The sequence below is a fragment of the Bidens hawaiensis genome, unplaced genomic scaffold, assembly GCF_021521415.1.
Source record: "Bidens hawaiensis isolate Kalapana, Puna unplaced genomic scaffold, B.hawaiensis_p1.1 tig00009445_1, whole genome shotgun sequence".
Taxonomy (NCBI): Eukaryota; Viridiplantae; Streptophyta; class Magnoliopsida; order Asterales; family Asteraceae; genus Bidens; species Bidens hawaiensis.
Window position 1 is genome coordinate 815,415 of NW_027491700.1, and position 144,179 is coordinate 959,593.

Sequence of the window (144,179 nt, forward strand, 5' to 3'; positions counted from 1 at the left end):
AATGACTTTTATAACCCTAAACGGGTCGGAGAGCAATTGATCAACAAAACCCAATCAATCTATAATATTGATTGAAGGATTTTGTTAGTTAGATGAAAACAAACGTTTTACCATAAGACAACTTACTTGGACAGCTAAATGAACGATGAGAAAATACGAGTTAAAGAGTCTTGAAGCACCAAAGTCAAACCAAAGAATGAAGATTCTTCAATAAAAACACCATGAATTTCATATGCACGAAAATTAAAGATGGAGGCTGAGCTTACACTTTACAGAAGTATTTAGGATTTTTGGAGACTAGGGTTTTAAGGGAAATAATTTAAATTCATATATTAATAGTAAACTAAGTACATGGGCTTGTTTAGAAAGTAAATCAAACAATAAACCTGAAAGATTTAACCTTATTGAACAATAAAATGAGTTAGAGAGTTAAAATAGGTCTAGGCACATTTACTTGAGGTGTACACGTCGTTTCAATCAATTCAGAAGAGATTTGGAGGATCGAAAACAAATAAATAAAAAAAAATCAATGTTTACTTATTTGATCGTTGTTCGCGAAAATAGGTCTAGGCACATTTACTTGAGGCGTACACGTCGTTTCAATCAATTCAGAAGAGATTTGGAGGATCGAAAACAAATAAATTAAAAAAAATCAATGTTTACTTATTTGATCGTTGTTCGCGCTACGCGACCAACCGAGTGGGCAACACGGCGGGTAGAGTGTTATCAGATTTCCAAAAATGTCATATTTAGTCCATGAACTTCTATAAATGCGTTTTTTATTTGCCATTTTGAATAATTTTTAGGGTTTTCAAGAGTTGTTGATAGGTTTGAAAGTTGCGAGGATATAAAATAAGTTGAACCAAGTTAAATACTAATAAATTCAAGTTTTTATTAATACGAAAATTTTGAATTACATTCCCGAGTCGGGTAAACGCAGACGAATACAATTACGAAAAATTCGAAATGTTACATTAAGGAAAATGGTTTGCAGATGCTTTAACTTATAGGCACACCATCACAAAACTCGGCTAGGATCAGAACATCCAAAGTCGATCTCACGGTCTCTTCATCGGCCATGGATGCCTAGGTTGCCCAGTCTAACCTAAAGTGTTTATGAACATTATATTTTGTCATGTACATTTTGGCAACATCTTTTTTCATAATTTGAACTTGTTGTTGAGTATAAAAAGTTATTAACTCAACCAAGTCATTTTCAAAAGATATTTTAACCATTAAAGTGGATATAGGCTTTTGTATGTTAAATGTAAGACTATGTTCTTACCATGTTTGCAAAAACCATCGCACTTTGCAAGATATGCATTTTTATTTGCACTTTGCAAGATATGAGTTTTTATTCTTAAAGACTATATTGTCTTTTGTTTTTTCTTGCAAACTAAATTCTTTGGCAATGCATTTCAAAAACATATTGTAATTTGTTTTGTTATTTTACATAAAGTTCTTATAAGTATTTTGTTTTAGTTTTGTTATTAATATCTTTAATATCACATCATTATTTAACGCTTTATTTTCATGTTCTGAAGCTCTTGTCATCTTTAATATATGAACATCATTTTGTAACATTTAGTGAAATTATAAATGATCTTTAACCATTTAATCTTTAATATATGAACATCATTTTGTAACATTCGGTGAAATTATAATTTGATTTTTAACCATTTGATGTATGTTTATTTGTTGTTATAACTTAATATAACCACTAAGTGTTTAGAGACATAAATCATTAATAATGAACATGTAACATTATAAATCATTTTAATCTAGATTTTATTACTAAAATGTTTAATTTAAAGTTTAATCATTACTCTCTGAACATATATAATTATCATTTAAAAGCACATACCCAAATATTTGAACTAAAAAACTGTATAGTTTTATAGCATACCAATTCTCGAATCAAGTGGTTACGGGAAAGTGATTGAAAATTCAAAAGCTTTTTAAAAGTGAAAAGGACAAAAGTTGTCGGTGTCTGCGATCGGAATGTTGTTCAACTACCCACGAAGCCTTTTCGGGTATTACCTTTTCACACTATTTTGACGCGAATTCATCTAACATTTGATCCATCATCTTGCACACTGAAACCTTTGACAATTATACCATATTGCAAGTGACCTCTAACTCCTCGACAACACTTTCTATATTAATAAGGAGGTAACAGAAGAGCAAAAGAAGCCATATTTGTGAGCTATGTTAAAAAATAGTCATATTATACACGTGTATATTTAAGATATGTTATTTTGATTAAGGTTAAAAAATATTGTAAGGGTGATCGCTATCATTATTAGTATGAATAGTCATGAGAAAAACAAAGTTGATTGTTGGCTTATGGATTCAGGTCCATCGTTTCATGCCTCTCACTATAGTGAAACGATGGAGAATTTGTTCGGTGACTTTGGAAAAGTAAGACTTGTGAACGATGAAGTTCTTGAAGTTACAAGCAAGGGTGACATTGATTTGAAGACTTAAGCCGGTTCATGGACTTTGAGGGATGTCAGAGGTTCTTGGTCTAAAGAGGCTGTTGACTTATGTTGGGCAGTTGGATGATCAGGAGAATGAAGTTAAGTTCATAAACGAGCAATGGATGGTGGTTAAAGGTAATCTTGTAATGGCTCGAGAAAGAAAGAAAGATTGTATATGGCAAGTTTACTTTCTGAGGGAGTAACCATCCCAGTTCAATAGAAAGTCAAGTTCACAAAGTCTAGTGGGCAGAAGAAGGTTTGTTTTGAAGAAGATAAACCCAGAGCTACAGGCATGATTCCGGTTGAACGTGCATGGAAGGGTTCAAGAAAACTAATTAGAGGTGTTCATGACGATGTGAGCACTAACAATCAGTCAAAGCTTCAGTTACATCTACTAGACAACAGTGGGTTAAAAGAACTGTTGTTCCATCAAATAAAGTCTTTCTAGAAGGTTACCTACTACATATGGAGTATATTTGTTTTCGGGTTATCTTAGGATCCGACGGTTCGTTTCAGTGGGAGCTAGTAGGGACAGAGAACGAGTCAGAGGCAGTTTTAACCGTGACTGATATGTTGGAGCTCCTATGAGCTTCAACGGACCTTCATGTTAATTGATGAGAAGGTGGTGACAAAAGAGACTCGAGTGATTTGTGTTCTCGTGTTATCCTGATCGAGAGCTGTAGCTCTAATACCACTTGTTAGGATTAACACACTCCGACGGTTCGTTTCAGTGGGAGCTAGTAGGGACAGAGAACGAGTCAGAGGTAGTTTTAGCCGTGACTGACATGTTGGAGCTCCTATGAGCTTCAACGGACCTCCATGTTAATTGATGAGAAGGTGGTGTCAAAAGAGACTCGAGTGATTTTGTGTTCTCGTGTTATCCTGATCGAGAGCTGTAGCTCTAATACCACTTGTTAGGATTAACACACATGATACGAACCCAAAACACGAAAGCATATAAATTAACACGAGGATTTAACATGGTTCAGTCTAGACTGACCTACATCCACGAGTGACAACTAGGTATTCTTATTATGTGAAAATGATTACAAATACATAGCGTGGTATAAATAATATGAACTAGGGTTTGCAAATTATTAAACAAGAATTATAAATTGGGCTAAGCTTATCCGGCCACCCTTCACATATCTCTTCTTTTAACTTTAGTTAATAAATCGGGTCCAAACACAACCTACAAACTCAACAAAATTTACAAGCTATCGATGCATTATAAGTGAGAAATTGTATATGTGATATCCATTTTATTAGAGAGAAGTTATTAATGAATATAATTGGATGTGTCATGTGACATTGATTGGTTAATATCCACCATAACCACTATACATCATGTGTTGAGTGTGTTGATCTTCCTTTCACGTTAAACTCGTCTTACTCGTTCAACATTTAAGTTTTCAAAAATATTATTATAAACAATATAATATTTGTAAAAGTGGCAGTTAATATAAAAAAAAACATACTCATTTCTTCTAGTTTTGTAAGTTTTAAAATGTTGCCTCATCAAGTGATATTAACAAACAAGTTTGCTACACAATTAAGAAGATTAGCATTTATAAGACTAACTAAAAAATCCATGTTTGATATTTTTAGATTGTTTACATGTCTTTATAACAACAGACTCAAACTTTGTATCCTAGAATCGGTATATCAAAGAGCACAAAATTGATCATTTATAAGAATGATAAGAACTGATTGTGGGTCAGTTGTGCAAAGTTTGGAAAGTTCAAACAAGATAGAGTTGAAGATCCTTAAAACATAGTAAAGATGGTCGGTGCAATTAGCCTTCTCGTTCAGTGATATTGGAATGATGGTTGAGGCATGGGCCTTTATGATATCAGGTTCGAAAGCTGACTTAACCGCGGTATGTTTTTTTAGGTTTATTAGATTTTAATAATCCCTATTAACTGTTATTGGCCGATAATAATCTATATTCATTTTATCACCACTGGTGGTCCTAAATTTCAAAAAATTGGCTCCCAGTGGTCCCCCGTTAAAAAAAACTTAACGGCGTTATACCTTTTTCATAATTTCAAACTAATTTATTAGGGCTTTTGATTGGAAAGAGAATACGAATCGATTGATGTAAAACTTAACTCGAAACAGTGATCCAAACGACTTGATTTTTGCTTCAATTTGTGTGTTTGAACTTCCGATTAACAAAAATCAAGTCGTTTGAATCATCGTTTCGAGTTAAGTTTTATATCAATAGATTCGTAATCTCATTCCGATCAAAAGCCCTAAAAATTCAGTTTAAAATTCGGAAAATAGTATAACGTCGTTAAGTCATTTTTAACAGAGGACCACTAGGGGGGCAACCTTTTGAATTTTGGGACTGCTAGTGGCGATAAAACGAATAGAGATTATTATAGGCAAATATCAGTCAATAGGAATTATTAAAATCCAATAAACCGTTTTTATGGTGTTCTTTAGTGTGTCAACTCTAAAGCTTTAAAATCAGTATTGATGATTGACATTGTGTCTTAGAAAGACTCACTTGAGTATTGACCTATTAGGGGTGGTTCCAAACGCTCTTGAAAGTAACAACAACAAAGATAATCACAAGAATTGCTAATCTGATACAATAAATGAAGATCATATCATAATTAACCAATTGAATGTCATCCATTTAAAAATGTTATCGTTTAAGATAAAACACCAAAGATGATACGAGAAGAGAAATAACCACCACTAAATAGTTTTTGTTTAATCAAAAGATTGTTTACAAAAACAATATAAATGATTTGGTGATTTCTATAGAACTAAAGTTTATAAAAACAATTTTAAGATTTTTGTAAATGGTGTTTTATATTAAAGTAAAATCTTTTTTGAAAGGATCTTACCTAAGATAAGTTCTCAAACATGTTTTAGAGTCTTGAATTTAAATATACAAATTTATTAGATGCTGAAGCACTTGAAAATTGGCACAATTTTTTTTAAAAAACCATAACCAAAATTCTTGAAAATACTTCCTATAGTAGTATCAAGTTTGATGGTTTTTCCTATTATCAATTTTCAAACAAATGATTTGAGTAAATGCTTGAACACCACCCAAATTTCAAAAAAGACAAGTGGTATAAGAAGGAGCATGAAACTACCATGGAGCAACCTTGTTTGGAATGTTCATGTCTTTGGTATCATTTATCTATTTATTAGCTATAAATGTATAAATTATTTATTAATGTATATAACCGGATAATCATAATTATAGCAGTGCCTACATATGCCCGAAATTTTTATTTCCAAATAACCATATATTCACGAATTATTTTAGTAGGATTGGCATGTGAAGTGGTAACTTATCTTTTGGGATTTCTCTTCAAAAATATTTTATATATTTCTTTCAAACTTTTTACATTTAAGATGATATACATGTAATTTTTCTATTTTTTAATTTATTGTATGGTTAAAAACATAAAATTTTATGAAAAAATAGAATGGCAAAACGTATCTTAAAATCTCAAAGGATATTTGTTTCTAACAAACTGTATACTTAATAATTGTGGGTATGCACAATACCCTACATGTATTGGGTTGGGTAAGTGATAATGTTTTACAATCGATTATGAGACTGTAAACTTGTCTCATTGTTATCTCTACTTTCAGACCGGTTCTTCCATTTATAAAACGTAACTTTATATTATACTTAATTTGTTTTTTACTAAAAAATAGTTATACATCAAAATCAAGAATTTTATTAGTTTTAATTTTAGACCTATAATTAACAAAAACGACTTTTTCTAAAACTTTAATGTATTGTGTCTATAATGTGCGTGGTTATGTTTATCTTATGTTCAATATTTATTTTATATGATGTTGCGTACTATTTTATATAGGTTGGTAAAACTCGGGCGATGATTAACCCAAACGTTGTTGGTCCCGGGCGTTGAGACAGAAAGTCGACGCAAATTCGGTCAGTTTCGGTTAAGTGCGTTATGATACCGAAACTAAAAATCAAAAATAAAACAAAAACATATAAAATTTGAGGAGGGGTCAATTGAGTGGCGTCAGTCGGTAACACTCGGGCGTTGGGAATATCCAAGCATTGGCTATCCCGGAAATTGAGAAGGTGAGTCTATGCAAATTCAGCCGATTTCCGTCACATTTGTAGGGTACCGAAATTAAAACAAAATGCAACGAGTCTACGCGAATTCGTCCGATTTCCGTTATTTTTATCACAGTACAAGAACTAATACAAAAAAAAAATTAAGGACCAATACGGTGCCGCCAAATGGCTTAATCGGCATTTAACGGCTCCAAAGTTTGTAATTATAATATATAATAATTAGTTTTATATGGTTTCATAAGTATTTAAGTTTGTGCATAATATTGCAAATGTATATTACCCTTACCTAAGCGTCGCGTGTCGCATTCTGGTGCTTCATACATTCGTACGTTAGTTCACTTTGTTGGGACAAAAACTTGTGTTCCACACTTCTACCTAGATCTCTCTTGTATAGTTACACGTGTGTGTGTATAATAAAATGTAATCCTATTCTATTTATTCACCTTGCAAAGTATTGGGTTTGCATTTTATATGGTCTGATGTCATGAGTCATCATATTCGTGCATTTTATTTGTGTTATCTTATCAACTACAAGTAAAATTAAAAAAAAAAAAGGTTCGGACGAGTAAGAAAATAGCCCCCCTAAGGGTATATATACTGGGCGAAGTCGAGGGGCGACAAACATGGTTTTGGGGCGATAACACCGCCCCCAGGCTGCAAATGGGGCGAAATGTGTGTGTGTGTGGGGTTTGGGGGGGGGGGGGGGGGGGCGAGAACTGGATGTCGCATAGTGTGCTTGTTTTATATTATTATTATAATCTTGTGTGTGAGTGATATTTATATATTTATATATATATTTGCCTACAACACCACTATACCCCTAAAAACCAACTATTTGTTGACTGAGTGTCACATAGTACAAAACGCTCCATTTTGTAGCCCCTCCACTACACATAGCCTAATACATTGCGTTAAGCCTTTAATATTAAAAGGTGGACCGGACCTATAATAAAATCTAATATATGGATTAAATCTTTAATGAGTTTAATTGATAGTTTTTTTTTCATCTAATTATTTATGAAATTTATATATACTTTTTACATTTCGACCCTTAGGTCGCCCACCTTACACCTCCCGAGGGCTGGCCTTGCTACAAATGTCTTGGTTTGATACATAACGAAAGCATAATGGCTTCTTAAACAATCAAATTTATAAATACCGCCTAAAGGGTGAAACATTTAAAGAGATGGGCAATATATTTTTCTAGCATGGGCGTGAAGAAACACAAATCCACACCTTAGGTCTAACAAGTTAGTGCAAGGGTAATAAATAATTAAGTATTCCCCACGATGGGTTATAATCCTCCTTGGCGCAGATGAGTATATTCTGTAAAACGGAACATCGTGAGCTCGTTACGAAGAAGGGGGGGGGGGGATTCTCTCGTAACCACCATCCGGCGTGAGAATCAGTATTTGGTAATGAGATGGGAATGTATTGAGAGTAATCGTGGATCCTTTACCGTTTGGAGACACGTTGGTATTTATAGCTAGATGAGAGAGAGTATGGCCAACTGCCATGTCAGTCTTTCCACCAATTATATTCTCCACTCGTGCGGTTGTGGAGGTTGGTGGACATCATGGCCTTTTGACATTGACGTGGTTTACTATTTTGTACCATCCTTTCTGTGTTGTTTAATCCCCATTGGTTGGGTGATATTCCCGATGTAAATTCTTTCTTTTTGTTCCATGCTGGTGGAGATCTTAGCGCTACCATTCCCGAGGTGTCAGGAAATGTTTATTATTAGGCTATGGTTATGGCGCCATGTAGTCCACCTATCACGCAGTTTACCCGCTTTTATTAGGCTATGGTTATGGCGCAATGTTCTCCACCTAGCGCACAGTTTATCCATCTATCGGGTGTTATATTATTGATCTCTACTGGTTTAGAGAGAAGATTTCATACTTAAGAAACCTTTATATCGCATATTGACAAATGGGCGTATGTTCTAAACCCAAGATTCTTATTGTGAACGAAGCTCGTAATGAACTTTTAGTTTACATGTTTTGAACAGTTCATAAGCTACACCTATTAAATTCACCTAATATTTCACTGCGAGAATCAAACCAACTTTATATTCAAAAAATAGCGATACGCCCTTTGGTAACTATTTATATAAATGATGATAAGTATATTAAGTAGCATACATTTTATAAAAAGTGTAGATTGGAATTGGAGTGGACTTGTTATGAGTAATGATTACATGTGGACTCATTAACGAATCTTGAAGGAACTTCATGACTTTCATGTTGTCTTTCAAGTTTTCGTGGATTATAACTTTTTTTTTCTCTTATTTCTTTCTTAAATTAAAAAAATTACATAAATGCTTACAAATAAGGAAAAAAAAATACAGCACTAGTTTTAACTTATGCATGAAAGTAACACAAATGGTCCATGACATATATAGATGCTAACTTTTCGAACGCGTAAACTTTTTTTTTACCAGCCAAAAAGAAGATTATATAGAAATGACTAGCAGGAAACAATTGCATCACCAATAAAGGTGTTCTTGAGTCACTCGATATTATTCAATTTAATTTTCTATTCCTACTGCCATACCAACTAAACGAAAATTGGACAGTAGAATAGAAAATACATTCTATTTTATGATTATTATCACCGAAGATCTTTCTGATTCGAATCCTCCAAATCATCCACCACGAAGTCATCAAAATAACCTCGATCACACTCTTATTCGTATGCATACCAATCTAATCTACCCAATTAGCTAGATCCCTCTTGATTTTTTAGATATAGGAAAATCCACCTCTAATCACATCGAAATCGCCAACCAAACTTTCTTTGGGGGCTCATATTTTTCAATAGAAGAAAAACATCTTCACTCACTTTATGACGTGGACAAAATGAAGAATTCACGATGTTCATGCCTTAATCCACCAAGTTTTGTCTTGTAGGAAGCCGATTTAAAAGCACCATTCACGCAAAAATGTTAACTTTTCTAGGAATACAATGCTTCCATCTTGTAGGGTGGTTACCATTAAAGAGGGCGACCTGATTAATATATGGGGTGTTTGGGATTCCTTATTTACCTCCTTATAACTTAACTAAGACATAAGTTATAAGTTACAAAGTTGTAACTTATACCTTATACACTAACAAAACCTAACTTTTTTAAACACCTTATAACTTTTAACCCATAAGTTATAAGCTATAAGGAGCTAAAATAAGAAATCCCAAACACCCCCATAGTTTCAAACATCTTTAACCGATAAAAAGTCTTTTAAACTCTAGACCTTAAAATCCAACAATCTTCAGTATTAAACCACTGAACCCTGACAAGCTCAGCCACTAGCTTCACCAAATGCATCTCGTCTACCCCCTCTAATGTTCCTTCGCCAATTCCACACCCCAACCATTCGAACTTCTTCGAACGACAATCTAACAATTGTTATCCTCTTCCAACATAAACATTCTAGGATATCTGCTAGTAAGATTCGAGTTACCTTTCCAACAATCTAAGTAAAAAAGTATTAGTTAACATGTCATTTTAATGATTATATTCATAATTTTTTTATTTTTTAACTATATATTTTGGATTGGAAAAAGATAAAAAGCATAAAACGCATGTGGGGTTGAATATTGAATATTCAGAAACAATGTGATGTGTGAAGATGAGCTCAATATGGTAAGGCTACACATTTCCATGTCTCACCCGGTCACCTTTTATTCCTTTCCTCATCATTGGCCCCGCCAGTGGCGGACCCAGGATTTTTTGTCAATGGGGTCCCAATTTTTTCGGTTTACAAAATTTTTCGGGTCGGTCGTTATTCGGGTCGGGTCGAGGCGAGGAACATAATAAAACACGGAACTATGGTGTCATTGGAAACGAGTAAGTAGAAAGAATCTAAATTACAAACTAGATGAAACATACACTTTTAATTCATACCCGAAAAACATGAACGTAATCTATATATATGGTCTTACATAATTGACCAAAACATGAAAAAATAACTCTAACACAAATAAATGATTAATTATAATATATATACACAAGGTAAATAATAAAAGAATATGCAAAATCCATGTTAACATTATATATGTTGCATGGTGATAATGACTATATGAGAGAAACTAACAAAAAACACAAATACCCTAACTGAATAACTAAGACTAGGATATTAAAAAAACAACAAAAGAGGAGTATGATGGGGCTTGAACCTACAACCTCTCACAAGTAAAACAAGGGACTTTCCACTGTACCAGTTCAATGTTAATAGTATGAGTTCCAAGTATTAATTTTTATGGGGTCCTTACAAAATTTAATATACCGTCTCTAAGTAATTTTTAAAAAACATCGGTGTCCCGGGACCCCGATCGGACCTATGTGGGTCCGCCCCTGGGCCCCGCATATGTCTAATTATATTATTAAATATTGTTACTAGTAATATTTTGTTTTAAAACACCAATAGTATGTACGAAAAAAAAAACAATAAACTTGATAAAGGTTTTCTTAATAAACAAATACTAATAATAATTGAAATATATTTTTTTTGTTCATAATGTTTTATATTCTGCATATCATAAATGCAAATACTCATTGAAGGAAGACCGAGATCATATTCAGTTCGATTCTAAGGGTGTCCGGATTTTACCATCAGAGGGTTTACAGGCGGATGAGTTTTCTCCGGAACTGGTGATAACTTTGAGGCGCTTAAGGGCTCCGTATTGCTGGATTGTAGCAGCTGGCGGTGGCCTTTTGCTATTGGGCCACCTCGTACGGAGTACCTAGGCATTCTATGTTTGTTGCCCGTTAAAAAAATTCACATGATTTTCAAGTGGAACTAGATTATAACTTTTTTAACGGTCATTTGGATCACTGAAGGATTACTGGCTCACCTAATCTTCCTCATTTCATCCATAGGAGGAAACCCGTCATAGATGAGAATACATTATAGCTCAACCTGAAACCTCCTATTTTATGTCACATATGAGACTTGAACCTCATGATTCCTTTTTTAAAATTTAAAATAGTCTTTGAAAGTGAGTAGAAACATTTATTCTATCAATATATGTCCAATAGAAAAGAAGGCAACAACTAGTAGTATCATATATTATTCAAAGGAAACATCCACGTCTCGATCATGTTATCAAAGTCACTATTGCCACACATGGTTGTTTGGACGTCTTAGATCATGGTTGTGTAACACTACAATATTAGACAGTCACCGAAAACCAAAAATACATAGACATGTATTGCTTTTATCATGTCATATCAATCATTTAGTATTGGGTTAGAGTGTTAACATGAGATAGCCGAATGTATTTATGTTTATAACATGTTATTAACTTATTATTCCATGGTGGATATGATCATCTACTTATGTTGGACAATGCACATTGCTATGTCAAAAAGCATATATACTTATATTATTATGTTGTAGACATCATTCTAGTAATCAGACTTATTACCTTTTTTTCCTTTCAAATTAACACTCACCTCTATGGAATATAAACGAGTTAAGCCGGTTTATGAGCACCGAACAGGATCAATATCATTCGGGTTTTGGATTCCTTGTGTGGCTAGCAAAAATCATCATCATCATCATCATCATCGTACTCAGTATATCCCACCAATAGCAATGCTATGGTAGGGTCTGAGGAGGGTAAGATGTAGACAGCCTTACCTCTATCCCATAGGGATAGAGAGGCTGCTTCCGGTGAGACCCCCGGCTCGATAGTAGTTTTGAATCAAGCCTTGGACATAAGACACATAACACTCAATCATCGGGACACCGGCTGATTGGTGCATGTGCCCTTGTCTATCGGCTATCAACGCCACCACATGATGCCTGATTAACCTTCCGCCACTTTTAATGTTATTTTCACGTAATTAGTAAAATAACGTCAAAATTAGTGCAATTTTACTTTTGCCCACCCAAGGGTTAAAAATGGAGGCCTATATGAAGAAGAGAAGTGAGAAAAAAAAGAGTGAAGCTGCCAAATCTAGAATACATGAACTTACTTATGTTGTATGGAGGGTGTTACCATCACTTCTATACCTAGTTTTGTGTTTAAATCCTGAATATAGTAATTAAATAATTTTTATATATGTAAAACAAGTGAATTTTATCTGGGCCTTTTGCGGTCGCACTTCTTGCACATGCCCAAAGTCTGTCATGCTAGTGAGTTACTCAAGATCGACTCATTAAAAGCTCGAATTGAGCCAAATTTAAACAAGCATAAACCTTATTTATTGAGCTCGAGTTAACACGTGAGTTGATTATTTATATCAATAATACTTATTATTCACAAATATATTATAAAAATAAGTACATAACATTATTATTCTACAAAAATTATAACTGAAAAGGGACTCATGAGCCGAGCTTGAACTAAGCTTATTTGCACGCCAACTTAACCACCCCGCATCCCAACCCCCTGGCGCCCCCGCAATCATTTCGTTTATACAGGTTCAGACTTACCTTTAAATGATTTTATATTGTTATTATAATAAGTCTCACAAACATATACAAAAGATATCTTATGAAAAACCAGTTAACACAAAATAATATCTACTTATATTTATGACAATTTAAACATATTATTTCACTACATATGTCATTCAACATGTAACATGTCAGATACATGACATTCATATATTGATCGAGGCGTAACTGTAATTAGTTGGACTATCAATATAACCTCATGGCCTCTGTCTAGAACCAGATACATTACAATTTGATTGAGCTATCATATAATCCGTCCCATGGCATAATATATCTTCTCATACTATGCTTGAGTTACATATGATTTGCTCAATGACGTTTGCAACTAGTTTAGCGACCATGTAAATAACATCATAACGTTGACAACATATCTTTTCATACTTTGATTGAAATATCATATAATCCGTTCCATCATGTCCGTAAACATGTCTTGTCATACTTTAGCTTGACGATCAAGAGCATGCCCTGTCATACTTTAATCGAGCTACCTATAATTCATTCATTGTTAATAGGTAATACATTAACGGAAATATTCAACTCCAACACGTTTAAGAAGAAGACAACGGATTCGAATGGAGACATATTATTTTGAAGTAATATTCTCAACTCATTATTATTTACTAACTTGCCACATAAAGCGTATTTTAGTGCTTATGATATATACATAATGCAGACCAAGCTACACCGTACTAGATTAATGATATGTAGATGAAACCTATACCAAACCTAACACTTGAATCGTGGCCCAAGCACGCTTAAACTATTAGGCATAACCCGACACTAAACCCAAAGCCTCGTCCTGAAAGCGGGGGGGGGGGGGGATCTTTTTCATCAAAGTCCGTATATTCTTTCTTTATAGTGTTTATTTCCACTCTATCTGATGCTCTATAATTTTCATGCATGCAATTTAGTTACACATTAAAGTATTATTAAATCATCAAAAACTTATAAATTATAAGGCCAGACTTACCTTTAAATGACTTTTCTATTGTTATTATAACAAGTCACACAAACATATTCAAAAGATATCTTATGGAAAGCCTACTTGTGCAGAATAATATCTACATATTTGTGAGAGTTTAAACGCGTTATTTCACTGCATATGTCATATAACTTGTAAGGCACATGGCGTTCATATATAGATTGACGAATTATTATAATTAGTTGAACTATCACTATAAATTCATGACCCTTACCCATAAGCCGATATATTACTATATTTTGATTGAGCTATCATCTAATTTGTCCCATGGCATAAAACATGTCTTCTCATACTAAGATTGAGTTACATATAATTTTCTCCATGACGTTTGGCAACATGCCTTGTCATACTTTACTTGAGGTATCTATAACTTTATTCATGACAACTAGTCGAGCTACAATGTAATTAACATCATAGCATTTGATAACATGTGTTGTCATACTTTGATTGAGATACCATATAATTCGCTCCATCACCATAAACATGACTTCTCATACTTTTGCTTCACAATTAAAAACATGCCTTGTCATACTTTAATCGAGCTAGCTAACTATAATTCATTCATTGTTAATAGGTAATCCATTAATGGAAATATTCAACTCCAACATGTTTAAAAAGAAGACAACGGGTTCCAACAGAACAAATTATTTTGGAGTGATATTCTCAACTCATTATTATGTCCTAGCTTGTCACATAATACATATCTTAGTTTTTATGATATATACATAGTGCAGAAAAAGCTACACTGTACTAGATAAATGATTTGTAGATGAAACGTATGCAATTGTGGCCCAAGAACGTTAACCTATTAGGAATAACTCGACCCTAAACCCAAAGCCTCATCCCAGGGAGGCATCTTTTTCATCAAATTCGCATGTTCTTGCTTTCTATTGTCTCTTTCCACTTGATCTGATTCTCTATAATATTCATACATGCAACACACTTACACACAATATCTATCATTTATAAGTTATAACTATTTTTTTGATCGTAAAAAGGTTTTATCTTACCTTTGCCAAAACCACTAGATTTCTCCTCATGATAGTGGTGTTTATGGTTTTATCTTATTGAACCAACCATATTCCCCAGCTCCCTCGTGTTATTTCAAATACATACAAGTGTGTATGGGTTTGAGCCTTTGAGGCATGACTAGTCTGCCTAAAATGCACCTGCAGACGATAGATGATGAGAATTTTGCCTTTATACTTATTTAAAAACTCTTAACACCGTTATTTTAATTAAAAAAATACGACTAAATTAATTGTGGATTACCATATTGTCCTTCATTATATAAACAACATTAAGTTCAGTGTATTGTAACATTAACGCCTAGAGCATCCACGATGTTGCATCCTTTCTAACCTTCACAAACCGTCATATTAACTGCCACCTCAGACTCAAACTTCCTTAAAAACACTTATTTTTCTATTAGTGTGTTACCTTTACTCAAATAATCAATTATAACGTGGTTGATTTAAGGTAACACGTTTTAGATCTAACTTTCAAATGCGGCATGTTTGAGATATGATCGAATTTATCGTCATGTAAACTTTAGGGTCTAATACTAACGTATATTGAAAGTTGGGTAGTCTACACAAATTTAATATATCGTTTAACCGAAGTTAGTGTTATACAAATAAAAATCTTACGTAATGACACTACAAATCTTATTTGCAACTTTTCAAAGTTTAACATCAAAGGAGTTCACTTTTAAGAAACTACATGGTCTATTTGTATTATAACTCATATTGTTAAAAAAAAAAAAGAAGCCTAAATAGGTAAAAGAAAATAGAATGTGGCATAGGTTACCGTGATAACCTAAACAGAATAGAAAATCATATTTTAATAACCGGAAACACAAAATTTAATAGATTATATTATTTGACCCTGGTACATTATTAAAGAAAAACCTTTGGTTTTATACTTGCATGATTGCAATTATTGAAATAAATTATGCTAAAGTAAGGTAAGATAGTTTATAACCATTCAATCCTTAATGTTGATAGCTTCACTATAATGAAAAATGAATAAAAATGATGGGATTTGCTTCCTACAAAGTGAATATACTGTTTTAAAGATAAGTAAGCACTTTCATCTATATATATAATTTTTTAAATAATTGTGTAAATATGCTTTTCAACTTACCTAATTTGGATAAAGCAAGCGAGAAAATGACTTCCAAAGTTTTGATGTAACATTTTCAAAATATTGTTTCTTTATGTACTAATGCATACTTTTTGAATGATTGTGTAGTTCCTTTTGTATCTTTTATCATTACAATATGTATATATCTTCAAGATGTATCCTATAGCATCAATGACTCAACATATCATATTAATTCGCATTTTTGATTTTACCTGTCAAGTTCATTTAACTCGTAATGCTTGTTTTACAACGGCATAAGTTTAGAAAAAATGACTAACAAGCCACTAGCCGAGACGAAACAAAGCAATTGAAAACAATGAATGCCTAAAACAAAACTATAAAGAACCCCAAAACAAAAAAAAAAGCTAGTGATTCATAGAAACAACCTATTAACCCAAATACCTATCCAAACGATCCAATTAAGGAAAACCCGCTACTAATATCCACAACCCACTCCATATTCCACAAGAACAATGCCTCAAACCATTGCCCCAACAAGGAACACACTTCCCGCCTTATTTCACCAATGTCTGAAACCTTATTTCATTATTTCTTATTTCACCAATGGTTAATGGCATTCAACATATAATATTTTCATTGAAACCGTTAGTTTAAACAAATTGGATTTATTTAACCTGTATTGTAATACATGAGTTTCTAACCTAGTTAAGAATACACACATAAGAAATTTTCTAAGAGTTTTATTGTTTCACAACAATTATTCGTGTATGCATTTCTTTTAATGAATCGTAAGAATCAATGTTGATGAATTGATTTAAAAAAATATATAATTGAAAAGGTAGGTCCCAGCAGAGCCCAGTTGGACCCGCAAGACTCACCTTAAACAGGGACGTCTGCGCAGAGACCAACTGGATCCGCAGGACCAACCATGCTCAGAGACGTGACGTCCTTACGCGCAGTACGCAAGCTGGTCCCGCAGGAAATGCCTCCCAATGGTGAAGGACTCCGCCTGTCCCCGCAGCCTCGGATACAAGCCATTAGGGAAGGCCACCCGCGCAGCATGGCTACACGCACAAGGCACTTAGCTCTCGATCATTCAGTGTCACCTGAAGGAATGAGCCAAGCCGGGAGCAATCCCGCACAGAGGCGGGAGGGGGAATACTCCCGCCCAAATAAGCCAGTCCGTATACTGAAGGATCTTTTACTGTACCTGACGAGGTACAGACAAAAGATCTGACCAAGAATGCGACAGCTCACTGACAGCAGCATGGCAGACAGCACGCCACAGCACTGTGACCAATAGCCGCCGCCTACCCACCAACTCCTGCCATACCACGTGCCTAGCCTGTAGTTGGCAGAAGAGGAAGAGTGCACGACACGCCTGCTCTGTGTCAGCCGCTACCTATCCACCACTCACAGGCAGGGCACGTGCATAGGTTACAGTTGGTAGCGTGTTGGGCCGGCTAAACCCCTTGGAAACCTACCTTCGGCTATAAATACCCCAATGGTATGATCATCTTACAACATCTTATCTTATCATATATACCTGATATCTGCTCTAGCAATCTCTTAATATACTTTTATATTTAAAGAGCAATCTAGTCTGATTCTCACGCCGGAGGGTGGTCACAAGGAGGAACCCCCCCCCTTCTCAGTGACGAGCTCACGGTGTCTGTTTTGCAGGTTATCAGAAGAACCATCTTCCAAGGGTCTAACCCCTCGTGGGAAACAGCTCTCCAACCCCCAGGTTACCAGTAATCTGCCCGGGGTCTGGTTAGTGTTTCTTCATTGGCGCCATCCGTGCATAAAGCTAGAACTACATTTTTCTCCAGTTTTTTCAAACTTCAAAGATGGTTAGAGAAATTCCGGTAACCACAACTCCAGCTACTGGGGAGAACACCGGCAACACAGTTTTTACAAACACTACCCCGGCTACCCAAGTCGGGCCAAGTGAAGCAAATTTTACGAACACTACCCCAGTTACTCAAGCTGGGGCAAGTGCAGTAAAAGATCGTCTACTGAGGTCCACTGATACCCAGTTTGAGAAACGAAGGCTCCCCCACCAAACTCTTGATGAAGTTAAGGCATGGGCGGAAACACGGCAAAAGGAATTCCAGGCTGAGTTGGACGAACGCTTGCGTTCCGTGCAACAGGCCGACGAGTTCGAATGCTTTGACTCGGAGGAATCCGACTCCGACGTAAACCCTCGCCACAGGGCGAAAGGGAAGCGTAAGGAAACGGAACCCCAACCGAAAAGGCAGTTTGGACAAGCCTTCAAACCAAAAAATACAGGTGGAAGTTCACGAGACTTCTCCAAAACGTTCAGACCGAACGTTGCAAATGCGGGAACGTCCAAATTTGCAAGGGACATTGCGGAAGCAATTGCCCCAAAAAGTGCCAAACAAATGCCCAACATAGGCACTTATGATGGTATATCTGACCCAGACGACCATTTGAACAGGTTCATAGCAGGGGCAACCGTCAGCAACTGGACGGAACCCACGTGGTGTTACATGTTTCAAATGACGCTGGTGGGGGCTGCTAGGGTTTGGTTTGATCGTTTACCGGTTAACCACATTTACGACTGGGCAGACTTCCAGCAGAAGTTTAGCCAACACTTCAGCCAGCAGCGAAAGTATACCGAGGAGCAATGGACAATCCTCAAATGCATACGGGAAGAAGATGAATCTCTGCCAAACTTCATCACTCGCTTCAACTCAAAGAAGTTAAGTTTGGGCAATATCAGCGAGGATCTTGTTCGCGCAGCCTTCATCCAGGGCGCGCAGGACCCAGAGCTTATCCGCACCCTAACGGGTAAAGATGGAATGCCATCCACATGGGATGGCATCATGACAGCAGCCAAACGCTATGCGGAAACGGAGAAGCAACTGGGTAGAGACCTTCCGCAGAGCACAAACCTTTACACCCAGAGGACGAGAGAGGACAACGTCCTCACCGCCCGATTGAACAAAAAACGGAAGCAAGGCATTTGGCAGTCAAGGGTAAACTTTGACACCTCATCCGGCTTACAGCACCGATTGGGTGAAAGGGATAATGTAAAGCTGCACCGGAACTCCAGATGGACGCCACTTACCAAAAGCGTCACTGACATATTTGCTACTGAAGAGCTCCCATGGCCAAAGCCTCCAGTAATCCGACATCGTCACGATGCTGATCGGAGCAACTACTGTGACTATCACAGAACAAAAGGCCACAACACTGAAGAATGCATAGACGTAAAAGACATGGTCGAAACATTCGTCAGAGATGGGACGCTCGCGCACCTCGTGGCGAAATAAAAGCTAAGCAGGCAGGCAGGTGCGTGTGGAACCATGGCTGGGGTAAACACGAATAAAAAATCAGCTTCAATATGGAGACTACATGCTGCGTAAAGAACGAGATCCCGAAACAGGTGCGTGTCGGCTCGATGGCACTCCTGTCCCAACATGGAAGGGAGTTCAATTACACAGTTTGCATGTAATCAATTCCAATTTGTATAGAAAAGGCCAAGAGCCACTTCTAATGGAAATGATTCTCTTTCAAACGTCGAAGCTGATGATTTACATTTATACTTTTGTACACACTAATATGCCGGTTTTCACCGCATAATTACAAAAAACGTCATTGCATGGGAAGGCGGTCCTACCCGCACGAACCCAAAAAGCATGATAAACCTTCACGCAGGTCAGTTGAAGGGGAAAAAAGTTACCATATGAAAGTGCTGGTCTATCCGCATGAATCATTCGAGGGAACTGCACCAACCTATCAACAACCGCGCGTGGGACGGTTCAAAATTCTTAAGAGGAAAAGGTAAACCTATACGCAGGTCAGATATGGGTAAAGTTATGCCATCCTACTAAGTGCAAGTGACGGGTCTACCCGCACAATCACGAAAGAGGAAGCAAAACTTCACACCTATTATCAGCCACGTTCAAAGGTTAACTTATCCTCAACAGGTAAACCTACACGCAGGTCAGATATGGGTAAAGTTATGCCATCCTACTAAGTGCAAGTGACGGGTCTACCCGCACAATCACGAAAGAGGAAGCAAAACTTTAACCCATCAACCACGTTCACAGGTTAACTTATTCTAAACACTTGGAAAATTGCTATTTTAAACTAAGTATGCAAGTCATAAGTTTATAAAGCAAAGAATCCAATGAAAGGAATAACAATCGTATATTTCAATGATATATTACAACAGTGGCCGGGTAACTACCCGCCTAAAAGAAATCTATACAAAGCTAAGTCTATCCTAGCAATGGGAAGGGATCTTCAGGATCAGGCTTCAGGGCCACCTCCGCTTGGACCAGCACCGTCAGAGCGCGGCTGCCCAAGGAAAGCCTTAAGGATGTTTAGCCCATCATCAGCAGCAGCAGCTTCATTCACCTTCTCCACCACTGGATGCGGGAAGGCAGCGTACTGGTTCACAGCTTGGTCATAAGCAGCTTCAGTATTAACATTGAATAAAGGGAAGTTGGAGGGCGGAAAGCCTCTCTCAGCAAACCCTAGACCAAGCAGGAAGCCAGTCTTCTCCCCATCCTCATGAGAAGCGTTGAGGGCTGCGCTCATCGCATCGTCATAAGAGGTCTCTGAAAGGACCCGACGCACAACCTACAAAAGAATACAAGTTAGAACATTTTCTAATTACGAGCGGAAAGCGTAAAGAAAAAGATAAAGATACCTGAGGCAACGCTTCTCGAAGCAGCCATTGGAGGGTAGCTTGACTTTCTTTGTAAGCACGTTCGGCTCCGCTTTTATCAAGGTTGGCAAGTTGAACTTCCTTGGCGGCAGCCTCTTCGACGCTTTTGAGTTTCCTTTCAGTGCGGTCAAGCACCCCCCTCTGGTCAAGGATCTCCTGCAGCTTCTTGGCATCTTCCATTGCCAAGGCGTCATGAGCATGCTGAAGAGCCTTTAATTTGCATTTAAGCTGCTCATTCTCTTCGCGAAGCGGCTCAGCAACAGCTTCAGCCTTGGCAGCCCTCTCAGTTGAGTTTCGCGCAGTCTCCTTAGCCAGCCGAAGCTGTTCATTCACAGCTTGGGCAGCCTTGGAGCGGGCCTCGAGTCGCGCCTGGACTTCAACCTCGAGGGCCTTGAATGCTCTCTCCTTCTCGGCGGCGGCAGCGGCCAACTGCCGGTTCTCCTCCCGCAGAGCCCGCGTCTCAGATATTTCTTTGGCGCGAGCTGCTTTTAACTTGTCGTTTTCACGACAAAGCAGCTCGACGCGGGGCTGCATCCGGGCTTGGAGAACCCGAAGCTCATTGGTTAGCCTACCCTCCTGGTAGCTAGCCATGGCTTCCCCCAACGCACCATGAGGAGCAGCGTGGCGAGCCCAATCCACGCACTCCACAGGGGTGCGAAGGGTTGTTCCTCGGCGTATGTTCCATCTTGGAACATACACTTCATTGGAATCCGACACTGCAAAAGAAACAAAGGCAGTTAGGAAAAGATGACAAAAATATACAAAGGAAAAAGAACCCTACGTACCTGTAGGGTCAATAACAGGCCGATAGCCGCCAAACCCATCACCTGAACCTAAAGGAAATCCATCCAACAGGTCAGGCAGACGGGAAGGTGGCATAGATCGGCGGGAAGCCCGGCGCGTACCTGATGGTCCGGCCGTCGGTGCCGGTGGCGCAGGTATAGTGGCAGCCGCTGTGGTAGCCATTGTTGGCGTCGCCTCCTCAGCAACAGTAACCGCCGGCTCCGTGAAAGATGCTGTAAAAATTGCACTCACGGCCGGCGGAGACACCTTCTCAGCTGGAACAGCCTCAGGAAGGCTGGAACCAACGGAAGCAGGCGCAGACGCCTGGGTCGACGCCTCGGGAAGGCTGACCGAGCCTTCCCTCATTGGCGGGGGAATACTTGCTCCAACTCCACCCTGGAATGCGTCAACATCCACACCTGCACAAGCAAAAGTGTTAGAAAAATTTATTTGAAACAACAAATCTAGACAAGAATTATGGGGGTACTTACGGGGTTTCTTGAGCTTGAACGTACGGACGAGCGGGGGCGAACCCGATGGAGCCGGCCTCTTGACACCGGTAACCGTCGTCGTCGCTGCCTCCCCGGAGGTAACAGCTACAGCCTCCGGAGCGGTGGTCTCCTCACCACCGGGCTTCCCCGCCACCTCTGCACTATCTGACTCCGAGTCAGATAGGACTACCCCGGGTCGGCCGTAGAGGCCACCTTCTCCTTGCCTTTCCCGACGGCAGCCTTTTTCTTCCGCACCAGTGGAGGACCTTCTGCGGATTCCTCAGAAGAAGAAATGTCAACTCCAGCAGCAGGCACAGCATTGAGAGGTTCAGGGTAGAAGATAGGCTTACCTGGCCGTCGGTGGCTCAGGATCTCTTGGCCTGGCGGGTAAACCTCCACGAACCGACCCGCGGTCTGCTCTAAGATGGGCAACTCGTTCTCGTCCAGAGCACGAGTACCCATCCGCGCGGGACCATCTTCCTCCCGCGGGTTCAGGAGCGACTGAAGATCGTTCCCCTCTGAAATCAACAAGAAAGTTAGAAAAAATCGAAGTCAGCAAAATGAAACAAGACGTACCATAAGGGACAGAGTTCGAACCATATTCAAGGACGATCGGAACCTTATCCGCATTCGCCGCCTTCCACACCCGGCTCATCCCCAGCATCACCATCGCCGACTCCGGAAAACGGAAAACCGGGGACTGGACCCGGGATATCTTCGAGAACCATTCCGCCTCCTCGTAGTTGAGGGCGGGAAGGTTCGGAAGCGCCTGGCCATTCTTGAACTTCATGGCGATGGGGATGGCGCGAGCGGATATGAAGAAGAACTCTCTTCTCCATGAGCGAAGACTCCGCTCGGTGGTACAAATCTTTAAACCCTTGATACGGGTTGTAAGAGTGTACCACCCCTGGATGCACCTCCAAGTGTAGAAGGTCATCAGACGGTCAACGAGGGGCTCAAGGCCCAGTATCCGGCACACCCACTCAAAGTGCCGGACCTTGGCAATGGCCATGGGGTGCACCTCTGTCAGGTGCACACCGTGCCTCTCCAGGACACGGTACACAAACTTTGTCAACGGAAACCTAAGGTTTCCGTAGACAAAGAATGCAGCATAAACCCCGATCTTGCCACTAGGGGCATCGTACACAGTATGGTGGGGTTCAGGAAACTCAGGCTCGAGAGACTCGAGCATGAACTTCCTGACGATATACTGGTACAGATCGACAGGAAGAGAGCACTGGCATTCGCCAGCAGTCTTCTGGTCATCAGCATCATGAGAAGACATTTTTGCAGAAAGAGAAGTGATTTCGGGAAAATGCTTGCCTGAAAAAGGGGAGTATTTGCCGGAAATCACTAAGAAGAAGAAGAAAAAAGGTGAAAGTGTGAATTACAAATAACCCTCTTCCCCTTTATATAGTAATCGCAATTAATGCGGTGAATTTAATGCGGAGGAGAGAGAAATCAAAGGTGCAATGAAACTATGACGTGGCAAAAAGCAGGCTGGCAACAGCTGTTGAAAGGACGTGTGCCAGTAATTTCGCGGCCACGCGCCCGAAAAATCACGCCCACGCGCCTGAAAAAGCGACTGGAATGACCATGTTCTGTCACGTCACCATAACTTCCTGCACGTCCTGACAGTCAGAAGAAACCGTTGCACGACGTTTCAGAGGTTTGGACTGTTCTTATCTTTCCACCAACTCTTCGAATTTCAAAATTCAAAATTTAAAAAATATTAAAAAGTAAGCGGGAAAATACCCCTTACCCCTTGGCAAACAAGTAACCGTTAGACGGATGCGGGTACAGTGTAAAGGCAAAACCCTTCACATACCTAGCACCCGCAGGGAATTGAAGCCAAGTAAACCTTGGCAAACAAGTAACCGTTAGACGGATGCGGGTACAGTGTAAAGGCAAAACCCTTCACATACCTAGCACCCGCAGGGAATTGAAGCCAAGTAAACCTTGGCAAACAAGTAACCGTTAGACGGATGCGGGTACAGTGTAAAGGCAAAACCCTTCACATACCTAGCACCCGCAGGGAATTGAAGCCAAGTAAACCTTGGCAAACAAGTAACCGTTAGACGGATGCGGGTACAGTGTAAAGGCAAAACCCTTCACATACCTAGCACCCGCAGGGAATTGAAGCCAAGTAAACCTTGGCAAACAAGTAACCGTTAGACGGATGCGGGTACAGTGTAAAGGCAAAACCCTTCACATACCTAGCACCCGCAGGGAATTGAAGCCAAGTAAACCTTGGAAGTAAAGTAACCGTAAGACGAGCGCTGGTACAGTGTTAAGGCAAAACCCTTCACATACCTAGCGCTCCGCTGGGAATTGAAACCAGGAAGGATCTTCTGGGCAATGCTTGCGGAAACGGAAATAACATCCCCGCATAGCGGGAACGTTGAGAACTACGTTGTTTGAAGCGCCAGAATGGAATTGATGGTTTTAACATAATTGATCACTATGCTCAAAACTACCAAAACCTCATGGAGAATCCACACAACTGGGACTCAATGCTCCTGACTTGCGAGGAGGTTACAGACCTACCCGCATCATACCCAAAGACCAAGCAGGAAACTCGGGCATTTCTGCAAGTGACAAGGACTTCCCATGGAAAACCTTACAAAACCCTTTTCAAAACCCTTTGCTTAAGTCCAAAAGTTCACCTCACTTTATTAAACACGCATGAGAAGAACATTGGACTGGGGGGACTTGAAGAGGTATGTCCCAGCAGAGCCCAGTTGGACCCGCAAGACTCACCTTAAACAGGGACGTCTGCGCAGAGACCAACTGGATCCGCAGGACCAACCATGCTCAGAGAAGTGACGTCCTTACGCGCAGTATGCAAGCTGGTCCCGCAGGAAATGCCTCCCATGGTGAAGGACTCCGCCTGTTCCCGCAGCCTCGGATACAAGCCATGAGGGAAGGCCACCCGCGCAGCATGGCTACACGCACTAGGCACTTAACTCTCCCCAGTGTCACCTGAAGGAATGAGCAAAGGCGGGAGGGGGAAAACTCCCGCCTAAATGAGCCAGTCCGTATGATGGAGGATCTTTTGTGTGATACCTGACGAGGTACAGACAAAAGATCTGACCAAGACTGCGACAGCTCACTGACAGCAGCATGGCAGACAGCACGCCACAGCACTGTGACCAATAGCCGCCGCCTACCCACCAACTCCTGCCATACCACGTGCCTAGCCTGTAGTTGGCAGAAGAGGAAGAGTGCACGACACGCCTGCTCTGTGTCAGCCGCTACCTATCCACCACTCACAGGCAGGACACGTGCATAGGTTACAGTTGGTAGTGTGTTGGGCCGGCTAAACCCCTTGGAAACCTACCTTCGGCTATAAATACCCCAATGGTATGATCATCTTACAACATCTTATCTTATCATATATACCTGATATCTGCTCTAGCAATCTCTTAATATACTTTTATATTTAAAGAGCAATCTAGTCTGATTCTCACGCCGGAGGGTGGTCACAAGGAGGAACCCCCCCCTTCTCAGTGACGAGCTCACGGTGTCTGTTTTGCAGGTTATCAGAAGAACCATCTTCCAAGGGTCTAACCCCTCGTGGGAAACAGCTCTCCAACCCCCAGGTTACCAGTAATCTGCCCGGGGTTTGGTTAGTGTTTCTTCAGATTAGGAAAAATCAACTTTAACGGGCTCTGCAGAATCCAAGAATCCAACCAGCACCTAATTTTATTACCCCTACCAATTTCTCCATTTATCAGATTGCTTAAACAAAGCGATGAACTCGCCATTTGGTTTTCCAGGTTAGCGATGGAATTCCATGTCCCGGGCTGATTGCTCAAGTGCGGTAAAATCGGCTAAGACCGGGAAGAAGAATGCATGGACAATATAACCTTTCTCCAAATAGTTGTTCTTATCTTTCAATGTTGTTCCTCACACTTTAAATTCAGAAGAATATATTAGGCAACGAGTAGTGGGCTTGGGCTCCGGCGATTTGAGGCGATGTTGGGCGCAAACACCACCCCTCCGGCGATAAATGGGCGAAAAGGGGCGTGGGCGAGCTATTATTGTCGCCGAGTATATGTGAAAATAATAATATAATAATAATGTTACCGTTGGGTAACGGATAAATAAATAAAAATTAAATTAAAAACTTAATATAAATATCAAACCAATTAAACCATTTTCACCATATCATACACAAACTCAAACATAAAAATACCAATCATTTTCATCATTTCATACTTCTTCAAACTCAATTAGTTCCCCGGATTCCACGAATTCTACTGAGATTTGGGATCAATTAATCAACCAGAGTCGAAGAATTCATCAGATTAAAGTTTTAGAAAAGTTCCCTGAACCAACCCAAGACCAACGAACGTATAACATTCACCAGCTCACATCAAGTTATATACATAACCAACTGAATGCGGATTTGATTCAACACGTGTGGGATAATCGTCCCAATGAGGAGGACGAAGACAAGGACGATGACGGGGACGAAGACGAAGATGAAGAAGAATAGATTAATTTTTTTATTTGTATTTTTATATGTATTTTGTTGTGGTGTGTTTGTTTTATTATAATTTATTTTTATTATTGGTGTGTTTTTTTAGTTTTATGTATTTTTTGTATTTATTTTTTAGTTTTAATACATTTTTATTTAATTATTTAAATAAATTGGTTTTTATTTAATTAGTTTAATTATAAAAAGAAAATAATAAAAAAAGATACTGTGGGCCCAACTTGTAGCCCCTACATCATTACACCCCAAAAACAAATTCTCACCCTTTGCTGACTGGGCGCCACGTGTCACAATTCGCCCCATTTATAGCCCCTCAACTACACATAGCCTTATGAGTAAGATAATTGATCTAGTTTATTCTATGCGATATCTAAAGTAAATTCAGTGACTAAACCTTACAATAAGTCATCACGGACAAAATATAGTAATAGTGACATGGAAAGATTTTCTCAATACACGGAAGGTGCTCGCTTCAGGGCCGGCTCCAATAACTGAAAAAAATAAAAAATTGGATCGTAGGTGATTTTTTTTTTGCCTTAATTAAAGAATATTTTGTTGGGTTTAAACAATTTAATTTATGACTTATGACAAACATAATTTATGACATTGTTTGTAAATGATATTATGTCAAACTTTAATGAAAAAGTTGTGACATATGTGATTTACAACAGGTAACCGGTAAACAAAAAGAAAATATGTATTTACATCAGACGAATAATTAATAATATAATACGAGAGGAGAGGAACTTCATTTTACGTCCCAAAATAAACAAAACCTGAAATAAAATCAAACTACGGCATATACTCAACAATACATAAACTGAACATTAGGTCACACTCTTTGTAATGCTAAGACGACAATGCCCCGACATATTCGGAAAACTAACAACTTGTGTTGCATATGCATTCTTATGATTTTCGTGTGAACAATGACAATCGTTAATAAAGAAAAATCAATTTAAGGTATTTAGATCTCTAAAATATATATATATATATGAATTTACAAGGAATAATTTCCATTTGGAAATCCTAGTTTCTTTTGTTAAAAAAAGACAAATGGCATCAAAATAAAACAGGAAAAAAAAACAAACAAAAAACAAGTACCATTATAAACCATGATGTGATTTGTTTATGACAAGTAGGAAATGTTCCCCTGGAGATCCCACGAAGATACTTTGAGGTCTGAACCATGTTCTTGCATTCATAAATAAATCATTTAGTGCCATTATAATTTCTTTAATTTAGTTCATATTTCTAAAACAAATGTTACACCTCTAATATTATTTACACAAATAATACATTTTATTACCTAGGTTTAAACTGAGACAGCTTGTCTAAAAAAACATGTCTCTTATCAAATTTAATTCGATAAATATTTCAATATCTTTTCTTTTTATAATACATAAATTAAAGACTATATATTTTTAATAAATACACGCATCTAATATTTTTCTCCTAAATTTCTAAATATCCTATTTAACACATGATAAGTAGAGAATGCACAAATTACAGTAGATATGGTAATTGGCGGATAAGAAAACAAATCGATTATATAATATAACCGTTTTATGTTAAAATGTAAGAAAAGATGCTTACACATCAGATTATCTTAGTTAAAGTTCATGTATTTAACATGCCTCTATCCAAATAATGCATTTTAATTTCAACTTGTATAAAACATAAGTCATCGTATATTGATAATAGATTAATAGATTACATTTACACATATCTCTAATGCAAAATAAAATATCAAAAATATAATATTCCGAACTAAAAAACTAAAACGTGAAATTAATTAAATTAGGAAACTAAGATCTTTGAATGATTATTAATTATACTCGGCTAATTTCCGTCGATACGGTGTATCTTTTGCCATCAAAGAAATTAAAGATATTTTTTAAGCGCGGAAAAAATAACATCACCCACGCTTTGCATAACAATCACGCGCTCTTTCTGTTTCCAAATTTTAAATTCCAATTTCATATAAGTAATAATCCAAACTTATTATTATTATTATTATTATTATTACAACTCCTATATAAACCCAATTCTTTATTACTTGCTCCCCAATTCATTCACTATTTACAACCGTAAGAGAAAACAATATTATGATGCATACGCCGCCTATGGAGTTTGTCAGAGGTCAAACAATCGGCCATGGAAGCTTCGCAAAGGTCAGTCTAGCAAAACCCACAAGTCATAATTCACAATTCCCGCCATTAATGGCGGTCAAGTCTTGTGCGGTGTCTCATTCGGCTTCGTTAAAGAACGAGTTTATGATCTTGGATGAGTTTAAAGACTGTTCGGAGATTATTAATTGTTACGGAGAATGTTACACAGTCGAAAACGGTGAGAGGTTGTATAATGTCGCGTTGGAGTACGCTTCGGGTGGATCATTAGCCGATAAATTGAAAAATTCGGAGAATTTAAGGTTTTCGGAATCCGATGTTCGGAGGTATACGAGGTCGGTGTTAAAAGGGCTTCAGGTTATTCATCGAAAAGGGTTTGTTCATTGTGATATTAAGCTTCAGAATGTTTTGTTATGTTCGGATGACAATGTTAAAATTGCGGATTTCGGGTTGGCGAAAAAGGCGGCTGCGGCAGCTGAAGGGTTTAATTTGGGGTACGATGTACGAGGTACGCCTCTTTATATGGCGCCTGAGACGGTTGTCGGTGGGGAACAGGAACAAGCGTCGGATGTTTGGGCAGTTGGGTGTTTGGTGTCCGAGATGTTGACGGGTAAGCCAGCGTGGACGTGTACGGACTTGGGTTCGCTTTTGATGAAAATTGGCGTTGGCGCCGAAACCCCAGAAATCCCCTGGAAATTATCGGACGCGGGAAAAGATTTTTTGGGTAAATGTTTTGTAAAAGAGACGGGTGAAAGATGGACGGCTGAGATGCTTTTGAAGCATCCGTTTATTGACGGTGAGGATCGGGTTAGTTTAAGCTCTCCGAGAAATCCATTTGATTTTCCGGACTGTGAGATGGAAACTGAGCAGGTGGTTTCGGTGACGCCGTTTTGGTCGTCGAAATTGGAATTGGAATTGGATTCTTGGAATGAGGTGGAGTCACGGGTGTCGGCGGCGAGTAGGTTGCGGCAGTTGGCGACGGTGGAGGTGGAAGTGCCTGATTGGTCTGTTTCAAGTGGTTGGGTCACAGTTAGATGACGGTGGCAATTTCTATGATGAAGATTTAGAAACTAGATTTTATTTTTGGGTATGAAATTTTGGATATAGATGTAAATACGGTTATACTGATGGTTTAATGAAAGAACTTTTTGATGGTTTATATCTCTATTGATGATATGCTTGAACTTTTTGATGGTTTTTCTCTATTGAGATAAATACCAAATTAATGTTATAATTTATGCATAATATATATATATATATATATATTTTTAAACAACTTTCATTAAAAACGATACAGTTTAGCAAGCCACTAGAGACCCGAACCAACAACAACCAATTAAAAATTAAAATTACATCAATTCGTTAATGACGGACTTGAAAGAGGATCTATTTTTATTCCAAAAACACCCTAAATGTTTAACGTTCTTCACCACCTTGAGGAGGGGGCACCAAATCTTGTTGGAAAAGATGGCTTTGTTTCTTGCCTTTCAAATGCACCAACAAGCCAACATGAGTATTTCCTTAAACACCTTTTTCTTATCTTGCATAACAGAGTCGATAAGTGTAGCGAAAGAAGGCCCGAACGTACAAAGAAAGCTTTGAGAGGAGGTAAGAAAGTGTTTAAAAGAGAGAAAGGGTAAAGAAAGCATTTTAGTTGATAATGTTAGAGCCGGCCATGAGGGAAGTCAGGGTAGTCAACGGCCATAGGCCCGAGTTTTTTTTAAAAAAAAAACTATATATGTTTTTATGAAAAAAAATATGTATAATCAATGTTTCAACACAATTACATAACTACTAGTTTGGTCTAGTAGCAAAGAGCTATGACATCTAACCAAGAGGTTGCGGGTTCTAATCTTATTTGAGATATTTTTTAAGTTTATTTTTATATAAAATTTTTTTAAACAACTAAAATCATAACCAAGTAAGCCCATTTAAAATTAAATTGTTTAAACTCAATAAAATGTTTCTCACTTAAGGCCCAAAAAAATTTCGCATTTGGTCCAAAATAAATTTCGCCTTCTCGGAGTCGGCCCTATAATGGAGATGGATATTAGCTTTAGAAAAGAAGAAAAAAAATTAGATTTTGTAGATTGTGAAAGATAAAATACAAAGTGCTTAAAAGATATAAAGTAGTTGTTCCGTAAGAAAATTGGTGTTAAAAGTGAGATATGTAATTTGGGTTTGAAGCTATGGTATTTTGATACTGGCCGCTTTATAAGGTATATAACCTAATGATTGTTCATAAAAAATATATTTTTTAATGATTACTCATGATAATGTAGTTGTATTATTTTGACATTGAAAGTAGTTACTTTTTAACATACTAGTTAGACGGTGTTAAAAGTGAAAGATATAACTTGGGTTTAAAGCTAAGATTTTCTGATACTGGCCGGTTTATGAGGTATTATAACCTCATGATTTTTTATAAAAAGTTTAAATATGAATATAGTTTTTAATGATTTTTTTAATGTCTACTGACTCTACTCACTATAATGTGGTATTTGATATTTTTGATATTCAGTTAATGTTAAAAAGAGGACTATTAATTGCAAAACTAAAGATCTACTTTCTAAATCAAAGCAAGTTAAAACTCTTAAGTATTGGTGGTGGGTTCAAATCCTTGCAAGTGCAAGGTTAGAGGGATTTTAGGTGAAAAAATTTGTTGGTTCAAAAAAAAAAAAAAAAAAAAAAAAAAAAACTCTTAAGTATTGTGACGGCTCAAACTTGATTCGCGAAGAAACCGCATATTGATGACTAAAAATTAATTGGTGGAGTAAATTAATTAATGTGATTTTATTTTTAACTGAAGGTGGATTAATAAGATGGTATTAATCTGGTGGAGTTCAACTTAAAAATAGCAACAATTGTTTTTTATTAATTGGTCCAAAAGAATTAGTGAATGGGGTCAAAAACTAATTCTACTAGCAATCGTCTGAAAACATAAAAAACACGGGCGTGTTTTAAAAGGTCTAGATGGGCTTCAACGTTAGATTAATTAGGCCGCAACAGTTCCAACCCCTTTTTGATCACCAATTGGAATTCAAAAGAACTACACAGCTGAAATGGGTTTTTTTCTTTTTCTACCATGGACCCCCGTGATCTTTGTTTATTTGTTTAACTTAGACGCATATTACTGGTTTCGTAGCAGGAAGGAAACATGTAGTCATGTAGACTCTATTCATAAACGGGATGGATCATCCGGCTCTAAGGCTAATCTGTAACGCTAAACCCAGTTCCAAACAATAGGCTAATTGGGACTTAGGTCAACGCACTCCATTATGGACTAAGTCCTTTATGGGAAATGACTTCAATTTTTATCCTTTATTTTTATCCCTTGAAGTGCTATTTTTTGTAACATGATTAAATATTAGGTTCATCCAAAAAAATTACAAGATCTATTTCTGTCAAAAATAAAACCCCTCAACTCTCAGTCATCCCCAAATTAAAACTCTAAATTACAATATTCATCTCACCTCACTTGGATTATATGATAGTCGGAGCTAGCATGAGATGAAATTGTTGGCGATTGTCGATAGGTGTTTTCATCGAAGCGGTTAGGCGGTGGTGGCGGTGCGACTGTGTCGTTAGTGGTGTTGCCAGCATGGTGATGGTGGCAGTGAGTGGTCCCAAGCGGTAGGGCATGCTCTCATTTAATAAAGAATGAGAAACCGTTAGTGTAAATCAGGGGTGCAAACGAGCCGAGCTGCTCGCGAGCTACTCGAGATCAGCTCGAGAAAAAGCTCAATCGAGCCGAGCTTAAACGAGCCCTAGCTCGAGCTCGTTTAATAAACGAGCCCCAACCCGAGCTTCAATTATCGAGCTCGAGCCGGCTCGCGAGCCTAAACGAGCCTGTCATTTATATATTTTTTTTATAAATATATATATTAGTATATACATATATATTTAATCATTATTAATTGATACATATATTATTTTATGAAAAAAAAAATACTAAATATCATGTATTATTTTATATAAAAAGTTATAATGAAATAATACACAAATATAATTATAAATATATAAAAAAATTAATTAAAAAATATTATTCGAGCCGAGCTCGAGCTTGAAAAACTACGAAACAAGCCGAGCTTGAGCTTTACAATTTAAGATCAAAACGAGCCGAGCTCGATCTTCGTGTAAATTAAACGAGCCAAGCTCAAACCTTGTCGAACTCGGGCTCGTGTCGTTTCGTTTTCACCCCTAGTGTAAATGACTAAATCTAAACGAATATCTAAAAAGATGATGTAGAGTATTTTCGAAAAGAACCTGGTCTATAATTTGGAATAATCAAATTATTTATTATAAACATAATATAATTTATTTATCACATGCTTCAATAAACAAATTAAATAATGCAATTCCAAACACCGACTGCTTTTTTTGACTCATGGAATCCGGCTGTGGATGCTTCGTTCCAAAACAACCAAATAGCACCGGAACAAAATACAAATAACTTTACAAATACAATAACTTTATATTCCCATTAACATCAAATAATAGTACAACAAATATACTTTCAAATACTTTATAGCTATAACACACTGTCACACCATTCTTAAATAAAATACTTTCTAAGCTCACCGACACACGTTCAACTCGGTGCATTCTGTACCCGAACTCTATGTTTTTATGCCTGAACGACCCGAATATCAGTCCCAAAAGTATAACCTACTCACTCCAATGTTTCACGGGCTACTCGACAATGCACGAGTTCTTGAGTGAAATGGGCGTGTTGATGACCTTAGTGGGTTTATAATCAATGGCGCACGACACCTTTTTGTGGAACCTAGGCTTCACCAGTTTTCCGAGCACATAAGCCTTGGCTTTAACGGTGAAGTTTAGGTTCAATGGCACGGGTGCAGTTAGTTTACCATTCTCACTGCTCCAATTCACACCTCCACCGTACAATGGGACACGAACACCTTGCACGTTCACGCTCACGAGTCGGTGACCCTTTCTTGATTGATAAAATTTCTTGACCTGCAAGGGGGTCAAATGCCTATGTGAGTTTGGATACATTTGGGTAATAATTTTTTCAAAGTAAATAAAATGTCCCGATTTAAGTCCAAGATAAAGATTAGGTCGCTTACTGATCCTGTGGCCAAGGTTAGCTCGGTGTAGGCAAGATCAAGTGGTGTGGATGATACATGAACACCGAAGAACGTACCCCTGTTGCAAAAATTGAATCTGACTGTGGCATTGAGTGTCACCATCTCTGTGGCTACTCCAGATGCATCCGCCCCAGCATTTACTACAAACTGATCAAATGCAATACTCTGCAAAAAGAAACCGAATGCATCTTTAATAGGTGCGTATTTTACAGTTGCTAAGTTTTAACATTAACAAATAAACAAAAGAAACGCAACTAGTAAAATCCCACTCCACATATTCGGTTTGAAATCGATTAACCAAAAAGTGAACCAAATTGAAACCGAAAAAACCGAAGCAGAGTTTTATTCGGTTCGGGTTATAACCGCAAGTGAAGAACCAAATCAGTTTTCGATTCGGTTATCCGTTTTACAAAATGGTGAATTTTGTTATTGGTTATTCAATTAACCAATCTGGGAATTGTAACCATAACCGAATAACCAATTTGGTTGCTGAATTCAGTTATTTCGGTTCAATCAAGTTACAACCGAATTAATAAACAAACTGAACCGAATAAAACCGAATAAGATATCATTTACTTACCCTCATGGTGATGACTGGCTTTTGAGGCCTAGCAGCCCCCCACAACACAAGACCAAAAAACGTAAACAAAACAAAGAACCCAACAACAAAAGCCAGAACATAACATCTCCTAGGAAACCCCTTCCGATCATCTTCATCGTACAGCCCTTCTTCCTCAATCGCATCAAACCCCTTCTCTCCTTTCTGATAGCCTTGATGTTGTTGACTTCCTTTTCTGGACCCGGGTCGGACCGACCCGGAATATCTAGTGGACGAAGAGTTCCTGGACTGACGCCCGGGTGAGCCGTTAGGACTCAGCACCGGCGTTGAATGGAATGAGTTGGTGGTCTTGCCGCCGTCGTGTGAGTCACGTGAGGGACTTTGGACGTAGTAGACTGGGCGGTGAGGTGACCTTGTCGGTGATGAGGCCGTGAGGCTGGTGACCTCGGAATCTGTCTTTGCGTGCATTGATTGATATTAGATATTATTGTTTTGGTTAGGTTGGAATGTGAGAGTGTGGGTATTTGTGTGTTGGTGTCAGACTGGAAAAGAGCAAACAGTTGCCACCGACTGGGAGGCTTGAGATTGACAGGAAGAACAGAACATGTTATGTTATGTTATTGTTATTGGAGAGTGTGGTATTAGTGGATTTGTTTATTGTAGTAGGAAGGAAAAAGAAGCCGTATTATTGGAAACGTATCATTACTTTTTTTTTTCTAGAAAAAAGTCCGTAAATGATAATGATAAGAACTACTACTGGAGCTCATGCTTTACGGCGTGGTTAAATGGTTGTAGTATGGTGCTGCTGAGATTGTATTTGTTATTTGGTATATTGATGGATTAGTATATATTATCATGTAAGGTGAGGGATGAGCTCGGTACCGTACCGGTACTGACCGGTACCGGTATCGAAAATATCGATCCTTAAATTTGTAAATTATTGGTACCGGTAGCGAAATATTCGGTTTGGTACCTGGAAAGTACCGGCAACGAAGGTAAAAATTCGAAAAATATCGGTACCGTACCGTACCGATCCCGAAACTCAAAACTTTTGTACCGAACTATGTTGCACGGGAACGGGAAACGGCAAAACTCAAAAAATCAAGAAACGGGTACGGCACGGGTACGGCAAAAAAATTATAAAAAAAATAAAAATATATATTGTGTAGGTAATTAATTATTAATAACAAATAAATAAATATATTATTTTTATTTATATATAATGTCATTTAAACATTTTATGTATAATATTATAAGTTGAGAACCAAATATAAACTAGTCTAGATAGTGAGGGTTAACTGTTAAAATGTACAATCTAATTTAATACTATTTATGTAGATGTTAACAAAGTTTAGGAACTAGATGCAAATAATTGAAAGATCAAGGGGTTTAATGTTAAAACCTAAACCTATTACTTAACCTAAAATACTTTAAAATAATTTGGCCGCCTCTTCTTCTTCATTCTTCTTCCATCGGTTACCGGCGTCGGAATACCGTATGTGGCGCCGGAATTCATCGGATACGTCCCAGAATCATTTGTTGACCGTCCCCGGCTTTTCAAAACGGTCAACGACCGTCCCAAAATATTAGGAAACGGTCAAGAAACGTTTCCTGCCGTCCCCGTCGGCGTTTCCGTCCCCGGCGAGTTTCCGGGACGGGGTACGACAGGTGGGTCACGTTTCCGTGCAGCCTAGGTACCGAATTTGCTCATCCCGACACAAGGTTTAACCTAAACGGCAATAAGAAGAAAAATACCCACACTATTAACTAAACATGTCTAGAGTTAAACGCTAGTAATAAGTTAACAAAAGGATAATAAAAAAAGATAAAAGAAAATATATGTTAGAAAAAAAGAGCATAACTAAACTAATAACTTTATTAAAGTTAAGGGTAGTAACATAATAAATCGTTTAAAGGAATGGATCTTAATTATCTGAAGTATATCGTCAAAAACTTCTTTTTTTATTCATAACGCTAATCGTCATTTAAAAATATTAGCTTATACGTTTCGTTTGTTAGAGCGATAGACGTATGTGACTTTTTATTTTGACTCGTCCTAAATACTTCGTACCTAAAATTCTCAAAGCCGACCGTGATAATGGTTTACCAAAAGTTGAAAGTGAAAGTGTGAAACAAACCAAAACACTATTGAATTTGAGCCTTTAAAACATGTAACGTTTACTATACATTAGACCAGTGAAACACGTTTAGGAATATGAAGCATTTTATATGGCGTTGAGGTAGAATAATATGACTACTGGTTGGTGTGCAAATTTTGTAGACCACCGACAAAGTGGAAGAAAGAAAAAATAGTATTTGTTAGGAGGTGCTAGCTGTTTTTCTCTCTTTTAATAATTGTTTACAATAACGTTAATCTAACTAATGTGCTCAATACAATTTGTACCAAATGTATTTTCCAAATGATTTTAAATAACATGCCGGTAGTTCCAAGAGTTAACTTGTGCCGCTTTTAGCTCATTTTAGTTTATTCAGCTAAAAAATAATGACTTGGATCACGGAGTATGTTCTCAAGCAATCTTAAAAATGAATTTCGGATTCTTTGGTGACCTTTTAATAATTCCGTTAAAAAATTATATTTGAATCAATCAAAAGTAAAGCTAAAGTATGCTTGATTACACTTTTTAATGATTTATGAAGTCTCTTATAATTAAATTTGATTATTTCTTATTCAGTTAGACATCTAGTGACTTTTTTTTATGTCAATTGGGTCCCGTCATCATGTTGTTTTTAAATTAGCATTGTTGCATGTTATCTAGGCCAAATTAATTGTATTGCTTTTACCTAGTTCCAACAATGATTTGTATTGCTTTTAATTAGTTCAAACAATGATGTACTTGATTATTGGTTAATATAATTGCGCAATTATTAGCATTTGATTATTTAATAAGGTTTCATTTAGTTTCAATAATAAGAGATTTCAATTTCTATGCTTTAATATAATCGTTTTTAGTGTGATACAACTTGGTTAAAAACAATACCAAACCCGATTTTAATAAAATCACTCACATAAACTACATGTTATCCGGTAAAAAAAACATCGTAAGATACATGCCATTATAGGTTTAAAAACTTGGACTTGCTTGTTGGATGTGTGTGAATAACCACTAAACAAGAACACCACGTGTTTAAGGTGTGATACCCAATTTTTTTTAGACGCGTGATTGTTTGGAAATGTACTATGTCACTATACTCTACAATGAATATACATATAAAAACTTTTTTAATTATCAGCGTCACTTGACTACCTATGTCCACCCTTACTCGAAAATGGCACGCGAGGATGGTATAAATTCTTATACAAGTCGATTTATACAAGACTTGTTTAAATTTCCGTTCTAACATGTTAACAGTTATTAACATGTAAGTAACACATATAGAATTTAAATTGTAAAAAATATATTTGAAAAAAAAAACCGTTAGGTAATCGTATTTGAAAAAAAAAACCCCCCGACACAGTTAGTTCTCGTGTGGTGTTGACGTCCAACACAACAGGTAATCGTGTCTTGTTTGACAAGTAGGGGCGAGCAAAAACTACACTACGACTGAAAATCAAACCGTTGATTGAAAAATTAGCCATAACTAAACAAAACCGATGATTATAGTTAAGTGAATATGATTAACCGTCCACCCGGTTATGGTAAATGGTTAACGTGTATCCGTTAACCGACTTTAATCGAATCCAAACCAAGTATCGCATGTTTATGTCTTTATAACTGTATACCTCCATTCCATCTTTTATACCTCGATTTTCATATTCTACAACATAACCGAACCAATTTCAAACATACTAAAGAAAAATAAAAACATAAAATACACATTGTACAATTAACCAAACTTAATGAAAACCAAAACATAACCAACTTATAATTAACCGACCATTTAATTATAGTTAGAGCTAACCATTCTTTCATAACCAAACCTCAGTGATGATTATAGTTATAGTTAATGTCCCGATAACCAAACCTAAACTATTAGCTCAAAAAAAAAGTTTGAATAAGGGCCCACTGACCCAGATCGGCTACCGTTTACCCAATTTCATTTTTGGCGCTAAAATTTTCTTCCCGCTAATTCACACATTTCATTCCCCCCCCCCCCATTTCCTTTATCAAAATCAAACCCTATCAACCAGTCTCCATAGATCCACTTCTCAAATCAAACAACCAAACATCAAAAATGACAGACGACAACCTGCGACAGAAGCGAAAAACACGAGGGTCAAACTCCGAGAAGCGAGCAGAAGCTATCAACAAACTCAAAACCCTAAGATCCGGCGGCGCCGCCGACACCACCGACCGGTACCAGATCAAACTCGCCGAACCCATCTACGACACGGTTGACGAGGACGAGTACGAGAATCTCGTCGCCAAACGGAAACAAGACTTCGGAGACTTCATTGTTGACGATGACGGCGTTGGGTACGCGGATAAAGGTGAGGAAGTTGATTGGACTGAGTCCGGTGTTGTTCCGTCGTCCGAAGACGAATCGGAAGGTGAATTGGAGAAGAAGAAGAAACCGAAGAAGCCGAAATCGGATAAGAAGGAGATTAAGAAGCCCTCCTTTGAAGCTGCGGCTGCTTTGATGGGTAAGCAGAGGATATCGAATTTGTTTACTTCTGCTGTGTTTAATAAGAATAAGCCCGCTGCGGTTTCGTGCGATAGTATTTTGGATGATGTGCTTGCGGAAATTACACCGGACGAGAGTGCGAAAGAGAAACGGAGGCAGATTAATAAAAGGGTTTTCCCCGAATAATATTATTACTCCTGTTGGTGTTAATGTTACGACTGAGCGTCCCGAGAGTCAATCGGTTAATAATTTGAATAAAGTGGTTGAAGAGAAGGAAGAGGTTGAAAGATTTGAAATTGATAATGATTTGGATGTGATTGATAACAAGAATGAGGAGGTGAAGGATGAGAGTGAAGTGAAGGGGGAGTCGGTGACGGTGAAGGGGGCGGAGGTGTGGACATTGAATGCGAAGGTGAAGGAGGAGAAGGATCCGACTTTTAGTGCGAGTGCGGGGTTGGAGGCGGTTGTGAGTTTGGGTTTGAGTGAGGAGGTTGTTACTGGTTTGGGTTCGGGTTCGGATGGGAAGCATCCGTTTGTGGTGGATTCGGATGGGTCGCTGCCGTTTTATATGCTTGATGCTTATGAGGAGTTTTATGGGGCTAATGCTGGCAATATTTATTTGTTTGGGAAGGTATTTTTGGTTAATTTAATTTCTAGGTGTACCGTTTATTTATGCATGATGTTGGTAGTTATATAAGAACATTGCAGACACAATTGGCTTAGGATTTAAGAAACACATTAGTTTAGTAATGGTATTGTATAGTGTTTATGACACCTGTTTCATTTTTATTCAGTTAATGATTGAACACTCATATAGGTGCTTATTTCATTTTATCAACTATAGTTTGAATAACTGTCTGTTAACAAGGCCTTTCTAATTTTCATGTGTCATGCCTTTTTTATGTTAACCGGGGCATGGTGTATTGTAGCATTGCGTGCAAAGTTTCAGTAAGAGGCTATACGTAGACAGTTATCACGGCTGTGAGTGAATAGTAGAAGCCTGTGTGTACTAATGTGATCTTTGCCATTTTTGGTTGAAACATGCTTATAGTATCTCTTTCTTATTTGTTTGTTTACACCATAATGGTCTAAATATAAATTTAAATTGAATATCTTGATGCGTTATGACACCTACCGTTTAACTTGATACTTGTAGCAGATCACCAGTTAATAATAGACAGTAAAAGAGTTGTCTCATGCCTAGTGTATGTTTGACATGAAAGATTGAATTTTTTAACCTTTGTTCTCTTTGCTTGTTGCTTACACAATGATCTTGATCTCTGAAAGTTTTCATTTAAATGAAGGTCAAAACAGGAAAAACGTATCAGAGCTGTTGTGTGGTCTTGAAGAATATGCAGAGATGCATATATGCTATTCCCAGTGGTTCTGTATTTAACGAGATTGACCTTTTGAAGCTTCAAGAATCAAAAGTATCACCTGCGGTTTTTCTCACCAAGCTTCATGTAATATACCTTAATTTCATTCTTCTAAGTTACATAATCACATTACTTGTATTGTTAGTTCTTGTCCCGTGAGTATATTATTGACGCTTTTTTACTTTACTTTATTAGGAAATGGCATCTGAATTGAAGGCTGACTTGAGAAAACGTTTGCTTGACCGAAATGTCTCAAACTTCAGCATGAAACCAGTGAAGGTCTGTTACTCGCCATATGATATTTTAAGCTAAAGAATTGATGTTAATTTCAGCATGTGTCGTTTCTATTATTCAATCGTTTGTGATTTTGTTCAGAGGAATTATGCATTTGAGAGATCTGACATAGAGCGCAAAGAAAGTCATGTACTTAAAATCAGTTATCCATTTAAGGTATTTCACACCATTCATGAAAAATATTAAGTCTCTGATTCTTATTTCTTTTCTTATTTCTTTTCTTATATAGGTTTTTCTTAACGTTTTTATATGTTGAAACTGCAGGACGCACCACTTTCTGCAGATCTTAAGGGAAAGACCTTCTCTGCGTTGCTTGGAACACATACAAGGTATAAAAAGTTAATTTTTTTTGAATAATAAATCACGAGCAATATCAAATTAGTTACAAAATATGTATAATCTGAAAACCAATAACTGTGTTGCGTCAGTGCCCTGGAGCTTTTTCTTATTAAAAGGAAGATAAAAGGACCATCATGGCTATCGATTTCAAAGTTTTCTAGTAGCTCCACTGCTCAGCGTGTAAGGATTTTATATTAATAGCTTTTTATTACATTATCACTTTTTTCATTATGATGACTTGATTACTCCTTGAACAGGTAAGCTGGTGCAAATTTGAGGTTACTGTTGATTGCTCAAAGGAGCCCTGCTTGCGGTGCGCACATATAATGTATATATGTGTGAACCCTCGGGTGGGCAAAAGTAAAATTGCACTAATTTTGACGTTATTTTACTAATCTCGTGAAAATAACGTTAAAAGTGGCGGAAGGTTAATCAGGCATCATGTGGTGGCGTTGATAGCCAAAAGACAAGGGCACATGCACCAATCAGCCGGTGTCCCGATGATTGAGTGCTATGTGCCTTATGTCCAAGGCTTGATGCAAAACTACTATCGAGCCGGGGGTCTCACCGGAAGCAGCCTCTCTATTCCTACGGGGTAGAGGTAAGGCTGTCTACATCTTACCCTCCTCAGACCCTACCATAGCATTGCTATTGGTGGGATATACTGAGTACGATGATGATGATGATGATGATGTTGATTGCTCAAAGGACATTAAGGTTGCCAGTAACCCAACAAACATCGGAGAGATTCCTCCTGTAGTTGTTACTGCAATCAATCTGAAAACTGTAATAAACCAAAAACAAAATACAAACGAAATCGCATCTGCATCTGTCATCTGCTGTCACAGAGCCAAGGTACCTTATGCGATACTTATATTCTGCTACTCAATTTTAACATTTTTTTATTTATATACTAATTTAATTGTATATCATGTGTTACCATGCAGATTGACACCCCAATGTTAGCCTCTGAATGGACAAGACCTGGAATGTTAAGCCATTTCACAGTTGTGAGTAAGCTTGAAGACGGTTTGTTTCCAATGGGATTTAACAAAGAAGCAGCAGATAGAAACTCAAAGGCCGGGTCAAACGTCATTAGCATGGAAAGCAGGCAAGTTTTGTCTTGTAACTGTATTTCAGTAAGTCCAGGTTTCAGTTCATTAATTGATGTTTCTATTGGTTACACATTTGCAGTGAAAGAGCTTTATTAAACCGGTTGATGATTGAATTACACAAACTGGATAGTGATATTCTTGTTGGTCACAACATATCTGGATTTGATTTGGATGTTCTTCTTAACAGAGTGAAGGTTGAAATATTAAATACAGTTTATTTTATGCTTGGTTTAATGAATATTAATGGTAACATGGTATCGCAGGCTTGTAAAGTTCCTAGCAGCATGTGGTCAAAAATAGGACGGCTCAAGCGGTCTGAGATGCCTAGGTTAAATAAAGGAAGCACGGTTTTCGGGTCTGGAGCAAGTCCAGGAATTATGTCTTGCATTGCAGGGCGTCTTTTGTGTGATACCTTTTTGTGTTCTCGTGATCTGTTGAAGGAGGTATGAAGATTATGTTGGGACTTGGGTAGTATAGCAAGATGATGTTTTACTTTTATAGTTAACACCCTTTCATGTCCGAGACCACCTCTGTCACGGCTTCGATATCATCAACAGGACTTATAATGGATGTAAAAGTTGATTTTCGGACTCGCTTGGCTAAGACAAGGAGAAGAACGACAAATAGAATTGCACAAAAATATCAGCTTCCGTAATATCAATCTTCTATGGAAAGATGGGATGATACGAGGGTAACAGCTCCTAGTGAGAGACACTGGCATTGGTAGCAATTCGGGTTAGCGTCGACCACACGCCCTAGCATAGCCTTTCTCGCAGGGACATCCACAATAGAGCCAGTGCGCTTGACAAGATCTCCTTCTTTAATAGCAGTATCACTACCAAAGACAACAATCCCTACATTCTCATTCTCAAGATTCAAGGCTATTCCTTTCACACCGCTGGCAAATTCAACCATTTCCCCAGCTTGAATCTCGTTCAACCCATAAACACGTGCAATCCCATCTCCAACTGAGACCACTCGACCAATCTCATCCACTTGAAAATTCGTGTAAAAGTTGCTAATTCTACTTTCTAATAGAGTCGTTAGTTCAGCAGCTCTCGGAGAGAATTCCATGATTCTATTTATTTTGGATATAAGGGGGAATACCGCTTTCAATTTCAAAGAGCTCTATTTCCGCTACAAAATGAATCCATGTAATAACAGTATAGAACGGAAGGCTTCCTCCCAGTACCAACTGATAATTGGACTGGGAAGTTGTAAATCCGTGAGAACTTCGGCTAGAAGAGAGGGGTCTAGCGCGCCCGCCTCTTCTTTGCCAAGCAAGTTCATATGGATAAAATACGGCAAATCGAGACCATCAGGAAGTTTCATTCCAATGTCACTCATCCGATGCTGTAGTTCACTAGCAATTTTTGACAAAAGATCTTTCTGCTCAGTGAATGATGCATCGGACTCAGAAGCGGAACTACTAGTGTCTTCCTGCGGGCCCCCTATAGAACTGAGTTCTGATGCCGAGGATCCTGAAAAGGAAATATCCAGCCAGTCGTTGGCGGAATACAGAGCCGGCGCGGTTCCATCTACTTCGGAACCATACTGATATATGGTGAGTTTGTGTTTCATCGTTTTCTTTTTTCTATGTATTTCTCTAGCACACCGCTTGCCTATTCCGACTAAGCAGCCCGGTGTGCATAAGCAAAAACAGAACGCCTAAAAGCATTCTGGTTGGAAGAGAGAAGGTGAGGGCTTTCCTCACAAAGGAAAGGGAAAAGGGAATGGGATTTGTTCATTCAACACGGTGCAGCCAACACTTTGATGAGCACAGCGCAGTTCACGTCACAGCTACTTTCTTGTCTGCAACTATCATACGAAATTTGATTTATCCGAAAATCCGCCGTAAGTCCTGTCGGGTACTTCTCCTCGATCTGTGTAGAGCTATTTTTTCTTTCGGGTAGCTGCGCCGCCGTTGTGAACCTGGTGAGTAAGCAGAGTCCTTCTCGCTTTCAAGGAAAGGCCTTTTACCCTGATAAATCTTACTTGTTTCAAACGACACGGTCCGGGGCATTTTCGGAGACTAGCCTGCTTTCTATCTTACTGTAAGAAATTCCTCGTTTACTTGCCGAACCTTGTTATTTAAAATCTAATAACACACTTATCCTATTCTCGCTCAGCCTATATTGTCGCATAATTGGCCGCTGAAACTCCTAAGTCAAAGAGGAAGAGAGTGAATCTAGAAAAGAGAGTCCGACTTGCGTGTGTTAAGCATATAGCTTTCTCTTCTCTCGAGTTCACTCCTTCCCTATTATGGAAGTTACCTCAAAACCAACTCTTCTTTCTAGCTTGGTAATCCCTCGCTTTATTTACTTTTTTGAATGCAGTTCGGGATCGAACGAGGTTCTTAAAAAGAAAGGCTATTCATCTTCCCTTACGGGCTTATGGATCTAGTGGATCGTCCCAGTCAACTACTACTTATACTAATTCTACTAACTACTTAGTTATCGTCACTGGCTGCAGATCTGGCTTGGCTCGATAGGCTATTGAATAGGATGGAGGAAGGCTTGTCCCTAGCTTCTGAAACAAGAGAACGGACCGACTCTAACTAATCCACTCCTACTAACAGGAAGTGTAAGGGCAGACCTCGTCCTACTTTCACTCTACTCTTTCCATTTCAATGCTAGCTCGATTGCAGCTAGATTGCTCAGTAGGGACTACTAATGGACTATCAGAAACGAAGTGAGGGATTGGACGACGGACGGGACAACTAGCTAATTGGGGGACGGAGGGACAGAGAGAACTCTTCAACGAAAATCAATCTTGAAATTAAATAATAATAATCTTGTTCAGTAGGAAATTTTCATTTTTCATTTCATTAAATAAAAGATAGAATCGTTCAGTAGGCTAATCTTCAAAGTTTATCGATTGAGACAGCGGCAGGCCCAAAGAGCTCTACAGTAGTGCCTTGCGAGATCGTAGCTCGTTCACCTAAGATGGAAAAGCACTTGGTTGAAAGCCTAGCAACGAGAAAAAAGAGTCCCATGCATTCTTTAGTCAACAACCATTAGTAAAGAATAGGATCAGACCAAGTGCGAGATTGGATCAAAAATAACGTATAGAAAGGATTTGCAACAGAGAGCCTCAACAGCAGCTCTAACCCACACTTTTTGCTAGTCAATTGCATTTCAAGTTCCCGCACAGTTGATCCAGCAAAAAATAGAATCTAGTCTCCGTGAGTCTATACCAATATTACACTTTCTTTAAATACTTTTTTTAGGTTACAAGGAAGCCTAATTTCCTAGGAAAAGAAGCGTGAGGAAAAAGAACAGGGAATAAAGGAGAAAAGGAGGATGGAAGGGGACGTGTAAGCATGAAGGCGGATACTCAGGTCAATCTTGGTAGTGAATAGGTCATTGGAGAGGAGAATCTTTCTATAGATAGAAACAAGCGGGTACAAGATCGAAAAGAATGCGTTGCATGGAAAAGTGAGATGTCCAAGATATTAAGAACGAGGGGAAGAATCGACGAGGAATCTAGACTAGAGAGGAATCTAGAACATCAAATCGTGAATGAAAAAGAAAAAGCGTGAGGAGAATGATCAACTCGAGATGTTAGAAGGTGCAAAACTAATAGGGGCCGGAGCTGCTACAATTGCTTCAGCGGGAGCTGCTATCGGTATTGGAAACGTCCTTAGTTCCTCGATTCATTCCGTGGCTTGGAATCCATCATTGGCTAAACAATCATTTGGTTATGCCATTTTGGGCTTTGCTCTAACCGAAGCTATTGCATCGTTTGCCCCAATGATGGCCCTTCTGATCTCATCCGTATTCCGATCAAAGAATCAAAGCAAGAAGGTTGAAGTTTCATAAAGCAAGCACCTCTTTCCAGCCTTAGTCAAATAGCCACCGGAGGCAAGGGGCGCAGTTCTTAAACAGAAGAATGGCGAGAAAGAGGAAATGATTCAAATTCAAGAAAAAAAGAGTCGAATTGGAAGTCAAGTAAGAAGGAAGGAGGCTAGCCCCCGAAAATGCTCCGCGCCTAGGTTCTTTTGTCGTTGGGGCTTACACCTTGTGACTCATTCATTCGGCAGAGCGTTCCTCGGGCGTCGATCAATCCTGAATCACAGGCCGCTCTGTCATTGTCTGATTTTTGGTTGTCTGATCACACTCGAAATTATGTATCTACTTATAATATTTTTGCCCCTGCTCGGTAGTTCCGTAGCAGGTTTTTTCGGACGTTTTCTAGGATCAGAAGGAACCGCTATAATGACCACTACGTGCGTTTCATTCTCTTCGATCTTATCTTTGATTGCCTTTTAAAACGTCTTTTTAACTGAACTACAATGGTCTGATTCTTTTGAAGAAGATATGTAGGCAATTCGGCGTATGCGCGGATGCGACCCCATCCAATCCCTCCATCCATGGATAAGGATAAAACAGCATCTTTCACTGTTTCGTTGGAAAAACGCAAATCTCATATTGACTTTCTTTCGGCCTACGCTAAGGGTACTTTAAAGATTTTGAGATCTTTTGTTTTTTTTTTCTTTTTTCTTTTTTTTCTAAAGGCCCCAGAACGCTAAAAGGTGAGGGAACCCAAGTTCTCTTTCTAAAAAACTTGACTTAGATCTACGAAATGATCGACTCAAATAGATGGTCACCATAAGCTATTTCTTTTCCTCCTCTTCTAGTTCTATTAATAAAAAGGCCATCATGGACCAAGATCCAAAGGGATCAATCTTTTACACCGATGTATCTTACTCTCTCGACCAGGTCATCATAAGAAATGCAATGCAAAATCTTTCCGAAGTGTTATAAAGAGGGAAGGCGCGCTACAACTAACATAACAGCCTCTTCCTTGCCCCCCTAAGAATCCAAGGGTGACCTTTGGATGTTGTCGTGACACTTTGGTTACGAAGGTTATCGGGGTCTAGGTTTATGGATGGATTCAGTAATCGAAAGTCCCTCCAACTCAATCAATATCAACATGTCGTGACCGGTTAGGCTTGGTTGATTTTGTCAGAAAAGAAAGTAGGTTTCGGGGGTTCATTGATTAGTACACCCCCGGTGCTGGTAAGGTCGGGACCGTGGTCGTACGTCTCCGGTTTGCCGGCCTATCTTCTTTCTGAGATTGACCAGCCAGCTGGGTTGGTTTGGCTATTCTTTTCTATTGAAAAGGAGTCAGCTGTCTGCGCGAGTCATCTTCTTCTAGGCTCCGCTGGACGACACGGCATTCTCGTTTAAATAAATAGATGTCGGCCGTACTTGTGATGGTTCCCAAGGATCCAATATGACCACTTCACTTAGGTCTACGTTGCCACGATATTGTTCTATGGAAGCGGGCGGGCCGAACTTCTTAAGTTTTAAGAGATGAAATTTGTTTTTCAGGTTAGTTATTCATTGACAGAACTTGCAAAAACTCAGTTGAATAAGAAGCGAAAGGAGATTGCTCCACATGAAATTCCTGGCATGTTTCAAAGTTCTCAAACCCTAATGGAACTTGTATGTCCTACTGTTTAATTTGGCCATGCTTTTTTTTTTAAAGTTTTTTCAAAACATTAATAATAATTATGTGGATTCTCAGATTGAAATTGGGAAGACAGATGCATGGTTGTCAATGGAACTCATGTTTCATTTGAGCGTGCTTCCTCTCACACGTCAACTGACTAATATTAGTGGTAATCCTTGGGAAAAAACTCTTCAGGTACATCCGTTAATATACACAAACAAAAACTCTTGCATTACATAAACATTTGTTTATGTATATTTTTATGTAATTTGATTACAGGGTGCTAGAGCTCAAAGGGTTGAATATCTCTTATTGCATGCATTCCATGCTAAAAAGTTTATGTTACCGGACAAGTTTTATGCACCAAAGGAGAACAAAACAGCAAAACGAAAGTCAGAGAGCTCTGAAGACAAAACAATTAATGATATGGGTGTGAACGATGAAATAGAAAATGAGCCTGCAAAATCCAAAAAAGGACCCGCGTATGCAGGTGGTTTGGTGTTGGAACCTAAAAAAGGTTTATACGATAAATATATTTTACTTCTGGATTTCAACAGTTTATACCCTTCTATCATCCAGGTTAGTCAATAGTCATGCATCCACTATACTTGTTACTTCCCAACTCTTCACACGTCTGCTGATCCAGTCGTTTATTTTTGTCTTTTACCAGGAGTATAATATCTGTTTCACAACAGTAGACCGATCCGAAGACGGTTTAGTTTCTTGCTTACCTTCTTCAAAAGCAACTGGAGTTTTACCTGAAGTAAACGAATATAACTGATAAGTAAAAGATTAAGTGTGACTAAAAGGTAACTTATATGTTGATACATGTTTGTAGCTACTTAAAAATTTGGTTGAGAGAAGGAAAACTGTAAAACAGTGGTTGAAAAAGGAAACAGGTCTAAAGTACCAACAATATGATATACAACAGCAAGCACTCAAACTAACAGCAAACATGTTTGTGTTTTTATTTGTGTTTATTATCATAATTTATCATTTTTTGAATCATTGTTTTTCTCACTAGCTTCTTTTTTTCTACTTTGCATTAGTATGTATGGATGCTTGGGTTTTTCTAGTTCTCGGTTCTATGCAAAGCCGCTTGCAGAGCTTATAACACTACAAGTAAGACTGCTATATATTTTAATCTGAAATAGTGAAATATGAAACGATCATGAAAAGCATGTGATTAATAAATTATTTATTATCTACAGGGAAGAGAGATTTTACAAAAGACCGTTGATCTTGTTCAGAACAATTTAAACTTGGAGGTGATTATCAAAACATAGTTCGTTTTCGTTCTTTTATGATTTGTTTTGTTTTTTGAAGTATGCTTCTTTTGGTTCCAGGTGATTTATGGTGATACTGATTCAATTATGATATACACTGGACTTGATGATATTGCCAAAGCCAAAGCAATTGCAGGAAATGTCATCAAAGAGGTATTGTTTTAATTTGTATTAGATGCCATTGTTTTTTTTGTTAATTGATTCTTATTTCTGTTAAATGTTAGGTCAATAAGAGATACAAACGTTTAGAAATTGATCTTGATGGTTTATACAAGAGAATGCTGCTACTTAAGAAGAAGAAATATGCAGCTGTGAAGGAGCAATTAAGAGATGGGAAAGTCCATAAGGTACTTGATCTTTCACATTATTAATTTTTTATATTGTTTGTCGTAGCTCCTAAATGTTATGAAATCTGTAGGTTATAGAGCGAAAGGGTCTTGATATGGTTCGGCGTGACTGGAGTTTGTTATCAAAGGAAACGGGCGATTACTGTTTGGAACAAATATTATCTGAGCTGTATGCCTAATTTGTTGTGTCTATTTGTAATGCATTTACACTTTTTGAAATTTACAATGCATGAACTCTTATATTAACAGGTCTTGTGAGGAAGTTGTTGAGGCAATACACAACAAACTCAGGAAGGTATATTCATAAGCATTGGATAATATTTAGATAGAATCTTGATTCATAACACTACAAATCTAATAATCTGTATAAACAGGTACAAGAGGAGATGAGTAGTGGAGAAGTAGCACTGGAGAAATATATCATTACAAAAACGTTGACCAAACCACCTGAAGCATATCCAGACGCTAAAAGTCAGCCTCATGTTGAAGTAAGACCACCCAGTCTCTTGTCTATTTGTTGTTTCCACCTGTTTTTATGATTATTCATCCATCTGCCATACTGATACACAGGTGGCGCTCAGGCTGCGAAAACTAGGATACACTAGTGGTTGCTCTGCCGGCGATACCGTTCCTTATATAATTTGCTGTGAACAGGTTTGTAATAAAGGTTTACTCACTCTTGCATAATCTTTCATCTGTCATGCTATTTAATATTTTATATGTTTATATCAACAGGGGAGTGGTTCGAGTTCATCTGCAGGGATTGCTCAGCGTGCAAGACACCCTGATGAATTGACAAAGGATAATGAGAAATTGATGATTGACATTGATTATTATCTGGCACAACAGGTATCAAATAGAAAACTTTCTATTTATATATTCTAGTTTTATTATTATGTAGGTCTTGTTCTATTACCTATCATCAACTTTTTATGGTCAATTCAGATTCATCCAGTGCTATCACGTCTATGTGCATCAATCGAGGGTACAAGTCCGTCTGTGCTGGCTGATTGTTTAGGGCTTGATCCTACAAAGGTACATAACTGTTTTCTCTATAAGCTTTTTATGTTCATTAGTAGCTATTAACTAACACAATTGCCTCTTTTGTTTATGACTTATTTTCAGTTCCAAAGTAAATCAGTTGAAATAGCAAGCAACGATCATTCCAGCTCAATTATCTGTGTTACAGATGATGAAGAGAGGTAATCACTAATTCTCATTTTTCTGAATTCCGCTTTTGTTGGTGCTAAGGGCATATATGTAATTGTGCTTTGACTATGGTTTTAGGTACCGCGGTTGTGAGGCGTTAAGTTTGTCATGCCCTGGTTGCTCTGATACTTTTGACTGTCCATCTGTTTTTAGTTACATAAGAACATTAGTCCTTGAAAAACCATCAGATTTGCAAGATCAGTCATCCGACAGCAGTTTTTGGTAAAAGTTATGTTGCCCGAAATGTCAAGTGGAAGTCCCTCCAGTTTCAATAGCCAATCAGGTTAATTAATATCTTTAATAAATTAAATCTGATAATATTTGCATTACAATGTGAAGATGTGAAACTTAACTTTTATATTGTTTATCAGGTAAAAAGACGAGCCGATTCTTTTATATCAACATACTACAAGTGTTCAATGACGGTATGCGAATTTTTTATATTTTAAAGATATGATTTTTATACAAGAATACAGTTTATAATCTGACTATTATGTTAATAAAAATTCAGTGTGATGATGAAACCTGCAACTATACCACACGAAGCTTGAACCTGCGAGTCGTTGGGGACTCTGAGAGAGGAACTGTATGCCCAAATTACCCTCGATGCAATGGTCGTCTTGTGAGACAGGTTTCTCTCTCCCCTTTCATGTTATAATCCAAAAAATACCTTTTGTTTATTTATTTTGTCATTGTTTTTTTACCATACTGATGTACAACCTTTGCATTGACTAGTACTCTGAGGCAGCTATGTACAAACAACTCTCATACTTTTGCTATCTTTTGGATGCTAATCGGTGCGTTGACAAGGTAATTATGTTAAACGCGACTAAAGTTTGTTTTTTATAGTATTATATATCCGTATAGAGATTAATAACTTGTAAAATCATAAATTTCAGGTCGAGGCCAAGTTTCGAGCTCCAGTTGAGAAAGAGGTTGCTAGAATCACACCTTTGGTTGAGTTAGCTTTGAAGACAGCACAAAAGGTCAGAGACCGATGCGGTTACGGTTGGGTGAAACTCAATGATTTTCTTGTCACAATCTAGTTACTTTGGATTGAATGTAATACAAAAAACAAAGTCAAATATGTGTTTTCATCAATGGAAAATTTTATTCAATGTATTCAGATAAAAAATAAAAAATGTTGAAATGAATATGATGTCTGGTTTCTCTGCATACAATATCCATCCTCACTGCAGCTCTCCGACTGGTGCTTCGTTGAGCCATAGGAAATGAATGAACTCATATAACTTTGCGCTTACACTAACCTGTTTCAGTAAATTTAATAAGTCAAATTTCTGTTTAAAATAAAAACTTAAAAAATGTTTATATAAATCTATTATATTTAATAACAATATAGCATACCTTGTAAGGTGTTGGATTCAATCTTCTCATGTGATCAGTACGCATTTGCTCCAGCTAGAGGTGGACAACAAAACCGGTTCCTGGAACCGGTTCGGTGTTCGGTGGAACCGAACCGGAACCGAACCGGTTCCTACCCGTTTTTCGTAGGAACCGGTTCGGTTCCGTTTCAACCCGACGATCCGGGACCGGTTTGACATTTTTGGAGGTGGACCGGGTAGGAACCGGAACCGAACCGGAACCGGTTCTGGAACCGGTTCGACCGGAACCGGTTCGGAACCGGTTCTAGCCGTTGGAGTAGTTCTAGCCGTTGGGAAACGGTTTTATGGCCGTTTTTTGACCGTTGGGGTCAAAAATGGCCGTTTTTTGGCTCCCCAAACACCCCACTACTAGTATAAATAGGTATTTGGTGTAATGGGTTCATCACAACACTCAAAACGCAAACCCGAACGCAAAAAAATACAAAAAAACGCTATTACAACGTTCTGAGTTCTCTAATCTCTTGTTTTCTCTTCTTCTATATTCATATTTGTTGTTATGGCTGCCTCACAATCATCGGTTGGTCAAGGTTCCACCGCCGGACCAAGTTTCGTTCGTATTGTACCTCATAATCGTAATCAAGAGATTTGGTGCAATTGGGATTTGGTTGAATTGAGTGACCATTCATTGAAGGCTCGGTGCAAGTTTTGTGGGATTTATTTAAACCCACTTTCGAATACATAGCAAACTCAACAAATGTAACACGATACAGATTTAAGTTCACCATTACACGATACACGATACAGACTAATCAATTCAAACACGCTGACACTCATAGCATTAAATTCAATATGTTGTTTACCATTGCTCTGTGGGTGAACAACAAAAGTAGCATGAGCCTCTTCAGAAATCAGAAGAACACAAATCATCACCTACACAAGCAGCGGAAACGAAAAACGAAAAAAAAATAATATTTTACACTGTAACCGGTTGGAACCGGTTACAGTGTAAGAACCGGTTTAGGAACCGGTCAGAACCGGTTCCACCGGTTCCGGGTCCGAGGGTTGGGGAACCGGTTCGGTTCCCTAACCGGTTCGACCATGGAACCGGTTTAAACAGTGATGTTGACTAATGGAACCGGTTCCGGTTCCTTTGACCAACCCGATTTGATCACCTATAGCTCCAGCTGTTTCATACAATGTTCTCTGATCTGCTCAAGTGTTGGCAGTTCTTCTCTTGCTTTGTCTTCAAATATTTATATACATTTTAATCATCAAGTAATGTATCTATTTTTTATTAAAAAAAAGTTGAAATATTCAAGTCTTACCTGCACTTCCAGGCCAATAACACTTCATAAGATCCTCAACATGTTGTGGCACCACATAAGCTCTCTTTGATTCACTAAACGGGTGTCGACATAAAATCCTTTGCCCTACCTGTACTTAAACCAAGGGTGAGCAGAAAAACCGAGTAACTGAACTATAATCAACTAACACAAAAAATCCAAATCAAATTGAGAAACCGATAGTTTGCTCATGATATTCTGATAATTGATTTGTGGTTATAACTTATAAGTGTACATATACCTACATTTAAAGCAACCAATGAGCATGTTTGGGATTGGGTTTGAAAAGTGCTTATGGTTTTTCAAAAAGCCATTTTGAAAAGCCAGGATTTGAGGCTTTTAGAAAACTGTTTTTTTAACCTTTTTCAAAAAGCTAAAATAGAAGGTTTTTTGTGATTGCCAAACACCATTTAACTTATTGACTTTTTGAAAAAGCCAATAAACCAATAAGGTATTTTCAAACTCAATCCCATATGATTTTTAAAACACTATTATATTTTTAAAATTTTTTTGTTATAGTTTCTTACTTTTTTAAAATAGCATATTAGTGAAAAAGACTTGTTACAAACAAATTCCAAAACGAATAGTCGAAAACAAATTAAGAACCTTACCTTTGGAGGCGGTTCATTTTCGCCAGACATTATGTCAACAAGAGCATACCCTTCTTTCCCATACAATCTAAACGACCGTTTCTTACATGGAATCGAGACCTAAGACCACAGCATCCTTTTATTATCCCAATTCAAAATACAAACGGAACACAAACTAATGATTCCAAACCTTTGAGATGTCTTCTGATAGCTTTATCCGTGGCTGATTATTAATCTCAACAAGCTTGAATACACAACCTAAAGCAGGTTGAGTAAAACATGTAACCAAATTGGTCCCAATCCCAAAAGAGTCAACCTCATGGCCCTGACAATATCAAGAAACCAGAATTTAATATAAATATAGAATTTTATAATTGTTATATTCATGATAAGTTGATAACTCACCTGTTTGTTTAAAGCATCTCATTAAGGTCATTACTAGCCGTAATATTGATCTTTCCAAAACCGGGAACATGAAATTCCTTTTCAACGGTTTGAAAAAACTTCCTGGATTCACATGACAGGTAAGCAATGCCTTTTGCTTTATATCTGAATATAAAAACAGTAATCATTAAGCCAAAATATGATATTTTATTATTAATAACTTAAAAGGCAAATACGTTACAAACACACCCCATATCATGCAGCGCTAGAGCAACCGCACAAAAATTAGGAATGCCACTCCTCATCACCTGATTGGATAGAACCATATTACTTAACTAATCAATGAAATAATTATAAATATGTAAATCGATTAAAAAATGGTTGTACATCATATGTGTCCACAAGGGCTAGAAAGCTGTCGGGAAATGCGAGTGCAAACGAAACAAAAGCTGCCAAGTCTCACCAAAAACCCCCTCTGATGAGCTTAATCTCTGTAACACATGCAACATAATATATAAATAATGATTGAAATGTAACTATTTAAGGTTGTTAGGTCAAGTAATTAATTATTTGTTTTAACACCTTGAGTTTGCCTAACCACATTTGTGTGAGGTCAACAAAATCCTTGCATTCTTTTGACCCATCTTGACTTTTAAGAGATCTCTTTGTAATCTCATCAGGTCCCTAAAGAAGTAAATACCAACAAATCGACTATTAATACAAGCGATAAAAAACAAGGAAAAAAATATTATAATATGGTAATTTATATATGACACCAACCGTGAACGAGCTAACAAAAGCATGAGAATGGGTCCCACGAAGTGGAATTCCAAATAACTTTCCAGCTGCACAATTACTATATACCACAAAAAAATAAAATCAATATTGAGATACAATGTTTTAGAACATGCTGACTAACATAAGTGGTCAACACGATTACCTTGTTGCATCAAATCCGCCCATGTAGCAATATCTTGATGCCCCCATCCGGGCCCTATGTATGAAATACAAAAAAAATATTAACGACAAAAACAATAACAATAATAATCAAGTAATAATATTAAAAATAGACCTGTGCCCGCCGAAGGCCAAACTCGAGAAGAAGTTTGTTTTTCCCAGCAACAAACTGGTGTCTTGCAGCATTTGTAGTGACTAAAGAAGCGAAATTTATAAGATTCACAAAAGGAGTTTCCAATAGTTGAACCACCTGAATATAATAATAATATAAATATGTTTATGTTATAAAAAATTATCTTGCAAAATGGACATATAAACAAGTTTCTAAAGACTCACAGCAACAGGGCCTTCAATCCTCATCAAGGGTACTTTCGGAAACACAACAGAGCCCTCAGAAATAGCATACACTTCAACATTAGAACAGTCAATTCCTCCAAGATAGTCAAAGAAACCATCCTATACTCAACACGAAAAAGATTAGTAAATTACGCTTTTACCCTTTTTACCATTTTAACCATAATAACAATACTTACCTCACAAGTGGGAGATAAACAGTCTCTAACAAAAGCAATTTCTTCCTTTGATAATTTAAAATTAGCAATAAACCTTATGCACTCTTCCAAACCTGCAAAAACCGTGTATTTGCCCCCAAATGGGTTCCTTCGAAAATACAAATCAAACCTGAAACAAACTCATAATTATACAGAATCCAATTATGCATTACAAGATTTTCAACTCAATTAATAGCAATTACACATTATACATTTAACACAGAGGTGTGCATGCTTCGGTTTACGCTGATTTTATGCTAAAACTAAATCAAAAACCGAAGATTTTTGAAACTGTTCGGTTTCCGTTTTTTGGTATTCGTTTTGGTTTCGGTTTTTTCCATTGTGAAGAGGTAGGTCCCAGCAGAGCCCAGTTGGACCCGCAAGACTCACCTCAAAGAGGGACGTCTGCGCAGTTGAAACCGCAAGACTCACCTTCAACAGGGACGTCTGCGCAAAGGCTAAACTCGCAAGACTCACCTTGAAGAGAGACGTCTGCGCAGAAACCAACTGGATCCGCAGGACCCACCATGCTCAGAGACGTGACGTCCTTACGCGCAGTACGCAAGCTGTTCCCGCAGGAAAAGCCTCCCAATGGTCGACGTACTCCGCCTGTTCCCGCAGTAACGGATACTAGCCATTAGGGAAGGCTACCCGCGCAGCAAGGCTACACGCACAAGGCACTTAACTCTTAAATAATTCAGTAATGTCACCTGAAGAAGGAGTGAGCAAGCCGGGAACACTCCCGCCCAAAGCCAGGAATACTCCCGCCCAAATGAGCCAGTCCGTACGCTACTGGAGGACCTTTTGTACTGTACCTGACGAGGTATGGACAAAAGGTCTGACCAAAGCAGCGACAGCTCACTGTGACAAAGGAATAGTACACAGCCGGCCTGGTCACTATCAGCCGCTGCCTACTCACCAACCCCTGTCACTATTAGCCGCTGCCTACTCACCAACCTGTCGTAGCACGTGCATAGCCTGCAGTTGGTGGAAAAGAATAGTACACAGCCGGCCTGGTCACTATCAGCCGCTGCTTACCCACCAACTACCAGCATGGCATGTGCGTAGCCCACAGTTGGCAGAACAGGAATACTATTCAGCCGGCTGTACCTTCTTGGAAACCTACCTTCGGCTATAAATACTCCAACACCTTGGAATGGTATGGACATTACATTATCTTACATTACCTGATATCTCATTATCTTATCTTCTCTAGCAATCTCTTAATATACACTTATATTCAAGAGCAATCTAGTCTGATTCTCACACCGGAGGGTGGTCACAAGGAGGTACCCCCCCCTTCTCAGTGACGAGCTCACGGTGTCTGTTTTGCAGGTCATCAGAAGAACCATCTTTGCCGTACCTAACCCCTCGTGGGAAACATCTATTTAACCCCCAGATTATCCGTAATCTGCCCGGGGTCAATTAGTGTTTCTTCATTGGCGCCATCCGTGCATAAAAGCTAGAACTAATTCTCTCAGTTTTTTCAAAACTTCCGAAAAGATGGTTAACGTTACTCCGGTCCCCAGGCCAGGGAGTAACCAAGAAACCCCGGTAACCACAACCCCAGCTACTGGGGGGGAACACCGGCGAATACACACATTTTACGAACACTACCCCGGTTACCCAAGCCGGGGCAAGTGCAGTAAATTTTACGAACACTACCCCGGTTACCCGAGCCGGGGCAAGTGCAGTAAACAATCCTCCCCTGGGATTCATTAATACCCAGGTGGAAAGACAACAGACGAGGCCCCCCCGCCAAACACTTGAACAAGTTAAAGCGTGGGCGGAAAAACGTCAAAGGGAATTCCAAGCTGAGTTGGATGAACGCTTACGTTCACTCCAACAGGCTGACGAATTCGGAAGCACTCGACAACAGCTCAACATGAGCAATGAGTGCGAGTACTTGGACGATGATTCGGAGGAATCCAACACCGACGTAAACCCTCGCCATAAGGCGAAAGGGAAGCGTAAGGAAACAGACTTCCAACCAAGAAGGAATTTTGGAGAAACCTTCAAACCAAAAAACGCGGGTGGAAACCCACGTGACTTCTCTAAAACCTTCAGACCAACCGCTGCAAATGCGGGAACCTCCAAGTTTGCAAGGGACATTGCGGAAGCAATCGCCCCAAGAAGTGCCAAACAGATGTCCAATATAGGCACATATGATGGTATATCTGACCCAGACGATCATTTGAACAGATTCATAGCGGGGGCAATCGTCAGCAATTGGACGGAACCCACGTGGTGTTATATGTTCCAGATGACGTTAGTTGGAGCAGCCAGAGCATGGTTCGACCGTCTACCGGTCCACCACATCTACGATTGGGCAGACTTCCAACAGAAGTTCAGCCAACACTTCAGTCAACAAAGAAAGTACACTGAAGAGCAATGGACAATCCTCAACTGCATCCGAGAGGAAGATGAGTCTTTACTAGACTTCATCACGCGCTTCAATTCAAAGAAGCTAAGTCTGGGCAGTATTAGCGAAGATCTTGTTCGCGCTGCTTTCATCCAGGGCGCGAAAGACCCAGAGCTCATCCGCACCTTAACGGGTAAAGATGGCATGCCATCCACATGGGATGCCATCATGACAGCAGCAAAACGCTTCGCGGAAACGGAAAAGCAACTGGGTAGAGATCTTCCCCAGAGCACAAACCTCAACACCCAGAAAACAAGAGAAAACAATGTCCTTACCGCCCGACTAAACAAAAAGAGGAAGCTAGGTATTTGGCAGTCAAGGGTAAACTTCGACACCTCATCCGGCTCGCACCCTCGGTTAGGCGGAAAGGACAACAAGCAGTCGTCGAACCGGAACCCCCGGTGGACGCCGCTCACCAAAAGCGTCACCGAGATTTTCGACACCGAGAGGCTCCCATGGCCAAAGGCTCCAATAATCCGAGAGCGTCACAACGCTGATCAGAGCAAATTCTGTGACTTCCACAGGACAACAGGCCACACCACCGACGAATGCATAGACTTGAAGGACATTATCGAGACATTCGTCAGAAATGGAGAACTCGCACACCTCGTGGCGTAAAGGATGCTGAGCAGGCCAACGCGTGTAGAACCCCAGGTGGGAAAAACACTAAAATGCAGCTACAATGTTGGAGACTACATACTGCGTAAACAACGAGATTCCGAACCAAGTGCATATCGGCTCGATGGAACTCCCATCCAAACAACATGGAAGGGAGCTCAATTACACAGTCTGCATGTAGATCAATTCCAAACTTGTAAAAAAAAAGGCCCAGAGCCACTTCTAATGGAAATGATTCTCCTTATCACATTGACGCTGATAATCTTACATTTATACTTATGAACTTTCCACACTGATATGCCGGTCTTCACCGCATACATAAGTGGGGAAGTAAGTCGTTGCGTGTGGAAGGCGGCAAAACCCGCATAAACACAAAAAACGGCCAACCTTCACGCAGGTCAGTTATAGGTAAAGTTGGGTCATCCCACTAAATGAAAGTGCCGGTCCTACCCGCACAAATCATGATAGAGGAAACCGAACTAACCTATTGACAACCGCGCGTCGAACGGTTAATTTATTCAAAACACTGATATGCCGGTCTTCACCGCATAAATAAGTGTGAAGAAGTCGTTGCGTGTGGAAGGCGGCAAAACCCGCATAAACACAAAAAACGGCAAACCTTCACGCAGGTCAGTCATAGGTGAGGTTCGATCATCCCACTAAATGAAAGTGCCGGTCCTACCCGCACAATCATCATAGAGGAAACTGAACGTTAACCTATTGACAACCGCGCGTCGAACGGTTAATTTATTCAAAACACTGATGCCGGTATTCACCGCATAAATGTGAAAAGTCGTTGCGTGTGGAAGGCGGCAAAACCCGCATAAACACAAAAAACGGCAAGAATTTCTAAGGAAAAGATGAGGAAAACCTTCACGCAGGTCAGTCATAGGTAAAGTTTGATCATCCTACTAAATGCAAGTGACGGTCTTACCTGCACAATCATGATAGAGGAAACTGAACATTAACCTATTGACAACCGCGCGTCGAAAGGTTAACTTATTCAGAACACTTAGAAAATCTCTTAAGGAAAAATTGAGGAAAACCTCCACGCAGGTCAGATATGGGTAAAGTTTAGCCATCCTACTAAGTGAAAGTGACGGTCTTACCCGCACAATCACGAAAGAGGAAGCAAAACTTTAACCTATTATCTGCCACGTTAAAAGGTTAACTTATTCAGAACACTTAGAAAATCTATTAAGGAAAAATTGAGGAAAACCTCCACGCAGGTCAGATATGGGTAAAGTTTAGCCATCCTACTAAGTGAAAGTGACGGTCTTACCCGCACAATCACGAAAGAGGAAGCAAAACTTTAACCTATTATCTGCCACGTTGAAAGGTTAACTTATCCAAAGTACTTAAGAAATTGCTAAGTTAAACTAAAGTATGCACAAGCGAATCATATATTGTTTATGCGGCAAAACAAGTGCCAAATTAAACTATAATATGCATGAGCAAGTCGTATAACGTTTATAAAGTAAGAGTGACGGTCCTACCCGCACAAAAGATTTATATTCCATAAAAATTCAACTGTTACAATGGCCGGGTATCTACCCGCCTACAAGAATATAAATCTATACAAAGACGTAAATCTATCCTAACAGTGGGAAAGGATTTAAAAGATCAATCTTCAGGGCCACTCCCTCCAAACCCACTTGTACCCGCACCATCAGTTGGCTGTGGCGGTTCAAGGAAGGTCTTGAGAATGGTTAGCCCATCATCAGCAGCAGCAACTTCGTTCACCTTCTCCACCACCGGGTGCGGGAAGGCGGCATACTGGTTCACTGCTTGGTAATATACAGCTTCAGTATCCACATCATATAAAGGGAAGTTGGAAGGCGGGATGCCCTTCTCAACGAACCCTAGACCAAGCAGGAAGCCAGCCTTTTCCCCATCCTCATGAGAAGCGTTGAGGGCTGCGCTCATGGCATCGTCATATGATGTGTCCGTGAAGACCCGATGCACAACCTACAAAACAAAAATACAAGTACCAAAACCTTTTCTAAGTACAAAGAAAAGCGTAAAGATATTATGAAGCTATGCATACCTGCGACAACGCTTCTCGTAGAAGCCATTCCTTGGTAACCAGAGCCTCCTGGATGGCAGCTTGAGCTTCATTACGGGCGCGTTCGGCTTCGTTCTTTGTAAGGTTGGCTGTCACACCCTCAAAATCCACTAACGGAGTTTTACCGTCAGAGGGTGTGAACTGGCAGGATCGGAATCATCAGTTATAATCAAACCATAAAATAAAGTTTCAAAACCATGAAAACGTTTACGAGTAATTAAATGCGGAAGCGTAAAAATCTTTAATCAAAAGTTGCGTCACGCAGGACGACTTAAAACCAAAGATAACCGTTAAAAATAAGTTTGCAGGACAAAAGCGTTTTCAATCAATGCATGTTCCTAAACCGCGCGCCCGCCTCGGCTACCTGAGAATAACATACTAAAAGTGTCAACACAAGGTTGGTGAGTTCACAAGTTATATAAAAATAAATCGTTTAGCGTTTGCGTTCAGCGTTACAGCGTTACAGCGTTTTGCGTTAAGCGTTTTGCGTAAAAACGTTACGGCGTTTTGCGTTAAGCGTTTTGCGTAACAACGTTACGGCGTTTTGCGTTACCAGATAGTGTTATGTCAAATTATATATCGATAGGTAGCTAGTCTATACAACAAGTATTACTAAGTGTTCGACACCGAAGCTGACTCATTTAGTAAGTGCCTTGTCACCAGGTCATCCAGACCATGGTACGTGTTAGCCAAAATTACACCCGCTCGACCTCCAGTCGAGTTTAGCGTTGGGTGGGGTTTGTCAAACCCAGTAGTACTACTCAACAGTGACTCGCTATTCTAAATATTAACCGGTTCGATGTGTAGGACTTCAAATATTTCGTTTGCCACTTAGCCTTTACAAGTGATATATAATTTATAACAAAATCTTAAATGCGTTGTGGAGTATGTTATCTCCCCCAAGTGAAAAACGTTTGAAAACAGTTTAAAGAGGGGAAAGTGAAACTCACTGTTTGCGAAGAATTTCCCAAAATAAATCACCAAGATGCGCGTCACCGAAAAACTCTCTCTAACGTTCTAAAACAACAAAGAGATTTTTCTAAGTGTCGGAATATTATCGAGTCTCTAGACCCGGCACATAATACCTATGCACATAACATGTTTCGTGTTTCGTTTGTGAATCGTGTGTGACTTTAACAAGTGTTTTTGTGACACATCACATGTGTAAGCAATCATATACGTGTCATGTATTCATAACGTACATTACTAGCAATTATTCCCCGTAAGGGCATTTTGGTCAGCAAATAACAATTAACTAGCCATTATTCCCCATAAGGGCATTTTGGTCAAATTATGACAATCATCTTGCAATCATTCCCCTCAAGGGCAATTTGGTCAAAACACGATAATAAATTAGCAAGTATCAAATTTCATGCATTTTCACAAAACTCAGCAGCTAGTTTCACCGAGACAGAAATCCTACTAGAAAGATTGTACTATTTCACCGATCATAGCATCTCAATTAATTTACCAAAAATCATCACAGAAGCACATATGTCTTAGGTTTCCAGAACATATTTTATTACATTTTTATTCCTCATAGTTTTCTCACAATCATCAAATCATTACAGCAAACTCATAACAGTCAAATTTATGCGCAACAGAATGTTATTTGCAATTCCCATTAAAAGAAAAATCCAATAAATGCAAGACCACTTGGGTTTGGTTCCTAACTCAATGAGTCAACTTCCAGAAGTGGAACCAACCCAATTGGTCTCGTAGTTCATGAGATATAACATTTACAACATAACCTAACAGCAGGTCTAACAGCTCAGCTTTGCACAACGTTTTTGTAAAATCATAAAAGTTAACTTCTACTTGTCCAAAAATTACAAGTTTATATTCTTTAGAAACTAGACTCAGCCTAGTTTACTGTAGTACCAACAATCTCAACCAATTTTCATGTTTACACTTCGTTACAGTCACTTAAACATCAAATACACATTCTGTCCAGAAACTGTTTGCATCCAAACTCAACATAATAACAACCTATGAACTATCATGCATTCATATGACCATCTAGACTCCATAAACACCATCCATGCACATCAATTACATATTACATACTTGATTAGGGTTTGTGTTTGAACTCAAATCAAAGACACAACAATTTACATGCAACAAGATTCAATCTAGTTATCAAATCATCATCAAACAACAACAATCATGTTAACTTCATACATACATGAAATCGGCTCATCTAGGGTTTTCAATTAACCCATTAAACATCAAAATCAAGTAATAAGGATGCATGGGATAGTCGATTATACCTTCCTAGCACCTAATTCTTCAATCACAAGCTTGATTTCTTGGTGTTATGTGTGTGCAAAGTGGACGGCAGCCAAGGGGATGGGGCTTGGGTTCCGATCGGGGTTGGGAGTGTAGAAAATAAGTTAGGGTTTAGGTTATTAGTATATATTTATAATAATAATAAGTTACACTCAAGTCCCTCCACTATCAAGTGTTACTTTTCTAGCCTAACTAACTTGTTTACATCTTGAGTTAACGTCTATAACCATGTTATCACATAACACATAAGTCTAACACATAATTATCACATAATTACTGTTTTGACGTTTTTCGTTTATTCATCAATCGTTTGCGTCAACTCGTTTGCGTTTCGGTGCAAATCCCGAAAGACTACACATGTAGTAAGTGTTAAGCGTCATTTAAACCCTAGTTTAAATGTAATGAAGTGTGCGTTATAGATTTAGTGATCTTAAGTTTGAATTGACGGAGTTGAGTTAACGGAGTTAACCTGAAATTGACGATTGTCACATTGGCAAGCAACACATCTTTGGCTGCAGCCTCTTCGACGCCCTTTAGCTTACGCTCAGTGTGGTCAAGCACCCCCCTCTGGTCCAAGATCTCTTGGAGCTTCTTGGCATCTTCCATGGCCAAGGCATCATGAGCCTGCTGGAGCCTCTCTAATTTGGCTTTGAGCTCCTCATTCTCAGTGCGTAGAGGCTCAGCAACAGCTTCAGCCTTGGTGGCCCTCTCAGTTGCGTTCCGTGCAGTTTCCTTAGCCAACCGAAGCTGTTCATTAACAGCTTGGGTAGCCTTGGAACGGGCCTCGAGACGGGCCTGAACTTCAACCTCGAGGGCCTTGAAGGCCTTCTTCTTCTCCGCAGCAACGGCGGAGAGTCTCCTGTTCTCCTCCCGGATAGCCCGCGCCTGAGCTACTTCTTGGATACGAGCCGCATTTAACTTGTCGTTTTCACGGCAAAGCAGCTCGACGCGCGGCTGCATCCGGGCAAGGAGAATTCGAAGCTCGTTTGTCAGCCTACCCTCTTGGTAGCTCGACATAGCTTCTCCCAGTGCACCACTGGGGGCGGCGTGGCGCGCCCACTCGACGCAATCCATAGCCGTCCGAAGGGTGGTTCCCCGGCGGATGTTCCACCGCGGAACAAACACCTCATTCGAATCCGACACTGCAAAAACAAAAAGCAGTTAGGAAAAGTTGATAAAAACAAAAATATATATAAAAAGGCCAAAATAACCCTACGCACCTGTAGGGTCGACAGTAGGCCGGTAGCCGCCAAACCCATCACCCGAACCTAACGGATTTCCATCCAAGAGGTCAGGCAGATGGGAAGGAGGCAGAGATTGGCTTGAAGCCCCGAACATACCTGCTGAACCGGCCGGGGACGAGGTAGTCGCCGGTGCCGGAGGCACGGTCGAAGCCGCTGCGGTAGAGACCATCGGAGGTGAACTCACTGGAGGTGAACTCACAACCGTGGCCGCCGCTGCGGAAGAACCCGCAGAAAATATCACCGCCGGCTCAGTGAAGGATTCCGTGAAGATCGCACTGACAGCCGGCGGGGATGATGTTACAGTTGGAACAGTTGCCTCAACTGAGTGAGCAACTGAACCAACACTTGAAGCAGGCGCAGTCGCCTGGGTCATCGCCTCGGGTAGGTTGACCAAACCTACCGTAATGGGTCCAGAGGTGCTCCTCCCCGCTCCACCCTGGAATGCAGTTGCATCCACGCCTGCATGATGACAAGATAGTTAAATATAATGGCGGAAGGATATGCAGTTAAAGTAAATGAAAATTATACTTACGAGTTCTCTTCAGCTTGAAGGTTCTGATAGGCGGGGACGAACCCGATGGAGCCGGCCTCTTCACGTCGCTCACCGTTGTACTAGGCTGCCTGGAGGTGACAGCTGTCTCAACCTCCGGAACAGTGATCTCGTCACCACCAGGGTTCCCCCGCCACCTCTTCACTCTCGGTCTCTGACTCTGACCGATTCCCCTGATCGGCAGTAGAGGCAACCTTCGCCTTACCCTTCCCGCCAGCAGCCTTCTTCTTCCGCGTGAAGAAAGGACCATCTGCGGATTCCTCATCAGAAGATGACAAAATTAGAGGAATTCCAGCAGAGGTTTGAGCATTGACAGGGCGAGGGTTAAATAACTCCTTAGCTGGCCGCGTGGCGCTCAGAATCGGGTGGCCCGGCGGGTAGACCTCCACAAACCGATCCGCCGTTTGCTCCAAGATGGACAACTCGTTCTCATCAAGAGCACGGGTACCCATCCGAGCGGGACCACCAGCCTCCCGCGGATGCAGGAGCGATTGTAGGTCGTTTCCCTCTGAAAACAAAAGAAACAGTTAGAAGAAAACTTTAAATCAGCAAAGAAGACAGAGCATACCGTAAGGGATAGAGTTCAAACCGTATTCAAGGACGATGGGAATCTGTGGCGCCTCCGCCCCAGCATCCTTCCACACCCGGCTCATCCCGAGCATCACGATCCCGAACTCCGCAAAGCGGTAAACCGGAGACTGGACCCGGGAAATCTTGGAGAACCATTCCGCCTCCTCGTAGTTGAAGGCGTGAAGGTTCGGGAGAGCTCTCCCGTTCTTGAACGTCATCGCTATGGGGACGACGCGAGCGGAGATATAGAAGAACTCCCGCTTCCAAGACCGAAGACTGCGCTCGGTAGCGCAGATCTTCAAACCCTTGATCCGAGTGACCAAGGTATACCACCCCTGGATGCACCTCCAGGAATAGAAGGTCATCAGGCGATCGACATGGGGCTCCACGCCCAGAATGAGGCACACCCATTCAAAATGGTGAATCTTGGCGATCGCCATTGGGTGTACCTCCGTCAGATGTACACCGTGTCTCTCCAAAACACGGTACACAAACTTCGTCAATGGGAACCTGAGATTCCCATAAACGAAGAATACGGCATACACCCCTATCTTGCCCTTGGGGGCATCGTACACCGTCTGATGAGGCTTAGGAAACTCAGGCTCGAAAGGCTCGAGCATGAACTTTCTAACAATGTACTGGTACAGGTCGACGGTAAGAGCACACTGGCACTCACCAGCAGTACTCTTATCGTCCTTATCAGAAGTAGACGACGGATTCTCGGCATACACATCAGACTCCTCGGCGGTAGCCTCAAGATCATGAACGGAAGACATGTTTTGAATGAAAACGATTTCAGGAGAATGCTCGACAGAAAAGTTAGAGTATTCGCCGGAAATCGTTTAGAGGAAGAAGAGAGGTGAAACTGTGAGTTGAGATGCAACCTCTCCTCCCTTTATATACTCATCGCAATGAATGCGATGAATTTAATGCGGAAGAGAGAGGAAAACGCAGGTGCAATGAAACTATGACACGTGGAATATGCAAGCTGGCAACAACTGTTGACAGGACGCGTGCCGTAAACTTCGCGGCCACGCGCCCGAAAACTCGCGCCCACGCGCCTGAAAAAGCGTCTGGAATGACCATATACTGTCACGTCGCCATAACTTCCTGCACGTCCTGAAACTGTCAGAAGAAACCGTCGGACGACGTTTCAACAGTCTGGACTGTTCTTATCCTTTCACCAACTCTTCAAATTTCAAAAAGATTCAAAAAGATTCAAAAAAGATTCAAAAGTAAGCGGGACTATACCCCTTACCTTGGCAACCAAGTAACTATAAGACAGGTGCGAGTACAGTGTTAAGGCAAAACCCTTCACATACTTAGCACCTGCAGGGAATTGAAGCCAAGAATACCTCGGCAACCAAGTAACTATAAGACGGGTGCGGGTACAGTGTCAAGGCAAAACCCTTCACATACTTAGCACCCGCAGGGAATTGAAGCCAAGAATACCTTGGAAGTAAAGTAACTATAAGACGAGTGCGGGTACAGTGTCAAGGCGAAACCCTTCACATACCTAGCACTCCGCAGGGAATTGAAACCAAGAAGGATCTTCTGGGCCATGCTTGCGGAAACGGGAATAACATCCCCGCATAGCGGGAACGTCGAGAACTAGATTGTTGGAAGCTCCAAGATGGAATTGGTTGTTTTAACATAATTGATCACTATGTTCAAAACTACCAAAACCTCATGGAGAATCTACACAAGTGGAACTCAACGCTCCTGACTTGCGAGGAGGTTACAGACCTACCCGCATCATACCCAAAGATCAAGCAGAAAAGTCGGGAATTTCTGCATGTGACATTAGGACTTCCGCGGGAAGAATCCCCATGGAAAACCTTAAAACTAAACCCTTTTCAAAACCCTTTGCTTAAGTCCAAAAGTTCACCTCACTTATTAACAATTCATGAGAAGAACATTGGACTGGGGGGGACTTGAAGAGGTAGGTCCCAGCAGAGCCCAGTTGGACCCGCAAGACTCACCTCAAAGAGGGACGTCTGCGCAGTTGAAACCGCAAGACTCACCTTCAACAGGGTCGTCTGCGCAAAGGCTAAACTCGCAAGACTCACCTTGAAGAGAGACGTCTGCGCAGAAACCAACTGGATCCGCAGGACCCACCATGCTTAGAGACGTGACGTCCTTACGCGCAGTACGCAAGCTGTTCCCGCAGGAAAAGCCTCCCAACGGTCGACGTACTCCGCCTGTTCCCGCAGTAACGGATACTAGCCATCAGGGAAGGTTACCCGCGCAGCAAGGCTACACGCACAAGGCACTTAACTCTTAAATAATTCAGTAATGTCACCTGAAGAAGGAGTGAGCAAGCCGGGAACACTCCCGCCCAAAGCCGGGAATACTCCCGCCCAAATGAGCCAGTCCGTACGCTACTGGAGGACCTTTTGTACTGTACCTGGCGAGGTATGGACAAAAGGTCTGACCAAAGCAGCGACAGCTCACTGTGACAAAGGAATAGTACACAGCCGGCCTGGTCACTATCAGCCGCTGCCTACTCACCAACCCCTGTCACTATTAGCCGCTGCCTACTCACCAACCTGTCGTAGCACGTGCATAGCCTGCAGTTGGTGGAAAAGAATAGTACACAGCCGGCCTGGTCACTATCAGCCGCTGCCTACCCACCAACTACCAGCATGGCATGTGCGTAGCCCACAGTTGGCAGAACAGGAATACTATTCAGCCGGCTGTACCTTCTTGGAAACCTACCTTCGGCTATAAATACTCCAACACCTTGGAATGGTATGGACATTACATTATCTTACATTACCTGATATCTCATTATCTTATCTTCTCTAGCAATCTCTTAATATACACTTATATTCAAGAGCAATCTAGTCTGATTCTCACACCGGAGGGTGGTCACAAGGAGGTACCCCCCCCCTTCTCAGTGACGAGCTCACGGTGTCTGTTTTGCAGGTCATCAGAAGAACCATCTTTGCCGGACCTAACCCCTCGTGGGAAACATCTATTTAACCCCCAGATTATCCGTAATCTGCCCAGGGTCAATTAGTGTTTCTTCACATTGAGCTTGAAAACTTTCAGGCTGAAAACAAAAAGTTAGCCCAAAATATTGAATTTAGGTATAAATTATTTTGTAAATTAAAACAAATTGATTTTTTATAAATATTAAATTTTTATAGATTAGTCAAAATAAAAAAAAAATAAGAAATCTGGTTCACTTCTGTTTTTTTCGGTTTTTATTACATGCAAAACCAATACCGAACCGTAAGTTCAAAATTTTTTTGTTTCATATTGATTTTTTCAGTTTCATGCACACCCTAATTAAACATATCATTTTCCTAATAACCTTAATTAATTACCAAACAATTAACCCATAAATAAATTCTCCGTACACAATTAAACAAAACCAGATAAATGCAAATAAAAACATAAGTACATAACATTAAACAGACGAATAAATGAATTAAGAAATGACTAACACGGCACGATCGTTATGTTTGCCGGCTTTCCAATAAGCATAGGCCATGGTGAACTGATAAAGATCGGTCAGGAGTGGTGTAACCATTGGATTGGTGGGCCCGCTGATTGCCGGCAAACGTTTACCATCTTTTACGCCGCCGTTAACCTTCGGTGTTGATTCCATTATTATTATTATTATGTGTAATAATAAAAATGAATAATATTAATATATGTGAAGCTGGTGTGTGTGTATATGTATGTTCGTAAAGTACGAGAAAAAGCGTTGTTTTATTTTGAAGAAGAAGAAAGAATGAACTGGATTTGGAATTAAACCATACACCAAGGCAATAAATATATATATAAATCTATCTATGAATATGTATTTATTTATTTATTTATTTACCAAAGACAAAAGATCGTATTTATAAATACTTTTCTATAATTACGACATTACGTGTCTGTTTTTTTATTTATTTCTTTTACTAAAATAACTTGGTATATTTTTTAGGCATAGTAGAATCTTTAAATAAAAAAAGAAAATTTGTGGAAATCATAGATAATGTTATGATTAAGTGGTCAAGAAGTCAAGCAATCTAATAACGATTTAAATTTAATTAACTTGAATTTTTTATACTTTTCTCTCTCACACTCTTTTTTTATTTAATACAGTCTAGTTATATTAGTTTTTTAATCTTAGCAAGCTTTTATAAAGCGATAATTTATATGATATTCATGTCATTGTTGGTGACGAAAATCAATAAGGGTCGTTTGAATATCATTATATTGCAACTTTTTTTTGTACGGTTCAAGTTAGACCGGATTATATTAAAAATGTAAACATAGAATCAAACTAAATTTATAAATCAATAGAAGTATGTCAGGTGTTACCTGAATGAAAGAAACCTTACTTGAATTAGACCGATTAGTCGGTGGATGATTGACGGTCGACGTCAAGAGTCGAGATGACCAGAAGCGAGCTGGCAAAGGGTCAATGAATGATTGATCAATCGACGCTTCAGTTGTTGCTTCTAATCGTTTGTCGCTTTATTGCTTTATTTGTTTTAATAAGGTTTAAACCTTTAAAAGCGTGAGTTGGGCTAAGATTATGGCCAATGGGCCTAAGTCATGGTAATTTTTAAAATCATGGGTTGGGCTATTAAGCTAAGCTTGTTTATGGTCACAATTATATAATTTATATTGATAATTAGTGTTTATATTAAATTTATTTAAAAAACAAATAAATTGCTATTATAGTTTGGTTTTTCTTAAGGGTATTGTTTCTAAATTTCTTGAGGTCGGTTTCAAAAGATTTTGGAGGCTAAATGTATAATTTTATGGGGGGCGATCGTAATTTTCACATACGTATAACTAGGGGTGAGCAAAAAAGGTTCGGAACCCGCAGAACCGAGGAACCGGAATCGAACCGGTGCCTAAGAACCGCTAACGTATGTTACCTTACGGTTCTCGGTTATCAAAATTTGCATTAAACGGTTCCCGGTAAAACCGAAGGTTCTTGACGTGGAATGAAGAACCGGTATATTAAAAACGTTCTAACTAAATTTACCAATCCTCATTTGTTATAGGGTAACTTATTAACCGACATCCATTCAATCATTCTTTAATTCAAATATTTTTTTCTTTGGGTTCAATACATAGCAGCCAAAATCAATTTTGATTTAAGCTTTTAAGGTAATTTAATATAAAATGTTATGATCTTCTTTTAATCTACCGCCGCTAATGACATACTTAACTTCAACAATTAGTTTTGAATAAAAAAAATATAAAGGATGTTTATGTTGTAATCTAAATTAATTTCACCGTGAAAGAAGACATACAATTAATATTATCACACACACTTCAAATGTTATATATTTCAATTTTACATTTTCCTAACATTGAAATAATATTTTAAGATGACATAAAATCAAATTTTGGTGATTACGTAAACGTATTAAAGATATTTTATATGATTCATACGAATGTAAGTTAAATAGTGCTTTACAAATTATAAAATTATAAATATTGTATTTATTCAACGAAATTTGAAGCACACACATAATTAAATATCTATTACTCCCTCCGTCCCATTATAAGTGTCATAGTTTGATTTTTCAAGTCTTTCTTGTTTAACTTTGACCGACAATATTTTTGTTTGTGTTATATAATACTTGATGTAAAATATATGAATGGATTGGGTTTTAAATGTATTTTACATTGATATATTTTTCATCAAATATTATATGACACGAACAAAAATATTTACGGTCAAGGTTGTAAAAGAAAGACTTGAGAAGTCAAACTAGGACACTTATAATGGGACGGAGGGAGTATAAACATAGGTCACTAATTATTATTATATGATAATAATTCGCAAATCGTTTGTTAACTAATTTAATAATTCACTTTTGATTTTAAACTTATTATAAATATTCAATAGTTTACATGTTTTTTTAAATCATTGTCAAATTTTATATATTTAATAGTAAAATTAGGTGTAACATGTTAGCAAAAGTTAGTGTGATTTAAATTACATTAAATACCTTCTTTTTTGTCATATGAGTTACAACTAATGACTCATAACAATTAAACCCATTCATATATAGCTTGGATTAAGGAGAGTATAGATTAGAAAATAGCACACACCATCCTCATTATTTTTGTTTATTAGTATATAGGTAGATTTGATGAATTTGGTATTTAGTTTTTAACGATTGGTTTTACCAACATTTTTATACCTTAAGGAACTATTGACAGAATTTGCGTCGTAACCCTAGGTTTTTACCTGTAAGGGTTTTACCAACGTCTGTGTTTCAACACTCGTATTTTACCAACCGAATAAATGTTGTTATTAAGTATTTTAATTTTTACATGTTAATGTTTTTATTTTGACAAATTTAGTTTTTTGTTTAATTATGGTGTCAAACAAACCATATTAGTGCACCCTTGTAATACGACAGGTACATGAACTGATTCAATATGTTCGGTGTAACGTGTCGGGTTAAACACTAGTTAAAGATAAACATAAATGTAACTAAAAAAAAGAAAAATAGAAAAAATAGTCCACTCTTCTTGTTGTTGGGCAGTCAAAAAGCATAGTAATATTTGTCAAAAGTTATCGATTCAAGGACGAAGCCCTTCTGCTCCTCTTCATTTAAAAACTATATTTTATTTTATTATAACAATAATAAAAAAATAAAGTATCTTATGATGGAAGCTAGTTCCTTGTTCAAAAGTATCTTATGATGGAAGCTTCTTCATTTCATATACAAAACCCGAGCCTCATATTGCTCAACATTCTCTAACTCATCACTCAAACCATGAGATCATCAAAAACCAAGAAAGCCCTTAAAACATGTTTGTTGCAAGCAGATTATTCAGAGTCTGAAACGTTGGTTGTGTCCAACGAACACCTTTTAACCGAAATCCTTACCCGGTTGCCTGCGGCCTCCATCCTTCGCTTCAAATCCGTATCTAAACACTGGCGATCGCTTTTAAGTCACCCGCATTTCACCCGCTGTTTTGATAAGCTTTTAGTCTACAGATCATCTACATTTAATATTACACATGAACCGTGGAGATAATAGTTCATGCCTTAATGTGTACGAGATGTTGAGGGATCATTCGGGTGGTTTGTCAAGTATCAACTAGATCTTGATCAACTTCGGGCCGCTTTCCTAGAGATAATCTATCCGTCTTGCGTATCGGTTTCATATAGTTTTTCAGTGTGTGATGTGGTTAGAGGCGAAGCAGAAGAAGATACATTCATGGTGATGAATACGATGAATACTGATCTAGAAAAGATTATAACATACAATGTTCATGACAAGAGTTTTAAGCAGATATTTACTCTCCCCCCTCAACGTTCGTCGATTTGAAGACATCTTCGATGTAGCTTTCCTCTCAGGAATTTATCGTTACACTGAAACCTTAACTCCTTTCTAAAGGACAAGTAGGTTTGTTTCCAGTTTTCGCGTTTTAAAAATATTAGTTTATATGCAATTTCAAAGTTCTCTATTATTAATTTGCTTTTGTTTGTGTATCTAAACACAACCAAACACTATAATACCTAAACAACCTAAGGATTAATAATAGTACATCCCAACTCTGACTACATCAAGTTCAGTTGTTTGTAAACACACTCCGTTAGATGATGAATCTATATCAAATTGTCTCACTTGTAACTTGTTTTGAACTTTAATTCAGACTCACCGAACGGATATTTACAGATTCTTGATTAATTTTTTTGCTACATGTGAACTTACCAATACCACCTGTCATTAGTTTGTATCTATCTAGTACTAAATTGTGGATTGGAAGGATAAGTCAAGTTTTGTTTAATGAGAAATGGAAAGTCATTTACTTGCAAATTTATGTTTGTGTTTATGCAAGTTTTGTTACATTGCAAGTATATTTAGCCTCAAGAAATATTTGTACATTTCATAGAAATGATTTTTTGGTCTTTTGCAGGTCTTTACGGGTTCGATTGCGGAACACATCCATAACATCGACAACAGTCAAACAGGTCAAACACTCGCATCTGCATCCAAACTCGTATCTAGAATTAAGCTGTTGTTGGTAATTTCCATATTACTAGGCCCGTCACATGTTGGTGACCGGGTTGGACCTATTGGGCCTATGGAATTCATTAGTGAAGTAATGGGTTTATGGGGGTTACAATTGGGCTTTTATATTTGGTAACTACTTGTTAACCAAGTTAGAGTATCCCTATAAATACATAGTCATGTTAGGGTATCGTATAAGTGAGAGAGATTATTGTAATTGAGTTTTGTGCTAGTTTCTTGATTATAATAATACGTGAGTTTACCCTAAATATTGTGTGCTCGTTTGTGTTTCCATTATCAATTCGTTCTTGAATTGGTATCAAGAGCTAAGTCAAAAAATATATAAATATAAAAAACCCCACCGTCGATAAACGGTGATCGTGATCAAGAGTCAAAAGAAAAGGTGGTGTTGCAAAAGGAATACTTTATTTTATTCATCGGAATTCTAATTGCAAAAGGAGTTTGCAATAATTGTTTGCAACAAAGAAAAGGTTGTTCGATTATTTATTTTCTTGCTTCTTACTACGAAGAAAAAAAAAGGGAAACTAATAAACACGTTGGTTTTATTTTTCCCCTTGTTCAAACGAATCTTTATCGATTTTCTTTGTGTGGTTGGGGTTTGACGAAGAAAGATGGGTGATAAAGAAACAGTGAAGACAAGCGGTGTAAGCGGGAGTGGGAACCCGAATGCGTTCCAAAGTCCAATGCTTACCTCTACCAATTACACGGTATGGGCTATTCGAATGAAGGTACTCTTGAACGTGCATAAGGTTTGGAATACCATTGATCCGGGTGAAACCGATGATGATAAAAACAACATCGCGATAGCGTTGATTTATTAGTCGATCCCGGAAGCGACAATCATGCAAGTGGGTAATCTTGATTCGGCCAAGGAGATTTGGAACGCGATTAAGACGCGTAATCTTGGGGCTGATCGGGTTAAGGAGGCAGGATTGCAAACTCTCATGAATGAGTTTGATGGTATGAGGATGAAAGAGACGGAGACCATTGATGAGTTTGTGGCGAAACTCTCGTGTACGGCGTCGAAGGCGGCGAGTTTAGGAGAGATGATCGAGGAAACTAAGATGGTCAAGAAGTTCCTTTCAAGTCTACCCCGAAGTAAGTTTATTCAAATTGTTGCGTCTCTTGAACAAACTTTGGATCTCAAAACTGTTGGGTTTGAAGACATGGCGGGACGTTTAAAAGCATACGAGGAGCGGATTCGGGAAGAAGACATGCATTCCGAAACCCATGGTAAGCTTATGTTTCAAAGGTCTGAATCCTCAAGTAGTCGGTACAAAAATCCTGAGTCCACCCGTGGAGGTCGTGGACGTGGAGAAAGGCGAGGACAAGGTGGTCGCGGGTCGAGTTAAAACCGCGGTCATTAAGAAAACGCCATGAATCGGGAAAACCATGAGCATAAGGGCAAAACCTGGGACCTCTCAAAGGTTCAATGTTATCGATGTGATGAGTTTGGACACTTTGTCCATAAGTGTCCCAACCGAAAACAGAAAGTTAAAGGTGAGGCAAAGCTAGCTGAAGCATCCGAGACAAGGGATCCTACTTTGTTTATGATGAGGTGTGTTCAAGAAACGGTGTTCTTGAATGAAAAGAAGGTTATACCCGAAAACTACGATTCTAAAGATGTTGATGAATGGTACTTGGATAACGACGCAAGTAACCACATGACGGGTAACAAGTTTTTCTTTTATGAACTTAACAATCGCGTCATGGGAAAGGTTAAGTTAGGGGATGACTCTTATGTTGATATAAGCGGTGAACATCGTTTGCTTACGGATGTTTATTTTATATCGAGTCTTCGAAGCAATATTATCAGTTTCGGTCAAGCCTCAGAACACGGGTGTGATATTCATATAAAATATAACTACCTTACGATGCAATAATGGGCAAGGTAGGTTATTGATGAAGGTGACTCGTTCCCCTAATCAGCTATACCGGATACAATTAAATATTGGTAAATCGGTTAGTTTACTTAGCCGAATTGAAGAAACAAGTTGGTTGTGGCATGCTAGGCTTGGCCACTTGAACTTTGAGTCAATAAAGCTAATGGCTAGGAGGGAGATGGTTGAAGGATGCGTGGCGTTACCCATGAAAACAAGTTATGTGAATCTTGTTTGGTCGGGAAGCAAACGAGGCAATCCTTTCCTAATTCGGCGGCATTTAGGGCAACTCGAGCCTTAGAACTTGTGCACGGTGATTTGTGCGGACCGATTACCCCTCCAACAATAGCGGGTAACAAGTACGTTTTTGTTTTAATCGATGATTACTCACGATTTGTTTGGACGTATTTGTTGAAGGCCAAAGATGAGGCGTTTGAAGCTTTCAAGAAGTTTAAAGAATTGGTTGAAAGTGATGTCGGGAAAAAGATCAAGACGTTTCGTACCGACCGAGGTGGTGAGTTTACCTCACATGAGTTCAACCAGTTTACTGACATGGAAGGCATTCAAAGGCATCTAACGGCACCATACACACCTCAACAAAACGGGGTGGTTGAAAGACGAAACCGAACCTTATTGGAGATGACACAGAGCATGTTAAAAGCAATGGGTGTTCCGAATTACTTATGGGGTGAGGCAATCCGATATGCAACGTACATCGAGAATCGGATTCCTACTCGTGCCCTAAAGGACAAAACGCCATACGAGATGTTAAAAGAAAAGAAACCTAATATTTCTCATCTAAAAGTATTCGGTTGTGTGGCGTATGCAAAGATAATGGGCACTCACTTGCAAAAGCTCGATGACCGTTAGAGAATTTTAGTGCATATTGGAGTCGATACCGGGTCCAAAGCTTACCGGTTATTCGATCCGAAGACCCAGAAGGTTGTGATAGCTCGTGATGTGGTTTTTGACGAGAAGAAGACGTGGGTTTGGTCTAATTCGGGTCAATCCAATGAAGAAACGGAGCTAGCACCGGGTTTATTTTGGGTTGATTGGAACGGGGTTATTGATACCGGAGTTGGGCAAGTTGTAACCGAGCCTATGGGAAGCAACAGCGTTAGCGACGGAAATTCAGCTTTCTCGCCAAATTCTGAAACAGCATCAGCGACAGCTTCTGTCGCTAATTTAGACAGCTCATCAGCACCTTTAGCGACAGATTTTGGCACTCTGGTCGCTAATTCCAACAACTCAGCATCCAGTTTAGCGACACCAGCAGCAAATGGTTTAGCGACAACAACACATAATGAACCAGAAAGTAACCTGAGAAGATCTACACGTGTTCCGATCGCACCGGTTAAGTTCAATGATTATGTCCTATGTTCGGAAGTGGAGGACATTGAACTTCTTTTGTTAGAAGAAGGTGAACCTAGGAAATTTGGTGAAGCAAAATCCAAACCGGAATGGATAAAGGCTATGCAAACGGAACTCTGTAACATCCCGAAATTTCTTAGAATAAATAATTAATATATTATTTATTTAAGATGGAAAAGTTTACTTGAGTTAATAGAAAAATAGTAAAATGATAAAGATCGAAGGATAAGTAGGCTAATTAGATGTAATTAATTATGGACCAAAAAGGAAAGATGGGTCTAAGGTCCATGGGCTTAAGGGGGTATAAATACCCCTTAAAACCCTAATCCTTTCTATTTTCATACATCTCCACACCATAGCCTACACCATCAAAACACACACTTAACCCAATTCCCGTTTTTGAGAAAACCACCCACAAAGACACAAATATTCCCGAAGATCTAGCCGTCAGATCGGTCTCAAATTTTAACTGAGTGTTCATGGTATATAAATGAATATTTTCACCGATTAGATCTTCGATCAGAGGTCGGGAAGTCCGATTTTTATCAGCAAAACCATAGCAGCTCAAAAGTGAAGATTCCGGCAACTGTTCAGCTATTCCGGCGACTGTAGCAGCGGTTTCCGGCAAAGTTGAGCTGATGGGTTTGTAGATCGGGACGAGACGGTTCTGTGGCCGCTTGAATCACTCAAATCGGAGTTCGATTGATATGGTTTTGAGCATCTCGAGTGATTTCATACAAAAACCTCAAAGGTACGTTTTTGTTAAAAAGGCTTACTTTTCATGAACGGATTTACATGAAAATTGGTAGGATGATAGATTGGGTCATGATTATTGATAAAGTAATGAACTTGATAATAAACGGGTTAGTTGGTTCGTTTCGGGTAAATCGAGTAGTGTTCGGTTTATTAAAAGGACGAGTAAACGAAGTCGGTTTTGCATGAAACTTGGTAGGATAGTAAATCGGACCCTATTATGTGAGAAAGATGTAAACTTTAACATAAATAAGTTGTTTAGAATGAAAAACGGGTAATTGGGCTAGGATCCCGGTTTTCCGGCGATGACGGCGCCGGAAAAGCGTATACAAGGATGAAAAGAATATTAAAATGCTAACCCTAATTCGTTATGTGAAACTAACGAATTAAAGGTAATTAGTTAACGGACTAGCCTTAATTCGTGAACTGATTCGTTAATGAAGGAATGACGAACTAGCTCCGATTCGTTAAATAATTCGTTATGATGATTTGTTAAGGAAGAACAACGAACTAGCTTCAATTCGTTAAAGCCAGTTCGTTATGAAAGATCAATTCGTTATAAAGAGTTTAGTTCGCTATAAGAGTTAATTCGTTATAAAGGCCAATTCGTTATGTGGCCATTCGTTAAAGACTAGGATAACGAATCAGATAATGTAAGATAGCAAATCAGATAACGAATCAGGTGATTCGTTACTCACCCAGTTCGCTATATTCTGAATAACAAATTAGAGGTTTGAAAGAATAACAGAAAGGTCCTTGGACTTAGAATAAATGGTTTAATTACATATTAGTCCCTAGACTTTATTAATTTATGAAAGATACCTTTAAAGGTTAACATGTAACGATTAACTAACCGGGTAATAACTCAATGGAGTAAAATCGGATTTGACGCTTAAGATTAGTTAAGTAAGCAGTAAGAAGGGCTAGAACAATATTTAATATTGTATCTATTAAACAGTTAGTCGCGCACAACAAAGGAAGGGAATAACCTTAAACGGCGGACGCAATCGAGATCAGGTGAGTTTCTAGACCCATTTCTGTGATTATGTTTTCGGGGTTGTGTGCATAGTCGATGTGATCGTTAATACATTTATCCTAAGTGATAAGTGTATGCTTTATGTGATTATGTGAAAGGTAAGAATGATTGCTTGTCGGTACGTGAACGATCTTCGGATATTGCACGTACTGTCAAGTTATGATGTTATGTATGAAATACGAATGATATGCATGTATGTTATGATTGAATGTAAGAAATAGAAAGGTAGAAAAAGGGACTGGACCCTAATAATATCCAAGGCAGAAAAGGGACCGAGCCCCTTAATAATCTCGAGGCAGAAAAGGGACTGGACCCTAATAATATCCAAGGCAGAAAAGGGACCGAGCCTTTTAATAATCTCGAGGCAGAAAAGGGACTGGACCCTAATAATATCCAAGGCAGAACAAGGGACCGGACCCTTAAAATATCCGAGGCAGAATAGAATAATGTAAAGTATAAATTTGAATAAAGTACGAAGGTAAGTATATATATATATACTATGAATGAAGTATGAGAATATGAAGTATGTGTGAAAGTATGTAGTTACGAATGTATTGTATGTTGTATGATTAACTAGAACTCACTCAGCGTAGCTGACTTTTAGTATGCACACAGGTGAGTAGAATGAGACAGCTAGCTTGAGCGGGGGCGCATGGCAGAAGAATAAGAGTCTGGCATCTGAAGACCTGAGACGTTATGTTTAATGTTATGATATTTTGAAAGACAAGAATGTTTATTTTAAGGCAAGCTATGGATTTATATGTAATGTTTTAATGTTCCGCGTATGTTTTAATTAACTATGATTTTCAGAACTATGTTTATGAGTAAATCCAACGCCCAAATGTGAGGCACCGGTAATGGGGCCTTACAAACTCGAATTCATTAAACGAAATGACACATGGAAGTTGACCAAGTTACCGAGAGGGGCTAAAGTTATCGGATTGAAGTGGGTTTTCAAGGTGAAAAGAAATGCAGATGGTTCGAATAATAAATATAAGGCAAGACTCGTGGCAAAGGGTTACGTGCAACAACCCGGAGTCGATTTTGACGAGGTCTTTGCTCCGGTGGCGAGACTTGAAACCGTACGTATGCTCATTGCCATTGCAGCTACTAAAGGATGGCAATTACATCATGTGGATGTAAAGTCGGCATTTTTACATCGGGAGCTACAAGAAGAGGTCTTTGTTTCTTAACCAGAAGGGTTCATTAAACCCGGGGAGGAAAACAAGGTCTACAAGCTAACCAAGGCTTTATACGGTTTGAGGCAAGCACCTCGGGCGTGGAATACCAAGCTTGACGGTATACTCACGGGTTTGAAATTTGTGAGGTGTTCGAATGAACAAGTAGTTTACCGGAGATTGATTGGAACCGATATTATTATTGTTGGCGTGTATGTCGATGATTTGGTTGTTACGGGTTCAAACAACAATCACATTAATCAGTTCAAACTTGCGATGTCTAAGAAGTTTGAAATGTCTGATTTGGGAATGCTCACTTACAATCTCGGAATCGAAGTCTCACAGTTGGAGAATGAGATTCAAATCCATCAAAGTGCTTATGCTCGAAGGTTATTGAAAGAAGCCGGGATGGAGGATTGTTATCCTAAAAGTTTACCAATGGATCCTAATGTTAAATTGTCTAAAGCCGAGGATGATGTTGATGCAGATGCAACGGAGTACCGAAATTTGGTTGGGTGTCTTCGTTACTTGTTAAACACTCGACCTGATTTGGCATTTTCGGTTGGCATGGTTAGTAGATATATGCAAACTCCAAAGAAGTCTCACTTGGCGGTAATTAAACAAATTCTTCAGTTTATTCAAGGAACTGTTGGATGGGAGATCAGGTATAAACGAGGTGGATCTAAGGAGTTGATCGGGTACATTGATAGTAGCCATAACATTGATGAAGATGATGGAAGAAACACTACCGGTTATGTGTTCTATTATGGGGGAGCCCCGATTTCTAGGTGCTCATAGAAGCAATGCACCGTAGCGCTTTCATCATGTGAGGCGGAATACATGGCGGCGAGCTCAGCTGCGGGACAAGCCGTATGGTTAGGTGAATTGTTGGAGAAATTGACCAGAAAGAAATTTAAAGAAGTAGTGTTAAAGATTGATAACACATCGGCGATTTCTTTGGTTAAAAATCCCGTTTTTCATAGTCGGAGCAAGCACATAAAGTCCCGATTTCACTATATACATGAATGTGTGGAGCGGAAGGAGTTAGCGGTGGAGCATATTAGTGGCAAGGAACAACGAGCTGACATTCTTACGAAAGCACTTGCGAGAATCAAGTTTGACGAGATGAGAAGATTGCTCAGTGTTGAAGATCTCCTAGTTTCGAGTCGGAAATTAGGGGGTGATTGTTGGTAATTTCCATATTACTAGGCCCGTCACATGTTGGTGACCGGGTTGGACCTATTGGGCCTATGGAATTCATTAGTGAAGTAATGGGTTTATGGGCTTACAATTGGACTTTTATATTTGGTAACTACTTGTTAACCAAGTTAGGGTATCCGTATAAATACATAGCCATGTTAGGGTTATTGTATAAGTGAGAGGGATTATTGTAATTGAGTTTTGTGCTAGTTTCTTGATTATAATAATACGTGAGTTTACCCTAAATATTGTGTGCTCGTTTGTGTTTCCATTATCAATTTGTTCTTGAGCTGCAAAGAAAAAGACACAAGACAGTTTTAAGGCGATGCACTCACTTTTTTTATGGCAATAGACCCGCTTAACTTGTTAGTTAGACGTATTTTCTTTTTAGTTAAATGCTTTATCTTAACGTGTTTGATCTGTTAATGTTTGGAGAATGTTTTTCCAAAAAGTTTTATTTTAACCCGTTTGTGATATAATAGCTATACTACATCTAGGCCTTTAAACAAACCGAAGGAACACAAACAGAGCATGTTCGTGTTCGTTCATATAACTTCAACCGAACAAATGATTGAACACGATCAATTATTCGAGCATGGTTTTCGTGTTCTGCTCATTCGTTTTAGGAAATGAAAGGGTTCGTGTTCGTGAACAATTGTACCCTACTTTTTACATAAAAAATATCAAAATGTGTGTGGGTGCAGGTACTAGACATTAATGACATCTAGAACTAAAGCATGAAATGAAACTGAGCCAAAAACACATAAAACTTAAAAGTTGGAAGACTTGTAATTCAATTTGAAAAATACACATATAAGACATTTGAGATTTTAAAATAAACAAGCAACAGTTAAAATTGTTAAATCTTGGAAACACAATTCAACTATGCTTCTTTTACAACATTTAGAGGAATGAAACATGGAATAGAATAGTTGACAAATCAACTTCATGTTCAGTTGGTTCATGGGTTGCGATTAGCATACACGGCGACATAAAGTTATGACATCACCCACCGGAAGTTGACAAATCTCGACTCTTGTATTAGCAGCCAAAGCCTTGTTAAGCTCCAGTACGAAATCTCTGTAATACCTGACATACTTCCTAAGCGGCGCATCTGGTGGTGCCACCAAAGACCCGTTCCAAAGGGTGTTATCATACCCAATCACTCCCCCGATCTTGACAAGATCAATTAACCGTTTGTGGTAGTTAAGATAGTTGTCTTTATCAGCGTCCACAAATATAAAGTCAAATGATCCATGGAAGTTTACCTGGTCAATCGAAAGCAATAATATTAGCATTTTATTTGGAAAAAAATATACAGATCAATGGTAGTTAAATGGTCACTTACATCATCAACCATTTGGTCAAGAAGCGGAAGAGCAGGGCCTTCTCTAAAATCAATCTTGTGAGCAACGCCGGCTTTCTCAATAATCGGAAGGCCAATTTCGTAGTTTTGACGGTTTATGTCCAACGCCAAAATCTTGCCATCATCAGGGAGAGCAAGGGCGGTAGAAAGAAGAGAATAGCCGGTGTAAACGCCGATCTCCATTATGTTCTTAGCGTTAATGAGCTTCAGTAGTAGATTTAGAAACTGTCCTTCGTCGGCAGATGTCGTCATTAGATTCCTATATATATTAATTCACACGTACGTGATCATTAGTCGAAGTACATTTAGAAAACCATTATAATTAAGATATAAGTGAATTATTATATATATATATACCAAGGGTGTTTGGCAGTGACTTCACGTAGCTCTTTCATGGGTTGTGGTTCTCTTGGGTAAACACTGGTTTCGAGAATGAATTGGTAAAGAGCATCGCTTTGACGGAGACTCTTGTGCCCAACTTCTTGGTGTTTTGCGGGTTGAGTTTCTTCGATGGCTGCCATTATAATTGATTAATAACTGAATGTGTGTGTGTGAAAATTAGTGAATATTGATGGGTTTGTGAATAATTAACCTGAGAAGTAATGACCGGGGTGCACCAGACTTTATAGTGAAGGTTAAGGGTTGGGAGTTGATGAAGGATTAAGGTCAGGAAGGTGATAGGTTGGTGAGGGTGGTGTTGGTTTGAGTTGAATTACGACTTGGCCAACCATAGTTGACAATATATAGGATATATCATTGAGGAGTTGGTAAGCTTGCTTGTTTTTATTCTGTGCTAATGAAGATAGTATTCTAACTGCTGCTAAAATAAAATCAAATGTGTAGAAACATGAAATGAATCTGACCTGATCCATGACGATGTTCCCCGGTCTTCGAGATGAACGAACCACGACTCGATCTTCTTCTCCGGTAGCTTAAGATCTGCAATGGTTTTTGGGGGTGTGGAGGTGACTGCTAAGAAATCTCAAGGATCTCTTGTTTACAGACACAAAAATGGTTATGGTGGTGGCTCTTATTGAGAACAACCAACCCTTAATAAGGAGGTGGAGACCTCCTTATATAGGGAGCCTCATGGCCACCATCATGGTACTCTAATGGGCCTAGCCCAGTTAGGGTTACCTCCACAAAACCCCCTCAGCCCAATAATATTGTATTAGTCCATATAATAAAATAAGCCAGATATAATAAATTAAGGTCGTAAGCCGGGTTTAGTACCATACCCCTACAAGCTCCCCAAGTCCAGTGTTGCTCCTAGGCGTGCAAGCGTTTAGGTGGAGCGTTGGACTTCATAAGGTGTGTTAGGATATGAGGCGGTTTTTTCCTCTTTCTTCGGCCTTGTCTTTATTGTCTTTGAGTTTTGAGAGGTTTCCTCCATGATGGTGACATGTTGTGTCCTTATGATAATAATGGTGCACTGGCATGAATAAGATATAGCACGCATCATAACAGTAGTGGCGCGGGGCCTGATAAAAGATAGAGTGCGCATCTCGATAATAATGTAATGCAACTTGCGCGCGAGGCAGCTTACGAGCTATAAAAATAATGAAGCTTGCGCGCGAGGCGACTTACGAGCTATAAAATAACGAAGCATGCGCGAGTTGCGGCTTATGAGCTATAATATGATGATAATGACTGGCCCACAAGGGCCTCTTCTACGCAGGATGACTATCCCGGCTTGTCTTCAAAATAATAATGGAGGCACAAACGGCCAGATAATAATAATAATGTCATATGTGCTTGTGCGACTCGTAGCCGAACCTGCAAAAACATATCAACTAAAATTGGATGTATTACAAGGTTCCCATCCTCGGGCAAATTATGAGGTGTGCCCAACCTACGTTGGCGCGTGGCCGTTTGGGATATTATTAGGCTCCCGACCTTTATGTTTGGCGCGTGGCCATGTGGGATATTATTGGGCTCCCGACCTTTATGTTTGGCGCGTGGCCGTTTGGGATATTATTAGGCTCCCGACCTTTATGTTTGGCGCGTGGCCGTTTGGGATATTATTAGGCTCCCGACCTTTATGTTTGGCGCGTGGCCGTTTGGGATATTATTAGGCTAACATACGTTATGCGAGAGCTTTCGGTGCATGTATGGTGAAGGGTTGAGCGCGCATGCATGGCGGAGGGTTGAGCGCGCATGCATGGCGGGGAGTTGAGCGCGCATGCATGGCGGGGGTTGAGCGCGCATGCATGGCGGGGAGTTGAGCGCGCATGCATGGCGGGGGTTGAGCGCGCATGCATGGCGGGGGTTGAGCGCGCATGCATGGCGGGGTTGAGCGCGCATGCATGGCGAAGGGTTGAGCGCGCATGCATGGCGGGGTTGAGCGCGCATGCATGGCGGGGGTTGAGCGCGCATGCATGGCGGAGGGTTGAGCGCGCATGCATGGCGGGGAGTTGAGCGCGCATGCATGGCGAGGAGTTGAGCGCGCGTGCATGGCGGAGAGTTGAGCGCGCATGCATGGCGGGAGTTGAGCGCGCATGCATGGCGGAGCTGAGCGCGCATGGAACAGATCTGAATATCCACATCAGGTAGGTTTTATGTAAAAACCAACAGATCTGAAAGGATTTATAGATCTATGAATATGAAAAGTGACTATTGCTCAAACGAACCCAGATCTGAAAAAATCATAACTAGATCTGGTATATTTCACTTATAAAACACACAGATCTAAGGGTTTTCCCCAAAGTTTGGTGGTATTTCTTCTTGTATATTTCCGGATCTAGAAATATTTTCAGATCTACGGATTTTTGGACTTCCATAGAACAGATCTGAAAGAAGAAATCGTAGAACCTAGAGTATTTGATGAACAGATCGGAGGACCGAGACGAAAAACAAGACGTGGTTCGTTGCCGGTCCCACGGATGGCGCCAATGTAGAAACATGAAATGAATCTGACCTGATCCATGACGATGTTCCCCGGTCTTCGAGATGAACGAACCACGACTCGATCTTCTTCTCCGGTAGCTTAAGATCTGCAATGGTTTTTGGGGGTGTGGAGGTGACTGCTAAGAAATCTCAAGGATCTCTTGTTTACAGACACAAAAATGGTTATGGTGGTGGCTCTTATTGAGAACAACCAACCCTTAATAAGGAGGTGGAGACCTCCTTATATAGGGAGCCTCATGGCCACCATCATGGTACCCTAATGGGCCTAGCCCAGTTAGGGTTACCTCCACAAAACCCCCTCAGCCCAATAATATTGTATTAGTCCATATAATAAAATAAGCCAGACATAATAAATTAAGGTCGTAAGCCGGGTTTAGTACCATACCCCTACAAAATGATCATAATAAGAATATTAATCTACAGTAAAACTAAAGATACCAGCCTAGTGGTTGAGGACAATAAGGTGAAACATTAAAGACTTTAATTTAAAAATAGAAGTCTTGTTCAAGTTGTAATTATGAAAATTAAATAAAATTAGGGAGTTCCAAGTTGGATAGATTAGGGGGCTTCTCATCTATAGTGAGTTACCTGAGGATGAAATGGTGATGATCATGACACGTTAGTGATTCAAATGATTGTTTAAAAAAAAAAAGAAAATCTAATTTCTCATTTGAAAAATAAGAAACATCATTACTCATAACATGTTATAATAGTTACATTTAGTTTTTCTAATATTTGGGAACAAAGTTGCCTTCTCCAAATTATATTATTAAAATCAGGACAATTTCCTAATCTTAATTGTGAATTGTTATCTAATCTTAATAGTTAAGTCTAGACAGAGGAGCGTGGACTTGGTCAACCATGGGTGGATCATAAGATTTGTCATATTTAGAGATGTTTAAATTCGATATTAAACCCTTAAACTGTCTGAACATGATTATCAGTTTGATTTCACAATCAACTTTTTACTTTAACTTTACTCGGTGTTTATAAAATTTCAAATGCTTATCAATATTTAATGATTTGTTTTGTTTTTTTTTTAATTATTTTTTGAAAAGACCAATATGGTAAACGAAAAAAGAGGTAACTTACAAGAAGAATTAAGTGCAAAGGTACAACCAAGCAATTAGAAACACAACATAACAAATTAAACTATAAAAGAAAATTCACAAAACTAAACTTTCACTGCTTCTCCCACTCCAAGCTCGATCTTTTGTACGTTTCTATGTTTGACCCATAAGAAAAAAGTAGCTTCGATGTCATTAACCAACTTGTTCAAAGATACTTGTTTATTGTTAAGGATCCTGTCATTTATTGCTTTCCAAAGCAATCAACATGTAACCACCAAGATTGCTAGAATCGCCATACATTTATCTTTGTTCTTTTGCTCACTCGTGGATGGTAACTAGTTTTTCTTTTTATTAGGGAAACAAAAATATAAGAAATCAACATCTCATGATACTTGTAAGTACTTACGTCATCGACCGTTTGACCGAGTAGGGAAGCACATGGTATTCTCTAAAGTTAATCTTGTATCAACTCCAGTTTTCTCAAAATCGAACGATCATTTTCGTAATCTGCCAAAATCCTACCATCATCTGAAAAAGGGAATGGACAGAAGATAATAATAATAATAACAATAATCTATATCTATATCTATACTATATATAATACATCAAACAAGGGCAAATTAATACACCTATTTTTAAGTAATTTACAACACTTAAAGCATGAGATACATGTGTTAGTAAGGGTAAACATGTCTTTTAAACACAATCCATTCAACTTACAAGTTTGGTCTCTCATCTTTAACCATATTATGTTTTTAAACGACTATAGCCTTTTCATACGTTAATATTTTTATAAACAAATATTATAATAAGTGTAACCACTGATCTCCAACGTGCGCCTAGCCTTTATGATCTACAGAAGACATAAGAATTTTTACAAGTGATGCTTCGTTACATGATAAGTTTCCTATATTTCATACAACAAAGTGAAATGGAATTGTTGCTAGGAAAACTTCTTGGTGAAGAATGAAAATGTTGTTGAGGGGATCACATGGCAAATCCTTACTGCACCCATTCATGCATCCATATATAATAGTCCAAGAGAATCGAAATGCACCCATAGTCTAATCAAAGAGAATCCAAATGCGCCTATGTAGTCTTAAATCTTAATAGAATCGAAACGAGCCCATAGTCTAAGAGGTGACTTTATCTTTTTTTAGTTAAGTTGTGTGCACTTAAGTGCGTTAATATATTGTCAACTACGCGTTCATGTTCTAGCAACATCACATCAATATGATACTTTTTCTGTAGGATTTTAACCATTCAGCTCTTTAATAACATCAGTTAACATCATATTTTTAAGAAAATTCTTTAAATAGCCATTCCAATATACCTTATGTTTCCATTCTTGTCCATGACACCCATAAAATCCCAACTTAGCCACTAAAGAAACGTTAGACCGATGGTTATTTGCAGGGGCGGACCTACCCTTTTCGTAGGGGTGTCGGCCGTCCCCTGTGAATTTTTCATTTTTAGTATTGTTATAGTGTTAAAATCCCGATTGACCCCGTGAAATTCTGACACCGACCCCTGTAGAATTTCGAAATCAAAAGGATGGTGAAGATCGGTGGAATCACAAGGGAAACTTAGCCATAGCTTTCTGGTTGTCGGCGCATAGAGGCGTTCTCGGAACAGTAGAAATTGCAGAAAGGAGGAAGATGACCTAATATTAGTTAATGTATTGGGCTTCACTTTAAACCACATCCCAATAATCATAGTGGAACTTAAATTAGTACTTCAGTGTGGAACTTTAAATATTGTTTTCAAACAATTATTTAATTAGGTATAGTCTTCTTCGTTTTATATTTTATGAAAGGAGTCTTCGTTTTATTTTACTTTTAAAATAAGTTTTTTGTTCGTTAATTTAGTACATTGTTTATTATTTATTGATTTAAATTCTTGATACACCTTTGCTTTCCTTTACTACAATATTTTTCTAAAAAAAATAAAATGTTATTTATCAGATCTTCTAAAAACAATTAAAGTAATATTAAAGAAGTCGACAATCGTTTTGTGTATGTAGTTGAAGAGGTAGGTCCCAGCAGAGCCCAGTTGGTCCCGCAAGACTCACCTTGAACATGGACGTCTGCGCAAAGACCATCTGCTCCCACAGGACCCACCATGCTCAGAAAACCTTACGCGCAGTACGCAAGCTGTACACGCAGGGAAAGCCTCCCAACGGTAAAGTACCCCGCCTGTTCCCGCAGTTGCGGATACAAGCCATCAGGGAAGGCTACCCGCAGACAGCAGGGCTACACGCACAAGACACTAGATACTTCAGTAGTCACATGAAGGAATGAGCAAGGCGGGATTCAGTCTGTATGATTCTGAAAGATCTTTTGTACTATACCTACCAAGGTATGGATAGGACAGACGATCTGACCAGAACAGCCCATGAGCCAATCACAGGGTGACAGCTCACCGACAACAGTGCGAGGAGAAGCACCCTCTAGTACTGTTTGTCACTATTAGCCGCTGCCTACTCACCAACCCTTACTGTGGGGCATGCGTAGCCTACAGTTGGTGGAATAGTGTTACTGTTGGCCGTAACCTATCCACCAACCAGCATGGCCTGCGTACAATCCACAGTAGGTGGGACGTGCATAGTCAACAGTTGGTGGAATAGTGCAGCCGACTTTGTTACTGTTGGCCGTAACCTACCCACCAACCAGTATGGCCTGGGCATAGTCCACTGTTGGTAGAACAGGAATACTATTCAGCCGGCTGTACCTTCTAGGAAACCTACCTTCGGCTATAAATACTCCAACATCTTGGAATGGTAAGGGCATCTGCTATCCAGTTATCTAGCAATCTCTTAATATACACTTATATTCAGAGCAACCTAGTCTGATTCTCACGCCGGAGGGTGGTCACAAGGAGGAACCCCCCCTTCTCAGTGACGAGCTTACGGTGTTTGTTTTGCAGGTCTCCTGAAGAACAGCCTTCTCAGCTAGATCTCATCCGTGGGAAACATTACTTAACCCCCAGATTATCTATAATCTGTACCGGGTCACTTAGTGTTTCTTCATTGGCGCCATCCGTGCATAAAAGCTAGAACTAATTTAGTTTTTTCGAATTTTCTGAAGAAATGGTTAACGTTACTCCGGTCCAAAGGCCAGTAACCGACCAAGAAACCCCGGTAACAACCCCAGCAACTGGGGGGAACACCGGCGGTTATACAATCCTTACGAAAACTACCCCGACTACACAAGCCGGGGCAAGTGGAGTAAATATTCCACTGGGGTTCACCAATACCCAGCTGGAAAAACGAACGAGGGCCCCTCGCCAAACACTAGATCAAGTGAAGGCGTGGGCCGAAGCACGGCAAAGAGAATTCCAAGCCGAATTGGATGAACGCTTGCGTTCAGCCCAACAGGCTGACGAATTCGGCAGTACTCGCCAACACCTCAATATGAGCAGTGACTGCGAGTACTCAGACGACGAGTTGGAGTCTGATACCGACGCGAACCCTCGCCATAAGGCGAAAGGGAAGCGTAAGGAGACGGACGACCAACCAAAAAGGAATTTTGGGGAAGCCTTTAAACCAATCGTGGAGAGAAACCCGCGTGACTTCTCCAAAACCTTTAGACCAACTGCTACAAATGCAGGAAAGTCAAAATTCGCAAGGGACATTGCGGAAGCAATCGCCCCGAGAAGTGCCAAACAAATGTCCAACATTGGCACTTATGATGGTCTATCCGACCCAGACGACCATTTGAACAGGTTCATTGCGGGGGCTACCGTCAGCAACTGGACGGAACCCACGTGGTGCTACATGTTCCAAATGACTCTGGTCGGAGCGGCCAGGGCATGGTTCGATCGTTTACCGATCCACCACATATATGACTGGGCGGACTTTCAGAACAAGTTCAGCCAGCACTTCAGCCAACAGAGGAAGTACACTGAAGAGCAGTGGACGATCCTCAACTGCGTGAGAGAGGAGGATGAATCTTTATTGGACTTCATCACTCGCTTCAACTCCAAAAAGCTTAGTCTCGGCAACATAAGTGAGGATCTGGTTCGCGCCGCCTTCATCCAAGGCGCCGAATACCCAGAACTTATCCGCACATTGACGGGTAAGGATGGCATGCCATCAACTTGGGATGCCATCATGACGGCGGCAAAGCGCTTTGCCGAGACGGAAAAGCAACTGGGAATGGATCTTCCCCAGAGTACACACCTCTACACGCAGAGGACAAGAGAGAACAATGTCCGGATCGCCCGGCAGAACAAAAAGAGGAGGCTAGGTATTTGGCAGTCAAGGGTAAACTTTGACACCTCATCCAGCTCTCGCCCTCTTGTTGGCGGAAGGGATAACACACACCCTTCAAACCGAAAACACCGGTGGACGCCACTCACGAAGAGCGTCACGGAGATATTTGCCACGGAAAAATTACCATGGCCAAAAGCCCCATTGATCCGACAGAAACCTAATGCGGATCAAAGCAAATCCTGTGATTTCCACGGGACAAAGGGTCATGGTACTGAAGAGTGCACATCATTGAAAGACATTATTGAGACATTTGTCAAGGATGGAAGACTTGCACATCTCGTGGCATCAATCAGGAAGGGAGGAAGGAATGACAACCGGTACAGAGGTAACGGACGAAAGCCCGTCGACATCAGCATCAACATGGTTCATGGTAAGGTCAGAGGAAGAAAAAGGCGAGTGACAGAACCATGCGCGTGGAAGGAAGCTGAGGTGCGCTTCCCGCGAGTGCCAGGAGGCCCCAGCAAAGAAGGCCCCATCGTCATCAGAAGCCAGCTGGGGCATTACATCACTTCCCGCACTCTTGCTGACAACGGCTCTTCGTCGACAGTGATGTACAGGCAGTTCTTTGATAAGCTGGATGATGAAGATAAAGAACGCTTGGAAACGGTCTACGCTTCAATGGAAGGGTTTGACGGCAGTACAGAAACCCCCCTGGGTATCCTATCTTTCCCCGTTACTCTTACTGATGGGAATCATTCACGCACTGAAGACGTGGATTTTGTCGTGATGAAAAAGCCACACCACACGTACGACATCCTATTCGGAAGAGACGGGATGGCAAGATTCAATGCCGTGGTATCTTCAGTCCACGGCATGATGGGATGGCCAACAGCTGAGGGTGTAGCGATGATCTCTGGCATTCCCCAGGTATGCATTGCATCTGTCTCATCTAAACCCAAACCGAAGAAGGCTAAACCAACCATCACTGAACCGGAAAAATGGGCCTTCAATGGCAAATACCCCGACCAGGCCGTTACCATTGGACCAACAATCGTTGATCCCACCCGCACATTACTCAAACGCTTACTGCAGAAAAACGCTGACATCTTTGCGTGGGCACCAGCTGACATGACTGGTGTACCCCGAAGTAAGGCGGAGCATAAGCTCAAGTGCGATCCGGCTGTTACGCCAGTCGTACAAAAGCGCAGAGTAATGGGGCCTGAACAAACTAACGCGTGTAGAACCCAAGTCAAGGAACTCATTGACGCAGGCATCGTACGCGTTAGTAGATATCAAACATGGGTTGCAAATCCCGTAATGGTACCGAAGAATGACTAACAATGGCGCATGTGCATAGATTTCAAAGATTTGAACAAAGCATGCCCCAAAGATTGTTATCCGTTACCAGAAATTGATCTCAAGGTGGATTCGTTGGCACCATTTCGCCTTAAATGCTTCTTGGATGCGTATAAGGGGTACCACCAAATCCACATGGCCATAGATGACCAGGACAAAACCGCATTTCGGACGCCCGATGGTACATTTTGTTATAAAATGATGACATTCGGACTTAAGAATGCAGGGTCTACGTACCAACGACTAATGGACAAAGAGTTTCATGCCCAAATCGGGAGAAACTTGGAAGTCTATATGGATGATTTGGTCATCAAAAGCCTCGAGCCAGAAGCGATGTTGAAAGACATTGAAGAAACTTTCAACACGCTCCGAAAAATAAACATGAAGCTCAACCCGAGCAAGTGTTCATTTGGGATGGAAGAAGGGAAGTTCTTGGGAGTCATTGTTACTAAAGATGGCTTCAGAGCGAACCCTGAAAAGGTCGAAGCCATTGTTAAAATGGAATCACCTACCACCATCAAACAGGCTCAGACACTGAATGGACGACTAGTCGCACTTAATCGCTTCTTGGCAAACCATGCGGATAAGTCGTTTCCTTTCGTGTCAACATTGAGAAACTGCTTGAAGAAAACGCACTTCCGCTGGACACCAGAAGCGGAAGCAGCTTTTCAGGAGATTCGGTCACGCTTGATCGAACTTCCAACACTTACAGCACCACAAGCAGGAGAGGAGTTAATCCTATACCTTTCCGCAACAGATAGAGCAACCGGGGCAGTCCTGCTAGTTGAACGAAAGGGCATCCAGATGCCAATCTATTATGTTAGCCGTGTACTAACAGACGTAGAAACCCGGTACTCTACCCTCGAAAAATTAGTCTTAGCACTTATACACGCTTCACGCAGGTTAAGACGATATTTCCAGGGTCACCCAATTACCATTCTCACCAACTTCAAACTCTCAAACGTTCTAGGCAAACCCGAATTATCGGGACGTCTAGCCAAATGGGCAATTGAATTGGGAGAATATGCAATTAAATACAAGCCAAGACCAGCCATAAAAGGCCAGGTCCTGGCCGACTTTATTGCAGAAGTCCCCGCTTCGCGGGAGAAAGAGTGCCAGGAGGAGGCTCAACCCTCCCCAGCACAGGACATCAATGATGTCTGGCGACTCTACACTGATGGAGCCGCCAGTAACGAGGGTTCAGGCGCAGGGTTAAAATTAACCAACCCAGCAGGCCAAGAATATACTTACGCTATTCGGTTGGATTTTCCAAGTACGAATAACGAAGCCGAATACGAAGCATTCTTGGCCGGTTTGAGAATTGCGCGTAAGATGGGAGTGAAAAACTTGGAAGCCCACGTGGATTCCATGCTGGTAGCCAACCAAATAAATGGGACGTACACGGCTGTGAACGACACAATGGCCCTGTACCTCGCCCAGGCAAAAACCCTCATGCGTGATTTTAATGATTGTAAAGTCATACACGTCAAGCGCAGCGAAAACAAATCTGCGGATGCGTTAAGCAAGCTTGCGTCACTAGCCTTCACCCATTTGGGAAAGGACATCCGCATTGAACTCCTCGAAGCACCATCAGTCCCGCACAAGGAAATTTGTGTCATCCAAACCGGTACAGAAACGTGGATGACACCGATAATAAATTACCTTGCAGCAGGAACACTACCAGAGTCAAAAACACAGGCAAGAAAACTACGCTGTAAAGCACTAAATTATCAACTTGTCAATGACATCCTTTACAGACGTAACTTTCTTGGTCCACTCTTAAGATGCGTGGACAACCAAGATGCTGATTACCTCCTAAGGGAAGTACACGAAGGCATCTGTGGGGTACACGCAGGTCCCCGCGCTATTGTAGCCAAGCTAAACAACGCGGGATACTTTTGGCCGGGGATGCATACGGATGCACTGGCATACATCAGAAAATGCAGGTCTTGCCAACTTTACGCACCCAACACGCACCGCCCGAAGAATGAACTTGTTCCAGTCACTTCTTCATGGCCATTTCAGAAATGGGCCATCGATGTGACAGGCCCATTTCCCACGGCAGCAGGAAATGTTCAGTTCCTAGTGGTAGCCATCGACTACTTCACCAAGTGGATAGAAGCAAAACCTTTAGCCCAAACAACCGCAAAACATATCAAAAAATTTATTTGGGAATTTATTATTTGTCGTTTTGGACTTCCACAGAATTTGGTGAGCGATAACGGCACCAACTTTGCTGACAAGAAGCTACAACAGTGGCTAAAAGAACTTCAAATCACCCACACCTTTACCTCAGTGGCACACCCGCAAGGTAATGGTGAGGTGGAAAGATCAAACAAGAGCATCGTCGATGGCATAAAGAAAAGACTCTTGAAACACAGATCCGGCTGGGTGGACGAGCTTCCGCACGTCCTTTGGGCAAACAGAACGCTGAAGAAGGCCAGTACGGGAGAAACCCCTTTCAGTCTCACTTATGGCACTGAAGCCATGGTCCCAGTCGAAATTGGTTTACCCTCACCAAGGGTCTTGATCCAGCCAGAAGACAATGATGCGGAAAGACGGTTAGACCTTATGCTAGCCGAGGAACGCAGAGACTTAGCCGCAGTGCGTGAAGAGAACTATAAACGACAAATGCAAAAGTACTACAACACGCGGGTAAAACTCTGCAACTTCAATGAAGGAGACTACATACTGCGTAACAACGAGGCTTCAAACCAAGAGCGCCCAGGAAAGCTGGCCCCGATCTGGGAAGGGCCATACATTATCAAAGAAGTCCTGGGAAAAGGCGCATACCGGCTTGAAAGGCTCGATGGCACTCCTATCCCAAGAACATGGAATGGAGCTCAATTACGCAAATGTTATATGTAGATCAATTCCAAACTTGTAAAGAAAAGGCCTAGAGCCACTTCTAATGGAAATGATTCTCCTTACACAATGTGTTGATAGCCTTACCTTTAACTTATGAACTTCCCATGTGCCGGTATTCACCGCACCAATGCGTGAAGAAGTAAGTAGTTGCGTGTGGAAGGCGGCAAAACCCGCATAAACACAACGCTAAAAATGTTAAATTCTAAGGAAAACCTACACGCAGGTCAGATGTAAGTAAAGTTTAGCCATCCTTGTAAGTGCAAGTGACGGTCTTACCCGCACAATCACAAACAAGGAAGCAAAACTTCAACCTATCATCTACCACGTTCAAAGGTTAACTTTTTCTGAACACTTAGAAAATTTCAAGGAAAAGATAAGGAAAACTTCCACGCAGGATAAATGTAAGTTTAGCCATCCTACTAAGTGCAAGTGACGGTCTTACCCGCACAATCATGAAAGAGGAAGCAAAAATAAACTTATAATTTACCATGTCAAAAAGTTAACTTATTTAAGTACTAAAGAAATTGCTAAGTGTAAACATGCGTTAAATAAAGAAAAGGACAAACACATTCTTTATTTCATCAACTTGAATATTACAAACATTGCTGGGTATATACCCGCATACAAAAGAAGTACAAGAGCAAATATTTTGACACCCGGTAAATTCCCAATCCCTTAAACTAAGTAATCAACCTAATAATTAGGTGATTGTGAATATTAAGCGCGCCATATTAGTCAGCGCGTGCATTTGTTATGTGCGCCCTGCGCGAGCGCGCCATGTTAGTCAGCGCGTGCATTTGTTATGTGCGCCCTGCGCGAGCGCGCCATGTTAGTCAGCGCGTGCAGTTGTTACATGCAACCTGCGCGAGCACACCATGTTAAGAACCAGCGTGAGCATGTGTTATATGCGCCATGCGTGAATATTTTGGCTTTATGTTTTCATGTAACTTAACGTTATGTTATCTATGGGTTGACCATCCCGCATGATGCTAAGGCGGGTGCATCCTAAATCGTTTATGCGCGTGCAGGAACCTTCCCGCATGGCAGGAACATTGAGAGCTAGTTTGTCTGAAGCTCCAAGATGGAATTGACTTCAACATGACTGATCACTATGTTGAAATACCAAGACCTCCTGGAGAATCTACAAATGAAACTCAATGTCCCTAACTGCGAGAAGGTTACGCACCTACCCGCAGCAAAGAAATGTCCTTCACGCAGAAAGCTATGCGCACAAAGTGATGCGCACAGAACACTTAGTCTATTCTCCAGTTATAAGGAGATTACTCCCGCCCGAAAGGAAACAGTAGCGTGTTTCAGAGATTTTCCACTTTTTACTGTACACTGACAAAAGTACCTGAAAAAGCACACTGTAACATGAAAAGTCAACTGTCAGCCACCCTATTCTCACCAACCCCAGACCTGCATGTTCTGTCCAAATCAAATCAAAATCTTTTATCCACCACTCCACTCTTAAGTAAATAATAATAACTTCCATACTTTATCATCATTACATTTAGATATGAAAAGATTTCAATCCCCTAAAGCAAGGGATTGTGTTCCCTTGAGTTTGCCTATAAATTTGTAACCTAAATTATCGCCCAAAACACACTTCAAAGAACTACAAACTTGCACTAATCCTCTCCCAAGCATCCGTTGTTTCCAGCTCCGATCCTGTTACTAGGTAAGCCGAGAATATAACCTTGAGACCTACTATCCAACCCTTATATTCTCCTATTTCTTGATCTTAATATATATACTTCTTGTTATTTAATCGTATTCTAGACCTTCGATTCCGAGGCCAACACCAAGAAAACCCGAATCTCGATTAATCCCTTAACAAGAACCACAGGTGAGTCTCACAGCCCCTATTTTCACTGTTTTCACTGTTTTTAAACTACTTTCGGGGCGAGGGACACGTACTTAAATAATGTTTTATCATGGTATACTTACAAGCTATGCAAACGATTACGTGTTTAAGTTATGTTTCATGATGAGCAATGCGAACAGTTATCTATGGTATTTCGATGTTAGTGCACCAGATTCGAGTAAGTGATCACTTTACCATTGGAACTCTAAGGGTAGGGACTGCTGGTTTGATCCGCCCACTCGTAGGGGTCGCACCTCTTACACAGACGAGTGCCTAGCACGGGGCAGTACTATGGGATTGAGCCCGCTTGTAGAGGTCGCTCCTCTTACGCAGACGAGCGCCTTGTTTTCCGGCACAACGTCCGCGCGTAACCCGCGGGACGGTATTATTCGCTCGTAGTGGCAGCGCCACTTACACAGACGAGCACGATTTTTCAGAAGTGTCCGCGCGTAACCCGCGGGACAGTATTACTTGTTTCGCTCGTAGTGGCAGCGCCACTTACACAGACGAGCACAGTTTTCAGAAGTGTTCGCGCGTAACCCGCGGAACGATTTTATCAGAATATGTTGATATAACTATGTTTTACCAAGCATGTGTTTTAATGATGCTACCAGAATTATGTTTCAGAATGATTATGATGCAAATACGATTTATCAAGTTACTAAAACTTGTGAACTCACTCAGTTTATACTGATTCAAATATTTTTACGTGTCTTTCAGGAGATAACTAGGTAGCGCATGGAGTCACACTTAGAGCACCTCACGCTGAACATCTAAAACTAGCTTTTTGGAAGATTTTAGTTCTATCCCTTCGATGCGCGTGGTTGTTCCCGCCGCGCAAAGGGGATATGGCGTGGAAATCTTCAACAGTTTTTATACTTGGATGTTTTTATGTAATCTTTAAACAATGTAATGTATTTGTATTAAACATTTCATGCGCAATGAAAATCTTTGAACGTTTGCAATGGCCCGTGCTTAATTATCAATCCCCACTCGCGCGCGCCCGGCTGTTTCCGCCGCTCAGGGCCGGGTGTGACAGATTGGTATCAGAGCACTGGTTATAGCGAACTAGGAAAAGAAGTTTTAACCTAGACTATAACCGTTGGGGAATCGCATGAAATATTTTTCAAAGAAAATATTTTCAAAAGAAACTATACACACACTTAGGAACACGGGTCACACAGTCTAGTAAATAAAGAAAGAACATTATGTGCTCAGAGTACATGCGCTAAGTCTGATATATATTTCCATTCTCTTTTAAAGCGAGAATGCCTCCAACTAAAGCCAAGGGAATTACTATGACACCCGAGGAACTCGCGGAAATAATCGCGCAAGCGATCGCAACACATGAGGCCAGCAAGGCCGAATCTAGCCAGGGTCGTCAGAATGAGACCCCAGAACCCGAATCAGGAGCCTTGGACAAAGGATGCTCCTATAAGACATTCATGGCCTGTAGGCCTTGGCCATTCAAGGGTACCGAAGGGGCCATTGGGCTCTACAACTGGATTGACAAGATGGAGACAGTTCTCTCCATTAGCAGATGTAGTGAGAACCAGAAGGTTCTTTACGCGACCTGCATGTTCCAAGAGGCAGCTTCGTCTTGGTGGAAGCTTCAAACGAAAACTTTGGGGCGAGAAGTTGCTCTCCACAAGACCTGGGAGGAACTGAAGGAAATGATGATGAGAAAGTTCTGCTCTCGCGCAGAAATCCAGAGTCTGCAGCAGGAATTCTGGAACCACACAATGGTAGGAACGGATATCGACGCCTACAACAACCGGTTCAACGAGCTTTGTCAGTTGGTGCCAGATATGGCAAACACAGAGGAAAAGAAGGTCGAGAGGTATATCTTTGGGTTGCCTCCTGTTGTTAGGGTTCCGCTCAACGCCGCAGCGCCTCCAACCTTTGATGAGACGGTAGCGCGGGCCATCACCCTTACAAGGGATACGGTCCGTGCGGGTATGTTGACTCCGCGCGGAACCGAGCAGCGAACCTCTGATCCCAAGAGGAAATGGAACTCTCACCACCGAGGGTCCGACTCCAAGCAGCCACCGTTCAAGAAGCAGGAAAGCGCAAGGGTTTACGCGATTCAGGCCGCGGAGCCACCACGAAAAGGATACAGTGGGCCTTACCCATGGTGCAACAAATGCAAGTTTCACCACGAGGGTGAATGCGCAAGAATCGAATGTGCCAAATGTGGCAGACCAGGGCACAAGACGATGAATTGCCGTGCTAAAGAAGCTGGAGCCAGTGACAACTGCTACGCATGCGGAAAGCCAGGGCATTTCAGTCGGGATTGCCCGCAAAGGGGAAACCAAGCTCGCGGGAGAGCTTTTGTGATCGGCGCAGGCGAAGCTAAAGAAGAGCCGAATGTGGTAACCGGTACGTTTTTGCTTAACGGACATTTTGCATCTGTCTTATTTGATACTGGCGCTGACCTAAGTTTTATATCCGCTGAGTTTAAAAACTCCCTAGGCTTAGCAACCAGTAGGCTAGACACGCCTTATACTATAGAACTAGCCAATGGTAGGCAGTTATGCGCGAACGAAAGAACTGAAGAATGTGTAATAGTCATGGGAGGTCACGGGTTCAATATTAACTTGTTACCAATAGACTTGGGAAGTTTTGACATTGTGGTAGGTATGGATTGGTTAGTCGAGAACCACGCGGAAGTTATTTGCCATGAGAAGCAGGTTCGGATCCCACTGTTGAACGGAGAAACCTTGGTAATTCAAGGGGAAAGAAGGGGAGTTGCGACGAAACTGATTTCGTGCCTAAAGGCGCGTAAGTGCCTAAGGAAAGGGTGTTACGCCTTCCTAGCGCATGTAGTAGAGAAGAAAGGAGATGAGCGAAGAATTGAAGACTTACCAGTAGTGCGCGAATTTCCAGAAGTTTTTCCTGAAGATTTGCCCGGATTGCCGCAGCCGCGACAAGTAGAATTTCGTATTGATTTAGTCCCAGGAGCTGCGCCAGTAGCTCGAGCGCCTTATCGACTAGCTCCATCTGAGATGCAAGAGCTATCCAATCAGTTACAGGAACTATTGGATAAGGGTTTCATACGCCCAAGCTTTTCACCTTGGGGAGCTCCAGTACTGTTTGTTAAGAAGAAGGATGGTTCCTTCCGGATGTGTATTGACTACAGGGAGCTGAACAAGCTGACAGTCAAGAATCGGTACCCTTTACCGAGGATTGACGACTTATTTGACCAGTTGCAGGGATCCAGTTATTATTCGAAGATAGATCTACGGTCCGGATACCACCAACTTAGGGTCCATGAGGAAGATGTGCCGAAAACAGCCTTCCGAACTAGATACGGCCATTATGAGTTCTTAGTGATGCCTTTCGGGCTAACTAATGCGCCGGCTGTATTCATGGATCTGATGAACCGCGTGTGCAAACCATACTTGGACAAGTTTGTGATTGTGTTTATAGATGATATTCTGATTTACTCTCGGACCAAGGCCGAGCATGAGCAACACCTGAGATTGATTTTGGAATTGTTGAGGAAAGAAAAGTTGTATGCGAAGTTTTCCAAATGTGAGTTTTGGCTTAGAGAAGTTCATTTTCTCGGTCACGTTGTAAACGAGAAAGGAATACACGTTGATCCTTCCAAAGTCAAGGCCATCGAAAACTGGGAAGCGCCAAAAACCCCAACTGAGGTGAGGCAATTCCTAGGACTAGCTGGCTACTATCGACGCTTCATTGAGAACTTCTCCAAAATAGCTCTACCTCTGACCGCGCTAACTCAGAAAGACAAGAAGTTTGTTTGGGGCGAAAATCAGGAAACAGCATTTCAAATGTTGAAACAGAAGTTATGTAGTGCGCCAATTTTGTCTCTGCCCGAGGGGACGGATGACATCGTCGTTTACTGCGACGCTTCACATCAAGGACTCGGATGTGTCCTTATGCAGCGAGACAAAGTCATAGCGTATGCCTCGCGCCAACTCAAGACCAATGAAAAGAACTACACAACGCATGATCTGGAACTTGGAGCAGTTGTCTTCGCGCTAAAGATTTGGCGCCATTACCTCTATGGTACAAAGTGTGTAATCTTTACGGATCACAAGAGCCTTCAACATATATTTGATCAAAAGGATTTAAACATGAGGCAACGAAGATGGGTTGAATTGTTGAACGATTATGATTGTGAAATCAAGTACCACCCTGGAAAGGCGAATGTGGTAGCAGACGCGCTAAGTAGGAAGGAGCGAATAAAAACGCTACGAGTCAAGGCTCTAAGGTTGACCATTCACGCAGATCTCTCTACTCGCATCCGAGACGCTCAGCAAGAAGCCTTGAAACCAGAGTTTGTTAAAAACGAATGCCTTGGGGGTATGGTTAAGAATTTGGAACTGAAAGAAAACGGCAATCTATATTTCGCTAACCGCATATGGGTCCCTCTCAAGGGAGGATTGCGCGAGCAGGTATTGAACGAAGCTCACAAGACGCGGTATTCCGTACATCCTGGCGCAGACAAGATGTACCAAGATGTTAAAACGCTGTATTGGTGGCCCAATCTTAAAGGCGCCATCGCGACGTATGTCAGTAAGTGCCTGACGTGTTCAAAAGTAAAGGCTGAATATCAGAAGCCGTCGGGGTTACTTCAGCAGCCAGAAATTCCCATGTGGAAGTGGGAACAAATCTCTATGGACTTCATCACCAAACTGCCAAGGACACCTGGGGGTTATGACACAATATGGGTTATTGTGGATCGGCTAACTAAGTCAGCACACTTCCTGCCGATCAAGGAAACCGATAAGATGGAAAAGTTAGCCCGACTGTATATTCGAGAAGTAGTCTCAAAACATGGAGTCCCAGTGTCCATCATTTCTGATAGAGATAGTCGGTTCACCTCAAGATTTTGGAGATCGTTACAAGGAGCTCTAGGTACTCGCCTTGATATGAGTACAGCTTATCATCCTCAAACGGATGGGCAAAGCGAGCGAACAATCCAGACATTGGAAGATATGCTGCGCGCTGTGCGCAATCGATTTCGGAGGTAGCTGGGATACTCACCTCCCATTGGTTGAATTTTCTTACAACAATAGCTATCACACAAGCATTAAGGCTGCGCCGTTCGAAGCTTTGTATGGGCGCAAGTGTAGATCCCCACTGTGCTGGGCTGAAGTGGGTGACAAGCAAATGACTGGTCCAGAATTGATCCAAGAAACGACAGACAAGATTTTTCTGATAAGGGATCGCCTTAAGACAGCACGCGACAGACAGAAGAGCTACGCAGATGTGCGAAGGAAACCATTGGAGTTTCAGGTAGGGGATAAAGTACTTTTGAAAGTCTCTCCATGGAAAGGAGTCCCCCGTTTCGGCAAGCGAGGAAAGTTGAATCCGCGCTACATTGGACCATTTGAGATCCTGGAAAGGGTCGGTCCGGTTGCTTATAAACTCCGTTTACCCGCCGAACTCAGTAGAGTTCATGATACGTTTCATGTGTCCAACCTCAAAAAGTGCTTATCTGACGAAACGTTGATTTTGCCGTTGGAAGAGATTCACATCGACAAACAGCTGCACTTCGTAGAAGAACCTATAGCAGTAACCGATTGGAAAGAACAAAAGTTACGCAGAAGCAAAATCAAGTTAGTAAAGGTTCAATGGAACTCGAGGCGTGGGCCTGAGTTCACTTGGGAAAGAGAAGACCAGATACGCAAGAAATACCCACACCTCTTTCAGAACATGGCTTCTGCCAGCAACGTCTCCTAAATTTCGGGACGAAATTCGTTTAACGAGGGGAGAATGTGACACCCGGTAAATTCCCAATCCCTTAAACTAAGTAATCAATCTAATAATTAGGTGATTGTGAATATTAAGCGCGCCATATTAGTCAGCGCGTGCATTTGTTATGTGCGCCCTGCGCGAGCGCGCCATGTTAGTCAGCGCGTGCATTTGTTATGTGCGCCCTGCGCGAGCGCGCCATGTTAGTCAGCGCGTGCAGTTGTTACATGCAACCTGCGCGAGCACACCATGTTAAGAACCAGCGTGAGCATGTGTTATATGCGCCATGCGTGAATATTTTGGCTTTATGTTTTCATGTAACTTAACGTTATGTTATCTATGGGTTGACCATCCCGCATGATGCTAAGGCGGGTGCATCCTAAATCGTTTATGCGCGTGCGGGAACCTTCCCGCATGGCGGGAACATTGAGAGCTAGTTTGTCTGAAGCTCCAAGATGGAATTGACTTCAACATGACTGATCACTATGTTGAAATACCAAGACCTCCTGGAGAATCTACAAATGAAACTCAATGTCCCTAACTGCGAGAAGGTTACGCACCTACCCGCAGCAAAGAAATGTCCTTCACGCAGAAAGCTATGCGCACAAAGTGATGCGCACAGAACACTTAGTCTATTCTCCAGTTATAAGGAGATTACTCCCGCCCGAAAGGAAACAGTAGCGTGTTTCAGAGATTTTCCACTTTTTACTGTACACTGACAAAAGTACCTGAAAAAGCACACTGTAACATGAAAAGTCAACTGTCAGCCACCCTATTCTCACCAACCCCAGACCTGCATGTTCTGTCCAAATCAAATCAAAATCTTTTATCCACCACTCCACTCTTAAGTAAATAATAATAACTTCCATACTTTATCATCATTACATTTAGATATGAAAAGATTTCAATCCCCTAAAGCAAGGGATTGTGTTCCCTTGAGTTTGCCTATAAATTTGTAACCTAAATTATCGCCCAAAACACACTTCAAAGAACTACAAACTTGCACTAATCCTCTCCCAAGCATCCGTTGTTTCCAGCTCCGATCCTGTTACTAGGTAAGCCGAGAATATAACCTTGAGACCTACTATCCAACCCTTATATTCTCCTATTTCTTGATCTTAATATATATACTTCTTGTTATTTAATCGTATTCTAGACCTTCGATTCCGAGGCCAACACCAAGAAAACCCGAATCTCGATTAATCCCTTAACAAGAACCACAGGTGAGTCTCACAGCCCCTATTTTCACTGTTTTCACTGTTTTTAAACTACTTTCGGGGCGAGGGACACGTACTTAAATAATGTTTTATCATGGTATACTTACAAGCTATGCAAACGATTACGTGTTTAAGTTATGTTTCATGATGAGCAATGCGAACAGTTATCTATGGTATTTCGATGTTAGTGCACCAGATTCGAGTAAGTGATCACTTTACCATTGGAACTCTAAGGGTAGGGACTGCTGGTTTGATCCGCCCACTCGTAGGGGTCGCACCTCTTACACAGACGAGTGCCTAGCACGGGGCAGTACTATGGGATTGAGCCCGCTTGTAGAGGTCGCTCCTCTTACGCAGACGAGCGCCTTGTTTTCCGGCACAACGTCCGCGCGTAACCCGCGGGACGGTATTATTCGCTCGTAGTGGCAGCGCCACTTACACAGACGAGCACGATTTTTCAGAAGTGTCCGCGCGTAACCCGCGGGACAGTATTACTTGTTTCGCTCGTAGTGGCAGCGCCACTTACACAGACGAGCACAGTTTTCAGAAGTGTTCGCGCGTAACCCGCGGAACGATTTTATCAGAATATGTTGATATAACTATGTTTTACCAAGCATGTGTTTTAATGATGCTACCAGAATTATGTTTCAGAATGATTATGATGCAAATACGATTTATCAAGTTACTAAAACTTGTGAACTCACTCAGTTTATACTGATTCAAATATTTTTACGTGTCTTTCAGGAGATAACTAGGTAGCGCATGGAGTCACACTTAGAGCACCTCACGCTGAACATCTAAAACTAGCTTTTTGGAAGATTTTAGTTCTATCCCTTCGATGCGCGTGGTTGTTCCCGCCGCGCAAAGGGGATATGGCGTGGAAATCTTCAACAGTTTTTATACTTGGATGTTTTTATGTAATCTTTAAACAATGTAATGTATTTGTATTAAACATTTCATGCGCAATGAAAATCTTTGAACGTTTGCAATGGCCCGTGCTTAATTATCAATCCCCACTCGCGCGCGCCCGGCTGTTTCCGCCGCTCAGGGCCGGGTGTGACAAATATCTACGCTAGTGGTGGAAAGGGATCTTTTGGATCATGCTTCAGGACCACTCCCACTTGGACCCGCACCATCAGCAGAGTGTGACGGTTCAAGGAAAGCTCTAAGGACAGCAAGCCCATCATCAGCAGCAGCAATTTCATTTACCTTCTCCACCACCGGATGCGGGAAGGCAGCATAATGGTTCACTGCTTGGTCATAAATAGTTTCGGTATCCGCATTATACAAAGGGAAGTTGGAAGGCGGGACGCCTTTCTCAGCAAACCCTAGACCAAGCAGGCAGCCGGTCCGTTCCCCATCCTCATGAGAAGCGTTGAGGGCTGCGCTCATAGCATCGTCGTAAGATGTCTCTGAAAAGACCCGATGCACAACCTACAAAAAATGTACAAGTATAAGAACTATTCTACAAAGGAAAGCGTGACGACATAAAGCTAAAATACCTGAGGCAACGCTTCTCGAAGAAGCCATTCCTTGGCAGCTAGAGCTTGTTTGCAGGCGCGTTCAGCTTCGTTCTTATTAAGATTGGCGAGAAGCACATCCTTTGCAGCGGCCTCTTCAACGCCCTTAAGCTTCCGCTCGGTCTGCGCAAGCACACCCCTCTGGTCCAGGATCTCTTGAAGCTTCTTCGCATCCTCCATAGCCAAGGCATCATGAGCCTGTTGAAGAGCCTCTAACTTAGCTTTAAGTTCTTCATTCTCCAGGCGGAGAGGCTCAGCAACAGCTTCAGCCTTGGTGGCCCTCTCGGTCGCGTTCCTCGCAGTCTCCTTAGCTAGCCGAAGCTGTTCGTTAACAGCTTGGGCAGCCTTGGAGCGGGCCTCGAGTCGCGCTTGAACCTCAACCTCGAGGGCCTTGAAGGCCTTCTCCTTCTCCGCAGATACTGCGGTCAGTTTTTGGTTCTCCTCCCGGAGAGCACGCGCCTGAGATATTTCTTTAACACGAGCTGCTTTCAACTTGTCGTTTTCACGACAAAGCAGCTCGACGCGTGGCTGCATCCGGGCCAGGAGAACCCGAAGCTCGTTGGTTAGCCTACCCTCCTGGTAGCTAACCATGGCTTCCCCCAACGCACCATGGGGAGCAGCGTGGCGAGCCCTGTCCACGCACTCCACAGGTGTACGAAGGGTTGTTCCTCGGCGTATGTTCCATCTTGGAACATACACTTCATTGGAATCCGACACTGCAAAAGAAACAAAGCAGTTAGGAAAAGATGATAAAAATTACATAAAGGACAAAAGAACCCTACGCACCTGTAGGGTCGATCACAGGCCGATAGCCACCGAACCCATCACCTGAACCTAAGGGAAATCCATCCAAAAGGTCAGGCAGATGGGAAGGTAACAAAGATCGGCGAGAAGCCCCGCGCGTACCTGAAGGTCCAGCCGTCGAGGCCGATGGTGGAGGCGGCATGGTTTCCGCCGCAGTCGATGGCGGAGGCATGGTGTCCGTCGCGGACGCCGCCGAAGAGTCAGCAGCAACAGTAACCGCCGGCTCGGTGAACGATGTTGTAAAAATTGCACTCACCGCCGGCGGTGACGTCATCTCGGCTGGAACAGTCGGCTCAGAATGAGCAACTGAACCAGCGGAAGCAGGCGCAGGCGCCTGGGTCGACGCCTCAGGTAGGCTGACCAAGCCTACCGTCATTGGCGGAGAGGTTGTACTCGGCCCCTCACCCTGGAATGCGCCAACATCCACACCTGCGTAAAGAAGAAAAGTGTTAAAAAGGCTTGAAGATTAAACTACGAAGATAAAAGCTAAGAGTTGTACTTACAGGGTTTCTTCCGCTTGAACGTACGGACGGGCGGGGACGAACCCGATGGAGCCGGTCTCTTGATGCCGGTCACCGTGGTTGTCATTGGTTCTCCAGAGGTAACAGTCGTAGCCTCCGGAACAGTGGTCTTCTCACCACCGGGCTTCCCCCCCGCCTCTTCACTATCTGACTCAGTGTCAGATAGGAGCACTGGATCGGCTGTGGAGGCCGCCTTCTCCTTCCCTTTCCCGCCGGCAGCCCGCTTCTTCCGCACTAACGAAGGACCATCTGCGGATTCCTCAGAAGAAGACAGGGTGTAAGGAATTCCAGCAGCGGGTACAGCACTGAGGGGTGGAGGGGAGAATAACGCCTTACCTGGCCGCCGGTGGCTCAGGATCTCGTGGCCCAGCGGATAAACCTCCACAAACCGATCCGCTGTTTGCTCCAGGATAGGCAACTCGTTCTCATCAAGAGCACGAGTACCCATCCGCACAGGATCGTCAGCTTCCCGCGGGTACAGGAGCGACTCCAAATTGTTCCCCTCTAAGAGAAAAGAAACAGTTAGAAGACAAACTCATATCAGCAAGAAAGACAAGACATACCATAAGGAGTAGAGTTCAAACCGTATTCGAGAAGGATGGGAACCTGAGACGCCTCCTTCCACACCCGGCTCATCCCCAGCATCACCATCCCGGACTCCGCAAACCGGTAAACCGGAGATTGGACCAGGGATATCTTCGAGAACCATTCCGCCTCCTGGTAGTTGGGGGCGTGAAGGCTCGGAATTTCTTGGCCATTTTTAAACTTCATGGCAAGGGGGACGGCGCGGGCGGATATGTAGAAGAACTCCCGCTTCCACGATCGGAGACTGCGCTCGGTCGCACAAATCTTTAAACCCTTGATACGGGTTGTCAGGGTGTACCACCCCTGGATGCACCTCCAGGTATAGAAGGTCATCAGGCGGTCCACATGGGGCTCGATGCCCAGAATCCGGCACACCCACTCGAAGTGGCGAATCTTGGCGACCGCCATAGGGTGCAGCTCGGTCAAATGAACACCGTGCCTCTCAAGGACACGGTAAACAAACTTTGTCAATGGGAACCTAAGATTCCCATAGACAAAGAATGCTGCATAAACCCCGATCTTGCCTCTGGGGGCATCGTACACGGTCTGGTGGGATTCAGGAAACTCAGGCTCGAGAGGATCGAGCATGAACTTCCTAACAAAATACCGGTACTGATCGCCGGGCAGAGCACACTGGCACTCGCCAGCAGTACTCCTATCATCGGTCGTAGGCTCGAAATCATGTGAAGACATCTTGCAAAAGGAAGAAGAAAACGATTTCAGGGGAATGCTCGACTAATTAGAGTATTCACCGGAAATCGCTGTAAAGATGAAGAGAAAATGTGAAAGTATGAATTGGAAAGGATCCTCCACCCCCTTTATATACTAATCGCAATTAATGCGGTGAATTTAATGCGGAGGAGAGAGAAATTGAAGGTGCAATGAAACTGTGACGCGTGGCAAAAAGCAACCTGGCAACAGCTGTCAAAAGGACGCGTGCCAGTAATTTCGAGGCCACGCGCCCGAAAAATCGCGCCCACGCGCCTGAAAAAAGCGACTGGAATGACCATGTACTGTCACGTCACCATAACTTCCTGCACGTCCTGACACAGTCAGAAGAAACCGTCGCACGACGTTTCAGATGTTTGGACTGTTCTTATCCTTACCAACCTTTCGAATTTCAAATTTCAAAATTCAAAAAGATTCAAAAGTAAGCGGGAAAATACCCCTTACCTTGGCAACCAAGTAACCATAAGACGGATGCGGGTACAGTGTTAAGGCAAAACCCTTCACATACCTAGCACCCGCAGGGAATTGAAGCCAAGAAAACCCCGGCAACAAAGTAACTATAAGGCGGGTGCGGGTACAGTGTTAAGGCAAAACCCTTCACATACCTAGCACCCGCAGGGAATTGACGCCAGGGGTACCTTGAAAGTAAAGTAACTGTAAGACGAGCGCGGGTACAGTGTTAAGGCAAAACCCTTCACATACCTAGCGCTCCGCAGGGAATTGAAACCAAGAAGGATCTTTTGGGCAATGCTTGTGGAAACGGAAATAACATCCCCGCATAGCGGGAACGTCGAGAACTACATTGTTTGAGGCTCCAGGATGGAATTGGTGGTTTAAACATAATTGATCACTATGTTCAAAACCACTAAAACCTCAAGGAGAATCCACACAAGTGAGACTCAACGCTCCTGACTTGCGAGAAGGTTACATACCTACCCGCATCATACCCAAAGATCAAGCAAAAAAAAAAAAAAATCGGGAATTTTTGCAAGTGACATTAGGAAATCCGCGGGAAGAATCCCCACGGAGAACCTTAAAACTAAAAACCTTTTCAAAACCCCTTGCTTAAAGTCCAAAAGTTCACCTCACTTTATTGAACATTCATGAGAAGAACATTGGACTGGGGGGACTTGAAGAGGTAGGTCCCAGCAGAGCCCAGTTGGTCCCGCAAGACTCACCTTGAACAGGGACGTCTGCGCAAAGACCATCTGCTCCCGCAGGACCCACCATGCTCAGAAAACCTTACGCGCAGTACGCAAGCTGTACACGCAGGGAAAGCCTCCCAATGGTAAAGTACCCCGCCTGTTCCCGCATTTGCGGATACAAGCCATCAGGGAAGGCTACCCGCAGACAGCAGGGCTACACGCACAAGACACTAGATACTTCAGTAGTCACATGAAGGAATGAGCAAGGCGGGAACAATCCCGCCTAAATGAGCCAGTCTGTATGATTCTGAAAGATCTTTTGTACTATACCTACCAAGGTATGGATAGGACAGACGATCTGACTAGAACAGCCCATGAGCCAATCACAGGGTGACAGCTCACCGACAACAGTGCGAGGAGGAGCACCCTCTAGTACTGTTTGTCACTATTAGCCGCTGCCTACTCACCAACCCTTACTGTGGGGCATGCGTAGCCTACAGTTGGTGGAATAGTGTTACTGTTGGCCGTAACCTATCCACCAACCAGCATGGCCTGCGTACAATCCACAGTAGGTGGGACGTGCATAGTCAACAGTTGGTGGAATAGTGCAGCCGACTTTGTTACTGTTGGCCGTAACCTACCCACCAACCAGTATGGCCTGGGCATAATCCACTGTTGGTAGAACAGGAATACTATTCAGCCGGCTGTACCTTCTAGGAAACCTACCTTCGGCTATAAATACTCCAACATCTTGGAATGGTAAGGGCATCTGCTATCCAGTTATCTAGCAATCTCTTAATATACACTTATATTCAGAGCAACCTAGTCTGATTCTCACGCCGGAGGGTGGTCACAAGGAGGAACCCCCCCCTTCTCAGTGACGAGCTTACGGTGTTTGTTTTGCAGGTCTCCTGAAGAACAGCCTTCTCAGCTAGATCTCATCCGTGGGAAACATTACTTAACCCCCAGATTATCTATAATCTGTACCGGGTCACTTAGTGTTTCTTCAGTAGTACATCGGTTGTTTAGAAATAGTTGTTTAATGTTTAGAAATATCATAGTAGATGGTATTTTAGTTTAGATTTAATAAAATGAAACACTTAGAGAATGACTTTATATATATATATAGTAATTTACTTATGCATTTATAATGATATTTAATATGATCATCTTGATTTTTATGTGACCCGACCTGATTCAACCCGACCGGAATGGTCGAATCGGACCCAAAAGAACCGACTTGATGCAACCCGAACTGGACCGAAAAAAATTTATATAACTATGTACCAACCAAAAAAATTCCGACCCCTATGAAAAAAATTTATGGATCCGTCAAGTTATTTGACAGCTGCCAACAGTTTTATTCTGCCACCGAAGAAACTTGTGGACGAGTAATATCATGCCAAATGCTCCTAAATTCCGCCGACCGACTAATTGGTTTAGTAGTCGACTAAACTTTAAATATAAAGGTATATAGAATGAAATGTTAAGTGCTTTATATCTTTTGAATGTTTTATATTTTATATATTTTGTAATATCGTTACTTAACTATTAATAATAAAAAATTAAGTGTTTAATGTTTATTTAAATATTATTATTTTTTAATTTTTAAAGGTTTATTATTTATAGTTTTTCTAATTTTTAATTAAAAAATAACCAATCACATTTGTCTGTATTATTTTTTATTATTGTTGTTATTACTAATATTAATTATTAAAAAAGAAATTAACACCACCTTCAATTTTAGATTATATAAAAATTTAACTAGATATTATATCAAATTCGACAGCGTCGGGACCGATAAATCCTTGTTTTTACCAACCTTTTTAGTTTAGTTCTGATACCGTAAAACATGTAGCTGTTGCAACGGCCGGGGTCGACAAGATTGGTTTTACCAAGGTCTGGGTTTTATTGACTGAATTCACGTCATTTTAATTATTTTATTATTTTGTATGTTAATCTTTTTATGTTAATTCGACGATTTTATTTTTTAGGTTTTAAAGCTTGGGTTTTATCAACGTTGTTTATATGGTACCATAACGAACGTAGCAAATACCGACTGAATTCGCGTTAAGTCAACACCGTAACACCCGGGTTTTACCGACCAAATTCTCCGTGCAATGTGTGCAGGAAATCCAGTTTCGTTACAGTTACAACCTCATTAATATGTTATTTTTTATATTATAAGTTATACGAGTGTCGCTTTTCTGTCTTGCGTTGACAATTTTTTTTTTTAATTTAGTGTTGCTATCTTTATGAACTTAACCCATATCATTCGAACCCCACATTAGTGCAACGCCACAACATGTAACATCCCGAAATTTCTAAATTAATATTAATTATACTATTTATTTTTGGTGAGAAAGTTTACTCGGGTTAGCGGATAAATAATAAATAGAGTAGGAGATAGCATGGGTCGGGCTAGTGTTGGGTAATGGACATGGGTTATGAACTTGGGTTAATAAGGAAGGAAGATGGACCATAGGCTCAAGCCCATGATCCATAATATTTAAGCCTTAAATCACCCTTTAATCCTTTTCATTTCACATATTCCATACACCACATAAAAAACACACTTAGCTCTCTCTCATCCTACTTTCTCTCTAGCCGAAATAGAAGAAGAAACTGAGCATCAACTCGAGGTAATGATAGTATGATACTGTAGAGATACAAACCCGTTATATTTAGTCACGAAACAACGAGCCGACACCATTAAACCGTTGAAGTCACGAGATCCGGATGGAATCGGGTATAAACCGAACCTAAGATGAGCTTAGGGATCACCCTAGCTCAGATCTGGATCGAACGGGACGAAAAACGGTGAAAACGGTGGCCAAACGAGTGGGATCTCGCTTTTCCGGCGAGATTCACGTTTTTCCGGCAACGGCGGCGCCGGAGGTTGTGTCACATCAGATGTAACGTCTGACATCTAACAAAACCCTAACCCTAATTCGTTATGGAATTCTAACGAATTAGCGGTGATTCGTTAACGGAAGGGTAGCCAGTTCCTTATGGCAATTCGTTAAGATGGGAGGACGAACTAGAAGCAGCTCGTTAAGTGATTCGTTTAGGAAAATGACGAATGAGGATAGAGAATCAGACCATGTTAGCTGATTCGTTACTCGTCCATTCATCATGGCAAGATAACGAATTAGCCCACTAAGTTCGCTAAGTCAAGATAACGAACTAGGCGGTGTTTTGATAACGAATTAGACGGTGTTATAATAACGAATTAGGCTTAATTCGTTATAGCAAACAAGTGGGCGAATTAAATAATAATTTAAAATCGTAGTGGAAAATGTGATAAGACAGTTAATAGAAATAAAAATTTTTCAAGCTGACTTGGCAGCTCGACCCCAGCCAGGGGCTCTGCCTCTTGGACCCACTTTCGTTGTGGGTTATGAATAAACTAGAAACGCGATATAGATAGTGATAGTTAATTGATACGTGTAATTGTTATACATTTAGTCGTGCACAAAACAAGAAAGGAATAACTATAAACGTTGAACGTAACCGCATTCAGGTGAGTTTCTAGCCCCATTTCCTTGTTATATTTTCGGGACTGTGTGCATACTCGACGTGAAGTGTGAATACACTTACCTTAAGTGATAAATGTATGCTATAGATGTTATACAAGTTAGCTATTATATAATGCTTGACGGTGCGTGAACGATCTTCGGATATTGCACGTATCGTCAAGGAGGATGATTGCCAAGTGGTTATTAGTGTGTGTGAATGTTATGATGTGACTTGTTTATTATTTAAATGATGAATTGATAGGAAGTGTGTTGTAGGCAAGCATAGGTAGAGTGTGTTAGAAGTGGAAAGAGTCTAGTAAGGGTGTTAGTGGCATGACGATAGTACGTGGTAGGGTAAGCCTATACGTGCCTTCGTTATATAAAGTGGCATGACGTCAGTGCGTGGTAGGGTAAGCCTATGCGTGCCTCCGTTATTAAGTGGCATAACGTGAGTGCTTGAGAGGGTAAGCCTCTATGTGCTTCCGTAAACAAGTGGCTAAGACGTAAGTGACGAGTAAGTGGTTAAGCGGTAAGCTGAGCAGTATAGATAAGCGGACTATGTGTCTTCGGATACGTATATAATTGCATATAATGGTTGTATGGTAAGTTGCTTGATTAACTAGAACTCACTCAGCGTAGCTGACTTTTAGTATGCACGCAGGTGATCAGGCTGTAGAGCTAGCATGAGGATGGCAAATGGCATGGGTTGAACGGCTGGCATTTGAAGATGGAAGAGATGATGTTTTCATATGATGGTTTATGTTACGGTTTTAAAGAAAAGATTAAATGTTTTGAAATAAACGGTTACAGTTTTATATTCCGCGAAAGTTTTAATAAACTCTGATTTGTAGAATTGTTTTTATAAGTAAATCCGACGCTAAAGTAGGACTACCGGGAACGGGGCCTTACACAACACGATGGGTAGAGAAAAATACCCAACCTACCCGGCGCTACGCTTCGGGTGTATTTTTATGACATTTTACAACGTGATTTCCCGAATTGAAATAATTTTCTTTCCTAATTAAAATGAGTGTGTGATTTTACACGTTTAGGCCCTTGTCGGCCCATTTTTTGATTTTAAGCCCAAAACAATCCAATTTTCTTTAGTAGCCGACTAGTTGAATAATATAAGGCATAAATTTCGAGCCCTACTCAAATTATAAAACCTAGTTTTTTTACCTTTCTTATCATCTTTAGTGCCCCTAGCGTCATTTGCCGCCGCCAACCCAAGCTAGCAATGTTTGGTTGTCGATGTATGATGAAAACAATCGATGTCATCTCAGAGTAAATCACTACTTAATTCTTGTTTTGTAACTCATATTTCCTTCCATATTGTTTTGAATTGCGTTTTGATAGTATAGCAAACTTTCCCTTTTGTTATGAATATATCATAATTACTTTTACACGATTTTATTGTGAAGGAATCGAAGAACGCATATTTCGGTCATCGACAACATGTTGATCGCTCATAGTAATATAACAAGCATCTGGTGCCCTTATACGCTCCTGGTAATGTATAGGATATATCATTGAGGAGTTGGTAAGCTTACTTGTTTTTATTCTGTGCTAATGAAGATAGTATTCTAACTGCTACTAAAATAAAATCAAACGATCATAATAAGAATATTAATGCAATTGAAAAAGTAGAAATTAGAAAAAAGTTCTCATTCGGAGAATAAGAAACAAAGTTAGTCATGCACTAATAAAATTTTAAATAATTACATTAAGTTTCTTCTTGATATTTGAGAACAAAGTTGACCCCTTCAAATTATCACCATGACAATTTCCTAATCTTTATATCTTTATAGTTAATAGTTATGTGACAATTTCCTAAGCTAATTAGTTATGTCCAATTGTCCAGATAGAGGAGCGTTGACTTGGTCAACCACGGTGTACAATAAGGTTTATCATTTTTAGAGGTGAGGTGCCGTAGGATTCAATTTCAAACCGAAATTTTTTAAACATATTATTGGTTTGATTTCAAAGTCGTTTTTTTACTTTAACTTTCAGTTAGTTTGTTTTAAAATTTCAAATGCCTATCAATATTTTTTTTAAAGGCCAATATATATATGATAAACGTAAAAAATGCAATTTAGCAAGAAGAAAGAAGTCCAAAAGTATAAAGAAAAGTACAACCAATCAACCAACTAAAAAACACTAACATAAGAAATTAAATTAAAAAAAAAAAATTCACAACGCTCCTTCCGCTCCAAGCTCGATATTTTGTTTATGTGTTTGAATTATAAGAACAAAGTAGTACAAGGACGACTCTTCGACTGTCATGAGACCGTACGTACCCCTAATGCGCGGGAATCAGATGGAATCTGTAAACCCTCACCCTCTGTCGGGTTCGAACCTATGATTAAAACTCTGATTCGTCCATTCACCCAAATATCCTTCGAACTGGTCCAAATGAAAATCGAACATGCATCTCCAGTCTCTAGTAAGACGGAACAAACCTCTTAATGTAATAATTATTGATCAAATTTGAAAATATTCAAGAACTAAAATATAGTTTTAATTAAGTTGCTATATAATATATAAAGAGTGATAAGAAGTTTAAAATTTCTTTGTTTTATAAATAATTGTAAATTAATTAAAAAAATCATAACAAATTTATAAGAATATTCCCTGCAGGTTCTTTAACTTTATCTATATAATTACACTATAAATCACTATATTTTTTTTCTCTTATTTTACAGTTATATAATAATTTTTCAATCTCATCCACTCACAATCACTGTCAACAAATATTAAAAATGTATAAAGTACGAATATTGTTTCTTCAAATGTAATCATGAACAGTAACAATTTCTCTCACCCACTTAAATATACACTCTAGAAAATAGAGTAGACACTCATAAATTTTAGAGAACGTATTGTCACCGAACTCAGATCTGGTCCAAGGTTGGTGTTGGTTATATCTCCAAGAATAACTCGAGCTAGTAACTTTTCAAATTCAATAGCTTTGAGGGTTTGTCTACTGTCCTGGAAAATGGGGACTGCTTGATTAACAATATTTCTTCAGTCGTTAAAAAATACTGGCGCATAATTACGTGACGAAACCAGAACCATATAAGATTCCAATATGGGTCTCAATTTAAACTTCTCACTTAGTTAATGGAATGACGATAACATTTGTTAAACTTTTAGCTGTATTGAGGAGCCGGCAGGGTGGACCCACATTGAAGCTATCGGGTTAACGGGAACTTGTTAATTTTTGAAACTTGAAAGGGTTATGCACTGTGCGATTTTGGGCTAAAACCAGCCCGAACCCAAATTTTTGGTTTTTAGATTTTTCTAAACTACTGGGTTTCGGTTTTTTTTTGGTTTCCGAATTTCGGTTATTGGGTTCAATTCGATTTTTCATGGTTTTGCTAATTGAGCCAAAAATGTTCGGGAAAAAAAATTAACCCAAGATATTGAAACTACGTTTAATACATAAAAAAATTAGGAAAAATGGATTTAAATAATCCCACCTTTAATGGATTGGCCAATAATAATCCCACCTCCGGTATTTCCCGCTGGCACTCCCACCTTTTCAAGGTTTTTTGTTTTATGATCCTCCGTTAAAAATAATTAACGGGGTTAAGTTTTTGCTGATGTGGCTAGTGAGTTAGCTTTTTCATTATCCTTTATGGCATTTTCCTTTTTTTTTATTTTCCTACATGGCTTTTACCCACTTTCCAATTTCAATATTTCTTTCTCCTTCATCAATCAAACCCAGATTCAGATTCCAATTCCATTTCCAATCACACCATGAACGAGACCTACTGACTAAATCCTTCACCAGCTACGTCGATCTCAAGAAAGCCCTCTACGATGTATGAAGGTTGAATCCACCGTCGTTCATGGTGGGACGGTCAGCAGGTCGTTCATGGTTGCTTTCTTGAATCTGGGTTTGATTGATGAAGGAGAAACATGAAGCTCGTTCATATTGAAGTTTTTAAAGGGTATTTACAAATGACTAAATCTTGACGGAAAACATGAAGATAACCGGAAAACCAGACCTACCGGCCACTGCATCAACCAAGATCAAACTTTAAACCCGGGTTCGGATCTCCGTCGGCGGCGTACGGCTGAGACGCGACGGCGTTACGGTGGCCGGAAAAAGGGTGTCACGGCCGGAGACACCGTTGTTCCGGTGGAAGTTTGGTGAGGTAAAGAGGAGGATTTGGAGGGAAAAGATGGTCGGAAAATGATGACGGCGAGGCAGTTGGCTGCCGGAATGTGGCGGTTGTAGCCGCCGGAAGTTGGAAAGTCCGGCGAGGTGTGTAATGGTGCTAAGAATAATGGGTGTTTGTCACAGGTAAAGAAAATATAATTCTTTTTGTGTTTATAGTTTATTAATTTATTAGTTATTGTTCTACAATTACAATTCACAAACCCTAAAAAAAAGGAAAATGGCATGTAGGATAATGAAAAAGCCAACTCACTAGCCACATCAGCAAAAACTTAATCCTGTTAATTATTTTTAACGGAGGATCATAAAACAAAAACCTTGAAAGGGTGGGACTGCCAGCGGGAAATACCGGAGGTGGGATTATTATTGGCCAATCCATTAATGTTAGGATTATTTAAATCCAATTTTCCAAAAAATTAAAGATTAATATAATGCTGAACATTTAATAAAATATATATTCAAAATTAAAACCAAAAATACTGATATTATTAGTTATTAACCAAATGCAAAAACCAAATATATTAGTTATTAACCATATGCTAGAACCGAACAAATAATCACCGCTAGGTTCAGTTTTAATGGTTACAGTTCGATTTGATTACTATAGTTTTCTCGGGTTTTATGGTTATTTCAGTTTGGCCCTTTTAGTTCTGTGCACACTCGTAATCGAAAGTTTAGTAGACACGATATAACCAAAATACGGAGCAAAGAAACCGACAATAATAATTATAAAACTTCAAAGCCTTCATGTCTCCTCGCTAAACCATTTGATTTCCCTAACATAGGGGTTACGAATTCTCGAAACCGACATTCGTCTTTTTTTCAAACTCCATCTTGGATCAATCGGACGAAGTTGTAACCGAACGAAAGTAAGCTTTCTTTTCTTAATCGATGCCATTCATTAACCATACGTGATTTATTTATGTATATGTGTTTTTAAATCAAGTATCAATCATCATCATTAATGAATTTGTTGCCCCTACAATATTCACTTTTGTTTATACTTGTATATATGTACTCTACCATTGCGTCTTTTATGAATCATAGTAGGCCAAGGCTATAGAGAAGGTGCTATGTGATGTGTTCTATATTTATAATAGCTTATTTTATCATGCATGAGTGGTAGTAGTATATTTTTGAGTTTGTTTGAGCTGCTGCTGTTTGAGTTATGGTAGTTAAAGGCTCAAGGCGCGCATAGGCCTTTTTGTGTGTTTTAGACCTGGTTTCGGCCTTTTTAAACTGCTTTCTGGCACTTAAGGCACCTAGGCGCGTTCCTCTGAGTTTTTAACAATTTAACTACATAGGTTTTAGTTAGGCGGTACTGTTGATGCAGTAAATCTTTTACGCTGTTATATATAGGTCATCATGAGTTTAACTTGTATATCTTAGTAGCATTGATATTACACACGGATCTGTTTTGATTTATTCCGATGTTTGTTTTTGTAGGTGTTTGTGGCAATATGACAGCTCTGAAGGAGATACTGCCACCAGCCAAATCATCTGCTGCTACACTCTATGATCATTCAAGTGATCCATGGTTCAAGCAAAGGTACTCTGCCTCAACAGAAGAAGAATCCCGGACATCAGAACCACAAGATTTTGGTGACGGTGGAGCATTTTCCGAGATTCACCATGCACAATATCCACTTGATATGTGTAGGAAAAAAGATTCAAATTTTGGCCCAAAAACATTACCCGTTACTGTCGATGACAGGGGAATTTTAACATTTGATGCTATAGTGAAGCAAAATGAAAATTCTAGAAAGATTGTGTATACGCAACATAGAGATATCATCCCCAAGATTCTGAAAGACGATGAAGAAAAGCATGAAGAAGATTGTAAGAAACAACAAGAGATTGAAAAAGGCACACAAGAAACAATAAAAGCCCTTGAAAAGAATGGAAACGTGAAATTAAGCGCAACACAACCGAAAAACGTTCAAATTAAATCTCAAGAGATTAAGCTTATTAAGTACAAACCATCACAGCAATCGGCTGCTTTTAACTCAGGTGCCAAAGAAAGAATCATCAGGATGGAGGAAATGGCAGTTGATCCGTTAGATCCACCCAAGCATAAATACAAGCGGGTCCCAAAAGCCAACGGGTCACCCCCTGTTCCCGTCATGCACTCACCACCACGGCCCGTGACTGTTAAGGACCAGCAAGATTGGAAAATCCCACCTTGCATTTCCAACTGGAAAAATCCTAAAGGGTACACAATTCCGCTTGAAAAGCGTTTAGCAGCCGATGGCAGAGGACTTCAAGAGGTTCAAATTAATGATAACTTTGCAAAGCTTTCAGAAGCTTTATATGTATCAGAACAACAGGCCCGTGAAGAAGTTTCAGTGAGATCCAAAGTCAAAAAAGAAATGATGATGAAAGAAAAAGAAAGAAAAGAGCAAGAACTACACGCACTGGCCCAAAAAGCCCGATCTGAGAGGAACTTTACCGGTCCCACTGTCACTGGTTTGGGCTCATTTGTACCTGATATCAGTATGATGGAAACCAATGAGCCAATGAGGCCTGAACACGAGCATAAAGATAAACGTCGGCTCGACCGTGATTGAGACCAGCCGAGTGAGACAAAAGGGGAGAGAGAAGAGCGGATCCAAAGAGAGAAAATCCGAGAAGAAAGACATAGAGAACGTGAGAGAAAAAGACGGTTGGAAGCTAAAGATGCAGCCATGGGAAAAAAGAGTAAGGTCACACGAGACTGTGACCGTGACATTAGTGAAAAAGTGGCTCTTGGTATGGCTTCAGCCGGGTCGAGCCATGGTGGTGAGGTCATGTATGACCAGCGGTTATTCAACCAAGAAAAGGGTATGAACTCTGGTTTTGCAACCGATGATCAATATAATATATACGATAAAGGCTTGTTTACTGCACAACCGACCTTATCTACTTTATACAGGCCAAAGAAAGACACTGATGATGAGATGTATGGTGGGGCTGATGAGCAACTTGACAAGATTAGGAAGACGGACCGATTCAAGCCTGATAAGGGGTTCACGGGTGCGGGTGAGAAGAGCGGACCGAGGAGTGGGCCAGTTCAGTTTGAGAGGGATGTGCTTGAAGATGACCCGTTTGGTTTGGATCAGTTTTTGACCGAGGTCAACGATGGGAGGAAACCGCTTGATAAGATTGGGAGTGGTGGGATCATGAGAGCGAGTGGGGGTGGGTCACAAGAAGGGTATGAAGGGCCCGGTAGGACTCTTATTGGGTTTAAAAAGGGGCAGTGATTCCGGTCGTAGTGTTGCTTGCCATTACATGTCTGAAGTATTTTGAGTTTGTATTAAACTGGATGCTTGTTTTACTACTCAAAACTATGGATGCTACTATGCAAGTTTATATCATCTGCACTATCTTGTTATTTTCCAGATATAAGCTGTCACATGAGTGTGTTTTATTTAAAATATGAACAATTTTATATATCTTTAATTTAAAACATTAATATGAAATTGTTTGTATTTAATAATAAGTAAGTCATATCCAAATTACTTATTAAAATATTTTAATTAAAATGTACATACTTTTAGTTTTAAATTGTCTTAGAATTTGAAGTATTTTAAATCACTACAATTTATATTTGCCACCCTTGTTTACTTCACAGGGAGTAACAATGCTCTAGCAATGTATTTATACATGTAAAAACATGGTTACTCTCGTTTGTATTTGTGGCCAAGTTTTGACATGAGGTAGATGTAAATCTATGTTTTTTTTAAACACCAATGTATTAAAAGCTGATCATTATTATCAATGCAGTAGTTATTGAATACAAACCTAGTTAGCAATGTATTCACAGATTACCGCAGACTCGGGTACGTTCTTTTCATTGTTGGGAGCTAGATGCCTTTAGCATGATGATCACATACAACCAGACAGGTAGTTGATACTCGATCAAATGTATTCTTTATATAAGCTGATCATTATTATCAATCCGAGTACCTAGTTAGAGCATTGTAGTAGTTTTTTTAATTTCTATTTCTATAATTATATTAAAATTCACTATAATTTCCTCTACTTTACAATTAAATAATATATTTATACTTTTATCAATTTTTTTTTCTTCACTTACAACAACTTTAAAAATAACATTAAATAATTATAGAGGTGAATAATGTTTTTTCAAATTTACTTATGAACATATGCATTTTTTTTCTCATATTCTCACAATCACTTACGAGTTACAACTACTCCATACAACATAAAGAATACACTCACATAAATAATGATCTTGGTGAACGAAAGCTCTTACACTACTATGTAAATTGTAATAGTACTACTACTTGAATCATGTGAAACACTGAATATTTAGAGAAAATTATTATCTCTATTTTTATATTATATTAGTTAATCATCAACACACCACTATTATTCAAAGCCAATTATCACCTTATAAAAAGGAAAATTGGATTTTAATAATCCTAACTTAATACAGTTGGCCAATAATAATCTCAACTTTGAAAATAGTTGTTACTGGTCCCAACTTTCACACTATTTGTTTTCATTGAACCTTCGTTAAAAAAAACTTAACGGTGTTAAGTTTTTTTCAAATTTCAAACTGATATTTTAAGGCTTTTGATCAGAATGAGGATACGAGTTGATTGATGTAAAACTTACCTCCAAACAGTGGTCCAAACAACTAAATGATGCTTCAATTCTGGTGTTTAAACTATTAATTAACAAAAATCAAGCTGTTTGAAGCGTCGTTTCAAGTTAAGTTTTACATCAATCGACTCGTATCCTCATTCCGATCAAAAGCCCTAAAATATCAGTTTGAAATTTGAAAAAAACTTAACGCCGTTAAGTTTTTTTTAACGAAGGTTCAATGAAAACAAATAGTGTGAAAGTTATGACCAATGACAACTATTTTCAAAGTTAGGATTATTATTGGCCAACTGCATTAAGTTGGATTATAAAATCCAATTTTCCTAATAAAAATACTATACATGTTAGTAAGATAAGCATTGACTTTCAAGAAACAAGATCAACCTCCATCTAGTCCAATCCAATCCAATGAAAAACAAACACAACCGAATGGACAGTACCGGCCGGCGGTTGGTGTTGCTGCCGTTACCATTCCAAGGCCACCTGAGCCCGATGCTTCAACTGGGAAACATCCTTCACTCTAAAGGCTTCTCCATTACTATCCTCCACACTCGTTTCAACTCGCCCGACCCCACCAACCACCCTCACTTCATCTTCGAGCCTATTCCCGGCACCGACGATAATATTATTAACTCTCTCTGGGGCGTGGAAAACCTCCTACGGTTATTGAACTACATCAACAATGAACTCGTGGGTCCCATCAGGACATGTTTGGAAAGGTTGATGTCGGATGATGATCATGGAGTTGCATGCTTGATCACGGACGCTCATTGGTTCGGTACACAGGCCGTTGCGGACGCTCTCAAACTTCCCAGGATTGTTCATCGGACTAGTAGCATAGCGTCTTTTCGCTCCTTTTCTTCCAGCCGTCTTTCCGATCCAGGTATTGCTAGGCGCTAGTCGGGCGGTGGGTTAGGGACTAGCGATTAGTCGGGATTAATATAGATTAGTCACGATTATCGGATTGAAATTTATATTCAGATTTTCAAATATTCATACATAATAATTTTCAATTTTGATCGATTTTGGAAAAATGGAGATTAATCGACGACAAGCTAGTGTGACAGTTACTAGCGATTAGTCGTGGATGAATCGGTGTCTAATCGGGATTTATACAACACTGATTTTAACTAATAACCGATAATAATTTTGTATGATATCATGAGAACACCAAATTAGTAACTTAGTTAATTAGCTGAGTTTGTGACATGGGGGTTGTAGCTAGATGCTTATTTTAGTAATAAAATAAAATTTTATATGATTTTAAATTGAACTGATTCATTTATTGAAAACACTAGCAGTTTTGTCGTACTTTACAGTTTACATGTAATAGAAAAAAAAATTACATTTTAGGGTTTATGTTTATAAGTCTAGGATATTAAATAAAAATAAAATAAAATAAAATTTATAAGTAAACAAAATTGTGTTTAGGTCAACTCACCAATATATGTAACTAGCTAGTCATGTATGTTTAACACGATTTTTAAGTTTGTATTAAATTTTATATTTGTGTTGTGTTTGACATGTCAACCAATGAATACGAGATATTCAAGACAAACTGTAATTACCTGAAGTTGGGATCTCTTAATTCTTTATTTCAGAAATAAATTATAGTTATAGTTGAATTGGTATTGTTAATCACTCTTAAAGTATAAGACCATGTGTAGTCATACAGCTCCACTACCAGGGGTTATGCGTCACGTGGCGCCCAGTCAGAGTTATGGTTTTGTACAAAAACAGGCTATAGTCATAACTCTCCACTACCAGGGGTTATGCGCCACGTGGCGCCCAGTCATTATTAATTTTATTTGTTTTTTTAAATACTAAATCATTTAAATAAATTAACATAAAATTAAAAATTACATTAAACTTCCAAATAAAAAATACATTAAACTAAATTAAAAATTACATTAAACTTCCACGTGGCGCCGTGCAATGTACGCGGCCATTTGCGGGTCATACATTTGCGGGACGGGTACGGTTGGCGTCGGGGCAGTAGATTGGTTCGGTTGTGGATTTTGGTTGCCTTGACGGGCATATTGGCCGAAACCGAGAATATTTTGGTTGTTGTTTGGAAACATTTTGGTAGAAATATTTGTGTAAAAGATATAAATTGGTATAGAAGTAGAAGGAGTGTGTTAAAAAAAATAAGTTTGGTTTGTTTATATAGTATAAATATAATTAATATATATATATATATATATATATATAAATATATTTAAATCTCAACGGCTCCAACGGCTAGTTTTTTTGATTTCTGTGCCACCATGCGCGTTTTGTATACAACGCACCAAAAAAAAATTTTTTTATCATAACGCAGGGGGGCGGTGTATCCCCCGCGTTTTTACCCAAAACGCTAGCCACAACGCTAGCAGTACACATGGTCTAAGGTAAATTAATTTTTTCCGTCTTTTAGATATGTAGCAAATTTCAGATTTCGTCCTTAAATTAATGAAATTACAAGAGTCGTCCTTTATGTTTACATTTTTCGTTCTTTCCAATAACTAGGTTTTAGACCTGTTTTATAATAGATAGAAACTTGTTGTAACAATTAAAAAATGCATCAGTTAATAAACAACGCGAGAGATGTGTTGCATATCATTCTAAATGAATATTCTATCTGTAGATATAAAGTCGGAACCATCAATTTTGAGCCCTGAATCAATTAAAGTTAAAGATTTGCCAGAGTTTGTTAATAATGATCCAGAAGGTAAGCAAAAAATGATTGAACTTATGGTCCAAGGAATCAAGCAAGCACGAGCGCTAATATGGAACACATTCAAAGAACTAGAAGAACATGAACTTGAAGCTCTTAGCCAAGATTTCCCAAGCCCACATTTCCTAATAGGACCATTTCACAAGTACTTCTCAGGATCATCAAGCAGCCTCCTAGAACAAGACCAAACATCCCTTTCATGGCTGGACAAACACCCGCCCAACTCCGTGTTATATGTTAGTTTTGGCAGTATAGTTAAGGTTAACAAATCCCAGTTCTTAGAGATCGCATGGGGTTTGGCTAATAGCATGCAACCATTTTTATGGGTTATCCGACCAGGGTTTATAGAAGGGTCAGAGTGGCTTGAACCTTTGCCAGATGGGTTTTGGGAGAGAATTGTAAAAGGAAGAGGACATATTGTAAAATGGGCTCCACAACAAGGCGTGTTAGCTCATCGTGCAACAGGTGGTTTCTGGACTCATAGCCGGTGGAATTCGACACTTGAAAGTATTTGTGAAGGGGTTCCAATGATTTGTTCACCATTTTTTGGTGATCAACTTTCAAATGCAAGATATGTAAGTGACGTGTGGAAGATCGGGGTGCGGTTGGAAAATCAATTTGAAAGGGAAGAAATTGAAAGTGCAATAAAGAAGGTTATGGTGGACCGTGAAGGGTTAGAATTTAGAAATGAGATCATAAATATGAAAGGAAAAATAGATCGTTGCATACAGGAAGGTGGTTCATCGTATTCTTCGCTTGAGGATTTGGTTAATTACATTTTGTCATTTTAGTTCACGAAAACTTTTAAATTTATAAGAGTTTTAAAGTTACTACTTGTGTTGAATTGTTTTATGCAGACATAAAGTTTCTAGTAATAGACCAATCTGCTGAAAGGCTTGTGGGCTTTTCTCACACCTGCCCTTGAAGGCATAGACGTGTGATCAATAAAAAGGCATAGACGTGTGATCAATAATTGGTATTACTTTTGTAGATTATACATCATAGTTTGTGTCGAAAAAGGAGGTCTAATTTAAAATATTACCTTATATTAAAATTGGGGTTTAAACACCCGATATTGTTACAAAACATTGTTTAACATTTAAAAGCTTATTTGAACAAGTTATGTCAAAACGGTTGGTATGTTCATGATATCATTTACACTAACTCTTTAAAGGAAAAATGTTTGTCGAATCTAAGATGCCTGATCCCGGTAAGCTTGCATATTTTCATGGTATGAAAGTTACACAAAGAGATGATGGTGTTTTTGTATCCCTAAAGAAGCATGCAAAGGATATGTAATAAATTTGGAATGAGAAAAATAAAAGGTCGTAACGACAAGGAGATGGGATGATGGTATTTTCCAGTTCATATAATCATACCAAATTCCAATATAAAAGTTTCTATAAATATATAAAATGAATTTATCAAGTTATAAAAATAGATAACTTAATTTAAAATTTATTTAAGGAAACTGGAGGGAAATTAAAGTAAAATCAAATCTACTATTATAATAAACAAAACTAATGTTTGTGTCACATGTCACCTAATTGGCTTATTTTTGTGCCAAGTGGCACATTTATCTTGTAACATTTAATTCATAATTTTTCTAATTAAAACAAATCCATTAAAACATTCCTTAATAAGATTAAATCATTTCTTAACAAGCCCTAATGAGATATAAATCGTCGTTCAACATTGTTTGCACACAAAATCTAGATCTTTAAATCGGTATGTTTCAAACCCGTGTATGTTTATATTGTTTTCATACCCCAAATATGTATTTTCGTACCACAAAATCCCTATTTAGTTATGTATTTTTGATTGTATGCAAATTTCATACCCCAAATCCTATTCCAACCGGTTATCAAATCTTTATTTTCCCCAAAATCCCTATTCTGATTGCATGCAAACACTAATAATACCCCAAATATGTATTTTCCGGTTGAATATGATAACAACCGATTATTTATTTGATTAATGCCTCCATATGTCGATTAATTGTATGTTTCAATTACGTTGTCCAGTTTTTTATCCTCTTTTGCATCCATTTATTATTGTATGTACACTTTTGAATGTGATGGCTTTTTCAAAAACTTATTGGAATAGAACGTATACATATGTTCATTTTTTATTAAGCAACATAAAATTAGTTTGTTTTTACTTCAATTACTAGATCGATTGGTTCTATGTACTTGATCGTCAACTACTTGAATGATGTAATATAATTTAATCTTACTACCATATGTAGATAGTCGTTCTTTTATCAATCAATAGGGCCAAGTTTTTTTAGAGTTGTTCTCCATCCACCCAGAATTTATCTGGTAACATCTTTTTTTAATTATTATTTATTTTTGACATTTTTTTAATATGAATGAAGAACTTTGATTAGTTATTACTTATTTATATTTACTTTAGGTGTTTCAGACTAGATATGCACAATTATCTAATCAGTATAACAATTTTTCAAAATAATTGTGGTTCTATTTAATAATTTATTAATTAACAACTTTCAATTGATCTATATTCAAAGTATGTTAATAAAAGTTTTTCAATTGTGAAGCCTGGAAAAATTTGAGAGAAAAAAGTTCATGGCTTCATTGGATCTAAGCTTTTTTGATAATAAAGTTCTTGATAAAAAGGTTTTGATTTCTATTGAGTGGCTCATGTTCATATAACAAACTATAGCCGTTAGATGTGCTTATGTTTTCTTTTCTTGAATTACTAAGTTAAGATTATATTTGTAAAGTACACGATTGCAGAAAAGTATCTTGAAGTTTGGTTAATGAATCAAACTAATAAGTTTATATGTTGCAGTATGAACCAAGTTTTTATTCACATGGAGTTATTTTTGCATAAGCGTGATTGTTGGTAGGGCTTTCAAGTCAGTTTTTTAAGGCATCCTACTTTATTTTGAGGAGTAAATGAGTAATTTTATTTTTCACACATAATATTTTATCTATGTATATGCAAAGGCATAAGTTGTAATTTGTTATGATTGGTTTGATGTATATTTGCAGGGAAAAGCTGAACTCTACTGTCTATGTTCTATTATGGCATTGACTCGTCTAGGTATTGCATTTGATTAATTAAACTATGGCTTATGCAATTAGGTTGACCGTCTCTAATCATCTTGATAATTTTTTTCGCATCGTATGTGTTATAGTTCACGAGTTATTGGCCAAAATGGACATTTCATAGTTAACGGGTCAATAAAAGTCGAGTATGTTTGATTGAACAAATGATGTATTTATAAAGTCAAAACAAGTTGAGTATGTTTGATTGAACAACTAATGTATTTATAAAAATAATTAGTTCATTTATTATATATGTGGATTGTGGTAAGAAAGTAGAATCTCCGTGAGGTGTTATAGTGAATTGGTAAAATGTCATTATACGGGAGATGTTATAGTGAATTGGTAAATTGTCATTAGGTTTATTTTGGAAAAATGAAAATTCCACTCAAAGTATAAATATAAGTTATATAACATTTTTTTAACTTACGCTGTTATTGTATATTTGAGTAGGAACATGCAAAAATTTCTTAAATATATTTTATTTTTTTTATTAGTATTATCAACCTTAATCTGATGAGAAACCAAAATTTATTATGTATTAGGATTATTTTGAAGAAAAGCAAAATAAGAACTAGGCAATTAAAGAGGAACAATTAAAATAACGGGTTAAGAAATCAAAAGGTGATACCTTTATTTTTAAGAACCCTAAACAATATATGAATTTGAGCGTTTTAATTTACCAACCCGTGTAACACACGAGTTTTTAACCTAGTAGAAAATGTAAGAAAAGAACATAGCCGGTCCTTAGCAGGGGCTGGGTGGTCACCGGCCACCGGCTTGACACCCCGTTAGGCCCAGATTTTTTTTAAAAAAATTTTATATGTAATTTTATGAAAAACAACATGTATATTTGATGTTTAAACTTAATTACATAACTACTTTGGCTTAGTGACAAAATGATATGTCTCCCAGCCAAAATGTTGTGTGTTCTAATCTCCTATTGTAGACATTATTTAAGCCTATTTACAAAAGTTTTTTTAAACAACCCAAATAATAACCAACAAAATAAATTGTTTAAATCTAATAAAATACTTATGTTACTTGAAGTTTAAAATATTTTTCGTCTTCCATCCAAAATATTTTTCGTCTTCTCTGTTTTGACGTCACTACGTTGGTGTGGGTGCTGTTGGTTAGAGCTGAATTCAGACTTGGCCACTCATAGTTGACAATAGGATATAATTGAGGGGTTGGTGAGCTTGTTTGTTTTTTATTTGGTTCATTGAAGATGGTGGTTTGACTTTTGAGTGTTTCTATGATCCAACTACTACAAAAATAAAATCAAGAGTTAACTGTCATTTTAGTATCTATGGTTTGCTTATTTACGCAAGTTTAGTATTATTTTTGAATTTATTGCAAATGACTACTCCACTTTTCTAAAATTTGTAATTTTAGTATTTTTTTAACTCCATCTATTTTATCCGTTAAGTCAATGGATACTTTGGTAATTTTATAATTTTATTTATATTTTCTCCATTTAATAAAATCCTCACCCCTTCAAAGAAAATAACAAACATCCATAGCCCCATTAACACCCATCACTGTAACTAACCTATTCCTCCCACCACAAACGCAACCATCCATCCATCGGCACCGGCCATTATAATGACCGCCGGCTAACCCCACCGCCACAACTTTGCATTTTAACTACACCCCAATAAAGATCTCAACCAAGTCAATCTTGAGCCCAGGTGGAGCTAGGTCCAAGACCCACCAATCTCCCTCAGCCGGAGACTAAAAAACAATGGTAGCATCAACGGCGGCTCTTCGCCGGCGATGTTTCCCACCACCGCCAAGAAAAGAGAAACATTTGAGAACCCTAAACCCCCTTCCCCTAAAGTCACTTGCATTGGTCAAGTTAGGGTTAGAGGCAAGAAAAGACAAGCCAAAAAACCCCGAACTTTATCAAAAAGACATACCGCCGACGAGGTTAGTTTTGGAAAACAAGACACCCCCTTGATGGCTTTCCTTCAAAAAGTCAAAATCTTTAAATCTGACTCAAGGGTAGTCAAAATCATAGTCGAAGTCAAAATCAATATTGGTCGTCGTTGCAGAGGAGTTCCGTTCATTTTCCGGTGACAGTTTGTGAGCTTTAAAGAGCATTTGGATCTGAGTTCAGCTACTTGATTCCTTGTCGGACGGGGAAAGAAGAGAAGACGGTGACGGTGGCGAGTGAAGATGGTAACCGTCAAGGTTCTTGTGGTAAGTTTACACGGTGGCTTGTGGCGGTACAAGACGGAGATGGGCGACAGGGGTGGTGTGAGAGATGAAGAAGAGGATGATGAGTTAGGGCTAGGAAAGTATAAAAGGGGAATTTTGTTTTTAAAAAAAGAAAATATAAAAAATAACAAAATTACCAAAGTACCCATTGACTTAACGGATAAAATAAGCGGAGTTAGAAAAAAGTACTAAAATTGCAAGTTTTAGAAAAGTGGAGTAGCCATTTGCAATAAATTCAAAAATGGTACTAAAGTTGCGTAAGTGTGCAAACCACATGTACTAAAATAACAGTTAACTCTAAAATCAATGATCATTAATTAGAATATTACGTGCATGTAAACGACATACAGGATATCAGATCCAATCAAGACATTTTAAGGTAACGTGTAGTGTGGGTGATTTTGAGGAAAAAATCGCTCAAATATAATTTTGATTTTGATTTTAACAGGTCTCGCCTTTTATTTATGGCTAATACTAATTTTGATAAACTACTTATTTTTAGGGGTAAGTTCCGATACAAATAAAATTAGTTTAGTAAATATTAAAATAAATAGTGTAATTACAGTTTTAAACTAGAGTAATTATGTTATAAAAAGTAAAATAGTGTAATAATAATTACTCTAGTCATTTATACAATTCTCATGATATAAGTCATTTGTATTTAATCCATACACTTATTTTTAATGCAGTTTGAATACATATATTGAATTATGTTTAAATATGGTTGTGCGTTGAGTAAGAAACCTATTATTCAAACACACAAATCTTATTTGGATGCTTTATATATGCCGCATATAGGCCTACCATCTATACGCGCCTATTACTTTCACAAATGAGTCCAACATTCTCTTTGTGGCTTAGAAATTTGTGAAAGTAATACGTCTATACGAGGCACATTGATATTGAGAATATAATTTGGGTGTTTCACCTGAGTTTTAAAGATGTGGCTTTCATACACAACATATTAGTCTATAACTGACGTGTTTTGAAAGACCATATTTGGTGCAAGAAAATAAATTGTAGGGACTCACCAACAAAGTTAAACTTAATTAAACTTTATTAAAACACTAGTGATTTCACTAATTGGAAAAGAACCGAAAGTTTGACCACAACCTAAAGTAACTGAAAAGAGTGCATCAGAACAAAAAAACTCTACCTAACTTACATAATTCAACATTCAAATATAATAGGTCTTGCAAGCTTTTGGAAACTTATTCCCTTATCCTTGTGAAATCAGTACTATAAGTGTTTCTTGGCCCTTTTGCTAGAAGAAGCAGTACCGTCTATTTCCTTCGAATCACTGTCCTCGGGTTCCTTGGCCCAAGAAGGAGCGTTATCGTCTTCATAACAATAATCACAAAGCAGTTCTTCCCCAGCACAAATCTTCTTTTTAGCAAATACGCCGACCCAATGGTCTCCCATCACCTTAATAACCTGTCAAATGGACGTTCAAATAATACATTGGTCAAATGTTGATTTGGTTTTATCAATGGGTCAAACAGACACATGATATAGTTCAAAGGAAGCTGATTGAGAGATACCTTCATATAACAATTCGGTTTGTGCGAATGATTAACGAATTTAAATTTGTTGCTAACACGCTTGCCGTCCACAACGAACTACATAGAGAAAACAAAAGAAGCGTTAATATCTCAAAAGGGGAAAAACATGGATGCCTTTTATCTATTTTAGAAGTGTTTGCTAAAAACTCAGAACTTAGCTGAGCATAAACTTAGTTTGTTTGATAAACGAGTCTGAACCGGAGCTTCACATTTCAAGCTCGGGGCTCACAAGCCTAAAAAGACTTATTTATATAAAAATATAATGACTTGTATTTCGCATAAATCTTATATATAAATATGTATCTAGGGGTGCAAACGAGCCGAGCTGCTCCCGAGCTACTCGAGATCGACTCATTAAAAAGTTCGATCGAGCCGAGCTGCTCCCGAGCTACTCAAGATCGGCTCGTTGAAAAGTTCGATCGAGCCGAGCTGCACCCGAGCTACTCAAGATCGGCTCGTTAAAAAGTTTGATCGAGCCGAGCTGCTTCCGAGCTACTCAAGATCGGATGGTTAAAAAGTTCGATCGAGCCGAGCTTAATCGAGCCTGAGCCTGAGCTCGAGACTAAAAGTTTGCTCGTTTAATTAACGAGCTCAAGCCCGAGCTTCACTTATCGAGCTCAAGCTTATCGAGCTCGAGCTGGCTCGCGAGCCTAAGCGAACCTTTCTTTTATATAATTTTTTAAAATATATATGTAATAACTATTAATTAATATACATAATTTTATGAATAAACAAGTAAAAATAACTAAATAATATATACTATTTTATACATAAAACTATAATAAAAAAAATATAGTCATTTTGTGATGACTAGAAGAAGCGAGAGTTGTAGTACGCGATAACTCTAAAAAGCGATAAATCATGATAGGCCATTACTTTAAAGTTCACGCATGACACAAAATCTGATAGTCTTACGTATGACCTTGTAAAGTTGTTCAAGTGCCCGGTCAGGAAAACCTCACTCCATGGTTAAGAAGTTCGCCTAGATTGATCATGTGATTTTCTAGACCTTTCTTTTAAGTTACGTCTTAGGGGCGATGCTCATACTCACTATATGACTAAATGAACTAAGATAACGCTTTGGCTTCTAGCCTCTGATATGGTTAAGATTAAACGATTAAGAAAAATTCTTGGGAGTGATGCTATGTTTCTTGAGAAAATCTGGTACCGATTTGTTGTAAGAGATAACGACAGAAGTATGAGAAATAAATTGAAAGAAACGCATCTTAATTTATCGCCGGAAAAATGGCTGCCTGAGAGAGTGACACCGGTCAAGTGGACCTCTTTTGTTTTCAAAGTACAATAAAACCCTTAAGTTATGGCAGCATGGCACCCGGTTTTATATAATTAGTTGGATATTAATTGTTTTATGGTCTGGTGGTATCAAAGTGCATGAAAAATATATCATATGATAGAAAAATATATAGATTTAGTTGTATTTTAGAGTATGCATGTTAGGTACCGGGTATAATTAAGTTAGGCAAAAGAAGCATATCTGAGTCTGGTTTACTATTTAATACGGTCACCACTCTAGAAACTGGCCCAACGTGGCCTCCAAACTTTGTATGAAGTCAGTGGCGAAGTACATACCTCCGAGTAACGTATTGACCTTTATAGATTTTCCTAAGTTCTTGGTAGTGGTACTTAAATGTTTGGTTCGGTACCAATAAAATTCAAGAAATATACCAGTATCGAAAATTCAAAACTCATTACTAACGGTACCAAATATGATATTAGTTCGGTATTACTACCCATTTGGTCATCCTGCCTCCCAGCAAGGGAATATTTATTTTATTTTTATAAATTTAATTCAGTTACAACAAATTTTGATTTATGAATAAGAGGAACAAATAATAATAATAATAATAATAACAACAATAATAATAGTTATAATAACAATAATAACAACGAGATATACAAGTTGCATTTTGTTAATTATAAAGTTTAACATTACCATGAGGGTATAAGGGCACCAGATGCTTGTTATATTACTATGAACGATCAATATGTTGTCGATGAGTGAAATATGCATTCTTCGGTTCCTTCATAATAAAATCGGTTAAAAGTAATTATGATATATTCATAACAAAGGGGAAAGTTTGCTATATTATCAAAACGCAATTCAAAACAATATGGAAGGAAATATGAGTTACAAAACAAGAATTAAGTAGTGATTTACTTTGAGATGACATTGATTGTTTTCATCATACATCGGCAACCAAACATTACTAGCTAGGGTTGGCGGCGGAAAACGACGCTAGGGGCACCAAAGACGATAAGAAAAGTGAAAAAGTAGGTTTTATGATTTGAGTAGGGCTCGATATTTTATGCCTTATATTATTCAACTAGTCGACTACTAAAGAAAATTGGATTGCTTTGGGCTTAAGAAACAAAAAATGGGCCTACAAGGGCCTAAATGTGTAAAATCACACACTCATTTTAATTAGGAAAGAAAATTATTTCAATTCTAGAAATCAGGTAGTAAAATGTCATAAAAAGACACCCGAAACGTTGCGCCGGTTAGGCCGGGCATGTTTCTCTACCTGTCGTGTTGTGGCGTTGCACTAATGTGGGGTTCGATTGATATGAGTTAAGTTCGTAAAGATACCAACACTAAGTTAAAAAAAAATTAATTTGTCAACGCAAGACATAAAAGCGACGCTCGTATAACTTATAATATAAAAAAATAACATATTAAAAAGGTTGTAACTGTAAAGAAACTGGTTTTTCCGCACGCATTGCACAAAGAATTCGATTGGTAAAACCCGGGTGTTACAGTGCTGACTCAACGCGAATTCAGTCGGTATTTGCTACGTTCGTTATGGTACCATATAAACAACGTTTATAAAACACAAGCTTTAAAACCTAAAAAATAAAATCGTCAGATTAACATAAAAAGACTAACATACAAAATAATAAAATAATTAAAATGACGTGTATTCGGTCAATAAAACCCAGGCCTTGGAAAAACCCAATCTTGTCGATCCCCGTCGTTGCAGCAGTTATATGTCTTTTTTAGAGTATTAGAACTAAATCAAAAAGGTTGGTAAAACCAAGGCTTTATCGGTCCTGATATTGTCGAATTTGATATAATATATAGTTTAATTTTTATATAAATTAAAATAAAAGGTGTTGTTAAAACCTTTTAAAGAAATAATAAATATTAGTAATAATAACAATAATAAAAAATATACAGACAAAGGTGATTGGTTATTTTTTAATTAAAAATTTTAAAAACTATAAATAATACACCTTTAAAAAGTTAAAAAAAATAATAAAATAAGCATTAAACATTTATTTTTTTTATTATTAATAGTTAAGTAATGTAATTCTAAAATATATAAGATATAAAACATTTAAAAGATATAAAACACTTAACATTTTATTCTATATATCTTTATATTTAAAGTTTAGTCGCCTACTAAACTAATTACTCGGTCGACGGAATTTAGGAGCATGTGGCATGATATTACTCGTCCACGAGTTTCGTCAAGTGGCAGAATAAAACCGTTAGCGGCTGTCAAGTAACCATCGGTCTAACGATTCTTTAGTGGCTAATTTGGGATTTTATGGGTGTCATGAACAAGAACGAAAACAAAAAGGTACATTGCAATGGCTATTTAGAGATTTTTCTCAAAAAATGATGTTAACTAATGTTATTAAAGAGCTGAATGGTTAAAATCCTACAAGATGTTGATATAACATAGTTTGTCATTAAAAAAAGTTAATTTATAAGTTTAGTTATTTTTTATTATAATTATGAATTTAATTTCTATTTTTTATTAGATTGTAAACGTGTTAGTTATGATGTGTAGTATATGTTAGGATTTGATAAATGATAATTTCAAAGAAAGTACTTATTTCTTTAAGAGACAATATTTGTGTTATAACTATAAGCTTACGGTTAAGTAATTTACTACATGTATTATTGTGAATGTAAATTTATATTTGTGATTATAAGTTTATGTAATTTATGGTTATGATAGACTTAATATTGATCAAATATTGCTACGATTAATCAATATTGTGTACATCCTACTTTTGATAATAAATAAAAGGAAATGTGTTTGTTTAAAAGTGTGTTAATATATAATTAAATTAAATAAAACAATAGAGTGTGGACTTGATTAATGAAAGATGGAATAAGGGATGGAGATGAGCCTTAGGTCCATGTGCCTAAAAGAGTACAAATACTCCTTAAACCTCTCTAAAACCCTAAAATCTCTCATTCTTATCCACTAGCCTCCTTACACACTCATAACACACACACAAACACTCTCAAACACAAACCTCCTTACGGACGTGATTCAAAAATCCAAAACCAAGCTTAGATTTTGATAAATCTTTAACTAAACAAGCAAAAGACAAGTTCGTAGTGTACGTGAAGCTAACCGTAGCCTATAACACATCAAAATATAGAGATTTTGTTTTTAAGAACGGTTTGCCTTAAGACTAGGTACTAAGGCAAATCGGGTATTGTTATACCATATAAATGTAAACTTGACGTTAAAAATGGATTTAATGAACTCGTGAGTATGAACAAACCCTAGATCTAGCTTAAACGGATTTGGAATCAATAAAGGTACTTTATTGCTAAGAAAGCTAGATCTTGGTCTAGTATGAAAAGGAAAACGTTTAGGAGGCTATATAACACTAAAATATGAGAGTGAGTGTTAGTGTGTGAAGTGATAATGATGTCAAGGGTATTATCACCCCTACAGTGGGTGTGTTCGAATGAGGAGCAATATTCGAATGGCATTCGAATGAGAAAGAAAAGAAAGAGAAGAAAGAAAGGAAAGAAAGAAGCAAAAGGGGTTCATGCCAATGCTGAAGCAAACGAAGACTGTTCGAATAAAGGCTCCATTCGAACGGATAGACCATTCGAAAGGAAGGCTCCATTCGAATGGATGACCCTTCGAATGGAAGGCTCCACTCGAATGGATGACCCATTCGAATGGACAATCCATCGAATAGAGTGAATAGCCTATTCAAATAGAAAGTTTTGTTGGTTAGAAAGCCATTCGATTGAGTAGACCATTCGATTAGTCCAGACTTAGAAATTTCTGATGAACTTTTTAGTAAAGAACAGATGATAGAAATATAATTTTTCCAAGCTGACCTGACAGCTCGACCCCAGCCCGGGGCTCTGCTCTTTGGACCCTGCTAGGGGCTTCCGCCCCTAGAACCCCGTTGCCAGGGGCGCTGGCCCGGACCCCCGAAGCTAGGGGTTACAATAACTTAGAAGTATGAAATAGTTAATTGATACTTGTAATTATTACACAGTTAGCCATGCACAACTAAAATTACTATAAACTCAGTAAGAAACAGGATCCATTTGAGTTTCTAGCCCCACTTCCTTGTTATGTTTTCGGGGCTGTGTGCGTACTCGATGTGATTAGTTAATACACTTACCTTAAGTGGTAAGTGTATGCTATGTATATGTTTATGAATGATGTATGCATGATATATGAATATCTATGAATGATGTATGTATGATATATGAATGATGTAGAAAGGATTAAGAGTATGTATGAAAGTATATAAAAATATAATAAACAAAAAGAAAGTTATGTATGAATTGACGGTAAGAGGGTGGTAGACCCTAATAATATCTATGAAGAATGGTGGCAGACCCTAACAATATCTGTGAAGGAGGGTGGAGACCCTAATAACATTTGTGAAGGAGTGTGGCAGACCCTAATAATATCTTTGAGGTTATGGGGCGAAAGGCTCTTTAAGGGTGGCAGACCCTAATAATATCTGTGAGGTTATAGGGCGAAAGGCTCTTTAAGGGTGGCAGACCCTAATAATATCTGTGAGGTTATAGGGCGAAAGGCTCTTTAAAACGTATAAGTGTTTTGGATAAAAATCTGCTAAGGATCCAGTATCCAAATTCGTAAATGTGAGGTATAGTGCTAATTGGATAATATTGGATGCGTAATCGTAATTTGTGTGAACACAGTGATTTGATCACGAGGGAAAAAGCCCTTAACCAAGTTAGTCTTACTTCTGTCAAAATTTATCAAGGTAATCTCTGGTTGAACTTCCTCGGTCAAGGATTAACTAAGTAATCGTTGGTTGATTCTTTTCGGTCAAAGATCAACAAAGTAACCTTTGGTCGATGAGTATGTGATTATCGTGGTCTCCGGCACAAAAAACCCTTGGACGGTGAAAACTATCACCGTCAAGTATATTGATAAATAAAAGGTGGTTACAAGTGTTGTGGAGTTGATGATCGATGTTACAAAGTAAGCTAGTGTGTAGAGAGAATATATGGTTCTGCTCTAGTGTGTGTGATAATACATGTGTCCCCTAACTGATCACAGTCTCCCTTATATATAAAAGATAATAATTCAAGGGAGTTATGAGTAATAATGACTATTAACTAATGATCCCTAAAAATCCGCCATGTATTCAATATAATCGTAACAGCCACTTTGACCATGTGCTCCATCACTCAGGCTGCGAAATAGGTGGTAGACCAGGTCTTCTAGCCGTTACACTTATTAAATATGAGCCTTCATATAAGATACAACCGTTAGCAGCAAATACCGAGGATCCATGATCCTGACATAGCTCTGGAACTCTTCAGAAGGATAATTAATCCAGACATGTCAATATCTTCTTGACTGCAATTTAGTGGATAGACTGAGTATTCTAACCGTTATACCTGCTAAATATAAGACCACACATGAGAACAACCGTTAGTAAATAATAAGTACTGTGGATCCTTGATCCTGACGGGATCTGGAACACACGTTAAGGATAACTGATCCAAAACATATGCCAGCATAGCATATCCACAGTGTCAAATTTTTGTGTACTAACAATTGCCCCCAAAATGGCGTTTGTGATAAAATCACAGCTGCCATTTTGCCCTTTGAATTCAAACTTCCTGCAAAAACATATGAGATTTGACAAGCTGGATATAATTGTCATATATCAATGGAGTTTCCTTGGGAACTTCCCTTCCGGCTGTATATCCTTCTCCCTGCAAATCATGAACAACTAGTAACACCTGATTAACCCGGGTGGATGATCCATTTTTATGAATAGTGAAATCCGGGTTAAGATTTTTGATAATTGCAAGTAAGTTTAATAAATAGTATCTTTTAACTATCTGTTGATTGTCTGTTATTTTGAAAGTTTGATATAGCTTTAGACTTGTTGAAAGTTTTGAGAAATATTCTTTAGTAAAAAGTTTTTAGGATAAAATATCCTTGCAAAAATAAACCAGGATCTTAAATCCTTATAAAATAGATTGAGAATAATGAATCCTTATATCTATGAAGACATAAACTGAAATCAAATAAGTGTAAATCGATAAACAGAAATCATACCGTAAGGTCTGGTTAGACCTAAGTTACCATAAGTATTGATCCTTTTGCAATCCTTATAAAACTGAATTAAAGGATTTTGAATCCATAAGTATTGATCCTTCGGTGATCCTCAGAATTTAATTTATGATACCTGATGCAAATAACTTATGATATTATCTGGGATTAAACCCAATAAACCCGGGACAAGCCCATAAAATAAACTGGGGACAAGCCCGTGCAACTCGGGACAAGCCCGTGTAATCTAGGGACAAGCCCAAAAACTGGGGACAAGCCCAAAACTGGGGACAAGCCCAAATACGGATGTTAACCGGGGACTCTCCCAAACCGGGATTTAGCCCAAACGTGAGATAACGTGAAAACGTTATAAACCTTAGCTAACATGAAAATGTTAGAAACCTTTGTCTTGAGATAACGTGAAAACGCTATAAACCGGTGGTATGGTACGTCTACCATAAATCGTAGGATCCTCCATATAGCTGAAAGCAACGAAATTGTCAGCCACTAAGCGTGTACTGGTATCGCTGCCCCGGACTATACGTTGGATAGCGTGCGCTCCAGGCGAGAGTGTAGAAACTCTAATTTATAAGAAAGGTGAAAATCTTTAAACCTTGGAGAGTATAAACATCGGGGGTCATACCCAATCGTGGGCTAGGCCAAGGAAAACAACGATGTACCTTAAGCGTGAGGGAGAGGTGGCCAACCTCTTAGACATTGAATCCTCTTATTGAAACCTGCATTGTTACTTAAAAACTTTGGAAAAGATAAACGATAAAAATATATTATCCTTAAATTAATAAGAATCTGAATAGGATAAGTGATCAGATAGATGTTACCGATTTTAGGATCCTATATCATTTAAGGATACTCAATCCTCTTAGGATACTTGATCCTGATCAGAAAAAATACTTCTTGAGATGGATAGCATTCCATGCTCTTGGTAACCTGTTGCCCTCCATTGTGAGCAAATGATATGCCCCCTTTCCTGCCTTCGACTCGATCTGATAAGGTCCTTCCCATTTGGGTGCTAACTTTCCATCAGCCGGATTGGTAGTATTTTGGAAAGCTTTTCTCAAAACCAAATCTCCTTCTTGAAATCTTCTGATTCTTATATTTTTGTTGTATGCCCCAGCTACCCTTTGTTGATAAGCTGCCATTCTGATTTTGGCTAGGTCTCTGAGTTCTTCTACAATATCCAAGTCTTCAAGAAGGATTTCTTCATTGGCTTCAGGATCACGGATGCTCGTTCTTGCTGTAGGAATCACCATTTCTGTAGGAATTACTGCCTCTGAGCCAAATACCAATGAGAATGGTGTCTGGCCTGTTGCATTCTTGGGTGTTGTCCTGTCGGCCCAAAGAACATAAGGTAGCTCTTCGGCCCATTTTCCCTTCTTGGATCCTAGTTTCTTCTTCAGATTATTGATGATGATTTTGTTGCTAGACTCCGCTTGACCATTAGCTTGAGGATGTACTGGAGTAGAGGTTATCATCTTGATGCCCCAGCTGTCACAAATGTTAGTGGTTCTTTTCCCGATAAACTGGGGACCATTGTCACAAATAATTTCCAACGGAATACCAAATCTAGTAATAATATTTCTTTTAATGAAATATATCACTTCTTTTTCGCGTACTTGAACAAAAGCTTTTGCTTCTATCTATTTTGAAAAGTAGTATGTCATTGAAAGCATGAATACTCTTCCTCCTGGTGCCTTAGGTAGTTTGCCTACAATATCCATACCCCATTTCATGAAAGGCCACGGAGAGGATATAGGATACATAGGTTCTGCTGGCTGGTGGAGGATGTTTGCATGTCTTTGACAAGCATCACATTTCTTTGAATACTCCATTGCATCTCTCTTCATTGTTGTCCAGAAGTATCCTGTTCTCAGAATCCTTGAAAACAGGGCTCTACCTCCGGTGTAATTACCACAGTCACCTTCATGAAAATCTTTGAGCACCTATTGAATTTCAGGATCCTCGATGCACCTCAAGTATGGACCTGCAAGAGATTTCCTATACAGCACATCATGTTTTAAAATGTATTGTGATACCTTGAGTTTGAAAGACTTCGGATTTTCAGTGGCTGGAATTTCTCCATCTTGAATGTATTTTTTGATTGGGAGGATCCAGGATCCTTGGTTGTTTGAGGATGATGGATCCCAAAGTACGATGTCAGTTGTTATCTCCCCAACTTCTTGTTCTCTTATTGCTGGTGAGAGAACATGAATGATTGGAATCTTCATGTCTTCTGGAATTTTCCGAGATGAGGCTAAATTTGCCAAAGCATCTGCCCCGACATTTTCTTCCCTTGGTACCTGTAAAATACTAAATAATTCGAAGGATTTTGTTAATTCCTTCACAACATCTAGATATTTGATTAGTTTTTCACCTTTAACAGCATATGAGCCATTAAAGTGGTTAGCAATCAATAATGAATCTATATATACTTTAAGATACCTGATCCTCATGCCTTAGCTAATTTCAAACCTACGATCAAAGCTTCATACTCTGCCTCGTTGTTCGTTGCTTGGAACTCACAGGCTATAGACTGGGGTAACATGTCCCCCTGTGGCGATTTCAGTAGGATTTCTAATCCTTTTCCTCTTACATTGGAAGCGCCATCAGTGAAGAGTATCCAAGGATCCTTAGTCTCTTCTAGTCATTGGACCTCCAAGTCAGCTTTTTTCTGCATGTCGCTACTGAAATCAGCCACAAAGTCTGCGAGTGCTTGTTGTTTTGGACAAAAATCACTCAAGGATAATGTATCCAAATTCGTTATGTGAGGTTTAGTGCTAGATTGATAATAACGATTATGAAACAGTTGCAAACACAAACACAAGGATTTGTTACGAGGAAAAGCCCTTGATCTTGGTCGGATCGCCGGCACAAAAACCCCAGGTGATGACAATTGTCTATCACACCTTTATTAATATCAAAAATGAGGATACAAGGTTTGGAAAATATGATCAGTATTACAAGAAAGCTATGTGTGTGTGTATTGCTATTGTATTCTCAGTGGATTGTGTGTGTCTTTCCTAGCTGATCATAGCCTCTATATATACATGAAATACAATAAGTAAACTCCTACTTTTTAGCCACTAATCAAGCCATTCCTTCCATTTCTTCATTGTAATTATTTCCTTAATTATTCACGCGGTTTGTTGACTTGATTGCGAGATTATAGGTTGGAATTGGTAACTAGCCGTTATACCTGCCCAAATTATCAAGATAACAAAGGAAAATCGTTAATAAATAATAAGTACCGAGGATCATTGATCCTGACAGGATCTGCATCATATTCTAAGGATAATTGATCCATATTGTAAGCCAGGATAACATATCCACAGTGTCAAATTTCCGTGCACTAACAATTACCCCCAAAATGGCGATTGTGATAAGATCACAGCTGTCATTTTGCTTTTGAAATCAAACTTCCTGCAAAACAGATGAGATTTGACAAGCTGGATATAATTGTCATCATGGAGTTTCCTTGGGAACTTCCCATCCGGCTGTATATCCTTTTACCATAAGTATTGATCCTTTTGTGATCCTCGTAATTGAATTTAGGATACCTGATGCAAATAACTTATGATATTAATTGGGATTAAACCCAACAAACTGGGGACACACTCAAATAAACTGGGGACAAGCCCGTGCAATTGGGGACATGCCCGTGTAACTGGGGACAAGCCCTTGAACTGGGAACAAGCTCAAACTGGGGACAAGCCCAAAAAACTGAAGACAAGCCCAAACTGAGGATTGGCCCAAAGATACGGATGTTAACTGGGGACTCGCCTAAACCGGGATTTAGCCCAAATGTGAGATAACGTGAAAACGTTATAAACCGGTGGTATGGTACGTCTACTATTAATCGTAGGATCCTCCATATAGCCGAAGACAACGAAATTGTCAGCCACTAAACGTGTACTGGTCCCGCTTCCCCGGACTATACGTTGGATAGCGTGCGCTCCAGGCGAGAGTGTAGAAACTCTAATTTATAAGAAAGGTGAAAACCTTTAAACCTTAGGGGATATGACCATCGGGGGTCATATCCAATCGTGGGCTAGGCCAAGGAAATAGTAAAGTACCTTAAGTGTGAGGGAGAGGTGGCCAACCTCTTAGACATTGAACCTCTTATTGAAATCTGCATTGTTATTTAAAACTTGGAAAAAGACAAACGTTAAAAATATATTATCCTTAAATTATTAAGAATCTGAAATGAATAACTGATCGGATAGATATTACCAATTTCAGGATCCTTGATCCTCCTGAGGATACTTGATCCTGATTAGAAAAAGTATTTCTTGAGATGAATAGCATTCCATGCTCTAGGTAACCTGTTGCCTTCCATAGTCAGCAGGTGATATGCCCCATTTCCGGATTCTGACTCGATCAAGTAGGGCCCTTCCCACTTGGGTGCTAGCTTTCCATCTGCTGGATTAGTTGTGTTTTGGAAAGCTTTCCTCAAAACTAGATCTCCTTCTTGAAATCTTCGAATCATGATATTCTTGTTGTATGCCCCAGCTACCCTTTGTTGATATGCTGCCATTAACAGTATCCAGATCTTGGAGAAGGATTTCGTTGTTGGCTTGAGGATCACGGATGCTTGTTCTGGCAGTAGGAACCACCATCTCCGTAGGGATTACAGCTTCTGAGCCAAACACCAATGAGAAGGGTATTTGACCTGTTGCATTCTTTGGTGTCTCTGTGGCTGGAATCTCTCCATTTTGAATGAACTTCTTGATCGGGAGGATCCAAGATCCTTGATTACTTGAGGATAATAGATCGAAAAACACAATATCATTGTCAGTTGTTATCTCCCTAACTTCTTGTTCTCCTATTGCTGGTGAGAGTACATGGATAATTGGGATCTTCATATCTTCTGGAATCTTCAATGATGAAGCTAAATTTGCTAAGGCATCTTCCCCAGCATTCTCTTCTCTTGGTACCTGTATAATACTAAAAGAATCGAAGAACTTTGATAGTTCCTTCACAACATCTAGATATTTGATTAGTTTTTCACCTTTAACAGCATATGATCCATTAAAGTAGTTAGCCATCAATAAAGAATCTACATATACTTGAAGATACCTGATCCTCATGTGTTTAACTAATTGCAAACCTGCGATCAGAGCTTCGTATTCCGCTTCATTATTGGTGGCTTGGAATGCACATGCAATGGACTGGGGTATTATGTACCCCTGTGGCGATTTCAGTAGGATACCCAATCCTGTTCTCTTACGTTGGATGCTCCATCAGTAAAGAGGATCCAAGGATCCTTGGTTTCTTCCAGTTGTTGAACCTCCAAAAAAGCTTCCTCTTGCATGTCACTACTGAAATCAGCCACAAAGTCTGCAAGCGCTTGTGACTTAATGGCTGTTCTGGGCTCATACTGAATATCATATGCACTCAATTTCACAGCCCATTTGGCCATCCTTCCTGACAATTCTGGTTTTCTAAGCACATTCTTAACATGATAATTAGTTCTTAAAATAATAGTATGTGTTTCAAAGTAGTGTCTCAACTTGGTTGAGGCCATAATCAAAGCAAGAATTAATTTTTCAATGTGAGAATACCTGACCTCTGCGTTGTCCTTTATGATCCTTGGCCAGAACAGCACTGATTGCTTTACCTGACACAGCTAAGTACAGAGACAGCGGCTCACCATCTATTGGCTTCATCAAAGCATGCACCGAGGATAGATAATACTTAAGAGCCTTTAGTGCATCTTCATGCCTTTGAGTCCATTCAAACTTTTTATTTTTCCTCAAGATATCATAGAATTCTTTGCACTTCTCTGAGGATCTGGAAATGAATCTGTTGAGAGCAGCTATTCTTCCCGTCAGTCTCTGGACATCTTTAGCATTCACAAGAGACTTTAAATTAATTATGGATTCTATCTGCTCGGGGCTCGCTTCTATTCCCCTTTTGGTCACCATGTATCCTAGAAACTTTCCAGCCTTAACACCAAAATGGCATTTTGACGGGTTCAGTTTCATATTGTACTGATCAAGGATATTGAATGCTTCTTCAAGATCTCTAAGATGATCCTCAGCCCTCTTCGACTTCACTACCATGTCATCTATGTAGACTTCCATGGTTTTGCCTAACTGATCCTTGAACATCATGTTGACCAATCTTTGATATGTTTCCCCTGCATTTCTTAGTCCGAACGGCATAACAATATAACAATATATGCCGGTAGGAGTCATGGATGCTGTATCCTCTTGATCAGATGGTTCCATCTGAATTTGTTGAAATCCAGAGGAAGCATCCGTAAAGGTAAGCATCTTATGCCCTGCCGTTGCATCCACCAT

At 39.4% G+C, this 144,179-nt stretch overlaps 3 protein-coding genes, 1 long non-coding RNA gene and 4 pseudogenes across 6 annotated transcripts; 4 read left to right on the plus strand and 4 right to left on the minus strand.

The window, feature by feature from the left end:
* The first annotated feature begins 28,701 nt into the window (after positions 1–28,701).
* LOC143532434 (mitogen-activated protein kinase kinase kinase 20 pseudogene) lies at positions 28,702–29,873 on the plus strand (annotated as a pseudogene).
* Positions 29,874–33,047: 3,174 nt separating this feature from the next.
* LOC143532435 (uncharacterized) lies at positions 33,048–34,997 on the minus strand. Its single transcript, XM_077027478.1, has 3 exons — positions 34,411–34,997; positions 33,810–33,995; positions 33,048–33,699 (listed from the first exon to the last, which is right to left on the minus strand). Exons 1-3 carry the CDS (start codon positions 34,855–34,857, stop codon positions 33,412–33,414), a joined length of 921 nt encoding a protein of 306 aa, XP_076883593.1. The 5' UTR covers positions 34,858–34,997; the 3' UTR covers positions 33,048–33,411.
* A 3,545-nt stretch (positions 34,998–38,542) lies between these two features.
* LOC143532456 (DNA polymerase alpha catalytic subunit-like) lies at positions 38,543–51,442 on the plus strand (annotated as a pseudogene). Its single transcript, XR_013135174.1, has 32 exons — positions 38,543–39,604; positions 40,278–40,436; positions 40,545–40,628; positions 40,725–40,799; positions 40,908–40,972; positions 41,072–41,162; positions 41,240–41,266; positions 41,652–41,837; positions 41,930–42,093; positions 42,177–42,291; positions 42,361–42,540; positions 47,434–47,547; positions 47,630–47,749; positions 47,834–48,133; positions 48,225–48,317; positions 48,393–48,511; positions 48,604–48,676; positions 48,766–48,822; positions 48,901–48,993; positions 49,065–49,187; positions 49,259–49,356; positions 49,437–49,482; positions 49,562–49,675; positions 49,758–49,841; positions 49,923–50,036; positions 50,133–50,222; positions 50,313–50,389; positions 50,475–50,679; positions 50,768–50,821; positions 50,908–51,027; positions 51,132–51,206; positions 51,296–51,442. The product of XR_013135174.1 is annotated as a DNA polymerase alpha catalytic subunit-like (transcript).
* Positions 51,443–51,475: 33 nt separating this feature from the next.
* Positions 51,476–51,813, minus strand: LOC143532457 (uncharacterized). The gene is made up of 2 exons (XR_013135175.1): positions 51,762–51,813; positions 51,476–51,664 (listed from the first exon to the last, which is right to left on the minus strand). It is a non-coding gene; the product is annotated as an uncharacterized LOC143532457 (long non-coding RNA).
* Positions 51,814–52,911: 1,098 nt separating this feature from the next.
* Positions 52,912–69,041, minus strand: LOC143532421 (nicotinate phosphoribosyltransferase 2-like; annotated as a pseudogene). Its single transcript, XR_013135167.1, has 14 exons — positions 68,775–69,041; positions 55,547–55,694; positions 55,350–55,469; positions 55,129–55,263; positions 54,997–55,050; positions 54,837–54,912; positions 54,639–54,740; positions 54,444–54,547; positions 54,306–54,364; positions 54,078–54,221; positions 53,863–53,997; positions 53,694–53,792; positions 53,065–53,173; positions 52,912–52,982 (listed from the first exon to the last, which is right to left on the minus strand). The product of XR_013135167.1 is annotated as a nicotinate phosphoribosyltransferase 2-like (transcript).
* Positions 69,042–81,669: 12,628 nt separating this feature from the next.
* On the minus strand, positions 81,670–82,737 carry LOC143532436 (caffeoyl-CoA O-methyltransferase-like). Its single transcript, XM_077027479.1, has 3 exons — positions 82,479–82,737; positions 82,104–82,380; positions 81,670–82,023 (listed from the first exon to the last, which is right to left on the minus strand). The coding sequence occupies exons 1-3, from the start codon at positions 82,640–82,642 to the stop codon at positions 81,730–81,732; spliced, it is 735 nt and encodes a 244-aa protein (XP_076883594.1). The 5' UTR covers positions 82,643–82,737; the 3' UTR covers positions 81,670–81,729.
* Positions 82,738–117,808: 35,071 nt separating this feature from the next.
* LOC143532437 (SNW/SKI-interacting protein A pseudogene) lies at positions 117,809–119,587 on the plus strand (annotated as a pseudogene).
* A 1,719-nt stretch (positions 119,588–121,306) lies between these two features.
* LOC143532438 (UDP-glycosyltransferase 76B1-like) lies at positions 121,307–124,604 on the plus strand. The gene is made up of 2 exons (XM_077027480.1): positions 121,307–121,839; positions 123,583–124,604. Exons 1-2 carry the CDS (start codon positions 121,365–121,367, stop codon positions 124,461–124,463), a joined length of 1,356 nt encoding a protein of 451 aa, XP_076883595.1. The 5' UTR covers positions 121,307–121,364; the 3' UTR covers positions 124,464–124,604.
* Positions 124,605–144,179: the final 19,575 nt, after the last annotated feature.

Bases quoted from the DNA above. Each gene is read 5' to 3' on its own strand.
- LOC143532436 (XM_077027479.1), bottom strand. From the start codon at position 82,642: ATGGCAGCCATCGAAGAAACTCAACCCGCAAAACACCAAGAAGTTGGG. The intron at 82,381-82,478 runs GTATATATATAT...TAATATATATAG, and splicing joins GTCACTGCCAAACACCCTTG to GAATCTAATGACGACATCTG. The intron at 82,024-82,103 runs GTAAGTGACCAT...TCGATTGACCAG, and splicing joins TTGACCAAATGGTTGATGAT to GTAAACTTCCATGGATCATT.
- LOC143532438 (XM_077027480.1), top strand. From the start codon at position 121,365: ATGAAAAACAAACACAACCGAATGGACAGTACCGGCCGGCGGTTGGTG. The intron at 121,840-123,582 runs GTATTGCTAGGC...TTCTATCTGTAG, and splicing joins CAGCCGTCTTTCCGATCCAG to ATATAAAGTCGGAACCATCA.
- LOC143532435 (XM_077027478.1), bottom strand. From the start codon at position 34,857: ATGCACGCAAAGACAGATTCCGAGGTCACCAGCCTCACGGCCTCATCA. The intron at 33,996-34,410 runs GTAAGTAAATGA...TTCTTTTTGCAG, and splicing joins AGCCAGTCATCACCATGAGG to AGTATTGCATTTGATCAGTT. The intron at 33,700-33,809 runs GTAAGCGACCTA...ACCCCCTTGCAG, and splicing joins TAACCTTGGCCACAGGATCA to GTCAAGAAATTTTATCAATC.